We start from the raw sequence: 144179 nt of genomic DNA, 5'->3' as shown, positions 1-144179 counted from the left end.
CAGGCTCAGTGCTATACCACCTACATGGCATATTTATATATTAAATTATCTGTTGCTGCTTGTGCTTCTTATACCACATGTAGATTCCCTTATAGAACTCCTATAATGACAGTGAATTAAGGACATTCAATAAAACATGAACATATCAAATGATTGATAATTAACATTTTAAAATGTCACTCCTATTGGTAGTTTCTCCTTTAATGTCTACACAGTGAATTCAAACACAGTCTCAATACTCACCCTGGTTATGTTAAATTAAATGATGGTAATTGCAGAAGAATATCATCAAGGCCACTTGTTATTGGCCTGTGTCACTCACGACAAACGTTGAAAGATTAAAAATCTGTATTAACACAATAAAGGACAGGACATTTGTGTTGATTTCAATGTAAATGAATGCTGTATGTAAACTTAGTCAGAAGTCTCTTGTACTTTAGCAAAGGTGCATTATCATATACCATTATAAATGTCTAATCTGGTTCATAAGTTGGGCTGTATTGAATCAATTCTTCAATTGGTCACTCCTAACCGAGTGCGATCTGATTAATAGTGGGTTACACGACATCATTATCAATTTTCACTTCACTGCATGAGAAATCACATTTTCCTAATGGCATTGCTTGGATAGCCATAGAATCATAGAAGCACAGAAATGATATAGCATAGAAGGAGGCCATTCAGCCCAATTTGTTCATGCTGACCCAAAGACACCCAGGTGCCCTTTCTAATCCCAACTTCCTGCATAAGATCCATAGCTCTGCAATTTACGGCACTTAAGGTGCAGATCCAAATACTTTTTAAACGAATTTAGTGTCTGCCTCCACCACCAACTTAGGTCGCAAATTCCAGACACCCAGCACACTCTGCATAAAAGACTCTTTCCTCAGGCTCCCCTCTAAGCATCATTCTATACTGGAGTGCAAGATCATGTACAGACATTTTCTCTTTTTATGTTTATGTGCGTTGTATGACATTATCAGAATGTGAGCTAAGGCTGGGGTTCACTTCTGCCTGTATATGAAGTCCAACCTCACCACTCTACTAGCAATGGAGGGAGGGCCTCAGAATTTCAAGCCTTTCTTCCTATTTTTATTATTGATTCCATGCTCCTTTTCACAGCTGATGTACATTTATGTTACTCATCATTTCAGCATCAGTAGTGCCTTTTGGCTAAGACTACAATGTACAGCCACTATGGCTGCTTTAAGCACATCACCATAGGTACCAGGTTTAACAATGCAGCTAGGATTAAGTAAAACTAACTTTGACTCACAGATTGTCTGATAATGTGAAGGCTTGTTTTGGAAGCAAGATATCAGGATTGCTTTATTTATACATCAAGAGGACTAGGGTTCATGCACGCGCCTACAGGATTGTGACTTAAGTATTTTACACTCCACAAGCTTAGCAAAAATATGGCTTTTGAACCAATGTTATACTTAAGTGTCTTGCTTTGAATAACAACAATTTGTATTTATATAACACTTTTAACCTAATAAAACATCCCAAGATGCTTTGCAGGTACATTATCAAATAAAGTTTGACCACAAGCCACAGAAGGAGATAGTAGGATGGGCGGTCAAGGGCTTAGCCAAAGAGTTAGTTTTTAAGGAGTGTCTTGAAAGAAGAACAGAGAGATAGAGAGGCAGAAAGGTTTAGGGTGGGAATTCTGGAACTAAGGGGCTAGACAGCTGAAGGCATGATCAAAATGAAGTGAGAGTCTCTCCTTCCCCAGGTCTCACTCTGCTTCATAATAAAAACGTAAGAACATGAGAACTAGAAGCAGGAGTAGGCCATCTGGCCCCTCAAGCCTGCTCCACCATTCAATAAGACCATGGCTGATCTTTTTGTGAACTCACTTACCCACTCAATCATCATAACCCTTAATTCCTTTACTGTTCATCAATTTATCTATCCTTGACTAAAAAAACATTCAATGAGGTAGCGTCAACTGCTTCACTGGGTACAGGATCCCACAGATTCACAATACTTTGGGTGAAGAAGTCCCTCCTCAACTCAGTCATAGGTCTGCCGCCCCTTATTTTGAGGCTATCCCCCCTAGTTCTGGTTTCACCCGCCAGTGGAAATAACCTCCCTGCTTCTATCTTGTCTATTCCCTTCAAAATTTTATATGTTTCTATAAGATCTCCCCTCATTCTTCTGAATTCCAAAGATTAAAGCCCCAGTTTACTCAGTCATAGAACATAGAACATTACAGCCCTTCAGTCCTCAATGTTGCGCCGACCTGTGAAACCAATTTAAAGCCCATCCAACCTACACTATTCCAATATCATCCATATGTTTATCCAATGACCATTTAAATGTCCTAATATTGGCAAGCCCACTACTGTTGCAGGCAGGCCTTCCATGCCCTTACTACTCTCTGAATAAAAATCCTACCTCTGATATCTTTTCTATATCTATCATCCCTCAATTTAAAGCTATGTCCTCTCCATCTCCATCCAAGGAGAAAGGCTTTCACTGTCCACTCTATCTAATCCTGTGATCATCTTATATCAGAGGATATAAGTCACCTCTTAACCTTCTTGTCTGTAACGAAAACAGCCTCAAGTCCATCAGCCTTTCCTCTTAAGACCTTCCCACCATACCAGGCAACAACCTGGTATAACTCCTCTGCACCTTTTCCAATGCTTCCACAACCTTCCTATAATGCGGCGACCAGAACTGTACGGAATACTCCAAGTGCAGCTGCACCAGAGTTTTATACAGCTGCAACATGACCTCATGGCTCCAAAACTCAATCCTCTACCAATAAAAGCTAACACACCGTACACCTTCATAACAACCCAACAACCTGGGTGCCAACTTTCAGGGATCTATGCACATGGACACCGAGATCTCTCTGCTCATCCACATACCAAATATCTTACCATTAGCTCAATACGCTGTATTCCTGTTACTCCTTCCAAAGTGAATCACTTCACGCTTTTCCACATTAAACCCCATTTGCCACCTCTCAGCCCAGCTCTGCAGCTTATCCATGTCCCTCTGTAACCTGCAACATCATTCTGCACTGTTCACAACTCTACCGACTTTGCTGTCATCCACAAATTTACTAACCCATCCTTCTATGCCCTCATCCAGGTCATTTATGAAAATGACAAACAGCAGTGACCCCAAAACAGATTCTTGCAGTACACCACTAGTAACTGACCTCTGGGATGGACATTTCCCATCAACCACCACCCTCTGTCTCCTTACAGCTAACAATTTCTGATCCAAACTGCTAAATTACCCTCAATCCCATGCCTCCATATCTTCTGCAATAGCAAACGCTTCACTGAAATCCATATACACTATATCAACTGCTTTACCCTTATCCACCTCTTTGGTTACCTTCTCAAAGAACTCAGTAAGATTTGTGAGGCACGACCTACCCTTCACAAAACTGTGTTGACTATCCCTAATCAAATTATTCCTTTCTAGATGATTATAAGTCCTATCTCTTATAATCCTTTCCAAAACTTTGTCCACAACAGAAGTAAGGCTCACTGGTCTATAATTCCCAGGATGGTCTCTACTCCCCATCTTGAACAAGGGGACAACATTTGCTTATCCTCCAGTCTTCTGGCACTATTCCTGTAGGCAATGACAATATAAAGATCAAATCCAAAGACTTTGCAATCTTCTCCCTAGCGTCCCAGAGGATCCTAGGATAAATCCCATCTGGCCCAGAGGACTTATCTATTTTCAGACTTTGCAGAATTGCTAACACCTCCTCGTTATGAAACTCAATCCCATGTAGTCTAATAGCCTGTATCTCAGTATCCTCCTAGACAACATTGTTTTTTTCCTGTGTGAATACTGACGAAAAATATTCATTTAGTGCCTCTCCTATCTCTTCAGACTCCATGCACAACTTCCCACTACTATCCTTGACTGGCCCTAATCTTACCCTAGTCATTCTTTTATTCCTGACATACCTATAGAAAGCTTTAGGGTTTTCCTTGATCCTACCTGCCAAAGACTTCTCATGTCCCCTCCTGGCTCTTCTTAGCTCTCTCTTTAGGTCCTTCCTGGCTAATTGTAACTCTCAAGCATCCCAACTGAGCCTTCACATCTTGACATAAGTCTCCTTCCTCCTCTTCACAAGAGATTCAACTTCTTTAGTAAACCATGGTTCCCTCACTCGACCATTTCCTCCTTGCCTGACAGGTACATACTTATCACACCTGTCTCCCCTCACATGCCAACCCTTCATGCTAGTGTTTATGTGAATCCTCCATACATGCTTCAGGTTGTATTTACACAATGATTTGCATCATCAGTGCATAGATAAATCACTTCAGAATGACACAACAGTTGTGCTGTAAATGTATCCATAAAGGGCAAATAATTCTTGGCAACATAACTTGCAAGGTAGCTCACCATTTTGCAAACATGGGTTGTGATGTATTATAATTGGTCAGGCCAACACATTTATCAAATGCAAAGAAGAAACAAATGTCAAATTGTGAAATACTTCCAATGCACCTGTATGTATTTATTCCAAAGTTCAAATCTCCCTGAGTTTGCAGAGTGGGTTGGTCCTGAGTTCCAGGAACTGACAGTTCGTGAGAAACACCTCAATAAATTGCCAATTCCCTGTGTACCACATAATGACAGCTAACAGCAAGTTCATGCAACTAGAACAGGAACCAATCTGCATATCCATGCACAAGATCAACTGGTCAGTGTAACAGCTTTACACGTGGCAATGTCTCCCCCATGTGGCTCCTGCATAACTTGTAATGGAAGAAAACTCTTAACTATTTAACTTTAAGTTTATTTATTAATGTCACAAATAGGCTTACATCAACATTGCAATTAAGCTACTGTGAAAATTTTCTAGTCGCCACACTCTGGGCTTTGTTCAGGTACACTGAGTGAGAGTTTAGCATCTAACCAGCACATCTTTTGGACAATGAGAGGTAATCGGAGCACCCAGACACAAGAACGAGTAAACTCCACACAGGCAGTGACCCAAGTCAGGAATTGAACCTGGCTCCCTGGCACTGTGAGGCAGCAGTTTTTCAATAATTACAATTAATTTTTTTTTAAATGTTTTTCATTTTGCATGGGAAGGACAAATTTAATGTGTCTGTCCTCCCAAACTATAAAGGTATATATTTGGAAAGTAGTGCTGCATGAATCTAAAAAAGGAAAGTAGCTACACAATGCAAAATACACTTTGCAAAACAAAGCACTTCCAACTTCAGTTAGCTTTAATAATTCACTTACTAATAATCCTGCTCCTGGGTCAATCAATGCAATAAATGAAACAGATATCTGCAAGTGATTGTGGAGATAATGGATAATGTAGTTTATACTTACCAGTGGTGAAACAGTACTTTTAGGCATGTCTTAGCTCTTATTTTTAAGTGTACATTGTATCCCCCTTTTCCATTCTCCAACATCAGGAATTGCTCCCAATGTTCCCCCATGTTACGCCCACGACCCACCCCCCTCTCACTGTTATCATTGACTTTATGCATAAAATTGTACTGCCGACCTTCAACACATAATGTAGACAACTGTCATAAATACTTTGGATTTGGAGTGATTAGGATTAAAACAAGATGATGATAGAAATTAATCTAAAGATTTTTTTCAAAAGGAAATTGGATAAATATTTGAAGGAAAAATTGCAGGGATATGGGTAAAGAGTGAGGATGTGAAACTATCTTAGAAAGAGCTGACACAGATTTGATGGTCTCCTCTGTGCTAATTCTATGTTATGCCTGAGTAACCTTTACTTCTATATTTTTCACCACAAAGGATAGAGCCAGAGCATCATTCACAACATTGAATGAGACCATTCCGCTCATTGAGGCCATGCTAGTTTCTCCCTGGGCAATCTAGTCAGCTTCTTGATACAAATTAATTATTTTGACCTGGATGTTATAGTTCAAAGATTTTAGATGACATAAAATTTGGAAATATTGTGAACTGAGAAGGAGATAGTGATGCATTTCAAAAGGCTGCATTTCACACTGGGGTTGGGATCCTTGGAGAGGTCTCTGATGGATGCAGGGACCTGAAAAAAAGGCACTCCCATCTTGTGATGCCTTTGGCCCCTTGAAGGACCAGGGCCTGGAAGGCCCCAGCCAACTTTCGGTACCACCCTGTTCATTCTGCTGTCCTTGGGATGCACCGGTGTCGGGAACAGAGGAGTCAGAAGGCCCTGCAATGGCTGACGTCTCCCAGGTGGAAGGCTTCAGCATGGGTTCCAGCCCTTCCCCCTCCCTGTGAGTGCCATGTAATGGCAGAGCAGCTGGACTGAGCTCCAGAAGCTCTGGTGTCATCAGGCCCTGCCGGCCCTGGAAGCCCAACCAGATTCACCCCACGGTGTGCAAGCCCTCAACAATGGCCCTCTGAGTCTGGGCCAAGCTCTCTATGCCCACAGAAAGTGCGTCTAAGACCGGACCAAGCTCTGCAGCCTCTCAGCCATGGCCCACTGTGACTGGGCCATGCTCTCGAGTCCACAGCCATGACCTGTTGTGTCTCAGTCATGCCGCTGTGACTGCAAGATGTTCCCAAACCCCTCAATGATGGACCACAGTGAATTGAGAAGGGTCTTGAGGCCCTCAGCTCTGTCCTGCAGCACATGGCCTGCTGTGACTTGGCTTTGATCCGCAGGGACTCAGCCATGTTTGAACCCTGCCATCCATGATGACCATTTCCTGTGGCAGGCTTTCCACTGCAGATACCACTTTTGTTGACCTGGACACCAAACTGTGCTGGCACCATCTCTGATGGGCAATCGATGGGAGGTGAAGGGGCTATGTCCATGGGGTGGTGGTGTCCATGAAGGGAGGGCCAATGTCCATGGACGTGGGTGCAATGTCCGTGGGGAGGGCGAGGTAATATCCATGGTGTGGAAAGGGGGTGGCGACAACAATGGGGAGATAGTGAGGGGTAGCAGGAGCTTTCCTGGTACAGTGACAGATCAGGATGTATTGTGCAAAGGGGCCCCTTGAGCTCAACAACCGGTTTCCCTCGCATGATTAGGCTCTGCCCACTTCCCTCCCCTATCCTAGTGAGAATTGCATTGTGGCTCTTTTATTTGACTACGTGACATAAGATTTTTTATAACTCGCCCAAAAAACGAATCTAAAATTCTCCCATTTTCTCTCTCATTCAGCGCTTAGAATGTTTCTCATTAAAATCTATCCTTAATTTCCCTGCTTGCCAAAGCAGTTGAAATTAACTGACTTGTTCTGAATTCTATTTTTTCTTCAATCAATCAATATCTCAACAGCAGATAGGAATATTACCACAGAGTTTGCTTTTGGATGACATTACTATGTACTATGTAACCCATCCACCACAGGAATCAAGCGGGCGGGGGCGTGAAGCATGGGAAGGTCTGTTGACCTCAGGCAGGATTTATGGTTTCGGGATGAGTGAGCTTGTAAAATCCCACCAATAATCTCATATTTATAATTATTGTGATTTATGTCTTTAAATTTAGTTTTAAATGTTTTGCTCTGCTTAAAATCCAAACTTTACTCAGAGCTGTGCAGAATCTGATGTGAAATCAGTCCTTACTTTATATATGTGTGTGTGTGTGTGTGTGTGTGTGTGTGTATTCTGATTCAAAAATTATCTTGTTTTTCCCTCTGTTACAGCAAAAGCTACATTTCATATGTTTATGAATTATAAAAGGAGCAGAGTTAGCTGCAAGCAATCCTAATTTGTTTTTCCATATAAATTTAGTTTCTTTTTATGAGCAATGAAGAGAATACTGAAAAAAATTAAAATAAGAATGTGAAATATGAGTAATACTCATTACCTTTCCTATCCTTGACTTTTCTTGATAAATAGTTGGACTCAGCATCAATATGGCGCACGGTAGTTAGCACTGCTGCCTTACAGCTCCAGAGACTCAGGTTCAATTCTGGCCTTGAGCAACTGTGTGGAGTTTGTACATTCTCCCTGCGTCTGCGTAGGTTTCCTTCAAGTGCTCTGGTTTCCTCCTACAGTCCAAAGATGTGCAGATTAGGTGGATTGACCATGCTAAATTGCCCCTGAGCGTGCCAAATTGTGTCAGTTAGATGGATTCGCCATGAGAAAAGTGTAGGATTACAGGGATTGTGAAGGGTAGAGGGCCTGGGTAAAATATTCTGTCAGACAGTCGATGTAGACTTGACGGAACACATGGCCTTTTCTGCACAGTAATGATTCTATTATTCTATGATTTTAAGTGTAGGATCAGAAACTGACTACAATCTATCATAATTGAAAGAAGGGGTACGACTTAAATCATTTATCCCAGTATCAGTATTGAGTGCTACCTAGAGTATTAGAGTATCTCAGAAGAGGTTATTGTTTGAGAGATACTCCAGGTTTCCCTGCTGTTATGAGAACGCAGCTTTCCCTATCCCCTCCTCATCAATTTCAGGCTGAGATTGGGATACATAACATGCATCAGTGAGGCAAATTCATGACCTAGCACTAAATGGTACAACACATTGGTTCACTACTTTAAGAATAATAAAACATTGCTATTGGAATGAACCTAACATCCTTAATGTGTCTAAATATTTTTCTAAGATGTCAGAAACCTAGGTCATATGTGTTGAGCCTGACAGATACAGTTGCGTGTCAACCTCTTAACTGCATTATTCCAGTGCGAGCAATAGAGCAATGCAGACTTGCAATCTCTCACAGCTTGAACACACTCTCCCTCCCTTCAGTTCTGACGAAAAGGCAAAGCGGGGGGGCAGTTTAGAACGGAGTTGAGGAGGAACTTCTTCACTCAAAGGGTGGTGAATCTCTGGAATTCTCTGCCCGTTGAAGCGGTGGAGGCTACCTCGCTAAATATATTTAAGTCACGGGTAGATAGGTTTTTGACAGGCAAGGGAATTAAGGATTATGGGGAGAAAGCGGGAAAGTGGAACTGGTCCACTTCAGATCAGCCATGATCTTATTGAATGGCGGGGCAGGCTCGAAGGGCTAGATGGCCTACTCCTGCTCCTATTTCTTATGTTCTTATGTTCTCAAAGGATTTGAAAGGTTAATTCTGCTTTCTCTCCTTACAAATACTGCCAGACCTGCTGAGTTTTTCCAGCATCCTCTGTTCTTGTTTCAGATTCCAGCATCCACAGTATTTTGCTTATTTACTCAGGCTAGTTTCTGGCTGCATTGTCAGGAGTTGCTGCCAGTAAAAGTGATGTGAAATCTTTCCAGCCAGGCCAATGAAGTAAAGACACCAACGATCAACATTTCTTGTCAATTGCAAAACTTGTGATTTAATTGCATTGAGAGATTCCTGGCTTATAGCTATTGTTCTGGTTCAGGTCAGAAACTCCAACATGTTCCATGGAGACCACCTGAGTCATAAGCTTTTCATCTTAAATTTGATTAGGATAAGCATGATATGTTTCACTTCATGTATGATTCAAATGACCCACTAGGGAGCCTTTATCAAACAATGTTTATTTAAGAATATAGTTAATATGTATAGTAAGAAAAATAGTAAGAAATATTATCAATTACAAACAAGAAACAAAACCGCTATAATGTATAACCCTTAACAAATATATCTAGTGTGTTCCAGTCAAATCAATCCCATAGACAAAAGACTTATTTCACAGGTTTAACACAGCATAGACATGCGATACTGGGTTTGAGTCCTTTGGATGAAGCCTGCAGTTCTCTGGATAGACTCAGAACAGCTTCCCAAACACCCAGGACTCTAAGCAAGCCACCAAAAGCAGATTCCCCCCGCTTCAGAAAGGCAATACTTTGCTTTCAGGTGATCGGCAGAATTTCCAAAACAGGAAGAGAGAGAGAAAGACTTCTTTTCAGCTTGCTATCCTTTCTAAAACTAAAGCTCAAACTGCAGCTAAGGCAAACAGAAAACAAACTTTAAACTCCCTAGAAAGGAAAATAAACCTGTCAAAAACCCATGACCTTTTCTCCTAACAATGCAGGGCCATAAAACATCCCAGTAAAAATAAACAAACTAAGCAGCAATAAAAGGACATCTCCAGTCAAGCCGGCAACAAGAAAACACTAAAGCTCTGAGAGCTGCTGAAATCACGATTTTAAACAAAAAAAACTTTCTTAAAGGTACACTAACATCACACTAAAAAAAATTCTGCAAATACTAAACTTGATAACAAAGTGCTTTGAGAATATAGGGCTTTATTAAATTTTTGTCACATTTTCAGACCTCAGATCTCTATGGTCTTCTAATGTTTTGCATATGTTTTATTGACACAAACTATTAATTTACCTGAGACCAAACATGGCACTATTTGATTAATAAATTAAATTAGTGCTGATTACCATGATGTGGCAGGATAACATAATGGTCAGGAGTTTTTTCCCATAAACCAGAAAACCCCACCTGAAATCAAGGACCTTTCCATGGTCCACTCCTTCCCCGCGCCTGCTACAACTCCCATGGCAGGCAGGACAGGAATTCTCCCCAATATGCCTCATGATGTTTGAAGGTCACCTATAGAAAGGAAATGAGGAGGGAAATGAGGGGCCATGAATAACATTGGCAGATAAAATTAAGGAAAACCCCAAGGCATTTTATAATTATATTAAGAGAAAGAGGACGATCAGGGAAAGAATGGGGCCCAATAGAGATCAAAGGTGCAATCTGTGCGTAGAGCCAGAGGACATGGGCGAGGTCTTAAATTAATATTTTTCATCTGTATTCACTAAGGAGAAAGTCATTGTAACTGGAGATTTTTCAGTTGGGACAGTGAAGTTCTAGAACATGTTAAGATTAATAAGTAGGAGGTATTACATATTTTAATGGGCATAAAGGTGCATAAATCCCCAGGGCCTGATGAGGTGAATCCCAGGCTGCTATGGAAGGCAAGGGATTGCAGGAGCCCAGGGGATTTTTATAAATTTTCATTCAGAAGCTCCAGCAGAATTTTGTGCCATGCTTTTTAGTTGAGTCACAAGATTGCCTGATATAAGATCATAAGACCTTCAGACATAGGAGCAGAATTAGGCCAGTTGGCCCATCGAGTCTGCTCCACCATTCAATCATGGCTGATATTTTTCTCACCCCCATTCTTCTGCCTTTTCCCCATATCCCCGATCCCCTTATTCATCAAGAACCTATCTATCTCTGTCTTAAAGACACTCAATGACCTGGCCTCCACAACTTTCTGCAGCAAAGAGTTCCACAGATTCACCACTCTCTGGCTGAAGAAATTCCTCCTCATCTCTGTTTAAAAGGATCATCCCTTTTAGCCTGAGGATGTGCTCTCTGGTTCTAGTTTCTCCTACCAGAGGAAACATCCTCTCCACATCCACTCTATCCAGGCCTCGCAGTATCCTGCAAGTTTCAATAAGATTCCCCCCTCATTCTTCTAAACTCTAATGAGTACAGACCCAGAGTCCTGAACCTTTCCTCATATGACATATGTTTCAATTGTTCTATGAGGCTTAATGTACAGTGTAAAATGCTGGAAGGAGGGGAGATGAATTGGCAAAATTCAGTTCAATTATTTTTATTCTTGCATGGACAGACTCAACTCTAGTCAGACGCTGAGCATTCTGGCATCGCAGCCAAAGATAGACTACAGCTTATTACAAAAGCAGTAATTCTTTATTTAATTTTAAAATGGAAACTCTTCCTAAAACTGGGAAGCATTGGTAATATCCTTTCAGAACTGTACATCACTACCTCAGAAAATCTAGAAAATGATATCTGGCACTATTCTTTGTCTATGTGTTCCAAGGTATAATTAATAAATTTGAAATAAAAGCTGAATTATTCAATTGTCTTTGTCCATAGATGAGGAACCTGGATTCTTTGATCGCTCAAAGCTAAATTACCACGCCTCTTAAACATGGTATCCATTTCTCCTTGCAATGCGATTACCACTTGCTTAGGCATATTAAAAATCTTGCTCCAAGTGTATTCCTTCCTATGAGCACTGTGAATTTAATAAGTTATTTAAACTCATCACACATTATTTAAATAAATTCAGACATTCATCCATTTGATCTGTTGCCAAAGAGGTAAGAAAAACATCAAATGTAATCGTTTCACAGAGTAACAGCCCAGGCAATTGTCAAGAGATTTTCTTTTCCATTCAGTTGGCATTGTAAATTGCCTCTAGCATTAGCCAGTTACAAATGACAAATAGCATTAAGCTTTGAATGATGCTCATACTGAAATAAAACAGACTTTGGAAAGAGAGGATGACAAAAGGAGTGCTTAGTCTGAAGGGAGCTGTTCGACACGTTGAGATGGCAGGGTTTTACAATTTTTGTTAGTAACATAAAACATACGAGATGTTAAATGTTAAGTTCCTGGAGTCAAAGACAATGGTGCTTCAGGATTGTTATGACTTACTCCTTTGTGCTTTTGCCACAGTGGGGAAATGCGAGCTATATTTCATTAGAGCTATACTGCTTGATCAGAGCAAACAAAAGGAAAATTTGAAAGGTAGTACCATAATTTACAGATGGCAAAGATCTCCAGCACTTGCTTTTGACAATGAAGATAAACGTTGATGGATACCAGGAAGCTATTTAGTTAAAATACCCTGCATTATAGCAAAACTAGAAGAGAATAGAGCGTAATAAACAAAAGCATCAGCAAGAATATATGTAAAAACATATTTCATTTTCTAATTTCCCAATTAGTTTTCCTCAGTTGAAGTTGCTAGTCCACATTGACCATATGAAGGTCTTAGCTTGCTGTCCAGCTCGCTAGATTAATGAACAGCAGGCAAAGTTGCTCTGGACAGCAAAGATTGTGGATAGGAATTAATATATTTCTCCTGTGGTTGTGTCAATTTACCCTAATTTTAAAACTGAACAGTGATATAGTCTCAGAGATAGGGGATAATTTCTTGTTTATTCATTCATGGGACATGGGCATTACTGGCTGGCCAGCATTTATTGCCCATCCCTTGTTGCCTTTGTTCAAAGGTCAAACCATATTGCTGTGGCTCTGGAATCACATGTAGACCTGACATGATAAGGATGGCAGATTTCCTTCCCTAAAGCACATTAGTGAACCAGATGAGTTTTTCCCATAATCAACAATAGTTTCATGATCATCAGTAGATTTTTTATTCCAGATATTTTTTATAAATTCAAAGTCCACCATCTGCCATGGCAGGATTCGAACCCAGGTCCCCAAAGCATCAATTGAGTTTCTAGATTAATAGTCTAGCGATAAATTGGAATTGAGTTTAGGAGTCGGGAGACAATGCTGCAACTGTATAAGACCCTGGTCAGACCCCACTTGGAGTACTGTGCTCAGTTCTGGTTGCCTCATTACAGGAAGGATGTGGAAGCTATTGAAAGGGTGCAGAGGAGATTTACAAGGATGTTACCTGGATTGGGTGGCATGCCTTATGAGGATAGGTTGAGAGAGCTCAGTCTTCTCTCCTTGGCGAGACGAAGGATGAGAGGGGCCCTGATAGAGGTGTATATGATGTTGAGAGGTATTGATCAGGTGGATTCTCAGAGGCTTTTTCCCAGGGCTGAAATGGGTGCCAGAAGAGGACACAGGTTTAAGGTACTGGGGAGTAGGTACAGAGGAGATGTCAGGGGTAAGTTTTTCACTCAGAGGGTGGTGGGTGAGTGGAATCGGCTGCCGTCAGTGGTGGTGGAGGCAAATTCGATAGGGTCTTTTAAGAGACTTCTGGATGAGTACATGGGACTTAATAGGATTGAGGGTTATAGGTAAGCCTAGTAGGTAGAGATATGATCGGCGCAACTTGTGGGCCGAAGGGCCTGTTTGTGCTGTAGTTTTTCTATGATTCTATGATAATACCACTAAGTCATCGCCTCCCCGTAACGTCAATGAGTTATACCAAACATTGTGTCTGTCTACTGTTCTTCTCTCAGTTCAACACAAAAAAAGATAGCCTTTCTGATATTTTACATAGCATGTACAGCACCAACAAAAATGCCATTCAGATCAACCAACTTATGCTGGCGTTTATGCTTCATTCAAGTCTCTTCCCATCTTTCTTTATCTAACCTTATCAGCACAACCCTCAATTTCTTTCTCCTCCTACACATATCCAACTTTTCCTTAAATGCATTTATACAATGCTTTAGTTTTAAGTTTTTTAAAGTATTTTTAATTAGTGCCACAAGTAGGCTTACATTAACACTGCAATGAAGTTACTGTGAAAACCCCCTTGTCGTCACAATCCGGCAGATACACTGAAGGAGAATTTAGCACGGTGGATGCACCTAACAAGCATCTCTTTCAGACTATAAGAGGAAACCAGAGCACCCAAAGGAAATCCACGCAGACACGGAGAGAACATGCAGACTCTGTACAGACAGTGACCCAGGGAATCGAACCCAGGTCCCTGACACTGTGAGGCAACAGTGCTAAATACTACGCCACCATCATCATTCTATTAGTGAGTTCCACATTATTACCACTGTCAAGTAAAAGTTTCTTCTGAATTTCCTGCTTAATTTCTTGATGATTATCGTATTTTGACAGAGTCTAGCTTTACTCTTCTGCTCAAGTGGAAACACGCTCCCTGTGTTAACTCTATTAAAACCTTTCAAAATGTTAAAGACTTCTAGGTCACCATTCAGTTTGTTCTTTTCCGAGAATAAAGACCCAATGTGATCATCCTTTCCTTGCTGTTCTGGGCTAGGAATGGATGGGGGTGGACAAGAGCAGTGGGGGTGGGGAGAAAAATCTTTATAAGTCCTTTTTACTGCTGCCTCAATATACTTTTTATAATTTGGTGACCGGAACTACACACAGTACTCCAAGTGTGGTTGAACCAAGGTTTGATACCAGTTTACCAGAATGTTTTTACTTTTTAATTTTATCCTTCCAGAAGTAAACAAATAATGTAGAGATCTGACCAGTAGGCACAGTGGCGCAGTGGTTAGCACTGCTGCCTTACAGTGCCAGGGACCCGGGTTTAATTCCCGGCTTAGGTCACTGTCTGTGCGGAGTTTTCACATTATCCCTGTGACTGCAAGGGTTTCCTCCCACAGTCTGAAAGATGTGCTGGTTAGGTGTATTGACCTGAACCAGCACTGGAATGTGGTGACTGGGAGAATTTCACAGTAACTTCATTGCAGTGTTAATGGAAACCTTACTTGTGAATAATAAATAAACTTTAACAGTATCATCTTACACTGTTTTCAAATATGAATATCATGAAAAAGGATTTGTTCAAAATTGCAGCAACCAAGGGTGATAAGGAGGAATGTTTTGTTAGAATGTAACCAATGATAACTTTGGATTGGTTGTAATGACCAATGGTAACATGTTGTAAGAGTCAGCTGACCCAGAAAACTATGTAACCAATGGCAAAATGATGTGGTGGTCAGCTGACCAGCTGATTCCGTATAAATAAGTTGCTGTTGGGGTTTGGGGAGCTTAGAAGGGTCCAGGGTGAGGTGTCAATTGTTGATGTTTCTTTATGAAACTTTTTTCCCTTTGATTTAGAAGTTGGAATAAGTTTTGTTTCATTTTGCTGTGTATAACTGAAGAGTTCTTTCTGCTGGATCAACATCTTAAAGGTGTGTTAACACACTCAAACAACCTTAAGATGTGTTAACACTCAAATGGAAGATCTAAAGATAATGCAAACCTGGAATATTTCAGAATTTGATTCTATACTATTTTCAACAAACTGCCATGCTCTCTTTACAAGATAATTGAGTTGAATTGTTGAGAATAGCTATCCTTAGAGGCAAAAGGTTTGGAAAGTTCTCTTGGGAAAAATAGTTGGAAAGCACAACATGTTCCTTCCAAATCAAAATTTGGAAAGTACAATTTCTGGGTTCTGGAATGCTTTTTAATCCAAATTGAAAGATTACAATGCAGACAACACCAATTTTTTTTTTAGAAAAATAGCAAAATTTAGTTGGCCAGCAGCCTGAAATGGGACTTCCTGTTTCTGAGGAAGGGAAGTCAATGGCCAATGAGGTTTATAACTGGGAAGAGTAGTTGGGAACTAAAGCGTGCTATTAAATTTACCCCATGACTCCATGAAAGTTGCCAGTAACTTGTACATTTATATCATATTTCATTGTTTTTAAAATGTAAACTGGAACCAGGACAGAATCAGTTGTGTTTACTAAACACCAGCTATCCAACTCACACATGGGCAGGAAAAATATTTCTTTCAATTATAACTTGTGCTTTGGACTTGTTAATTTTGTACTCATTTCTGTAAAGGTAGATCATTGAGTCATAATGTCATCTACAGCACAGAAGGAGGCCATTTGGCCCTTCAAGTCCATACTGATGATCTCAGAGCAATCTGTCAGTCCAACATCCCTACTTGATCCCCATAATTTCCTTTTTGGTATCATCAATAATTTCTGCTTCCATCTGCTTGTGGGCAGCAAGTTCCAGGTCATTAGCATTTGTGTTGTAAAAAAAATCATTCTCACGTTGCCATGTATCTCCTGCCCAAAACCTACATCTGTGTCCTCTAGTCTTTCCACCATTAGCTAAGTGGAACAGTTTATCTTTGTCTATCTGATCCCAAAGCAGCCATAATCTTGTACACTTATTTAAATTTCTCCACAATCTCCTTCACTTCAAGGAGAACAATCCCAGTCTTTCCAACCTAACCTTGGGTGAGATTTAATGCTCCGCTATGGGTTTGGAGGCAAGGGAAATGTTAAATTCCACAGGTTGGCCTTCCCACCCATCTCTGCCCCACTGCAATTATACCAGCAGTAGGCACAGCATCTGACAGCCTGTCCACCAGTATGTGTATTATAGATCCCTAAATAGTCAGAAAAAGAATAGAAGAGTAAAATGTCAGCAAATTCTGAGAAATGCAAAATAATAAAGTACTAACGACAGGAGTTATTTATACAATTGTTCACTGGAATCTCATTATAAATGCTTGGATAATTTTCAACCCACTAATGGATTCTGCTCAGCAGGATTGATAGACACAACTGCCATGGGAGCTTTTTCATCTTGACAAGATTTATGTATGTTAAGAGGATGATGGTTTTCAGGTATTTAAGTAATGTTTGTTTACTTTAACAGATTCAAGCGCTTCTCAAAGTCTCACACAGTACTGAAAGTAGACGCACAAGGCACAGAAAGCAGACTTCAAGACCACCAACACCATCTTCAACCCCCACCCACCCCTCAAGGAGAGCTTTATATCCCCAAAAGCTGCACTCTTCTTTCTCCCATCTCACCCCATCTACCACAAATGCCCCAACTCCCTCCTACTCCCTCACCATCCTCACCCCTCCAGAGCTGCCTTGTGGTCTCTGTCCCCTTGCACTCCCTGGTGCTCGGTGAAAACACTAACTCCTTCCTCCCTCTCGGAGATCATGACATTTGCTTCCCATTTTTAAAGAGCAGTAGTGATTCACGCCAGTGTGAAATCACATCTGGTAAGTAGGAAGATTCAATAAGGGCTGAAGATGCAATGTTAAGCCTGCTAAGGAGATGGTAATGATTCAAATTCATGCAAGTCAAGTTCGCACCCTTCCCTGGTGTGAACTTGATTGCATCAGTGGGTGTGGGGGGGGTGTTGCAGGGAAGATTGCATTCCAAAATCTCACTGTCACAAATCCAGTTTTTGTCCTCTTGCAGTATTTTGCAACCCTGACGAGATCTGCACCCTCGGCTAACGGGCTTGCTAAATTGCGCCCATATTTTACTTAAAACTACTTCTGTTTTCTGACAATAAAGACAGGCCTGAGAACAGGCATGGAGAGGAGCAAGAGGATTGGTGATAAATAAAGCCAAGCCAGATTACAGACATGCAGCAGTAGTGGATAATGCATGGCCAGGACATGGGGAGCAGCTAAAGGACTGGCTTCAGATAAAACCAGGCCATAGACCTTTGGAAGAGTGAGAGGAACTGCAGTAGCTAAAGTCAGGCGTGACAAACATGGGAAAGAGCAAGAGGAACAGTGATAAATAAATCCAAGATCAATTGCAGACATGGAGGGGGAACACGAGCAATGGTAGGAGATAAAGCCAGACCTGGGAGCAAAAGTCTACAATGAATTGGGAACAGCAGGTTCAAAATCAGCAAAAAAAATCAAAGATTCATTGGTGAAATATTGCAGATCTATTTCTGCTCTTTAAACTAGAAGAATGTGTCAAACTCAGTTTCGAATCTGTGATTTGTAATTATTAATTTAATAAACTAGATTAACTTATATATGTAGTCTTTGATCATTTTTTTGTAGTTTAGTTTGTGAATACGTTTTGGCACACTGTCTCAGTCCCTTGGAGTGCACATCCATCCCATCTGTGTACTCCAGGAGGCCTCTCGTGTTCTGGATAACCACAGTGTCATCAGCCAGAGGAGCTTGAACTTTAGGTTTCAGACCTTAAGCAGCAGCTGGCTTCACTGCCTTTACATCCATGAGGCATAATTGACAGGCAGCTATTGGCGACAGGACTTCCTTCCAGATGGGAGCAGAGGGCCTCATTCAAGCTACTTAACAACTCCATGGCCATTAAATGGTTGCAAAGTGAGCCGGCAAAGTGCGGCATGTCCCTGACCTTTACACTCGAGTGGTACCCTGCCTCCACTCCTTGAATTCATGCTACCTTCCTGGTGCCAGGATAAAGAATGTCATGAGGGCTGCTGAGCACCTTCGTGAAGAGGGGGTGAATCGCCAGAGGTTAAGACCTCAATCAATGCCAGTGACAGACAGAAAGGGAGACAAACAGCAATAGTAATCTCCAGGTTACTCCCAGGGCCACATGCTAGTGAGTATAGAAAAAGGAGGATAGAGTAGATGAATGTATGTCTGGAGAGATGGTGTTTGTGGAAAGGCGTTGGATGCCTGGGACCTTGTAGCCAGTTCTACGGGAATCAGTGCTATGCAGACTAACATCAGGACCAATGTCTCCATCTTTAATTTATAATTCATTTTAATTTGGCGTTAATCCATTGTGGTGTTCAAGTGACTTCAATCACGCATGAGTTGCTTTGCACTAAATTGTTCATTCCTGCAGGTTTGTTAGAAACCACATGCCCAAAGGATTAGCTAAATTGTTATTCTTAGCTTGTAATTCGCCATGTAAACATTGACTAATCACTTATGTCCTCATGTTCTCCAAAAGACTACCTGTTTTTTTTCCATATCTGTGGCTAGCAAAGCACTGAAACTGCCTGAAAGCAAATACCTTAGGCTGATGGAAAGACAGGTAAAGACAACTTTATGCAAACCACAAGCAGACATTTGTAAATGGATAGCCACAAAGGTTACTAGATTGCATACATTTGAACTATTCTGGAGGCAATCAGCCAAATATGTTGATGTATTAAAGAGTTCATTTGGGTTATGTGCATTTTCAACCACTCCCTGCTGCTGAGACATTAACTTTAGCTCAGATTGAAGCGAAGGACAGGGAAGCCAGTTGCCTTCACTTAAGACCATTCAAATGGAATTATAATAATTGAAAGTGGTCTAAATTATTGAGTTAGACTCTAATAGTATTAGTATAAATAACTCACTGATTTCAAGTTTATATCCAATCTCTGCAGAGCTAACTCATCCTAACACGGGCAGTGTAAGTGTTCTACAATTGATCTCAGGATCTTTATATTAGGGCAGGAAAATCAGCCGTTGTTCATCCAGATCATTACAATAGTGTAGTGAAAGTACATTCAAAGAAATCCCAAGCAAGGACAAGATCAGACTTCATAGTGATTTCATCCACAGATAACTTCAACGGCTCATATATAATTAATGGTCACTTTGGCCAAATGCTGGAGGACAACTATTTGTACAGAACTCCCTGTAAAGCAATTAAAGACACATGCAGTTTAGTAATTCTGTGTTGAATGAACCCTCACACTATTGGAGCCCATCTCACTGAATCAACTCAAATATCCAATTTGCCTAATGACAAATTCAATCTACAGTTTAGCAGTTTCTGGAGGACTCCTTGAACAGTGAATGAATCTTAGCTGTGTACCATCGGTGATTGGGCCAAGAGAAGTATTCATATTTGCAGTAACAGACTTGGCCTGACAAACAACATCCCCCTGCCCCCCCAGTACAAATGATCATGTTTGGGGCAGACTGATGGAGTAAGATAACAAATTGAAAGTAGGTCAAAGTCACTTTATTTTTGCATTCAAATTAAAATATAAAATGTGACCTTTCATTTATAGTTTGATATGTGTAATTATTTGATTTATTATTGTCACATGTATTGAGTTACAGTGAAATGTATTGTTTCTTGCACACTCTACAAACAAAACATACTGTTTATAGAGTACATAAGGGTGAAGGAAAGGAGAAGGTGTATAACATTGTGTTACAGTCATTACTAGGGTGGAGAGAAAGATCAGTTTAATATATGGTACGTCCATTCAAAAATCTGATAGCAGCAGGGGAAAACCTGCCCTTGAGTTGGCTGGTACATGATCTCAGACTTTTGTATTTATTTCCCAATGGGAGAAATTGGAAGAGTATGTATGGGGTGCATGGGGTCCTTGATTATTTCCAAGGCAACAGGAAGTGTAGACAGAGTCAATGGATGAGAGGTTGGTTTGCATGATGAATTGGCCTATATTCACAACCCTTTTTAGTTCCTTGCACCCTTGGTCAGAGCAGGATCCATACCAAGCTGTTGTACATCCAGAAAGGATGATTTCTATGGTATATCTGTAAATATTTGAGAATCTTAATGGACATGCCAAATTTCCTTAGCCTCCTGAGAAAGTAGTGGTGTTGGTGGGCTTTTTTAAAAATAGCATCAGCATGGAGGGACCAGGACAGTCGTTGGTGATCTGGACGCCTAGAAACATGAAGCTCTTGACCATTTCCATTTCATCACCGCTCATGTAGACAGGGGCATGTCCTCCACTATGTTTCTTGAATGCGATGATTATCCTCTTTGTTTTATTGACATTGAGGGAGAGGTTGTTGTTGCACCATTTCACCAGATTCTCTATCTCATTCCTGTACTCTGTATCGTCATTGTTTGAGATCTGACCCATTACAGTGGTGTCTTCAGCAAACTTGAAAATGGAATTGGAACAGAATTTGGCCACATGGTCTTAAATATATAAGAAGTATAGTACAGGACTGAAGACACATTCTTGCAGGGCACCAATGTTGAAGAAAATCGCAGAGGAGGTATCATTGCCTATCCTTATTAATTGAAGTCTGTAGGTTAGGATGTCTAGAATCCAGTGGCAGAGGGGGAAGCCAAGTCCTAGGCCAGAGTTTGGAGAAGATTTGGATAATGGTGTTGAAGGCTGAACTGTAATTAATAAATAGGAATCTGACATAAGTGTCCTTGTTATCCAAGTGTTCCAGGGTTGAGTGTAGGGCAAGGTAACATTTTGTATACATGTAATATAACTTATGTAATTACCAACGTCTTTTCTTGATGTATCACATTAAAATTTGTCACTTATCCATGGCAGGAAAAAAAACTAATCAGTAAGGAGATTGAATTGCTGTAGGGTTTATAAATTGGTCTATTTCCCCGAGATTCAATTTCAGTTACATTAATAGGATTTCAATAGGTGTCATGTGAAATGAATTTGAGCAATCTCAATTCAGTTTCTAGAGGGCATGGACGTACAACACAAAGCTGATTCAATGGTAATCTCCAGCTATTGGTATAGAACATGCCACATTGATTTTTATGTTTACTGTTTTATTCTTTTATAACTTTGTGATAAGGTATATTGTTGAGTTGGAGTTGATTCTTTTTCAAGAAGGCACTGTCTTCTTAATTTCACATTTGCCAATTTTTCAAAGTTTGTTTTTACTACTTCAACTTTCACTCCAACAGATGGACTACAATGGTAACACAAAAGCATAAGCGCAGAAATTCATCCCAGCTCTGTTGTAAGGTAATCATCTCTGAGCTTAACCCTTGCCCTACCACAGAAAGAAAGATAAGTCTGAAAACAAATCATTAAGGGATATTTTACTTTGATATAACATTGATCTAGCTTTTAGTATATCTTTAAGTTGAATTAATTAAATTTATTTAAATTTCTGAAGTACTATTTCATCAGAACTAGTGTGGTGGGGTCTTAACCTCACCCACCCTAGCCCCAAGCCCAAATCCTGTTCCAAATTTCTAGGATGGAGTAATTTTTCTGGCTCAATGGACACGGTGCACCTACAAGTTCTGTTGTAAAGTCGTAGGTGATTCATTGTGGCTTCAGCAATGAATGATTATTATTAATACAATACACATGAAAGATGAGGATCTGACAGAGCATCCATGCACACGTTTACCCTCTTCTCTTCCCTGGCTGCTACTGAGAGCCACATTACCACAATCGCTGTGGAATGTGTATAGTAGTCCCATTGTACTCCAATGGAAGAGAGGTGCTATGCTGCACCAATGGCCTCTGATGGCAGAGAGCATTGCTCCTAAATTAGTTCTCTTAACTGCCAAATTGTAAATCCAAAAATTTAGATCTCTGATTTTGTTGCTGCACTAAGGGAATTGGATTTCATACATAAACAGGCGCAAGTTTAAGCAAAAGCGAAATACTATGGATGCTGAAAATCTGAAATAGAAAAAGAAAGCGCTGGAAATATATAACAGGTCTGGCAATATGTTCAATTCCTAGCTTGGATCACTGTCTGTGGAGTTTGCACATTGTCCCTGTGTCTTTGTGGGTTTCCTCTGGGTGCTCTGGTTTCCTCCCAAAGTCTGAAAGATGTGCTGGTTAAGTGCACTGATTCTGCTAAATTCTCCCTAGGGAATTTTCAAAGTAACTTCATTGCAGTGTTAATGTAAGCGTACTTATGACACTAATAAATAACCTTAAAAATAAAACTTAGTGGAGAGCAAAACTGAGTTAATATTTCAGTTGAATGATCTTTCATCAGTTCAAGCATCTAGACAAATCTGCACATCACAACATTCAACTACCCATTTAATTGTTCAAAGAATTTATCTCTATCAAGCTCTTCGAAAGGCCACTCCAACAAGCTTAACTGATGCATTTGAACCTCCTCCATAATGCTGATTTTGGAAGTTATCCAATACAATGTTGTAATGAGGAGGTTATTGTGTGCCTCACACATTCTTTCACACACTGATACGTATAATCCCTGTATCTACTGGATGTTCTGAATGGTGACAAATGATTTTGATGGACAATGGACCTTCTGTACTTAGTTTTCAGAATTCTCACACTTTGTCTGGTTATCTACTGCTTCACAGGTCAGATTCTGATTCATAATCTGTACCTACACTTACTGATTCACAGCAGGGTACTTCTAATCAGATCTGACAAAGAAATGTAAATATACATCGCAGGCAGTCTGAATAGTGCAAACATGTTCAATATGGAAGAAAAGGACTAAGAAACGACAGTGTAGCTTCACAAAGAACTTAACCATGGCTGTAACCAAACTGGGTGAAATCAGGGAATGACCAAGAATGATGCCAAAAAACTGCAGCGAATTGAACGAATTGTCTGGCCTACACATGGAGTAAACCCCCTTCTGCTGCACAAGAGTACCAGAACTTTCATGAAGCACTTTGGCATTAAAGATGTAGTAGTAATTTTTGGATTCTTGGTAGCACTCAGTTCAGGGGCTTTTTAAGTGTAGCTTCCAAAGGCTTATGATCAGACTCTACCTCCATATCTTTGCCATAGACAAGCTGGCGGGAGCATTTCTTTCTCTCTTTGGGCTTAATGTTGCTGTGTTTCTGTCATTGCCTTTGAAGTGTACACCACTGGTGCCTCATTTTGCACGAGGATAGCTCCTGGGCCAGTTTTTGAATTATCCACTGATACTTTGACTGGCTGACTGACATTGTAATACTTTCATACTGGTGCTTGGATCAGTGCTCCCTTTAGACTGGTCAAAACTTCTTAATGACTTTATTTCCTATACCATTCATCATCATTTTTTAGAAGTTCTGAGAGGTGCTGTTCGATCTGGCATGTGTGGAATGAATTTCCCAAGATAGGTCATCGTGCCTAAAAATCTCTCAAGTCTTGCTTATATTCTTGGAATGGCGTGTTCACAACTACTTCCATTTCACTCTGGTCTAGCTTCAGCTTGTTCAGCATGTCCCAAGTTCTTACTTCCACAAAGACCTATTTTCCGCTTTTCCTTTTTCAATTTGAAGCTTTTCTCTAGTTGTTCCAGCATCTGCCTCCGTCTGTTCTTCACTTGTGGCGTCCCAGACCAGCACATCATCAATATAGGTTTCCCATGGTAGTAACATTGCTAATAACAGACCTTGCTTAGAGACTTTGTAAGCCAAACTCAGTTTACGTTACACAATACTTGTCTGCACAACCATCCCAGAATTCCATTACTTTGAACCACGTGCACACGGCTGTTGATTTACTAAGCTTCTGGAGGACGGAAGTACCTTTACCAGAGAGCCACACTAAAGTGGTTAGCAGATTTGACTTCAGTTTGAACACAGGAAGCAAGTAAAGACCAGAATCTACTCAGGTACCCTAATTATCACAGTTAATTGTGCCATTGTAAAAATATTTAGATTTAGGAATGCTTTCCTGAGGGTCTTATTTCACTCTGGTGAAAATTACTCTTACTGGAGAAAAGGCAATTATATGCCCAGGTCAGACTTGAGAGTTTAATTTCCTTCTGCAGTATGCTGCTCAAGAGGGTTGTTTATAATTATGTCCTTATTTTAACAGTTGCTGTCCTTTTTAATTTAAAAGGGTTAACAACTCTGTTAAAATCTGTACTAAGAATTCTCAGGTAATTTCTAATAAGCAGAAAGGTTCTAGGGGAATTTCGCTGCAACTTCATTGCAGTGTTAATTTAAGCCTTACCTGAGACTAATAAATAAACTTTTTATTTAGTTTTAAGCTCTAATGATATTTCACCATAGCTTTTTCCCTGTTTAGCATGTACCAAAAGAGCTAAATTCCTTTATTACTAGTCATAGAATCCTACGGTGCAAAAGGAAGGCACTTGGCCCATCAAGTCTGCACCGATCACAATCCCACCCAGACCCTATCCCTGTAACCCCATGAAGTAAACAACAAGGATTGTCAAGACCCCCAGTGGAATTCTTTCTCCTGCTATGAGGACGTCCTAAACACTCAGACTGAACAACTGAGAAGAGCAAAGGAGTTGAACCTGTGTACTGCTGCACACTGTATTGCAGCATTGACACAATGCTCACAAACTTATCTGTGGAAAATCTAACTAAATAAAATCTCAAAGTGCCAAATCAGTGCCAGAGAACATCAATTCACAATTCATTTTTTAAAAATGTTCTTATGGAGCATTGGTGGTGACACTCTCTCACTAAACATGCAGCAGTGTGATTCCAGAGGATAAAGTTAAAGTTTATGTATTTATTAGTCACAAGTCGGCTTACATTAACACTGTAATGAAGTTATTGTGAAAAATCCCCTAGTTGCCACACTCTGGCACCTGTTCCAGTACACAGAGGGAGAATTTGGCTTGGCTAATGCACCCAACTAGCACATCTTTTGGACTGTGGGAGGAAATCAGAGCACATAGAGGAAGCCCACACAGACACAAGGAGAAAGTGCAGACTGCACATAGACAGTGACCCAAGCCGGGAATCGAACCTAGGTCCCTGGCACTGTGAGGCAGCAGTGCTAACCACTGTGCCACCCCAACACTCTCAAACTTTTTTCCACAAATGGCAATTGATGCTCAATTAAGTATTCATTTTAAATGTTACATTGCTGGATTTTTCTTAACCAAAATTATTAAGAAAAATGGAGCAAAGCAGTTATATAGGCTTGGATTACAGAATCAGCCATGAAATGATCTCAATAAAAGGTGAAACAGGCTCAAGCCTACTGTTATTCCCATGTTCATAGGAAGATGTGGGATTTCAGGTGACACACATCAGTTGACCTGAAGCATTCAGACAAATGCCCGAGGGGAGATCAGGAGAACCTTGACACTGGGTGAGGGAGTAAATCTGGGAAGCCTGGATGAACCATCCTGGTCCACTGGAACATTTTTTTTAAAAAGGTAACAGCTGCCTGGGTTTGGATCTTTTTGATGCCAGGTTGCCCTGTTAGGAAAGTCACGAAGGTTTCTCCATGCAGTCCTCGGGTGAAAATTGCAGATGGTGTTAGGAGATCTGCATCTGCAGATTTTAAAGATGGAGCCCATTGATTTCTGGTAAGTATCCTTGCTTTATCAATGGGGCAGGGAAAGCTGCAGCCATTTAACAGCCTGTTGATCTAGTTTATGCTGGACTGTTATGGTTAAATTTGGCCTCTAGGTTCAAGCCACCAGTTAACTGAATAATTATGATGCGTGTTTTAGACATGTTCCCATTTGTATCAACAATTACATCTTGTATTGTAAAATAATTACATCTTGCATTGGGGAAAACTCTGCCTGTTATAATGAAAAAAAACCTGTTGTCTTTCCTGCAAATTTCCATTCACAGGATATTCATGTTAACAAAGATCAGGGAACTTGTTTTAGTTTTGCATTGAACTGAAATTGTCACAAGAGTACATCCAGTATTAATATAGTCAGCTGGTAAGCCACAACTGTATAAAATGGTTAGCATTTAGTAACCCATTACAGTTGTTCTTATGGTAGAACTGTGCATTTCTAATTGGAAAATCAATACGAGATGTTGCAGCATTAACCCACACTCAGGCTCATAACTGAAGTGAGTCACCTTGAAAGGAGTACAGAAGGTAAAAAGAAAAACAGTTGTCATTGCCAATTCGCAGTTGAAAATGCTGCAAAACTATGGTACGAAGAGAAAGTACAATTGAAATTTTATGGGGACGATCTTACTAAACAAATTCAAAGTGCCAAACAAGCATGAAAACGGGGGCGAATCGAGCTCCTTTTTGGCAATTTAAAGACGAAACTTACCTTATTCTGTGCAAAAATAATGCAAAATCTGTTTCCCAGCAGCAGGGGAAAGACCTACGCTTACCGAAAGCAGGGGGTGCAATGGCACATGCTCAGATCTCAGATGTGCAATAACACACAACATCAAGATCTGTCTGTCATCTTCGCCCCCAGCCACATTTGGCCTCAGTGACCAACTGTCTCCCACCCCCCACCACACAGGCTGTCTGATTTTCCCCACCCCTGCATGGGCCAATCGCCAATACACCTGGCGAATGCAAGGTTCCACGACTAATTACCCCCTTCCGCATATGGACCAGCTGATTGCCAATTACAGAGTTTGCAGCTCTCCCTCCCTGATCGGCCCTCCACCTTCATGCCCCATCCCGTCCCCATTGGCCCCACTCCCCCAGGTCCCACCCCTTTGGCACTGCCTGGTGGCACTGCCCAAGAGGCAACCCCCTGCCCCCAATTCTCTGTGGCCTGAATGGCCTCTGGTCTCACCCTAGCCCCAGTTGCACTCAAAGAGAAACTAGCTATGAGGAGCAAGGAATAGAATAATATACTTTGAGAGAGCTTTTGATAAGGTCCCACATAAGAGATTGGTGTTCAAAATTAGAGTGCTTGGAATTAGGGGTAATATATTGGCATGGATTGAGAATTGGTTAGCAGACAGGAAACAGAGTAGGAATAAATGAGTCTTTTTCAAAGTGGCAGGCAATGACTAGTGGAGTCCTGCAAGGATCTGAGTGTGGGCCCTGGCTATTCACAATTTGCATCAATAATTTAAATGAGGGAACTAAAAGTAATGTTTCCAAGTTTGCTGACGACACAAAATTTTGTGGTAATATGTATTGTAAGGAAGATGTTAAGAGGCTTCAAGGTGATTTAGACTACTGAGTAATTGGGCACACATACATGGAAGCTGCAGTATAGCATGGATAAATGTGAAGTTATCCACTTTGGATGGAGAAACAGAATGGCAAAGTATTATTTAAATGGCAAAAGATTGGGAAATGTTGATGAATAAAAAGAGCTAGATGTCCTTGTCCACCAGTCGCTGTTAAAAAGAATTCAGGTACAGCAAGAAGTTAGTAAGGCAAATGATATGTTGCCCTTCATTTCAAGAGCAATTAAGTACAGGAACAACAGTGTCTTACTGGAGGTGTACAGGACCTTGTTGACATCACACCTGGAGTAGCGTGTGTAGGTTTGGTCTCCTTATCTAAGAAACAATATACTTGACATAGAGGCAATGCAGCGAAGGTTAACCAAATTGATTTCTAGGATGACATGATTGTTCTGAGGAGAGTGTGGGTCTGTAGTCACTGGAATTTAAAAGAATGAGATGGAATTTCATTGAAATGTTTCAAAATTCTGACAGAGCTAGTTAGACTGGATGCAGGGATGTTGTTTCCTCTGGCTGCAGAGTCTAGAACAAGAGGTCATGGATACAGGGTAGGCCAATTACAACTAAGATAAGGAGAAACCTCTTCACTCGGAGAGTGGTGAACCTATGGAATTCTCTACCACAAAAGGCTGGAGCATCAAGTTACTGAATATATTTAAGAAGGAAATAGATAGATTTCTAGACTCTAAAGGTAACAAGAGGGACAGCATGAGAGTATGATACTGTGATACAGCAGTGGTTCCCACTGGTTTGTCCTGAAGACCCCCCGATTCAAAATTCATGTAACCAAACTAAAACAAACCTTTGCTTCACCTCTGTGGTCGGTACCTCCAAGACCCAACAAATCTTGGGGCTCCCCCACACATTCCAGCCAGGAAAGATTCATACATGCATGGTTTAGATTTTTTACATTAGTCAGGCCCATTCATGACCAACAGGACTTGGAACGTAAGACAAAGGTCCCATGCACCAACACAAAAAGCGAAAATTCTTAAAGAACGCACTTACTGGGGGAAGTTTAAAAAAACAGACGAGAGGACAGGGAGGAGTTAAAAACGAAGTCCCCAGTAAGAGAAGCAGACAGAAAACAGGAGACGTATCTCAATTTTTTTTAATAGTATAGAGGTGGGCTATGACACACACAAGTGGTTGAGAACCACTGAGAAAGAGGATCAGCGACAATCATATTGGATGGCGGAGCAGGCTTGAAGGGCTAAATGGTCTACTTCAACTCTTATTTTCTACGTTTCTATGTAGTTAGATAAAGTAGGGAGGCTCATGTGGAGCCAAACCCAGGCATGGATGAGATAGCAGAATGGCCTATTTCTATACTTTAAACTCTATGTAATGCTATGTAACAGGGCAACAATCCAGAACAACTTTGTAAATATTGCTGAGGACAATGCTATCCAAGTTTTCTGATCAGGTTCATCTGATTTCTAAGTGTAAATCTGGCAGTCCCAAATGGAAAATTGAGCTGGGTTCCATGACATGGATCCAATTTTCTGCTATATTTCTGGTGTAACTGATATTCTACTGAAGTTTAACATACTATTCTTATTCTATCAACGAGCAATAAAAAAAAATTCAAACTAGGAAAAATTATGACCTATTTCCCATGACAGCTGTTCTTCTTGGAAATCCAATACTCAGTCTCAAATTCTTTCAACACCCAGACTGTCACTTGATCAAGGCATATTTTCACTGTTACCTTCAACACCTATGTGTTTCCAAGTAAGATTTGCCACAAATTGTGCAACACAAGAACTTTTTTAAAATGTATCTGGAGAATGATAAATTGTAAACATTAGAATACTTAATTAAGCTGACTGTCTTAAAACAAAAGTAAGGGAAAATAAAGCTAATCAACTCAGACTGTGATCTATTCAAATCCAACTAGTGCTGAAGTTAACCATTATAAATCCTCATTAGTTCCGAAAGAAAAAGTTGTGACAGCATAGTTCTTTATAACAATTCATAACTCAGCAGTTGGAAGGCAGTGGTATAATCAGACAAGGTCAGCATGGATTTACAAAAGGGAAATCATGCTTGATAAACCAATTGGAATTCTTTGAGGATGTAACTAGCAGAGTTGACCAAGGAGAACCAGTCAACATGGTTTATTTAGAGTTTCAGAAGGCTTTCAACAAGGTCTCACATAGCAGACTACTATGTAAAGTTAAAGCACATAGGATTACAGGTAATGTCCTGAGATTGCTTCCTGTCTGCTAACCAGCTCTCTATCAAAGAGTTGGCATAAATGGGTCTTTTTCTGACTGGCAGTCAGTGACTAGTGGGGCTCTGCAGGGATCTGTGATAGACTATGAACATTTGGGGTCCTATCTTAATGATTTGGAAGAGGGAATTGAATATATTATCTCCAAATTTGCAGATGATACAAAATTGGGTGGGCAAATGCATGGCAGATGCAGTATAACGTGGATAAATGTAAGGTAATTCACTTTGGTAGCAATAATAGGAAGACAGATTATTATATGAATGGGTGTAAATTGAGAGAAGTGGATACTCAGTGAGACCTTGGTGCCCTCGTGCATCAAAGGCTGAAAGTAAGCACGCAGGTATAGCAGGCAATAAAGAAGGCAAATGGTATGTTGGCCTTCAGAGTAAGAGGATTTGAATATAGGATTAGGGATGTTTTGCTGCAATTATATAGGGTGTTGATGAGGTCACAGCTGGAGTATTGTGTACAGTTTTGATGTCCTTATCTCAGGATGATGTCCTTGCTATAGAGGGAGTACAGCGAAGGTTTACTAGGCTGATTCCTGGGGTGGCAGTTCTGTCATATGAGGAGAGACTAACCTGATTAGGATTATATTCACTGGAGCTTAGAAGAGTGAGAGGTGATTTCATAGAAACTTATAAAATTCTAACAGAGTTAAACAGGATAGATTCAGAAAGAATGTTCCCAATGGTAGGGGAGTCCAGAACTAGGGGTCATAGTTTGAGGATAAGGGGTAAACATTTAAGAACTGAAGTGAGGAGAAATTTCTTCACTCAGAGTGATGAATGTGTGGAATTCACAAAATGTAATTGACACTAATGTTATCTGATTTCAAGAAGAAATTAGATATAGCTAAAAGAATCAAGAGATATGGGGGGAGGGGGGGAAATCAGGATATTGAAGTTGATCAGCGATGATCAAAATGAATGGGTGAATGGTGGAACAGGTTCAAAGGGCCGAATGGTCTACTCCTGCTTCTAGTTTTTATGTTTCTTTATGTAACTGATTATCAAAATTCCTACATAGCTACCAGTGATGTCACATTGTTGGAGTCTGGGTTTTGTGTTACTTGGGATATTTGTATTCCTGAGCTCAAAACGATGGTGCAAACAAGTAGCTGCTTTTACCCTCCAAGGCCTAATCCAGCTACACCGAGGTGTCCCAGATGATGCTGTGTTAAAACAATTAAAATTGTTTCAAACACATGTCCTTTTATCAGTTTAGCAAGAGGACAAAGCTGTAGCCATTGAGTACGATTGCACGATGTAAACTCGTGAAACATAAAAAGATAAAGATGAGGTAGCTAATTGATGATTTTAAAGGCATTTCCTCCATCAAAAGTCTTCCAAAAAATAATTCACACCACTTCAATATTACCATTGGAATGTAGAACTTATGCTTTGATAGCAAAAAATAAAGTTCCCAGACAAGAAAAAGTAAATGATCAGTTTAAAATAGATTTATTGATTCTGTAGTGTCTGAGACTAAGACAAGGACATACTGGGATAGGAATTATTAAGTATGGTGCCTGTTCTTCGAATATAAATTCCTGGGTATGCTGCATTGACTAATGATGCTAGCACAGTTGCCGCCATAATGGTCCTCACTGCTTAGGTGTCCCTAGCAAATGCCTGAAAACTGTGTGAGCAAATTTAATATGCATAGAAGGATCTTGCTCCTCTTTCAGGATTCTTAATCAATATTTTTCAGATTAGTAATCGTGTATACTTTGCATGTTATTACATACTTTAGGGGAAGCTTAATACCATCCCAGCAGCAAGTTTTGAGGTGGGGAATTCAATAGAACAGGTGAGTGTCACATGGTAACCATAGCACCTTCCCACCTCTAACAGGCTAAGTCCAGGGTGGGAAGACTTGCAGATGGTCCTTCCACCCAGAATCTAATTGAGATCTTTAAGTGGGCAATTAATGCCCACTATGATCCTTAGCCCAATGTGGTTGGTATTGAACCAGCAGTAGGCTGGGGAATCACCATGCATGAAGTCTGAAATCAGGGAATAACAGGGAATAACAAAGAACAAAGAAAATTACAACATAGGAACAGACCCTTTGGCCATCTAAGTCCATGCCAATCATAGGTCCCGGGCTCAAAGCATTCAGCACCTTCAGGTTCTGATGGAGTGACCTGGCACTGAGAGGGAATGGATGCTTAAAGCCATCCTGCTGCTCTTCCTTCAAAGCACCTCCCTCATTCTTGCAATCCCCAATTCACCCTTACTCGTCGTCAACCCAGGTTCCCGCTATGAACCTGGACCCATGTTGGATGCATTACTGGCAGCTGTATGCAATGAAGAGTTGTCAGCCTCAGATTGGTCAGCAGTTCTGAGAGAGAGGATCCACCTCCAGGATCTTTAATCCAGCAGTGGCAATTTAATATGGTGAGATTTCTCCAACGGAGGTATTGCAGGGTTCTTGCTCACTCTCCAGCTAGCAAGCAAAACTTCTGTTGCCAGGGTTAAATTCTGTCCTTCAAGAGGAGAAGTCTTGCTCCATAATGGCACTCTGGGCCACTTCCAGACAAGAATCACTCCAACTGCTTCTCCTTTCACCAGCATCTGCAACCATTACCACCTCCCCTGACCACTCTCTCCCCAACCCACCACCCACTGAAATTAATTGATGCAAGGCTGGTACCTAAATTGATCCCACAGGAGGTATGCTATTCCTGTTTTGTGCCTGTGGCTGAGCACTAAATAGTTCTACCATATTGGTGAATCTTTGAACTCAAAATAATTCTATGGACACAGTAAAAAAAAGAAAAACAAACTTTAACAGTTAGTGTCAGAGAAAACGCAAAGAGTTACATTAATAAACTTGCGGACACATCCACATACATTTTCTCAATAAGACCATTTGCGGAACCTTGTATCCATTTATTTTACAGCAGGAAACTAGGGTGACATATAAATTGTGACCCACAGAATACTTGTGAGTTCTTGCATTTTAGTTGCACTTGTGCTTATTTCTTATTCTATTGTTCAGGGTTTCCCAAACTCCATAGAACCCTTCTATCATAGAATCACTACAGTGCAGAAGGAGGCCAGCCCACCTTGGCCCTATCCCCATAACCTGAGGTATTTACGCTGTTAATCCCCCTGATACTAAAGGTTAATTTAGCGTGGCCAATCAACCTAACCCGCATAAATTTGGACTGTGGGAGGAAACTGGAGCACCTGGAGGAAACTGATACAGACACAAAGAGAGTGTGCAGACTCCAAACAGGCAGTCACCCAAAGCTGGAATTGAACAAGGTCCCTGGCGCTGTGAGACAGCAGTGCCAACAACTGTGCTGCAGTGCCAACAACTGTGCCACAGTGCCACCCTTTTGACTTCCCAAGAGTACTGATGGAATCCCTGATCAACATTCTTATCGTGTTGAAGGGTTAAATCATAAATAATTGTCTTTGTGTCATAGGTATAAACATACAAAAACAAGTTTCTATATCTACAGATTTATTGTCATTGAAAACTTCTCTTATTCACAAATGTCTTACCTTCTTATCATTTTTAGTAGAAGGATGATGCTGCTTCTTTTGCTCACAAATTTGTTTAATATTAGGAGGTTTTTTAAATTCATTTGTGGGACATAGCTGTTGCTGACTGGCCAGCATTTATTGTCCATCACTAATTGCCCTTGTTCAGAGAGCAGTTGAGAGTAAACAGCATTGCTATGACTCTGGAGTCACATGCAGGCCAGACCAGGTAAGGACAGCAGACTTCCCTCCCTAAAGGAGAACAGATGGGTTTTTCCCACAATCAACAATGGCTTCATGGTCATCAATAGATTCCTAATTCCAGTTTTTTTTTATTGAATTCAAATTCCACCATCTGCTTTGGCAGGATTCGAACCCAGATCTCCTGAACTTTAGCTGAGTTTCAGGATTAATAGTCTAGTGATAATATCAGTAGGCCATCACCTCCCCTAGACTACTGCTGAATAGCTGAATTCTTATCTCTGACATACGCGCGCACACACTTACACCTCATTCTTGTGAGCACACACATATCTCTGTCTCGCATGCACTCACATCTCTCACGCATGCACTCACACCTTTCTCACACACATACATTCACATCTCCCTCACACATATGCACCCTGCCCTTTCTCTCTCTCTCTCACACTCACACACACGCACTCTCACCGCTCCCTCCCTCACACTCTCCTTCTGTCTCTCCACACAGACACACTCGAAAATCTCACCTCTGTCTTACATACAGACACACAATACACCTACCTCTCTCTTTCGCAGTCACATTCACTTCTGTCTCTCTCCCACTCCATGGCCACTACCTACCTCACTCCACAGTCCACTCTCTTCCTTGCTCTTATTCTTGTCTGGACCTTTGAGGACATACTTACCTGCTGTTTCCAGCGTGTTCAATCAGAGGCTGACTTCAATGCAGTGAGAAACCAGCCTTTTACTAGACAAGCAGTTCATTGCATTTTTCAAACTTTAGACAGCAGCCTTGCCTATTGCAGAACCACTGGATTTACCCAATAGATGCCAGGGTTCCACAGAAAACAGTTTGGGAAACCATGCCCTTGTTTTAATATGTGATGCTGGAGGCTTTAAAAAGAGCTGCTCTTAGCAATATTAATCTTGCTGACAGACAAATCAAAAAACACAGTAATACAATATATACAGATTAAAGAAATGGTAGTATATATTTAACTGTTCTGGCCTCCTTAGCACCCAGAAATTCACCTCCTTAGCACCCAGTTTTTTTTGATGCTAGGAATGTGGTTTTACCTCCAAAATAGGGATCTGAGACATGTGGTTCTGGTGTGAACTTCTCCAGATGTCATTTTATTAAAGTCATTAACAAATGCACAGGGAATGTCCATCAGAAGTATAAAGCGAAAGCAAACCATAACATCTATCTTATATCATGTCATGGTGCGGCATGATGGCACAATGGTTAGCACTGCTGCCTCACCATGCCAATGACCCAGGTTCGATTCCTGGCTCGGGTCGCTGTCTGTGCAGAGTTTGCACATTCTCCCTCTGTCTGCATGAGTTTCCTTCGGGTCCTTCGATTTCCTCCCACAGTTTGAAAGATGTGCTGGTTAGGTGCATTGGCCATGCTAAATTCTCCCTCAGTGTATCCAGACAGCGGCTGGGATTTTCACAGTAACTTCATTACGGTGTTAATGTAAGCCTACTTGTGACTAATAAATAAACTTTGACTTTGGACTTCTCGATCTAAATAAATTTTGACTTTGGACTTTTCGATCAGTGTGTAACACAGATTTCACATCAATGTCACTATTTTGGAGTTCACGCTCTCTTAACCTCATACAGCTGAACATACATTCGAAAACAGGAAAGACCCACCTCCTAGCGTTATTTGTAGGGATCATCAACTACTCAGTTACTTACTGATTGATTTCTACTGTAAATGATTGAGACTTTAATGAACTCAACCTGACAAGAAATGATCAATGGATTTTAATATAAAGTGCAGGTTGTCATAAACCTTTCATTTCTATTCAGTAAATTAGATAGACCTGCATTTTGCAACATATTGTCATTATGAGTATGCTGGTGATGCCTCCCTCCCAACCACCCTTTGTGTTTGGTGGCCTCTAATGTTCTTTAAAGTTGCTAAAGTCTACAGGGAGCAGTGTGGCAGGAACTGGATGACTTTGTCCTGACTTCAGACATTCTGTTCAAAGCCTTTGCCCTACTGATATGAACAGTAGTATACATCTAACTTGAACTACAGCAGAAGAGGGAGAATAAGTAGTGATGGTATACAGTGCTGTAAGTGAACATAGAACATAGAACATTACAGCGCAGCACAGGCACTTTGGCTCTCGGTGTTGCGCCGACCAGTGAAACCAATCTAATGACCCGCTAACCTAAACTATTCCAATGTTATCCATATGCCTATCCACTGACCATTTGAACGCCCTTAAAGTTGGCGAGTCCACAACTGCTGCAGGCAGGGCATTCCATGCCCTTACTACCCTCTGAGTAAAGAACCTACCTCTGACATCCGTCCTATAATTACCACGCCTTAATTTAAAGCTATGTCCCCTTGTGTTAGCCATCACCATCTGAGGAAAAAGGCTCTCACTATGCACCTTATCTAACCCTCTGATCATCTTGTATGCCTCAATTAGGTCACCTCTCAACCCTCTTTTTTCTAACGAAAACAACCTCAAGCCCCTCAGCCTTTCCTCATAAGACCTTCCCACCATACCAGGCAACATCCTGGTAAATCTCCTCTGCACCCTTTCCAATGCTTCCACACCTTTCTTATAATGCGGCGACCAGAACTATACGCAATACTCCGAAGTAGGATGAGATCTCAGCAGGAGGCCGTATGTGTCCAGGGTTTTTGGCAATTCTCCATCTCAATTTGCATTGGAATAGAATATCAGACATCTCAGCTTCACTAAGGACGTTCTCACTGAAATCTGCCACCTGCTGCAACCACACAGTCATTTTGGTGCAAGGTTGGGTGGGGGGGGCAGGATCCCTCAACTGTGGCACAGAACTTACTGTATTTCTTCAAAACAACTGCGAGAGAGTATTAATTTGTGAATTATCTAAAAGACATTCCTAAATGTTTCTGTTTAAAGGTTAATGTTTAATGTTCATGTAATCGGTATCTCTTTTCCTGTGCCAGTATCACAGTCCACTTACTACACCTAGTGGTAAAATACTACAGAAATTCAGCCAAAGGCTCTTTGTACTGTAGTTCTTCAGGTAGGTAAAAGGTCAGAAACCATTTTTACCTGAAGAGCCTTTTAAAAGAAAATATGCCTAAAATAACAAGTACCACAAGATAAACAGATAGGTTTTGCTAAACCAAACATGAGGCAAATTGCCAAGCACCTCTGGTAGAATGAGTAATGTGCTATATATGATAAACAAAATACATGTCTTGAATTTGTGCTTCACTAGAAACCAAAGACAAAATTAAAATAGACTGAAGTGAAAAATTACATTTTTTCTGACTTTTTAATGACAATGATATCATCATCTTTAAATAATTCCAAACACCTTAAGTTAAAAGTTTATGACAAGTGTTTCAGCTTTAGTCTTTGTGATAAAAGATGGTGGGCAGGATTTTCCCATCAGGCAGATCTTCCAGTCCTGCCGATAGTGCCTCCCCCTTATCATGGGTTTCCAGCTGGTGGGGGTGGTTTCAATTGAAAATCATATTGACAACAGCTGGACCAGAAGAGCCTACCTCTGGCCATCGGTGGGCCATCCTGCACAGCTGAGAAACATGCTACAGTAGGGCCGGAGAATTTCTGAGTTTGTAAAAGCACATTCAGAAATAATGACTAACCATAAAACATGTTTTTTTTTTGTGTTCATTCATGGAACATGGCCATTTCTGACTGGCTAGCAATTATTGCCCATTCCTAGATGCCTTTATTCAGAAGGCAGTTGAGAATCAACCACATTTGCTGCAGCTCTGGAGTCACATGTAGGCCAGAGCAGGTAAGGACAGCAGATTTCCTTCCCTAAACGACATTACTGAACCAGATGGCTTTTTCCAACAATCGACAATGATTTCATGGTCATCAATAGGTTCTTAATTCCAGATTTTTTTTACTTAATTCAAATTTCACCATCTGCCATGTCACGATTTGAACACAGCTTCCCAGAACATTAGCTGAGATTCTGGATTAATAGTCTAATTACTAGGCTGGTGATAATATCACTAGGCCATCAGCTCCTCCTTCAAAAAGAGGCATAGGATGCGATTCTCCTGAATGGGGACTAAGTGCCCACGCCAGCGGGAATACCGGAGTATTTCCCGTTGGTGCAGATAGTGTCTGTCTGGTAGGATTCTCCCACCTGATGGATGCAAATTCATACTTCCCATGAATTACATCTTTTTCAGAGATCGAGCGGACCAATCTCCGCAATCATAGAAAGGTCCCCCTCCCGCTAAAGACAGAAATGGATAACACTGCCCCCCCCGCAAGGGAAGCACGCAAGGGTGAGCTATGTCTGGGGGAAAGGGATTGATCTCGGCACTGTCCATGGGATGGGGGTCCTGTGGCTGGAGTGCCCCTATTGGCCCTGGCAGATCTGGAGATGATTTCAGGCAGCTCTCTGCTTAACATCTTCATTCTTGACATAGCCTGCTGACTTTAATCTCTATGTCCCCTGGTCACAGCTGCAGGGAACTTCAAAAGTGCTTTCCACTTCCTTTTTTGTGTGAACATTGCAGTTAGGAACAATAGGAGGACTTGAGCTGCATTCGTATGCAAAGGTAAAGGTTGACTGGAGCCTGAGTAGAAAACCATTAAGCTGTCAATCAAACAAGAGTTACATGGGCTGTAATTAAAATGGAAATAATGGTTTCTAAAGGCTTAGAAAGTATTTCAAAGACTCTGAATTTTCTAAGGAGGCTCAGAAACTTTAAATAAAAGCTGCATGAATAGAATGGAGCTGAGTGAACAGCTGTGAAAAAGGGACCCCCTCCACCGTGAAAGTGACATCTCCTTTATCAGACAACTTCAAAGGTGTCCGCTCACAGTGCAGCTTCTGGTACAGAGAAAGGGAAATCCCTGCTGCAAAATGAAGTGTTGCTGTGATTTAAAAGGCTATCAGGTGACCAGGGGGTGTGGAAATTTAAAGTGACCAGGCCACTTCAAAGTTTTCACAGATGACACAGGAATGAAGATGTTGAGCAGAAAGCTGCCTGAAACAACTACGTGAAAGGACCCCATTCCCGGTGATGGTGTCAAAATCAGCTCCTTGCACCCCACCCCGGTAGACCTTAAGATCACTTTTTCCTCTGATCTCGGAGCACTTGGGATTGGGGTGCTGAGATCAGACCCTTGGAGGACTCTTCTTCTACAGCCTGGCAGTAGCAGAGGAACAAATGGCCACTGTACTTCCTTCCTGACTCCCCCACTCCACCCCTGCCCTTGGGGTACAACATGCCAGATCCATTCTGGTCATTACCAGCACAAAGCTTGCCTGATGCATTTCCCACTGGGGAGGCAGGTGCATGGTGGGAGGCTACTGAATGGGCTGCTAATTGGCTTTGCATAATTCCCACTAGTTTGGGTGGAAATATGATTGAGGCCAGCGGAACACATTTGGTGAATCCCGATTGCCTTCACACCTGTCCAGAATCTGGACTTTTGGCCAATGCCCCATTCAGCAGGGCATTGGGATTCCCTTGGGCCATCTGACATGACTAGAGAATCCCTCCTACAATCTTTAAAAGAAGCACACTCTAGCTATACCACTCAGATTTATTTAGAACATAATAATGTTTTCATTAAAATAATAATTTGAAACTGTAAAGTGCAGCATGATGATTACTTTTATCCCCACAATAAAAATAAAGCTCTTACTTTTCTTGGCTTGATATTTTTTAGGCTCAATTAAGAATCTTATTGCGAAGCTGCAGGTCGCAGACCCTTGAAGTAACTGAAGAGGCTATTTTGTCTTTAATTTCCATGTTAAATTTCTCCTGCTTCCAAATGGCTTTTATATTGGTGTTACTTCTGTTTCTGAAATATTGTTTTCAACAAGGTATATGATTGAGTCTTCTTACTCCAGGCTGAACAGTAATTAATGTGCTCCAGTCTGTTTCTGTAACATTTAACTTCAGTTATGTTCTCTTGCTGTTTTTAGATTCTTCGGCATTCTGTTTTTTTATTATTTTATGTGTAATTCTAATTGCACCCAATGATTTATTTTGCAGTTAATGGGGCCAAGCTGCAATTTGGTGCCAATTTTTTTTATAATAGTTTATTTTAACCACAATAATTTGGGATACACAGCTGGCAGTGAATAAAATCACATGGCAACATGAGCAAAATCTTTTTAAAGTAGCAAGTGGTTAGGATCTGGAATGCACAACCTGTGAGTGTGATGGGGGAGTAAAATTCAATTGTGGCCCTAAAAGGGAATTGGAGAAGCACCTGAAGCAAAAATGTCCACAGGCTACACAGAAAGGGCTGGGGAAAGCGTCCAGCTAATTTATTCATGCAGAGAGCTAGCATGGACACAATGGCCTCTTTCTGTGCTATAACAATTCTGTGGTTCTCCGAGTTGCACACATTACTCCTGTGGAGGAGTTTTCTATAGGTTTGGAATCACTTCATGGCAACCTTCAAAGATTGGTGTAAAAACTGCCTCAAGTCTCTCTCTTCTTTTACCCTCTTTAAAATTATACCATTTAGGTTTATTGTCTTTCCTCATTCTACCAAAATGTATTATGTCATACTTTTCTGCATTGAATTTCATCCCTAATACATCTGCCAATTCCACCAGCCTGCCAATGCCTTTACTTTCTTCTTCTGGCAGAAAATTGCAAAGCAACATACCAAAGGAGGGGTAACACAGTACCCACTGGCCTTGAGGCCTTTCATGAACTGTGGATGATGGAGGATATCAAACTGAGTTATCAAAGAAATTAATTGGATTATAATTTATTTAGCCTGGCACCATATTGAACAGTCCTAGCAGGTAGCTGGCTTATATTATGGCTTTTAATTAGTTTAATGTTTTCAATATTTGTCTTAAAGGTCAATTAAATCTGTTCCTTTTGTGCATTTGCTGAATTGTCTGTACACTGTAATGTAATATAACTTCCAACAAAATAACTTTTCCCATTTACAAGATTTTCTGTATTTTATCTTTATTTTTGGGAAGCAGGTTACATTAACAAAGCAGTACTTACTGCCCATCATTAATTTCCCTCAGGGTGTAACAAGTTAAAAATAGGGTTGCTTGCATAAGCTAGATTGGGTACATGGTTGGCAGCTTCTACTCCATGAAGTTCATTCGAGAACGAATTGTGTTTATGTATATGATAAAAGTAAAATACTGGCAACACCGGAAACCTAAAATAAAACAGAAAATGCTTGATAAATTCAGCAGGCCTGACAGCATCTGTGGAGTGAGAAACAGAGTTAATATTTTGAATCTATTGACTCTTCAGAACTAAAGAGGGGTAGAAATGTGATGTATTATATAGTTGGAGAGGAGGATAAAGGAGGTGGAACAGAATAGGTCAGGGATAGGTTGGAGCTACAGAGAAATTGACAACAATGTCTTGGATACAAGACAAAGGGAGTATCAATGGTAGCTTTAAGGACTAAAGGTGCTGATAGTGACATAAAGGTAAGATAGCAGAATGTATTAAACAGAGCAAAGTCTGTGAAAGTAAAACTAAAGAATAAGTGCCAGATGGTCATGTAGGGAAGGGATGGTGGTTTGTGTCTTTGACTGAACATGGAAGCCATTAGATGTAAACATCTTGAACAATGGATCCTGGCTGAGAAGGGAATTCTTCCAGCCATAATCTAGCCATGTCTAGGCCATGGACTATAACCATGCTTAGGTAACTCGCCAATTGGTGAGAGGGAATCACATGGTGAGCTGTTATTTAGTTGTTTTGGTATTTTAAGCAACTGCTTTTCTCTAGGACACAGAAAATGGAGGACACTTTGGGTGCTTTCTTCCATCTATCAAGCTTGAGCTCTGGCTGTTGTTTAATCAGCGATACATCATGGACAAGGTCTAAAAAAAAATCAACCCAGTATCTGCTGACTCCAGAAGACCAAATAGGAAGAATTAATCTTGACACACAATTCGCAAGTCTATTGAGCACTGTCTGAAACCCTCCAAGTCAACAATTTGCCAGATCTATTTACAATTAACCTTTTTTGGCTTCTTAAAACTATTTAATTATCCTTCCACTTGTATTTGCTTGTGAACTCCTGAATGCATGTGTGTTTAAGAGCTACAGCATTTTTATTTAGGTCAGGTGTCAAGTATAATAGATGCTATTCTCTTTTCTTTGAAAAACATAAAAGGAAACCTGTCTTTTAATCACTGTTTAGCACTTAAACAGTTAAACATTCACTAAATTGACAAGCACACTATTTTAAATTAATTTATTATTTGTCACATGTATTGGGATACACTGAAAAGTATTGTTTCTTGCAAGCGACACTAACAAAATATACTGTTCATAGAGTACACTGAGGAGAAGGAAAGGAGAAAATGCAAAATATGGTGGAACAGTCACAGCTAGGGTGAAGAGAAAAATCAACTTAATATGTGATAGGGCCATTCAGAAGCCTAATGGCAGTAAGAAGAAGCTATTCTTGAGTTGGTTGGTATGTGTTTTCAGACTTTTTTGTCACTTTTTCCCAATGGAAGGAGATGGAAGAGAATATGTCCTTGATTATGCTGGCTGCTTGTCTGAGTAAGTGGTAAGTTTGGATGGAGTCAATGGGTGGGTGGCTGGTTTGTGTCATGGACTAGGCTATGATGTCAATTCTTTGTAGTTTCTTGCGGTCCTGGTCAGAGCAGGAGCCATACCAAGCTGTGATGCATCCAGAAAGAATGCTTCTACTAGTGCATTTGCAAAAACTGGTGACAGTTGTAGTAGACATGCTAAATTTCCTTAACCTTCTAAGAAGTAGACGCATTGATGAGCTTTCTTAACTATAGCATCAGCATGGAGGTACCAGGACAGATTGTTGGTGATCTGAATACCTAGAAACTTGAAGCTGTCGACCATCTCTACTTCATTCCCATTGATGGATACAGGGGCATGTCCTTCACTATGTTTCCTAAGTCAATGACTATCTTTTGTTTTACTGACATTGAGGAAGAGCTTATTGTCATCACATCAATTCACCAGATTCCCTATCTCTTTCCTACGCTCCATCTCATTGTTTGAGATCTGACCCATGACAGTGACGTCATCAACAAACTTGAAAATGGAATTGGAGTATAATTTGACCAGTCATAAGTACATAAGAAATATAGTAAGGTCCTGAGGACACAGCCATGAGGGGCACCAGTGTTGAGGATAATTGCAGAGGGGATGTCATTACCTATCCTTACTGATTGTGGTCTGTGGGTTAGAAAGTCTAGGATCCAGTCGCAGATGGAGGAGCCAAGCCCTAGGCCATGGGGTTTGTTGGGATAATTGTTTTGAAGTCTGAGCAGTAGTCAGTATAAAGGACTCTGATATAACTGTCCTTGTTGTCCAGGTGTTCCAGGGTTGAGTGTATGGCCAGGGAAATGTGTCTGCTGTGGACCTGTAGGGGCAATAGGTGAACTAAAGTAGATCCAGGCAATCTGTGAGACTGGCGTTGATTAAAGTCAGGCACCTGTTGCAGTCAACAGAGTGAAAAATGAGGGCAGTAATTGTACCACTTTTCCCTTGGTCATAGCAAGTTCAATTATTGCTCATCTAAATTTAAATTTAAAATGGATATCATGGGGAGAGGGTGACACAGGGGAATGGAGCACAGACGTTTTTTAAATTTGTTTCCTAGGACTTTTACAATAATCATGGCATTCTTAGTAACTTGGAGTTATTCTCAGTAGAATAATTTTTGTACTCAGAAGGCAGCCAGATTTTAAAACGTGAAACTTTCCAGGTCTATGGATGTGATATGTGTAGGAAATATTTCAGTTAATGGAATTCAGCAGGGCTGTATTTTATGATCTGCATTCAGTCCCAAGAAATCCCATGAAACAGGGGTGCCATTAATCTCAGATGCAGTATATTTGTTCACATTATTCTATTTTTATAAAATGTTCCCAATTGAAGTAAAACATGTTCAATCATTTATAAACAAAAAAAACTTTGTATTAGAGTTCACTCTTGGAAAAATTCCTGAAATCAATGCTGAGTGCCATAATGCCCCTGTGAAGAATAAATTTAGTATTAAACTTCTAAAAGGTTTTGATGAAACCTAAAACTTCAAATTAATATTTATTGCTGTAATGTAAAACGATTTAATTTATAGTGTCAATGTAAACTAAAACCCTCATCCAGTATTTCCACACCTAAAAGTAAACTACACCTGAAATAGCAACCTGTCAATTTCACTTCTTATCACATTATGGTAATACAAATCCTGCTGATTTCCCAGGGTGCAAAAAAAAATATTTTTTAAACTGAAGTTCAGATATCTTTGCGTCTCCCCACCCAATCTCTTGGGCAATGAACTTCATGAGCCAATGCTGCCTAAAAAGTGAAAGCACCTTGGAAACAATACTCTCTGTCTTTATGAGATGGAAGCCTCCATTAAATGTCACCTCACGGCAATATAATTCAGGGAAATCCAGGCTGAATCTGTAATCCGCGGTGCATGGCACTTGTGTTCAAATTCATTGCATCATTAACTGCCCATACAGGGAGGATTTTAAAATGCAATATAGTTTGTTCAGTCTCTCAGTGCTTTTTATAACGACTTAATTTACACAGCAATTTTACAACAGTGATAAATGCACCATATAAATGCAAGTTGCTGCTGTTAATGCTTTTCTCATTTAATTTCAGTCTCACAGCATTGTGTACAGCACAGGCAACTAATCAGCCCAGTCTATTTCTACTACCTCTTTGAAAGAGCTATCCACTTAACCCTTGTCACATTTCAGCGTGCTGGACTGCTATTTTTCACAACAGGTAGGATCCTGAGATTGAGTTCGATTTCATTTTAATGAAATGATTTGCGGTTACTTTTCAATAAGGCACATAAACAGTTGTGAATAGAAACTAATACCACAGGTTGATCATTGCGAAGGCAATCCCAGGATTTGGATGGGAATGAGAACAATGGTAGCTTGTGGTTTTGCCAAATGGTGGCCAAGTAGTACAATTAAAAATCGTGTCTTCAACAGCTCAGGGCCTTAGACACCTTGGACAATTCTCTCTTCCACCTTCTTCCATTGGGAAAAATACAAAATTCTGAGGTCACTACCAACAACTCAACAACAGCTTCTTCCCTGCTGCCATCAGATTTATCAATGGACTTACCTTGCAGTAAGTTGATCTTTCTCTACACCCTTGCTATGACTGTAACACTACATTCTCTCGTTTCTTCCTTCTCTGGCAATGGTATGCTTTGTCTGTGTAGCCAAGAAATAATACTTTTCACTGGATGCTAATGCATGTGACAATAAATCAAATGAATGATAGGTAAGTGATAGCTCGGTACAGCTATGTGTCTGCAGTTTTGCCTTGTTTCATTTAGTTGAAGAGAACAGGAGACAGTTGGATATTGGCACAGTGGAAAACGGCTAATGTTACGCCGCTGTTTAAAAAATGTAGCAGACAAAAGGCAGGGAGTTATAGGCCAGTTAGTTTAACGTCTGTAGTTGGAAAAATGCTTGAATCCGTCATCAAAGAAGAAATAGCGAGGCACCTAGAAAGGAATGGTTTGATAGAGCAGACGCAGCATGGATTCGTTAAGGGGAAGTCGTGTTTGACGAATTTGTTGGATTTCTATGAGGATGTGACTAGTGCGGTAGACAGAGGGGAACAGGTGGATGTGGTGTTTCTAGATTTTCAAAAGGCATTTGATAAGGTGCCTCACAAAAGGTTGCTTCAGAAGGTTAGGGTGCATGGAGTTAGGGGTAAGGTGTTAGCGTGGATAGAGGATTGGTTGTCTAATAGGAGGCAGAGAGTTGGTATCAATGGGTGCTATTCTGATTGGCGGTTGGTGACTAGTGGAGTGCCGCAGGGATCGGTGCTGGGGCCTCAGCTATTTACCATTTATATAGATGATCTGGAGGTGGGGGCTGAGTGTAGGGTGACAAAATTTGCTGATGACACGAAGATGAGTGGAAAAGCAAATTGCGCGGAGGGTGTGGAAAGTCTGCAGAGGGATCTGGATAGGCTGAGCGAGTGGATGATGGCAGATGGAGTACAATGTTAGCAAGCGTGAGGTTATCCACTTTGGCAGAAATAATAGTAGCAGGGATTACTATGTAAAGGGCGAAAAGCTGCAGCATGCTACGGTGCAGAGGGACCTGGGGGTCCTTGTGCATGAGTCGCAAAAACCCAGTCTGCAAGTGCAGCAGGTGATCTAGAAGGCGAATGGAATGCTGGCCTTTATAGCGAGGGGGATAGAATATAAAAGTAGGGAGGTCTTGCTGCAACTGTACAGGGTACTGGTGAGGCCGCAGCTAGAGTACTGTGTGCAGTTTTGGTCGCCGCACTGCGCAAGGATATTTTGGCCTTGGAGGGAGTGCAGAGGAGGTTTACTAGGCTGATACCGGAGATGAGGCAGAGAGTGGGGGTCAATGGGTGCTATTCGGATTGGCGGTTGGTGACTAGTGGAGTGCCCCAGGGGTCGGTGCTGGGGCCTCAGCTATTTACCATTTATATAGATGATCTGGAGGAGGGAACCGAGTGTATGGTGTCGAAATTTGCTGATGACACCAATATTGGTAGAACGGCAAATTGTGCGGAGGGTGTGGAGAGTCTGCAGAAGGATCTAGATAGGCTGGGCGAATGGGCCAGGAACTGGCAAATGGAATTTAATGTTGGCAAATGTGAGGTTGTCCACTTTGGTAGGAATAATGGTAGGAAGGACTATTACTTACGTGGTGAAAAACTGCAGCAGGCGGCAGTGCAGAGGGACCTCAGGGTCCTTGTGCATGAGTCGCAAAAACCCAGCCTGCAGGTGCAGCAGGTGGTCAGGAAGGCAAATGGGATGCTGGCCTTCATAGCAAGGGGGATTGAATATAAAAGTAGAGAGGTCTTGCTGCAGCTGTATAGGGCACTGGTGAGGCCGCAGCTGGAGTACTGTGTGCAGTTTTGGTCGCCGCACTTACGCAAGGATATTTTGGCCTTGGAGGGAGTGCAGAGGAGGTTTACCAGGCTGATACCAGAGTTGAGGGGGTTGAGCTATGAGGAGAGGCTGGATAAACTAGGCTTGTACTCGTTAGAGTTTAGAAGAATGAGGGGAGATCTCATTGAGACATATAAGATGATGAATGGGATGGATAGGATAGAGGTGGAGAGGCTCTTCCTGCTCAGAAAGGACAGTAGGACTAGAGGGCACAGCCTCAAGATAAAGGGGGGATGGTTTAGAACGGAGTTGAGGAGGAACTTCTTCACTCAAAGGGTGGTGAATCTCTGGAATTCTCTGCCCGTTGAAGTGGTGGAGGCTACCTTGCTCAATATTTTTAAGACGCGAGTTGATAGGTTTTTGATAGGCAAGGGGATTAAGGGTTATGGGGAGAGGGCGGGAATGTGGAACTGAGACACGACAGATCAGCCATGATCTTATTGAATGGCGGGGCAGGCTCGAGGGGCTAGATGGCCTACTCCTGCTCCTATTTCTTATGTTCTTATGAGGGGGTTGGACTATGAAGAGAGACTAAATAGACTGGGTCTGTACTCATTGGAGTTTAGAAGGATGAGGGGGGATCTTATAGAGACGTATAAGATAATGAAAGGGATGGATAGGGTAGAGGTAGAGAGATTCTTCCTGCTTAGAAAGGATAGCAGGACTAGCGGGCACAGCCTCAAGATAAGGGAAAAGGCAGTTTAGATCGGTGTTGAGGAGGAACTTCTTCACTCAAAGGGTGGTGAATCTCTAGAATTCTCTGCCCGTTGAAGTGGTGGAGGCTACCTCGCTAAACATATTTAAGTCACGGGTAGATAGGTTTTTGGCAGGCAAGGGAATTAAGGGTTATGGGGAGAGAGTGGAAAAGTGGAACTGATCCACTTCAGATCAGCCATGATCTTATTAAATGGCAGGGCAGGCTCGAAGGGCTATATGGCCTACTCCTGCTCCTATTTCTTATAAGAACATAATAGAACATAAGAAATAGGAGCAGGAGTAGGCCATCTGGCCCTTCGAGCCTGCCCCACCATTCAATAAGATCATGGCTGATCGGTCGTGGCTCAGTTCCACATTCCCGCCCTCTCCCCATAACCCTTAATCCCCTCTCTTATCAAAAACCCATCAACCCGCGTCTTAAAAATATTTAGCGAGGTAGCCTCCACCACTTCAACGGGCAGAGAATTCCAGAGATTCACCACCCTTTGAGTGAAGAAGTTCTTCCTCAACTCTGTTCTAAACCGCGCCCCCCCACCTCCCCCCTCCCCCCTTTATCTTGAGGCTGTGCCCTCTAGTCCTACTGTCCTTTGAGCGGGAAGAGTCTCTCCACCTCTATCCTATCCATCCCATTCATCATCTTATACGTCTCAATGAGATCTCCCCTCATTCTTCTAAACTCTAACGAGTACAAGCCTAGTTTATTCAGCCTCTCCTCATAGCTCAACCCCCTCAACTCCGGCATCAGCCTAGTAAACCTCCTCTGCACTCCCTCCAAGGCCAAAATATCCTTGCGTAAGTACGGCACCCAAAACTGCACACAGTACTCCAGCTGCGGCCTCACCAATGCCCTATACAGCCGCAGCAAAACCTCCCTATTTTTATATTCAATCCCCCTCGCTATGAAGGCCAGCATCCCATTCGCCTTCCTGACCACCTGCTGCACCTGCAAGCTGGGTTTTCGCGACTCATGCCTCTGCACCGTCGCCTGCTTCTTATTATCAGTGGAATGGTAAAGCAGAGACCCAGGGTAATGCTCTTGGCACCTAGGTTTGGATCCCCACCATGGAAGATTGTGAAATTTGAATTCAATTTTAAAAAATCTGGAATTAAAAGTCTAATGATGACGTGAAATTGTTGTCAAGTGTCAGAAAAAACAATCTAGTTCACTAATGCCCTTGAGGAAAGATAATGTGCCTTTCTTTACCCAGTCTGTCCATACCCACAGCAACGGGCTTGACTCTTAACGGCCCTCTGAAATACCCGAGCCAGCATAATGCGCAACGCCGCTCTTTCCGGAATGCAAGACTCCCTCGGACACTGCGCCTGCGTGGAAAACCGGCCCGCCCAGCTCAGTCCAGCCCACCCAGCTCAGTCCAGCCCACTACTGCGCCTGCGCCGCACTTACTCCAGTCCCACCTCCTGCTGCGCGGAAACCCCGCCCGCTGGGGCGCAGGGGCGGCGATGCTTGAACGGCACATGCGCAGCAGCTCGGCGGGAAACTTCCAACTGGCGGCTCGCGCGAAACTTTTTGAAAACTGTCATCCGCTGCCGGAAACGGTGACATTTGGCCGATTGTGTGTCTTTTATAAATGAAGATAAAAACGGGAAAGGTTTTAAATCAATGCGCCTGATAACGATCTGCATGCTGATTTTTTTTTGTTTTTTAAAAACAAATTAAAAAGTTTATTAACCCCAGCTCCTGTTTCACTCGGTACCGCCCGTTATTAGCCGCGTTTGTAAAATGTCCACCGGGCAGCTGGCCGGCTATTCCCCCAGCTTCAAGAAGCCGGCGGAGACCCTGAGGCTGAGGAGGAAGCGGGCCCACAGCTCGCGACGGCTCGGCCTCTCCTTGGAGCCGCCGTCCCCGGCTGAGAGAGAGGAGCCTAGCCGCCACCACAGCAACACCAAACGGCAAAGGAGCGGGAGGAACCCTTTCGTCAACATCGCCAATACCGGGCAGCTGTCGGCGGCAGAGGCCGGGACGGGCTGGCCTGAGGACAGCGGTAACCCCCTGCACCGCTCCCTCTCCGCCCAGGAGCGGAGAGCCCCGGCTGCCACCCGCACGGCGAAACCCAGGGACAAATGCCAGGTGCGCCTTCTAAATGTTTTCACCTTGTGTTAGAAATGACCGAGTGAAGGCGTTGATAACCGGCGTGAATTTTTTTAATGGAAACTGCACAACATATTTCTGTAAAGTTTATTTATTAGTGTTGTAGCTAAGGCTTACATTCGCATTGCAATGAAGCTTTACTGTGAAAATCCCCTAGTCCTCCGGCGCCTTTTCGGGGGTACACTTAAAGGCGAATTTAGCATAGCCAATGCACCTAACCAACACATTAAGACTGGGAAGAAACCAAACAGCTGAAGGGAACCCACGCAGACACGTGGAGAACATACAGACTCTGCACAGTCACCCAAGGCTGGAATCGAATCCAGGTCCCTGGCACTGAGAGGCAGTAGTGCTAACAATGCTGCAACTGATCTGAAATTCAGTAGTTCAGTCACTGTAGAAAGAAATAATTAGATGTAATGTGGAAGTGTATTCTTTTTAAGTATTAAACTATTAAATATTAAACTGTGAATGGGGAGGGGGTGTTTGAATCTATTTTAAAACTTTTGTTTATCAGTACAGTACTAGAGGAATTTGACCACTTGTCCTTAGGAGTTGAGTTAGATGTTACAAAGGACAGCAGCTGATAAAGTAAGGGGATCCTGCCTATAAATATTCACTCACTGAAATGACTTATGAGAACTTTGCATTTGTTATAATGCAGCGATTTAATAGAGTGGATGAAAGGCAAAATGATGGTAGAATCTGTGGAGAAAGAAATGAAGTTAATGTTTCAGCTCTATGACTGTTTCTCTGTACTGTGTGTTACCCCCTCTCCTGTTGTCAAAATCAAGACAAGCTCATGATTCTTGGTGACTTGAGTGCAAAACTTAGAGCAGATCTCCAGATGTAAGAAGGAGTCATTGGAAAAACAACTTCAGCAGTTGTAACGATAATGATCTCTTGCTGAAGATGCTGAGTGTGAACTATCACCAAAAGTCTCCCAAATCAAGGTATTCTATGCATTAGCATCTAATCAACTGTAATAACTAAGAAAAGAAACAAGTGATGCACAGAAGATGGTGAGTGTCTGGAACAAGCTGCCAGAGGCAGTAGAAGAGCTGGGTACAATTTATCTTTTAAAAAGCATTTAGATAATTACATGGGTACAATGGGTATAGAGGGATATGGGCCAAATATGGGCAATTGGGATTAGCTTAGGGGCTTTTAAAAAGAAACAACATGGACGAGTTGGCTCAAGGGCCTGTTTCCATGCTGTAAACATCAACGACTCTATGGGTGTAAGGGTAGCACTTCACAGCTGGACTGACTACCATCTTCTCACTTCAAAGCCAACATCAAGATCTGCTGCAAAACAGAAAATGCTGGCAAATCTCAACAGATCTGGCAGCATCTGTAAGGAGAGAAAAGATCTAACATTTCAAGTCTAGATGAACCTTTATCATCTGGACTCAATTATAGCTCTTTTGTTCTCCTTACAGATGCTGTGAGACCTGCTGAGGTTTTCCAGCATTTTCTCTTTTGGTTTCAGATTCCAGCATCCGCAGTAATTTGCTTTTATCAAGATATGCTCCCTAGATGTCCCAGGGCATGCTGGTCCAGAAGTGAGCCAAGGCTCAAACAAACAGTCATGAAGGAGTCTATTTGAGTAACTGGAAAGTCAGTCATCTGCATACAGTGACAATTGGCACAATGGTTAGCACTGCTGCCTCACAGTGCCAGAGACCCGGGTTTGATTCCCAGCTTCAGTCACTGTCTGTGGAGTTTGCATGTTCTCACCGTGTCTGTGTGGGTTTCCTCCGGGTGTTCCAGTTTCCTCCCAAAGTCCAAAGATGTGCAGATTAGACGAATTGGCCGTGCTAAATTCTCCATCAGTGTACCCAAACAGGCTTTGGAGTGTGGTGACTAACGGATTTTCACAGTAACTTCATTGCAGTGTAAATGTAAGCCTACTTGCGACTAATAAATAAACTTTACTTAAAAAGGGCAGTTACTACACCAAGAATGCCTGGGTGACCTTCAGGGATACAGAGTACTTCACTGCTCCAGAGGTCCTTGGCCCCATCTCTTTGAAGATAGGTTCAGTGATGCAATTTAGAAACAATTGAAAGGGAAATATCACTCCTATCTGGCTTACCTTGACCACATCATTATCCAAGCGCTACAGAAGTATCTGCAGGACTGTCCAATGCAAGCTCAGAGAGATGCAAAACAAATTAACTGGATTAGAAAGTAGATTAACGTCAGATCACAAAAATTGGAAGGGGTTCCACAATGCTCTGATATCTCCACTGATTCATCATCAATCCTCTATGCCAGCAGGTCAACACTACTCATGGAAAAAGCCCAAATTCTAGAAAAATGGACAATGCATTTTTGTCACTTTCTCAATTGACTTTCATCCATTAGTGGAGAAGCAATCAACAGGTTGCTACAGATTGACCTCACTTGTTCTGCTGATGACTCTCCCACACTATTAGAAATGAGGATTGCAGTCAAAATCCTATCTAGTGACAAAGTTCCTGGAGCTGATGCTATCTCGGCTGAGATCTACAAGACTGGCTATCAACGATGTAAGGAATCTCACTGAATTCTCCACAAATGTAGGAAAATGGAATAATCTTGCAAAAATACAAAGATGTCTCTGGTTTCCATCTGTACAAGTGAATTGAACTCACCAATCTTTCAGCAGCAATCATAAAGGAATCACACCCCTCTCCATTGCTGGCAAAATCTTTCTGAATTGCTCAGTGCGACATCTTGCCCACGTTGCCACTTCCTGAGATCTGGTGCAATTTCAAAAAAGCTCAAGGAACTACTGACCTGCTGTTTGCAGTTAGACAGCTCCAGGAATAATGCCAAGAACAACATTTTTTTAAATTCTTTCATGGGACATTGGTGTCACTGGCTGGCCAGCATTTATTTCTGATCCCTAGTTGCCCTTGAGAAGGTGGTGGTGAGCTGCCTTCTTGCGTCGCTGCATCCGTGTTCTGTGGGTTGACCCACAATGCCATCTGGGAGAGAATTGCATGATTTTTAACCCAACGCAACGCATAAAATGAGGGCCTCTACACCACATTTATTGACCTAACCAAATCGTTTATAGTTGGCCTTTAATAGGTAATGGAGAAATTCAACTACCCTGAGAAATTCATGTGTATTTGGATCAAAATATTTTGACCTGTTTTGGTTTCTCTAGATTCTATAAATATTTTAGTATCCAAGTCACTAATAGAATTAACAGGACTGCATGCTACCACCAAACTTCATATTTTTCTCTCCAGTCATGCACTCTGATGTCTTCCATGATGATGATCCTGGCATTAAAATCAGAAGCTGTTCTATCTGAGACCAGACAAAGAATAAGGTCTCTAAGGACATACTTTGGTTTTTTGTTTGCTGATGTCTGTGCCCTCCTCGAACCCAACAGTTCTGTCCATGACGAAACTTCAATGATGGATATGTTCCCTTACCTCAGCAGCACAACTTCGAACTGTCTATATTGATGATGAGACACATACATGAATTGCCAAAGCAAGTGGCAGACTTCAAACATCAGTCTGGGAACAAAGTCTGCCCATCGAATTGAAAATCATGAAGCAAATCCTGCCCACTCTGCCCTGTGCATGTAAGGTTTGGATTGTACTGTTATTGTGCCAAATAACTCAACTATTTTCACTTGAGGTGCCTTTAGAATCTTCTGAAAGTCCCATGACAGGACAGATTACCAGACACTGAGGTGCTTGCCTGTATTGGCATGCCAAGTATCCACATCATATTGAAGTAGAACCCATTTAGGCTGGTCAGGTAGCCAAATTGCCTAACATTTGCTTACTGAAGTGAATCTTCTATGGAGAACATGAGTCTGTGATACACTCAAAACAAAGCAAGTGCTATCGGGACTAGAAATTTGATAACCCCAAGTCCTGAGTGAATCTTGTACAGGATCACTTCACCTGGTACAAACAAATAAATGTAGCCACTTTTGCACATGTCAGAGGCAAGGAGAAGTCTTTAGTCAATAATTAGTCTAAATCTCAGTTGTCTGCTTTATCTTGTCCTAATTTGTAGCAAAACTTTCCAGGCACTGATTAGCCTCAATGGTGATCTACCTACATGGGATGCAAAATCTGAAACAATCCTCTAAGTATTATAATAAAAACTCCCCAATTTCATCTCCCCACAAATACATTGGAAAACAGTTAAGATAGAATTCTGATTTTTGGCTAACAACTTGGCATTTCATCAGGAGCCATTCATGTAGAAGAATACTGAATAGTTCCAAATATTGGAACTATTTCCAAGCAATGCTTTTGGTAGACCAATTGCATGTTATTTTGAATTTGTTAAGATTTTATTTCTGTGACAAAGTATTAATATTATCTATTTTCTCTGATAAACAGGTATCTCCAATAAAAGATGAAGATTTCATGTGGGAAGGTGAAAAATTAATTTCTCAAGAACAGTCAGCTCCTGTAGTAAATCAGGTTAAGACTTTGTATACCATTTCAATATGCAATAGTTTTTAACTCTATTTACTAAATGGAATAGCTCCACCATTTAGGATTCCTTTTTTTAATATAACCATATTGGGACAACATTATTGGAAAACTGTTTTGACTTAATGGCTTATTTAAGGCACTAGGTTGATAAACATGTGTCATGCTTAAGAGTGCAATGAAGACTGTGTAAATGTTGAAGAAGAAATGCTTCGCTATTCTAAGAGCAACTTTTTTGTAATTGGCCAGGTGACCAGAATCTTTCCTGGTCTCATATTTTTGGTTTCATGAGTTTTCGGTGGGTAAGAATGCTGCTGAGGTCTCAATTGGAAAATGCACCATGTAGAAAGCCGAAGCAATTATATACTGTGCCACCCTAAGAACTAGACAGACTGAAATGGCAATGAAATATAATCCAATACATAGGCTCAGTTCTATTACTGATGCCCAGTTGAAGCCATAAATGTATTCATGAAAATCGTGCGTGTAATCCCACTTCCTGTGCCTATTCAATACTACCTGGCTAAATATACCTTTTGCCCCAGTGCAAAAGCAAGATACTACAATGCTGGAAATCTGAAATAAAAACAGAAAATAATGGAAGCTTATGAGTCTGGTCCCAATCAGCACAGATGTGTATTTTTCTGCAGAGTCACTGGATAGCAATCAGGAGTCACTTTCAGTCACTTTCTTCCCTTTTTCTTCTCGAAGCAGACCCAAGGGACTGAATTGCCTACTCCTGCTCCTAGTCTTTAACTTCAGTGGATGTAGGCATTGCTGACAAGGCCAGCATTTGTTGCCCATCCTTCATTGCCTTCAAACCAAGTGACTTGCTCGGTTATTTAAGAGTTCAATCACATTACAGTGGGTCTGGAGTCACAAGTAAGTCAGATCAGTTAAGAATGGCAGATTTCTTTCCCTTTCGGATATTGGTGAACCAGATGGGGTTTTTTTGCAGCAATTCATAGCTGTCATGTTGCAATAGTTTTATATTCCAAAATTATTGAATTCAAATTTATCTGGTAGGAGTTGAATTAGCCTGGGCCTCTGGGTTACTAGTCTAGTGACATTACAGTATGTCACCATCTCCCCTTATGGCACAGAAGGAGGGTATTCAGTACATTAAGTCCATGTAACCTCTTTCTGCACAGCAATACAGACCATGCTACTCATTCTCTGTAGTCTCAGGTTTATTTTCTTTGCCTAATCTACTTTTTGGAATCATTGTTTCCACTTTCATTACGTTTATGGGCAAACCATTACTATTGATGGTGCAGGAGGGACTTTTCTTTGGTAGACCACATGACACACATAGATCAGACATTCAAAATTCAAGCAGGCTTTGAGGAGTTGATTTTGCTTACTCAGCTGTTGTTTTGCCCAGTGAATAAAACAGCAGTCTGACTGTGAAAACCAGAGATTTAATATTAAACTGACCAAAAATTGGAGGTTTGGATCATGTGCCTTTCCTTCTTCACACTTATGTCAACGGTAATATTTATCCAGCATTTCTCTGCAAACCCATTGACTCCAGTATTGGCTTATCAAATGCAAATTCGTCCCTTTGAAAGTGACCTGAACAATCCCAGATGTCATATGACTCTTGGTAACCCTCTTGATATATCAAGATGTGACAACTGAGAAAATAACTTTTTTTTACTTTAAACTCCTAGGGATAGCCCCTGGGGGCAACCCTGTGATCAACTGATTTGTAGCAGCCATCTAGGTAATTTTTTGTTTTTTGTTCAGCAGAAAAGAATCAGTTATAAAAATAAGTAGTAATAAGAATATAGTTTTTAAATAATTGGTTTCTTTCCATATCATAGGAATTCAACGCTTCCAATATGTTCTACTACATTCAATAATTACTGCACATGCATGCCCCAGTTCTATTCCTACATACTCTTCAGAACTGCCATTAAATATAGATTGTCACACTCCTTATCCTTTCTGAATCACCTCCCACTTTTCAGTATTAAATTACAATTGCCTGCCCTATCTGTCACACTGCATGTTTTATATGATCTTCATTGTTTGCTATTCCAAGTTTGGTATCACTGGCAAGTTTTGAGCTCTACTCTAGTCCAAGATCCAAATGATTTATATAGAGCAAATAATAGCAATGGCTCTAGTATTGACTTTGGCATTTTTAACCCTTTACCTTTCACCAAGTAGAACTATGGCCCCTTGGCTGAGATCACTTAACTCAGCAAAATGCACTTGAGATTCTCTGATCTGTATACCTCTATGTTTTCTTCATCAAGCCAACTGCGCAGCTCCCCTAGGATTCAATTGTTAACAAAGTCAGTGTGATTTGGTGTTGGTAACCATTGCAAAATAATCTCTCAGGGATAATAGTTTCCGGAATAAAATTCAGTACTATAATCCCATGGGTTTTCCTTTTAGCAGAACCAATCGACATAACTCTGAAATAGATTTGACCACACCTGTTTGGCATAGCATGGAATGTATGTTGTATACCAGATGAGAATATTATAAAAGAATATTGTAATTTCTTACAGTAACTTTTGATACTGGATTTGATTGTCACAGACCTTCTTTTCTATTTTGTTTTTCCAGAACTTACAACATCCTGAAGCATCACCTGAATGCACATTGTTGCCCAAAGAATTTCCTGCAGATTGGAGTGTCAAGACATGGGTACTTTTCAAATCCCCTCACCCTTTTAATTGGACAGGTCATCTCAAGGCATCAGAGGAAGCCAAAGGATTAATGCAGCATTGTCGTTCCTCAGTAGTTGATTTTCCGCAACATATAGAGGTACCAAATAAATTGTTTGTAATAAAATTGTAGCAAATTCTGCGGTTTTTAAAAAATTCATTTATGCGATGTGGGTATCACTAGTTACATCAGCACTCATTGCCCTTCTTGTTCTTAAGATATAAAGATATGTTCAGAGTACATTTTGAATTATTGAATATACTTCAGTCAACGGTGGTTAGTGCCACTGTCTTACAGCGCCAGGGACGCAGGTTCAATTCCTAGCTTGGGTCACTATGCAGAGTCTGCACGTTCTCCCTGGTCAGCGTGAGTTTTCTCTGGCTACTCCGGTTTCCTCCCACAGTCCAAAAGAAGTGTTGGTTAGGTGCATTAGCCATGCTAAGTTCTCCCTCTGTACTTGAACAGGCACCAGTGTGGCAACTTGGGTATTTTCACACTAACTTCATTGCAGTGTTAAAGTAAGCCTACTTGTGATACTAATAAGTAATCTTTAAAGTCTTAATTTAGACTAGCTATTAAAACTTGATTCAAACTCAGTTTCAAGGGCATGATATTGGTTTTCATTTCCACTGTACACTGGATAGACAGCATCCAATTTGTCAACAGGAGGCCAGATTTTTGTGATAAAAGTCTCAATAAAATACAAGAGACAAGATGCTAGTGCTAGTAATAGTGTGAGCCTAGGAATTGGTGGGACTAGACATGTATCTGTACTGAGTTTTGTATTATTGTTTTAATTATCCTTCAATAAATCATCTTGCACACTTTTTTATGAAGCCAGATTGTCTAGAATTTATCCAACACTGAATGAGTCATAATTCGTTCGTGAGCACAGTTTGACTCTCTCCTTTTTGCTTTTAGGACCCTAGATCGTGCACAGATTTACGCTGTGCGTTTCAGCAGAGTCTTGTATACTGGCTTCATCCCTCACTGCCATGGCTATCGCTTTTCCCTCGAATAGGAGCAGAAAGGAAAATGGCTGGAAAGAGCAGTCCATGGTCACAAGATGAAGAACTCCAACAAGTGTTAATGAGTGAATGGTATGTGGTTTTTGTGGTAGTATAGCCCTTTTTTAAGGGGCGGTTGTTCGTGGGTTACAGGCCCCAGGAGGATCGTGTTACCAAGTCAGGAAGAACATAAGAAATAGGAGCAGGAGTAGGCCATCTAGCCCTTCGAGCCTGCCCCGCCATTCAATAAGATCATGGCTGATCTGTCGTGGCTCAGTTCCACATTCCTGCCCTCTCCCCATAACCCTTCATCCCCTCTCTTATCAAAAACCTATCAACCCGCGTCTTAAAAATATTTAGCGAGGTAGCCTCCACCACTTCAACGGGCAGAGAATTCCAGAGATTCACCACCCTTTGAGTGAAGAAGTTCCTCCTCAACTCCGTTCTAAACCACCCCCCCTTTATCTTGAGGCTGTGCCCCCTAGTCCTACTATCCTTTCTGAGCGGGAAGAGTCTCTCCACCTCTATCCTATCCATCCCATTCATCATCTTATACGTCTCAATAACAAGAAGTGCACAACTGTCACCTATAAGCTGTTAGGACATGGGTCCTGGGAGAGGGGAACCTTCAGTGTGAGCCTGGGAGTTGGTAGCACTAGACCTTTATCTAATGAGCTTGTTTGAATTATAGTTTTAATTATCCTTCAATAAATAACCATTATGATTTAAGTTTTCTTCATCATGGTACCTCACATGATATGTACTGGCATTGAGAATAAATCGGTCTACAGTCACTAAGAAATAAAGATAAGATATCTGGTGGGGAAAGGATGAGATCCTGAAATGAGGATAAAAGATTGTTGTGCCAAATATAGTTGAATAGCTATGCCACTGTTGGGGAAAATTGACCCAGGTTGAAAATTGGGCCAGTACAGTGAAAAAATTTTTCTTTTGTTTTGCAACCAACAAAAAAAAATCCAAAGAAATGTAGGAAGCTATCTTGCACTCAGTTTGCAGCTCTGAAACATATAACCTCGTAAGAAGCCTTACATCTTTGGAGGCACCAGATACAAAATCCTTTGACCAACTAGTTTCAGTAATGAGGGACAACCACTATCCCTGATCCTCCATTATTATGCAGCAACATAAATTCCACTGCTTTTGGTGCCAGGCTTCGTCAAATGGCTGAAACATAGAAATTAGAAGCAGGAGTAGGCCATTCAGTCCTTCGAGTCTGCTCCGCCATTCATTTTGATCATGGCTGATCATTGAATTTAATATCCTGACCTTCCAATCACCCTATATCCCCTGATCGCTTTAGTCCCGAGAGCTATATCTAATATAGACATAGAGTTGTCTGAACACTGAGTTTGGCCCATTTTTAACTGATAAGTTACATGATCATCTTGTATGTGGTATTAGCTGTTTGAACAGTCAAAAGAAGCTGCTGGCAGAAAATAAAATATCCCTAGATAAAGTGATTGAATTGGCTTGTGACTGAAAGGCTGAACAAAGTGCTTTTGAACTACAAGGTATGCAGGGCAAGATGAATAACATTTGGCAAGAAATGGGCCACTCGGATACTAGGTGCGAGAGCCTAGCAGGGCTGAGAGAAGGAATGGAAGTCGTCAGCCACAAAGGTTTAATGAGTGTTTTCATTATGAGGCTGACCCATCCCCAAGACAGATGCAAATATAAGAATTCATTTGCTTCAGGTGTAATCGGAAGAACCACGTACAAGCCAGGTGCAAAGTCTGGTTTCCAGGGAAAAATGAACATGATTGCCGACACACACACCAGGTCTCCTTCCACACACACCCCCCCCCCCCCCCCCCCCCCCCCCCACCACACACACACACATCACCACCACACACGCAGCCCTTCCCCAACCCCTCCCATTGAAATCACCCATACCAGTACAATTCTGAGTGGGCATTGCCAATCGTCCCAATGCTGAAACCAGACCACACACTGAGGATCTGGGGTGATTGCAAGTTGACTGTGAACAGAGCTGCCCAGAGAAGTTTCCTATCTCTAGGATAGAAGACCTTTATGCTAAACTGGCAGGGGGCCTCAAGTACACAAAATTGGACTTAAGTTACGTGTACCAATAGTTTGAGTTGCAAGAAGGCTCAAGGAAATTTGTCACCATCATTACACACAAGGGCATTTTCTGATATGAGATTATCCTTTGGCTTTTCGTCTGCATACACTATCTTTTAGTGCACCATTGTGAATCCGTCATCAAAGAAGAAGTAGCGAGGCACCTAGAAAAGAATGGTTTGATCGAGCAGACGCATCACGGATTCGTTAAGGGGAAGTCGTGTTTGATGAATTTATTGGATTTCTATGAGGATGTGACTAGTGCGGTAGACAGAGGGGAACCGGTGGATGTGGTGTTTTTAGATTTCCAAAAGGCGTTTGATAAGGTGCTTCATAAAAGGTTGCTACAGAAGGTTAGGGTGCATGGAGTTGGGGGTAAGGTGTTAGCGTGGATGGAGGATTGGCTATCTAATAGGAAGCAGAGAATTGGTATCAATGGGTGCTATTCTGGTTGGCGGTTGGTGACTAGTGGAGTGCCGCAGGGATCGGTGCTGGGACCTCAACTATTTACCATTTATATAGATGATCTGGAGGAGGGGGCTGAGTGTAGGGTGACAAAATTTGCTGATGACACAAAAATGAGTGGAAAAGCAAATTGCGTGGAGGGTGTGGAAAGTCTGCAGAGGGATCTGGATAGGCTGAGCGAGTGGGCGAGGACCTGGCAGATGGAGTATAATGTTAGCAAGCGTGAGGTTATCCACTTTGGCAGAAATAATAGGAGGGATTATTATTTAAAAGGCGAAAAGCTGCAGCATGCTACGGTGCAGACGGACCTGGGGGTCCTTGTGCACAAGTTGCAAAAACCCAGTCTGCAGGTGCAGCAGGTGATCAAGAAGGCGAATGGAATGTTGGCCTTTATAGCGAGGGGGATAGAATATAAAAGTAGGGAGGTCTTGCTGCAACTGTACAGGGTACTGGTGAGGCACAGCTGGAGTACTGTGTGCAGTTTTGGGCACCGCACTTGCAGAAGGATATATTGGCCTTGGAGGGAGTGCAGAGGAGGTTTACTAGGCTGATACCGGAGATGAGGGAGTTGGACTATGAAGAGAGACTAGAGAGACTAAATAGACTGGGTCTGTACTCGTTGGAGTTTAGAAGGATGAGGCTGGGATCTTATAGAGACGTATAAGATAATGAAGGGGATGGATAGGGTAGAGGTAGAGAGATTCTCTCTGCTTAGGAAGGATAGCAGGACTAGAGGGCACAGCCTCAAGATAAGCGTGTGTGGTTGGGCGGGGAGTGGGGGGGGGGGGGGGGGGGGCGGTGGCAGTTTAGATCAGAGGAGGAACTTCTTCACTCAAAGGGTGATGAATCTCTGGAATTCTCTGCCCGTTGAAGTGGTGGAGGCTACCTCGCTAAATATATTTAAGTCACGGGTAGATAGGTTTTTGATAGACAAGGGAATTAAGGGTTATGGGGAGAAAGCAGGAAAGTGGAACTGGTCCACTTCAGATCAGCCATGATCTTATTGAATGGCGGGGCAGGCTTGAAGGGCGAGATGGCCTACTCCTGCTCCTATTTCTTATGTTCTTATTGTAACTTTCTGCAAGGGATCCAAAGAGTTGTTGTGTATCTGAACAATGTCTTAATAACAGGGGCATCACCTGAGCAGCATACAGCCAATGTGAAGAAAGTCCACAAAAAAAATCAAAGAAGCTTAAAAAGTGAAAAATGCACTTTTCAGACCAGTGAGGTCGCATATTTAGGATTCGGAGTCTATGCAAAAGGCTTACACCCACTAGAAGACAAGGCAATAAAAGAGGTATCTGTACTGAAGAATAACAGATTTGAAGGCCTTCTTAGGGATGGTCAACTATTATGGGCATTTGTTATCCAAATTGTTCCTATTTTGACACCCTCGTATTGACATCTTAAAAGAAAATCAATGTTGGCAATGGGAAGATACTCACTCCAAAAAAAGCCTTTGGCCAAGTAAAACAGTCATGATGTGGGTATGCCGGCGTTGGACTGGCGTAAAGGTGTTGTCAGACTTTTTACCAAGTAAAACAGGCCAGACAAACATCTATCTTTCTTATTTGTCCATTTCGATCCAGGCAAGCAGATAATAGTGATGTGTAATGCATCACTTTATGGTACATTCCCATGAGATGGAAGATGGCATGTAGCAGACTTTTGCTTTTGCTTCCAGGATTTTGTCTGATGCTGAAAGGAAGTAGATAGATTCTGGCAATTATGTTCACTGTAGAGAAGTTCCAACAGTATGATTACAGCCACCATCATCTCAGATCACAAGCTGTTGCTATGGCTATTCCACAAAGATAAACCAGTTCTACTGATCACATCAGCCAGAATACAAAGATGGACTTTAATGTTGGCTGCTTACAGCTACACTTTTCAACACAGACCAGGGAGAGACATGTCTGATGCAGATGCTCTAAGTTGGCTCCCACTTCCACAGATGATATCTTCGCCTCTTGTTCCACAGGAGATCGACCTTGTTTGAATTTTCTAGGCACTCCGCCCATTTCATCAGCCTACATCAAGTCATGGATCCAGAGGGAGCCAGTCCTTCTGAAAGTTAAAAGATGGTTTTGACTGGCTGCATTTTGACAAATCCAAGTGAGTCCACCCTACTTGTAGCGCAGGGGTGAAATAATAGCACCACCACTGAGCGACGGTCACTGCTTCAGGAGTTGCACAGCGCATGTCCTGTGCAGACCAAGATGAAGATGTTGGCCAGGAATTGACAAGGAGGTAAAGGATCTTATCAAATGTAGCGGATCCTTCTGCCCACAGCAAGCATACACCCCTGGGAGTGGCCTAGCATCCTTGGATGAGGCTCCAAGTTGATTTTGTTGGCCCTTTCAGGCGAATGAAGTTTTTGATCCTATTGGATGCCCACCCAGTGGTTTGATGTGCAAATCTTGTGTTTTACAATTTCGTCAGCCACTGTAGACAAGCTATGACAAATTTTTGCAATACATGGCATACTAGAGGTAATTGTTTCTGACAATGGCACTGCTTTTACCACTGAAGACTTTTACCACTTTGTCAGAATGAACAGCCTCCAGCACATATACAAGGCCCCATGCCACCCACTTCCAACGGTTTGGCAAAAAAGGCAGTGAAAACTTTTACGGCACCTATGCAAAAACAATCGAACAGATCATGCCACTCCAGTTAGTCTATTCTGCTACAGGGGTTACACAGCTGAATTGTTGATTGGTCAGTGCCTGAGAGCACACCTTGACCTAATTTTCCCAAAGTTGTTGGGGAGGGTGGAGGTTGAGCAAGCCGCAGAGAACAAGTGTCATGATTTAGCAAGGGGAGACAGACGATTTGACCTGAATGACTTGGTTTGTGTTCAGAACTTAAGGGTGTCTGGGACAAATTGGATACCTGGGAAGATAATTCGAAGAACTGGCCCAGTATCTTGTATCATTGACCTACAGGCCATGAAGTGTGGAAGCACAGTGATCACATCAGAATGTGGGAAGCTGCAACTCCCACTGCTAGCCATCAGGACTAAGTCATAGACTCCAACGTGTTAGCAGCGATAGCAGAATCCATGTTCCCCAAGAAGAGCCTTGGTTATCAGCAGAGAAAGAAGACAAAGCCATAGTACAACATCGAACTCTTGTCAGTCACCTACTACTATTATAGACTCTGACACCCCCGCAGCTTGGAAAAAACCAGCTGCCAAGTTGTGACGTTCCACCAGAGTCAGGAAGTCCCCAGAGTGATTGACTTTAGTTAAATGACTCCTTTTTTGAAGATTCTTATTTTGACTATATTTGTATGAGTTTTGTTTGTATGATTGTAAGGATTGTATTATGGGAGGAATGTGGCAGTGCGGCCCCTTTTTAAGAGGCAGTTGTTCAGGGGCCTATCAGAAAGAAATGCGTGAACCATCACCTATCAGATATTAGGGCATAGGTCCCGGTAGTGCGGGGGAAACCTTCGGTGTTAGCAAGGGAGTCAGTGGGAATAGTATCTGTTCTGAGTTAGTATCTAGTTTTAATGACCCATGAGTAAATACCATTGTGATTCAAGATTTCCTCATCATGATACCTCGTGCTACAATAGTTTTCTGGAAACCTAAAATGATTAAAACCAAAATGATGGAAAATTTATTGGAATAGATTCATGTACTGCACAAATTGAGTTGAGGCTTATTAGAGAGGACTTTTGCAAAAGTCTGGGCTTTGAATTCTAGGTGCTCAGTCATCTTACAGCAAAAAGGAACAGTTGATCAAATGGTCTTCTCAGTTTTAAAATTCGGAGTCCATTATTGGGGTTACTTGCAGTAATGAAGAGATGCAGCATTTTTGGTTTTTTTTTTAAAGTGAAACTTTACAGTAAGGTCTTGTCAGCCTGCACAAGGTGGGCATAAAACATTCCATGACTTAGAGTCAGGCTCATTCTCCTGTCCTGGTCAACATTCTGCTATCAACAACATCAAAGAAACATTAAATTTGTTCTTTTGTTAATTTGCAGCATGTAAGATTTTCGTACAATCTTGCCGCTGCGTTTCACTGCACTGCAGCAATAAAATGCAACACAGTTATTAAAAAGTGCTTTGACATTCCTAGAGGATCTGTGAAGATGCCTAAATAATTGCAGATTTATTTGTTCTTGCTGTTGGCCCAATCATAACTATAAACCTGCATGCTTGCAAGCTGAATATCTAAGCCTGCACTTGAATGGTCCCATTAAAAAAAGTAGTGTAGTAATCCAATTTAGCATTGGTCAGCATTTTCAAAAAGGCAAAGAGAGTATTAATGAGGACAGGAAAATGAATTTGATTATTTGTAAGTGGCTGTCTTTTTGTTCCATTTCTTCAGGTCACTCAGCTTTAGTTCATTATATAATTTGCTACGAGCCAAGCTTTGTCCCTATTTCTACTTCTGCACATATCAATTCACTGTGCTGTTCCGGGCACCTGGAGTAGCAGGAAGTGATGTGCTGACAGCTGTTGTTTCTCCTACAACAAGGGGCCTTAGAGAAGCTATGAAAAATGAAGGTATGACCCAATGTGTGTGTGAAACTGTTGTTATGGGAGAACATGTTTTAAAACTGCCTATTGTTGACCTCTGGTTGTACCATGATCTGTCTAATTCTATTGTTAGAGTTCTGAGCTACTTTTGTAAGGTACATTATGTAAAAATATCAAAAATGTTAATTTCTGAGGTTATTTTGGTAATGTTCATAAAAAGTTCCATTATGAATTTTTTTTTATTTTTCTACCCCTTCTCTCAAATGGATTTGTGATCCATTGAAACTTGCTGAAATTTCAGTCCTGCTATGATAGAGAACGATCATTCAGTAAAAACAACAATGGCATACCCTGTTGATGATGATTATACGATGGTGCTTACTTGCTGATGATATTGTTATCTTTACATAGGTATCACATTTTCCTTGCCTTTGCTGGAAGATGGTAAAAATGGAAAGAAAAAAATAAATATAGTTGCGGATTTGGAAAGAGACTGTCTAGGTCTTGAAACACAGGAAGAAAGCTCAGACGTTCATAAGTGAGTCTAATTGTTACGTTGATATGTAAAAATACTATAATCCAGAGACCCAGGTTCAAATTCTGCCGCGGCAGGTGGTGAAATTTGAATGCGATAAAGGGGTAGGCAATAAATGCTGGTTCAGTCAGTGAAACCCATGTCCCATGAATGAATAACGGCAAGAATTTATGGTGTCAAATATGTTTTAATTTGGTTGCCACAGATAGATATTCAAAAACGTTTCAGTTTAAAATCACAATTTCTTAGTCCAAATTACTGTGTTTTTTTACGAATTAGGCATTCTACATAGCTCCTGTAATACATTTGTGGTGAATTATCTTTCATTGCAAATATTTTAAATACAGATTTCTGTTATTCATCAAAGACTTTAACTGAATCATAACCTCCCAGTGGAAAGCAGGCATAGGAATATAAATACAAATTTTGACTGGTCTATATGACTATGAACAAGTCACATGAAAGTCGAATTGGGAACTATTCTTTCAGCTTCCCTGCTTTTCTTTCATTGCTACACCCCAGTCCTTCCCAAGCCATGTAATTTCCCCATCTCTCCTCCCTCCAGGTAGAATAACTTGATTCTTTTTACACTCCCCTTACTGTTTTTTCCCTTTGCTCCATCAAATCTATGACCTCCACCATAGCCAAGTAGAGCAACAGCCCCACATGTCAAAATGAGATAAAGAAAAACTGCAGTTATCAGGAATTGTTTCCCTGAAACAACGTTTTTACACATTATTTGTTCACCTCATCTTCCCTTTTTAAAAAAAAGACTTCGCTTCCACCATGCATCTCTGTCCCAGCCAAAACTGCCAGCAAAGCTAAACGCACCCTAGACACCTCCGCAGGCACATCTTAAAATTCACTTGCTTTTTCCCTTTGTCAGATTTTCTGCATAAAGCCATATCTGCACCCAATTTAAATATAAACATTCTTTTGAAATATATTTCAACAGTAAATAGAAAATTTTATCAAGGACAGTAATGTATTTTCTGCGGAGGCCAGTGATGTCCAGCTGCAATTTACTTCAGAAAATGCCTGTGTTTGGGCATTGGATAGAGTCACAATCTGCTGGGCTGTCATGTACTGATGGTAGAATAGCCTGTGGGCAATTGCTGTTCAGGCGTATGCATGAGGAACAGGCCATCGGTGAGCTGCTAGGTAATGTTGTCCGTAGGGAAAGAGTTTGCACCTTGGTTATTGGAGGGAGAGTCAGTGCTTTGCCTGACTTATCTGTGGAAGCTGACCTCTTTCTTTCAAGTTACTTCCTGAAACAACAATTCAGCAAATTTGTCATGCATCTCATGCTAAAGTAAGACTTTATTTTCAATGTTTGCATCTCAGTCAAATGGCATCAAACTAAACCCAAGCACCATCCAGTAAGTAAATCAACCAGCAGACACACACCATACTACAATATTTTATTGTACTATTAAGTGTGCAGAGTGTAACAATTTTTGATCCACTTGATAGAAGTTACCTGGAATAAAGAGGAGATCCAAAACCAACCACCCTTTAAACTGACCAATCAAAACAATTTGAATAATCACAAACAGCATATTATTAGATTGTTTGGTCATAAATATTCTGTTTAATTAAACTTATTAAAATGACTAGAGCTGAGCAAACAAACATTTGGAGAAAGATGGTGGGAGAAACAAGTTATGACCTTTCTCCAAACTTTAAATAGGAAATGCAGACACAATTGTATTCATCTGTTGCAAATAAATGTGTTTCATTAACGTGTTGATATTTGTGTATGCAAAACTGAAAAATCAACGCTAGAGGTTGTTAATTCTATCATGCAGGAAAGATTGTTTATAATTTTGATGATTAAATCATTTGAAGCAGTTATGAGGCCTTAAATAACTATCATTCAATGTTATTTTAAATGTCTTGCCATGAATATGTCTGCAGCCATGAAAGATTAACTTGAATAGACTATTTTTTCACTTTTAATATAGAGAACAAGCTGGTAGTAGTGATGATGACGACGAAGGTTTTTCCTGGCTCAAGAAGATGGGAGTACAGGACAAAATTAAGAAGCCTGATTCTGTGTCCATTAAACTGTATCCTTTTAAACCCAGACTTTGTAGCAGATGAAGAGATGAAACAGACCTGATGCTTCTAAAAAGGAGAGATTGGCGCAGAATTAAAATTTTAATTTTGTTTTTTAAATGTATTTTCAAACAGAATGTATTTGATGGTATAGAGCTTGAGTATTGCTGGAAAAAGGGACATACTCTTGAAACTTTTCGCTAGCCTTGTCCCAAATATAGACAAATAAAATGAGGTCTGAAGCCAGTAAGCTTAATGGAACCTACCCTAAGTATTCGTGAGCAGGTTATTGGTGAATCACTTGATACTGTCAATTATCCCTTCTATCATACAAATTAGGAGCAGAAATGGACCACTTAGCCCCCTGAGCCTGCTCCATGTTCAGTAAGATCATGGTTAATCTGATTATAGCCACAACCCCACATTCCTGCTTACATCTGATAACCTTTCAGTCTTCACCCCCTTATTACTCAAGAATCTATCTAGCTCTACTTTTAAAACATCCTGCTTCTGCTGCCTTTTGAGAAAGAGAGTTCCAGAGGCTCACTGCCCTTGGAGAAAAATAATTCTCTGCTCTGTTTTAAATGGGCAACCACTTATTTTTAAGCAGTGAACTCTGGTTCTGGATTCTCTAACAAGAGAAACATCGCTACCAATACCCCAATGCCAGTACTCCTCAGGATCTTAAAGTTTTGATCAAGTCACCTCTTACTCTTTTACTAGTGGATAAAAAGATAACTTCTCCAACTTTTCCTCATAAAGCCAACCTGCCCGCTCCTGCTATTAGCCTGGTATACTTTCTCTGAATTGCTAATGTATTTATGTCTTTCCTTGCATAACGAGACCAATATTGTGTATAATTCTTCAGATGTGACCTCACCAATGCCCTCTACAACTGAAGCATAGCTTCCCTACTTTTATGATCAGTTCCCCTCGCAATAAACAATAATATTCTATTGGCTTTCCTAATTACTTGCTATACCTGCATATTAGCCGTTTGTGATTAGGACACCAGAACTAGGATTTTGTATTAGGGCACCCAAGTCCCTCTGAATCTCAGGGCTCTGGAATCTTTCTCATTTCAAAAAATAGGCTTTCTAATAATTCTTTCTGCCATTAGCTCACGTGTGTCATTTGCTAGATTTTTGCCCACTTAACCTATCTATGCTCCTTTGTAGCTGCCTTGTGTCGTCTTCACAGTTTACTTTCCTACCTATCTTTTGTGTCATCAGCAAATTTGGTAAACATACTACATGTTCTTTTGTGCCCCAATTATCAAAGTGAAGTCATATTTAATCAAGTTATTGGAGTTCTTGCGCTGTGACTTCCTGTACTGTACTTAAATTTCCAGAAGACATTTGATAAGGTGTAACATTATAGCGGAAAATAAAAGCTCAAGGTGTAGGTGGTAATATATTGGCATGCTTGAAGATTGGCTAGCTAACAGGAAACGGTTGGCATAAATAGGTGTTTTTCTGGCTGGCAGAATGTGATGAGTGGTGTGCCGCAGGGGTCAATGCTGGGGACTCAACCTTTTACAATTTGCATAAATGACTTGGATGAAGGGACATTTTAGATGTTCGTGAATCTGCCATTCATATTTCTACAAGACATGTCTTTTAACTTGTCCCATTATTACTTCGGTGCACTTTCAACTGTTTTATCAATTAATCTTTCCTGCATTCCACCAATTTTTTTTTCCATCCTTCCCCTTTCTGAAATCTGTTACATCCGTAACTTTCATGCTTATGATCAAAGTTATCAACTTGGAATATTCATTTTCTTCTATCTACAGTTGCTGTCAGACCTGCAGAGTATTTCCAATTTTCTATTTTTATTGTCTTCATATTTAATTTGAGAAGAAGCAGGTTGTATTTTGAGCAATCTCTTTCAAAAGCATTTATACTATAGTTTGTGCAAGGAATTTATTTTAGTGAAATTTAAGTTACTACAAATTTCCACTGAAATTAATTGCAGAATTTTGCTTAAAGATTGCATAATAGAGTTTTAATGGATTTTTCCTTCATGCTAAAACCCAGTCGTAAGGAACATAATGTGGTGAGAATGGACCATAAGCCTGAATCAGCTGTACTAGTAAAAGGCCTTCACACACTCACTTTGTTAAACTTCCTGATAAACAATAAGAGTATTGTAGCTGGATCTGGACCCCAGGCAGGGCTTCCACCTACTCTCTTGGCTCCAGTTGCATTCAAAGGAGCTACTATGCAGACATTAAAGGTAAGATTTGAGTGTATGGTAATGTTGTGTTTTCAATTAGGATGATGTCAGAGAATATCATGGAGTAAAACTTATTGCTTTATTTGATTATGTCAGTTCTTTTTTTAAGGTGTGTATTTTTTCACTTCCTCTTTATTGTGCTGCCAAACTTACTCAAAATTAAGGGTGGGATCCAATCCCACTGTGGTGAGACATCCCTGCCCTGTTGTGGGTTCCTCAGTGGTGGAGGATATGAACAACAGGAAAATCATTGACAGCAGCAGGACCAGAAGATCCCACTGCCAGCTAATGGCAGGTGTTTCTGTCACCTAATACACATTGTGGGGGAGGGCAGGTAGAAATCCCACCCTAAATGTTTTTTTGGGCACCTTCAATACTGTCCCCTCATATCCATGTCCAAATAATTTATGAAAATAGGTCCTATTACAAGATCACCTGCAATCTTCATAGTTCGAGTAAAGTCACCTATTTACTGGGTTTTTTTTGCTTGTCGCTCTACTCATGAGCTTGTAGCTAAATTCCCTTCAATAGTGTAATTGTTTTACTGACACCTCTTAAACTTTCATAAAAGAGTTACCTAGATTTCATATTTAATCCCTTAATTATTCTTTGATTGTCAAAATCCAATTAAAGAGCCTGACTTGCTGATGGAAGTCTATTAAAATGCCTAATTATTATTATTTTATAATTGACACAAATCATATGTTTTTAATGCTTTGTGCTGTTACTACTTTGTCAGCCGTTGTCAGGAAATCCAGATAAAATAATTGTGACTCAATTGTGAGTTGTGGTTCAGTGATCCAACATAAATATCCTTTGGGTAGAATAGCTTTGAATGTAAAAGTTCAAACAACTTTTTTTCCATTGAAGCATTGGCATGTCACCTTAAAGTTTATTGATTCTGTGTTTGGTGTTGAAAACCCAGCTCTCTTGTCATTCCATTGGCATTCTTGGAGTAAGTATTGTTCCTATGATTGATGTAGGCTTTTTGTCTCAATTGATGATGTGTGGATAATGTTGAGCAGAAACTGAAGATCTGCATGTTAGAGAACTAGTTCCAGAGGGTGGTTTAAACTGGTCTTTAGGTGATATAGCTAGATCCTAAAATAAGTGTCAGACTGGGGCAGATTAATGAGCATACCTATGAATTCATCACTTGACTGCTGGAAAAATATGATTTGGTCTTCATGAGAACTTGTTTATTTTAATAGATAAAAACATTTTTCTAAGGAGAAGCAACCTGGAAGCTAGGATGAGAGCAGACTGAGGCTAAATGGGGGAGACAGTGGCATAATGGTAGAGTCACTGAACAAGTAATTCAAAGGCCCAAGCTGATGATCTGATGACATGGGCTTAGATCCCACCAAGACCGCTAGTGAAATTTAAATTCAATTAATAAATCTGCAATTAAAAGCTAGTCACTGTAATAGTGGCCATGAAACTGTTGTTAATTGTTGTAAAGGCCCAACTGATTCACCAGTATCCTTTGGGGAAGGAAATCTGCCATCCCAGGTCTGACCTACATGTGACTCCAGACGGCCATAATTAGCTGTTTCTTTACTGCCCCGATTGGGCTGAGCAAATCACTCAAATCAAGGGTGGTTAAGTAGAGATAGGCAACAAATGTTGGCCTGGCCTGTGGTACCCATATCTCATGAAGAATACATTTTTTAAAAATTGGATTGCCTTTGAATAGGACAGGGTGTTGCAATGCTCAATTAACTCTCAATGATATCTAATACCTCCAAAATGATTTGTGTGTAGTAAATGGCATCCTGCATCATGGAGAAACCTGCAATCCTCCCAAAGCTGTGTATGCTCATTCCATCTGCAGTCTCTGACAAGGGAGAATGAAATGAAGTTTTCTTTGAAGAGAGAGCTTCAAGGAACACCCTTACAAAACAATGGATAGCAAAATGCAAGTGTGTGAAAACAAATGTCTGGAAATAACTTCCGCCCGGAAGGAGCCAAATGCATAAAATTCATCACCATAGTCACCTTCTTAGTCATTGGCAATTTTGTACGTGCCTTGGTCTGAGGCTCCAGTTGTGACTGCAGCAGAAAGTATGGTCCTGATTTTACCGGCACGGTTGCCCAAGGCTCGTAAGATCACACCCGAGGCAACAGGGAATGCCCTTCTGCAAACCTTGCCCGCTCAGTTTCAATGAAAACAACCTCATTGAAGCCAATGTTTCTCTCTGTTCTTTACTGAAGTTCAGATAGAATTTCTCCATTACCATCCCCAGTGGCTATGACCTCCTGTTGAGAGGCCTTGTTCAGCCCTTCTTTCTCCTCTTTGCATACCCTTGGTTCTTAAATCATGCTGTACTCCAAGGGAAATGCCGATTAGCACATCTATGTCTTCTCACAATTTTTGTGCAGAAGCCTTGAAGCTAGTAAAAATCCTGCCTCACCACTCCCTGTTGACTTTTGGAGCTTGAAACACTTGTAGAATTGTAGCATATTTGTAGAAATAAACCAGCAAATAACACAGAAGTAATTGATTACTTTTATGTAGTGCTTGTTGGGGCAGGTTGGAGGATTGGTATAGATTCCTCCCCTTTGCCTTTGTGAGTTTGAGGACATTGGCTGAAGTGTTCAGCTCCAAAATGCAATAACTGGAGGCAGATATTGATTGATCTTGAGATCTGTCTGCTCTGGACACAAATGATGAAAGTTCATCACTGAGTGCCTGCACTAATATGGTATTCCATGTGATTTTTGCAATCAGTTTGCCATTTTGAGCTATTTGGGGAGCAACAGCACCCTATTTCTTGCCCTCTGTTTTCCCTTGATGAAATCTGCTGTCTCGCTTTCATTACTCATTCCTAGCTGGGGAGATGGGAATATGGTAGTAATTTTGTACATTTAATTTTGTATTATTTATTCAGGCCCGAAGCATTAATGTTAGGACCCAGAATCACTCTGGGATGATGGAGTCCCATAGCCTTGAGATCAGCGGTCCCATAATGCCTCACTCCCTGCACTCTCTGACACTGATGCTGAAGTCGGCACAGAAAGGAAAGTTCACGGCCAGCCTTCTTACACATGAACCAACTTCTGTGTTTAATGTAGCTCTCAAAATGGAGGAGCATGAAAACAAGGTAGGGGACAGTAGTTTTTCATCTTCAAAGAGCCTTAGCTTTTGAAAAATTAAGTATTTTTCCCTTTTCTGAATGGTTTCTGAAGCAGACGGTATCTCAAAGGAAAAGTATATTATTATAACAATTGATATTTGAGTAGTATTCAGCTGACCTATTTGTTGTGACATAATACCTAAGCATATGATTTGATTTATTATTGTCACATATACTGGGATACAGTGAAAAGCATTGTTTTTTGCACGCTTTACAGGCAAAACATACCATTCATAAAATACATAGGGGAAAAGAACAGGTGGTAGAATATGCTTTGCAATTACAGGTAGGGTGAAGAGAAAGATCAATCTAGTTTATCATAGGACCATTCAAAAGCCTGATGACAGCAGAGAAGAAGCTGTTCTTGAATGTGATGTTAGAATGTTGTAGATTTAAGAACAAAATCTAAGCCAAAACTCCATTCCAATACTTAATTTAATACACTAGGGCCTTAGCGCGACCGTATTTGGAGTACCAAGTATAGTTTTGGTCTCCTTATTTAAGAAATGATATAATTGCTTTAGAAGCAATTCACAAGAGTTCACTCAACTGATTCCTGGAATGAAAGTGTTAGCTTATGAGGAAAGGTTGAATTGTATGGGCCTATACCTTTTTGAAGTTTAGAAGAATGGGAGGTCATCTTACTGAAATATGTGAGCTCCTGAGGTGACTCAACAGGATGGATGCTGAGAGGTATGGGGTACACTAAAACTAAGGGACACAGCTTAAACATTAGGGATATTCCATTTAAGACTGAGATGTGGAGATTTTCTTTTCTCTCGGAATTCTCTTTCCACAGATCGGGGAGGCCAGGTCATTGAATGTGACATTCTCTTCCCCAGAAAGCAATGGAAGCTGGATCATTGAATATATTAATGCCAAGTTAGGTAGATTTTTATAGACAAGGGAATGAGGGTAATGGAGGGCACACAGAAAAATGGAATTGAAACCCCAACCAGATGGCCGTGATCCTATCAAATGATAGAGCAGATTTGAGGGGCAAATGGCCTATTAAGTGGTAGTGTTGCATTTCAGATAAGATGTTATACTGACATTTGCTTTCTCGGCTTCATGTAAGGGGTCTCAGCACTTTTGAGAAAATGCAAGAAAATTCTTCCACTAACCTGGTTGATATTTACTCCTCAAATGATATCATTAAAAGAGCTTATCTGGTCGATATCTTATTGCTATTTGTGAGATCTTAAATTGGCTGCTGCGTTTTGTACGTTATAACAGTGATTATATTTCCAAAGTATTTAATTGGCTCTAAAGCACTCTAGGGCTTCTTGATTATGAAAGGTACTATATAAATGCAAGTTCTGTCCTTTGTTCTGATGTTGAAAAGAAACAGAAAAATACATGGTTGGATTGAGTTATGATAAACAAAAATTCAGGTATGTGGGTGGATCAATGGTAAATATGAATGTAGGAATTAGGAGTAGGAGCAGGAGTAGGCCATTAAGCCCCTCAAGCTATTTGATAAGATTGTGGGCAATCTGGTTATGGTCCCGACTTCACCTTCCTGTCTGCCTGCCATAATCTGCAAGTACAAAAAATCTATTTAACTGAGCCTGGTACATATTCAATGACCTAGCCTCCCCTGGTCTCTGGGAAGAGAATTCCAAGTATTAATGACCCTCTGAGAGGGAAAAAAAATTTTCCACATCTCCGTCTTAAATGGGATACCCTTTGCTTTTTAAACTTTGTCCCCTTGTTCTCGTCTCTCCCATAAGGGGAAACATTCTTTTGGCATCCATCCTGTCAAGTCCTCTTAAGATCTTATCTGTTTCAATAAAATCACCTTTCATTCTTCTAGACTCTAATGGATGCAGACCCAACCAGTCCAACCTTTCCTCATAGGACAACTCCTTCAGCTCAGGAATCAGTCAAGTAAACCTTCTCTACAAAACTATAAATGCAATGATATCCTTCCAGCTATAGCACTTTGCAATAAACAACAACATGCCATTTACCTTCCTAATCACTTGCTGGACCTACGTACTAACTTTTCTTGATTCATGTACTAGGGCACTCACCTGTGTATAGCTGAGCTCTGCAATCTTTCTCCATTTAAATAATGTGCTGTTTTTCTATTCTGCCAAAGTGGACATTTCCCCACGTTATACTACATCTGTTAAACTTCTGCCCACTGATTTAACTTATCTATCTCTTTGCCGAGTCCTTAGGCAAAATTTTCTACTTCCACCCACCAAGGGAATTGTAGCAGGCAGGACAGGACCATACAAAGATCTGTTGACCTTGGGCGAGATATTCAGTGTTGGGGCGAGCGTAACCAGAAAATCTCACCCCTAATCTCTTCAAAACTTGCTCTCCTACCTATCTTTGTATCACTAACGAATTTTGCAGCCGTACATTTGGTCCTTGCATCCAAGTCATTTATACAGATTGTAAATAGTTGAAGTGCCAGCTCTGATCTCTGTGACACTCCGTTGGTTACATCTTATTAATTTAAAGTACCCATTTATCACTACGTTTTGTTTCCTGCTGTTCATGCTAATATTTTACTCCTACAGTATGTAGTAACCTGTGATGTGGCACCTTGTCAAATATTCTTTGGGAACCCAAGTACACTGCATCCTTATCAATGTTCCTTGTTACTTCCTCAAAAAACTCTAAACTAGTCATGCCTGATTTCCATTTCACAAAACTATGTTGACTGTGCCTAATTGCATTAAGATTTTCAAAGTACCTTGCTATAGCCTCCTCAATGATAGATTCTAGCATTTTCCCTATGACAGATGTTAGGCTAACTGACCTGTAACTTCCGGTCTTTTGTCTTGTCTTCCTCCATTCTTAAACAGACAAGTTACATGAATAGAGGAGTTTATTTGCTATTTTCCAATCTGATTGAACCTGCCCAGAATCCAGGGAATTTTGGAAATTAAAACCATATCTACTATTTCAGCAACACTTCTTTTAAGACCCTAGGATGATGTCCACCATGATCAGATGACCTGTCAGCTTTTAGTTCTAATATTTTTCTCATTATCCTTTCCCTGGTGATTGGAATTATATTTTTCCCTCCCCCTTTCACCTCTACAATCCCATTATAATTATTCCTCGGGTGTTATTTGTGGTTTCTAATGTGAAGGCAAAGACAAAATATCTATTCAATACATCTGCTATTTCCTATTATTAATTCCCCAGACACACACTGCAGGACCAATTCTCACCTTAGTTAAGTTTTCAATACTTGTGGAACTCTTACTGTCACTTTTTATATCCCTTGCTAGCTTTCTCTCTCTTCGCCCTCATCTTTGTAACTATTTTTTGCTAATTTTTATATTCTGTCCAACTTTTTGACCTTTGCAGTTTGTACATTTTTTTCTTTCAAATTGATATCTTTAGCTTCTTTAGTTAGCCACAAATACTGCATCCTTTTCCGAGAGTTTTTCTTTCTCACAGAAAATGCTGAGTTATGAAATATCTCTTAAATATCTTGCGCTGCATCTCTATTGGCCTATCCCTTAACCTAATTTCCTATTTCACTTTAGCTATGTCTGTCTTTCATATCTTTATTGCCTTTATTTACGTTTAAAGCACTAATCTCAGATCCACTCTTCTCTCCCTCAAACAGAATGTGAAACTCATTCATGTTGTGATCACTGTTACCCAAGAGCTGCTTAAATATGAAGTCATTTACTAATCCTGTCTCATTAATTAAGTCCAAAAATGTGCACATTAAGTGGATTAGCCATGATAAAGGTGTAGGGTTGAGGGGGTAGGCGTGTCTGGGTAAAATGCTCTTTGAGAGTTATTGCAGACTCAGTGGACCAAATGGCGGCCTCCTGCACCGTAGGGATTCTATTAGACCTAGTAATGTGCAGAATAGCCTGATCTCTGGTTAGCTTTAGAACATGCTGCTCTAAGAAACTCCTGGGAGCCATAAAATAAGCAGCAGCATCAAATTGAACACCCAGAGTCTGAGGCTGCCATTTAATAATGCTATGGTAAAGTAGGCACAGTGCTGCGGTTAACAAGTAGGGTGGGGGGAAATGAAGATATGATTCCAGTGAGCCCTGCATTTAGTATAACGAACGTATGCTATACAATCGGGTGAGGAGAGCTCCCCTGTTTTCCCACTCATTTGACTGTAATAGGGCTTTTGTGAAAAAGATATACTTGCCAATTCATTGAGTATTTAACTGTTCATGCAATCTGATCATAAAATAATCAATTGGACAGGTTTTCTTGAGTTTTAGCAAAGAGGGAAGTTTTGTTTTACTTAGTCCAGTCTAAGCAAAAATAATAAAATGCACTCTGATGTTCATATATACAAGTAGGTTAAAGAAAGGGGAAATATAGGTTAATTGAATTAGAGTTTAGAGAAATAGAAGGGGTATATAGTCCGTAGTTTGGAGACTTGGCTGACTTCAGGATGGTATTGGTGTTCCTGTTGCCCTTGTGGATGCAAACTAAATATGTTGCCTGGTGATTTGGCTGTCCAGCGATGATGATGTGGGATTGATTTTATTCCATTCTGCAGCAAGACTGTCCTTGGGTGGTCATGGTCAGCAAACAGGGTTCAAAAGTTTGCACGGTATGTTGGAGAGGGACCGTGGAGGGACCTCACTTGGGTTTTTTCTTGTCAGCATCTCAGCTGTTTGTCCTCTTAGAGTAGAAAAGACTGGATCTTAAACATACAAAGGGTGATCCTGTTGCATGACCATCACTCTGATTCAAACAAAGTTTAAGAAGTTTATTTATTAGTCACAAGTAGGCTTACGTTCACACTGCAAGTTACTGTGAAAATCCCCAAGTCGCCACACTCTGGCACCTGTTCAGATAGACTGAAGGAGAATTTTAGCATGGCCAATCCACCTAACCAGCACTCTTGGACTGTGGGAGGAAATCCACGCAGACTCTACACATGGTGACCCAAGCCAGGAATTGAACCCAGGTCCCTGGTGCTATAAGGCAGCAGTGCTAAACACTGCCGCCCCATGGTTATTAGTGTGTGTATTCCTTGTAACTTAATTTATGCCTGGAAATTCCTCCTTGCAAGAAATCCCTTCCCTGTAGTTGAAGTGATTGGACTTAAGGCATCCCCATGGTAGCTTGGTAAGTTCATATCTTGGACCCCAGTCCTCATTTACGGTCCCATTGTCCAAGCAGTTAAGTTTTATTGTTTGTCTCCACCAGTTGAATATCGCAGGTGATTGCTTTCATATGTTGCTAATGGGAACCTCATATTCCCTGGGTCGTTGTTCTTGATGGGTCTTTGAGATGGAGATACTGTCTGCAGTACAATGATGTAAATTGGGTAGCCATCGTTGGTCATGAGCTCAAGTCACCTTTTAGTTTCTGTTTTTAAAAATTCAATTCTGGTTTTCAACTGGGGTGTTTAAAAATCATTATTTGGCATGCACTAATATTGAGAGAAAGGACCTATGTTCAGTTGATTCACAAGTGGCATGTCCTCAGCGCCAGCTAACGGCGCAGAAGACTATGATGCTTCATACACAGGAGCTCACACCAGACTGTATTTCCAATTCTTTGCTATTCATACGATGAAATTGAACTGTTAAAGATGACCTGATCTCTCTCTCCATTTTAACAGGACCTATCTTCAGACGAGCTGTCTAATTGTGGCCTACACCCTGAAACTCTGAATCAACTGAAGCAGCAGCCAATCTTTGGAAAATCCTCGTTGAAGCATCTAGAAATGAATGACTACAAGTACAGCTGGAAATTATGAACTCCACGAGCAGTTTTACTGGTAGCTGTGATTTCCTTTAAAATAAAATCACACTATCACGAGTTGCTTTTATTTTAGGTGTTGAGCAGCATGCAGATGTGAAGCTTGAAAAAAGCTACAGATGGATTTTATCTGTGAAAGTTGATTAAAGGAATGAGAGATCAACATATATGTGACCGCATCCATGTTACACTATTGATGTTATGTTATTGATGTAATATTATACACTTTTATTATCAATATTAATTGAAGTTTAATTTATACGATAAAAGCATTTCAATTTTTTAATGTGGAAATTGGAAACTGGGGCTGTCATCTGCTATTTGAAAAGTCCTCTTTTTGACTGTTTACAGGATTGGTCCTACTGTCAAATCCTACTCCAGCAGAGCCAGAGCTGTGTTTTCTCTGGAAATATAGAGAGATTAATAGGTAGGATGATGTACTCTAGCTTTATAAGAGACAACAATGGGATTTTATTTGTCTTTGGTTTTTAATAGAGTAAATCTGTATTGTCTATCTGAAAGTTTGTGTCCAGAATCTCAATTTCCTTTGTTTTATCTTTGTTATAGGCAACTAACAGAAATGCAGGTAGCTTTTAAATTCTCTGGTATTGAATGTTCAGCTGTTGATTAAATTATCTCCCAGTTTGATCAATTATACTTAAGTGATCGTAATATAATTTTGTTTCATACCCATGTTTAGCTTCACAAAATAATAGCCTGTTACCTGTTTGTATGAGGTCTTCCAGAGGCTGTTTCATTCAGCTTTTTGGTGAGGTATAAATATAAGTTCCAGCTGTTAGGTGTTTTTTTTAAACAAAAAAGCCCAGTGTAGTCAAATAGTAGACACCATCATAAAACATAATTTCTGGATCAATCCTTTCTTGGATGTTCACCCCTACTCAGATTCAATGGGTTTACAGTTTGGAGAGTATTTGTATAACAATGGATCCAGTGTACCAGCCCTATAGCCACTCTTCAGTTTTCTAGTCAATGACTAAGCATTGACCAGGAACGGAATGAACCACACAAGTATTTGGGTGTACCATTAAAGCATGTCAGTCTTTTACTGATACAAGAGAAGCTGCAAGAATTTTTAAAAGCTGTTTACAGCTGATTATTGTAATGATGAGCATTACAATAATGTTGTAATGTTTTGCTTAGAACATTTTATCTGTAAATAAATTAGTAGTTTTAGCCTCCGTTAGAAAATTTGTTTTTTGCGACTGTCTGAGGTGATAGGAGAATGTGGTCAACATACTTTCTAGTAAGCACTTTACTGATATAGGTTAAATATTTGATTTAACCTGTTAATCAAATCATGACACAAGATAGATGTTTCAGCTTGCGGAAACCTGCAGTTTGCTTATGGAATAAAAAACAGTAAATGCTGAAGAAGTCATAAGGACTCAAAATGTTAACTCTTGTTTCTTTCATCACAGATGCTGCCAGACTTGCATTTCTCCAGAATTTTCAGTTTTTATTTCAGATTTCCAGCATCTTCTGTATTTTGCTTTTGTTTTAGTCTGCTTATGAAGTTGATCATCAAGCAATTTACATAATGTCTGGAAGGTAATTGCCAATCTCAAATATGATGTAGATAAAGATTAGTAACTATTTAGTTTTAAACTTATTTGAACTGCCAATCAGACTTAAATGTTTTGTGAAGTGGCATTAACTCAATAAAAACCAATTAGGTTTTAATTGATAGCCAAGTTTTGACCATTAAAAATTTTGTTAAATGCACTTTTTGGTGACACTGCCCTTCTATTTGTTTAAGTACTTGATTGTTTATAAAATATTCATTTTCTGAAATGTTGTCCTAGTTTTTTTTAAAACTGTACAGGTTTTCTCAAACTTGCTTTTGCCTATTGTGCAAAAGAGTGTGCTACTTTGGTCACTTGCCAATGGTACAATCCGCTAATCCAAAAGTTGCAAATTGCTGGAGAGGTGCTTGCTACCCCTCAAATCTTTCCCAGAGCTGCAGTTAGTCAACAGCAGTACTGAGTCCATACGTTAGCTTTTCTAGTTATATCTTTTGAATGGAGATGAATCTACTTGAAATTTCAGCTTGGATCCTGCCCGTCTTATGGTCGAGGAGACAGTAGCATACTGTCCCTGAGCTAGTAATCCAGAAGGCCTGGCTATACAAGGTTCAAGTTAGATCCAATATAGCAGCAGGTGGAGTTTAATAATTATCGTCAATTGTCACAAAAACTATCTGGTTCATTAATGTCCTTCAGGGCAGGAAATATGCCATTCCTACCTGGTCTGTGACACCAGACCCACAGCCAATATGGTTGAATGCTGTCCTTTGAAACAGCTGACCAAACTACTGAAGGAGAATTATGAATGGTCACAATTATGGATTGTGACAGAAAACATCCCATGAAATTATAAAAGTCATTCGTTGCTATAATTTCATGAATCTTGGTTCAGTGGGTCATTTGTTTGGTGGTGCATATTTACCTAGTTGCCATGCACTTTCTTAGATGAAATATAGCAGAGAGCATAGACACTACTTTGAGAATGCCAGCTCTCCAATTCTTCTTCATAATGGAAATTTCTTATTCCAGGAACCATTCTTGTAAAGCTATTCTGCACTCTCCAATGCAGTCATATCCTATAGTGTGGTGCCTAGGACTGTGCACAATACTCCACCTAAGATCTCCTAACACTTCTGATAAACAAAGTTGATCTTGAACATTCAGATATTAAGGTATTTGCATGTCCTAGTTTGGCCCCAGCTCAACCATCTTCAACTGCTTCATCAATGACCTTCCTTCCATCAAAGTTAGTAGGGATGGTTGCTGTTGATTACACATTTTGCAGCTACTGCAGCAGTCTGTCCAAATGCAGCAAGCCCTGGACAACTGCCTGACAGTAACCATCTAACCAAGAGCAAATCTAACCATTGCCAGTCAGTGGCATTGCCATTACTAAATCCCCAACTATTAACGTTCTAGAGGTTACCATTGACCAAAAACTGAGGCTAGAAATCCTCAACTCAATTGACTTCCCTGACCACCATCTATAAAGGCAAATTCTCCATTGCCTAAAGAAATGCAGCACTGACTACTACAGCTATTTGGCAAACAGAGTGAATTTCAGACACAGCCATTTATATTACACAGTGGTTTTATTACTGAAAGAACCATAGGTTTTAATAAAGATTTGTATTTACAAATCACTTTGTGATGATCATGGTCATTGCCTAAATTCTACATAATATCTGAGGACAAAAGCTACTCATCATTTACAAAGCTGCTTCACAATTCATGAAAAGAACATGCTTAAAATCAAATTTTGCAACAATTTTAAAACATCTTTATTTACAGGATCACTAAACAAGGTAATGGCAGATACTGAAAATAATTTACATAGCATCATCTGGGGCACTCTTAAAACTTGCAACTGAAATAGCACCATCCTTTGGAACAAGTCCCATGGCCTGCAGAGCAATAGTGGCAGCTGAAGCCTTGGCATGCTTCTTGTTAGGGCTCGGGAGATTTGGTTTGTACTCTGTGCCATTGATCATCACCTATAACAGAAATGCATAAACTGTAAATGTGACAAGCAGTCTTCTCACTGCAGGTACCTGTTGCAAATGTATCTGTTAATTTTGTATTTGATAAATTTTGGTTCAAATTTAAGTTGCAGATATTTGACAATCTAATATAAGTTTGGTAAGATGCTTAAAAATTGTCTAAACTTGGTCAAATAAAACTAGTCTACTGTTGCCCTCCTGTGTTGTAGTGTGCACTTCTGAGTGTGAGATCATTAATACATCATACCGCAGCTTAGAGAGAGAGAGATATGGGAGTGTGACAGGACAATATCAAAATTTTTGTCGTATGATTTAATGGCTACATGTATTTTCCAAGATAATTCTGAATCTAATTTCGCCTGTTGCTGACTTATACAAATATACTTTATAAATTGAGTTCAGCTATCCTGCCAATGCTTTGCCTATGTTGAGTCCTCCCTTGGTTAACATTGCTTCATTCTTATGAAGCACAAGTTATTCAGAAGAAAATCTGAATCTTATTTCTATTCTCACACACTGTCACAAATTTAGGAAACTAATAACATCTCTGTTTACAAAGTTACATTTTAACTCAAATTTTTTTTCAAGACTTGTAGCTAAGCATCTTCTACATAGGGCAAGCCAACATCACTAAGAATGGTAGAACTGATTGAGTGTTGCAGCACACTCAATTCCCATTACCACCACAGAATTTCACTATTGCAGCTTTAATATTGAAGTAACTGTGTTCAGTTTTATTCAGCTTTTCCTGAACAGATATCAAGTATTGTATTTTAGCTTAACTTCTCAAATGGCTGCACATACCATACTTACAAGGTGGAAGAGTTCTGGAACTTAATGGCAAAATGGCTTAAAGACATATGGCTTATAACAACATCCTCAGCGTGGCAGTCAACAGTGGATTACCACAGACATACCTGAGCTTAAATTGTAAAGTGCCTGTCTTGCCCGACCTTCCTATCACAGGCAGGGTTAGCCTCAGGCAGCCAGGGGCTTCCATGACTCCAGCAACAAAATATAAAAGAAGTACAGCCAAGGAGGACACACAAAGCAGCTGAGTTTAAATGTCCAATTGGAAGGGAGATGGTAAAGGAATGGAATTTAGGGGTTTGGACACTGTGGTGGGGGGGGGTGCAGGATGGAGGAGGAGAGGTTAGACATTTTGAGAGGATGTCAAACATTGGGAGGGAAGGAGTTGGAGATTGCAGAGGGTGCAGGCTGGGATGTGGAGCCAGGTCAGACAAGATGGAGTTGTTCAGGTCGGGGGTGGGATGGTTAGTCCCGGTCCAGTCAGGTGGGTCAGGCCAGGAAGTGTGGGTTGGGAAGTCTGGGGCAGAGGCAGTGTGCTTAGTAACAGGGTGTCCCGTGAGGGATTGTGGATGTGGGGGATGGCCTGTGTGTGGGACTCGATCTGAGTTTTTAAGAGTTACTCTGATGTTAGAATTTCTTTTCTCCCTTCTAACTTTTTCAGAGTAATTATAAGTATAAAACTGTCAGAACTGTCCAAAATTTCAGAAGGTCAGGCAAGATAGGCACTTTACACTTTAAGTGCAGATAAGTCAGTACAGAGCACTTTGTCGGATAGTTCCCTGCACAGCAAAACTGTCCAGAGGAAGTTGGTGCTTCTGGACAATTGATGGGTAAACCCTTAATTCCAAGAAGAATTCTGCAGCGCATCTTTGGGGTACCCCATAAATCTGACACTGGGGAGCCAAGAGTTAAGGTCTATTCTTAAATCCATGATTTTCCATATTATTAACCTGATCAGATCCTAATTGTGTGTAAAGATACTTAAACTTATGTAAAACATCTATTCACATCTTAAATTATTGCTTGGTTAAGAATTTTAGCTTAAATTAGAATTTTAACATCCTACTTGCTCACCTTAAACAGAAAATGTTTGCGATGGTCAGGACCACTGTCATGAACCATCAAAAAATCAGGCGGTGGCCATTTTCGCTTGTTGCAAATTTCCATCAATGCAGAAACAGGATGTTTCCCTAAGGATGGTACAAACAGGAAAAAATGGCATTTAATCATCCCAAAGTGGATCAATAAAATGTAAAAATTGCAAATGAAACCAACAACTCAAAAGACTGGGGTCTAAATTAATCAGGGCACAAAAACAGGCACATGAATCACAAGGTGAGATTAACTTGTGCTGTTCATTGAAATGCAGGTAACATGCCAACTGCATGCTGTCTGCAGCACTATATGTATTGCTCATTTGCTGCATGCAACAGCAGTGGGTCCAAGATTGTTAACCTCCAAATATTTATTAAAGCAAGCCTGTGCTCCTTAAAAGGGAGGTGAACTCTAGCTGGATCAGATGTTGACAGTCATTCTGGGAATGCATCCGACTTAGGAAACTGTAAAATGGCACAAGACAGCAGGACGCAAGGTTTTTGAATATTTTGTGAAGGAGTTGGAAAATAAGAGATGCCTGTAGCTGCAGGAGGCCCTCAACAGGCAGTGGGCACAGACTGCCATGCAAGTCAATGCTAGAAGTAAGCCCAGGGACCTGGATAGAGTGCTGCAAAATTATCAGTTATCTCAGAGTCAGGGAATACGTCTTAAATATCCCACCAACTGCATCACTCACCTCAATTCATTGCACATCCTCATCACTCTACCAACTGTCTCTATCAGTCACAATTCATATCTAGCATTAGTATGCCCCATGGCATGCTCACACACTACACTGCTGAAACTTCATAACCACATCCCACAGTTTCTATACGCCTGACATATTTCCCTCTTCTGCAGGATAACCATAGAATCTCTACAGTGCAGAAAGAAGCCATCCGGTCCATCAAGTCTGCATCAACTCTCTGAAAGGGCATCCCACACAGGTCCTCCCCTTTGCCCTATCCCCATGCATGCATTTAGCATAGCCAATCCACCTAACCTGCACATTTTTGGAGTGTGGGAGGAAACCAACATAGACATGGGAAGAACATGCAAAATCCATATAGTCACCTTAGGCTGGAATCAAACACTGGTCCCTGGCACTATGAGGAAACAGTGCTAACCAGTGTGCTGTCATACAAATGGAGGCAGCAGGACCTATCGAGTAATATCACACCTGTATATCTTATTCCTCATGGAGGGAACAGTATTGGACATTATTGGAACAGCCCCTGCTGAGCCCACAGCCAGCAGCAGAGCTGAGACAATTGAAAATGATGATATTCTCATCCTTATCCTCCTCACATCTCATTTCAAGGGCAATTAGGGATGGGCAATAAAGGCTGGTTTAGCAATGCCCACATCCCACAAATTAATTTTTAAAAATGTGATCCATATTGTCCAATTTTTTGATTTCCGACCTGCAGAAAATGCACCTGTTATCACTGTCCCCAGCCCCCACCACTCCAACACCACATCCTTTTCTTTGTGTCTTTCTTCTTTCATTTAGCTATGATGTGCACTCTTAATGGGGGAACAGCAAAAAGACAGGGAAACAAACATTTATATTGTATGAGAAGAGATGTTTATTGGCAAATGGTAGAAACATTGCCATGGAAAATGCACCAGTTGACAATAACTGATAGTTAACTGCCAAGCATTGTTTGAAATTCAAACCAGGCAGCCTGACTCTGGTCAAGTAATTGCCCTGAGAAATGAACCAGACACTTATTTTGTTTAGCTGAAACAGGCACAATATGTATACATGTTCTTTCTGTCTGCAAAGAACACAGCCCTATATATTAATACAAACGTGCCAGCTATCAATCTTAAATTGGTTGTCAGTGTAATTTTTTGAGGATTATTTAACAAATGGTGTCCAACCACAGAATCACATTTAATGTTGGACACTGTGCTTTGAGTTTTGAAGCACAGGCTGGATGGGTACAGTCTGTACCTTGCCTGTTCTGAAGACTGAAAGGGACATGCCATTTGATATTATCTGCTGTTTTAGGAATATACAGATCATCACACAGGCACAAAGTTCATTTAACACATTACTCATTTGTGTGTTAGGCAGAACATCTTTTTGCTTGATGATGGCAATTGGGTAGTGGCAAATTCCACACATGTTGCCCCTGCATTGTAGCAGTGTGAAACAGCCAGCTTCACCCTTTACTCAAATTTTTGAGAAACCTTGCCCTTCCAGGTATTTTGAGGTCGAGTGATGGCCTTAAGCCCATTCATGTGTTTGCGTGATATGCAACACAAAATTATCTGACCAGGGTAGTCATTATCCCAGAGGATGCCTTTGATGTGCCCTATTTCAGCATCAAGCTTGCATGATGAACAAGTGCCTCAAGCCCTATTTAAGAGGTTATCGATAAGGCCAATCTTATATCTGTGTTGAACTGTAAGAATCCCAATGCATGTGTTGACCACTGAAGTTAGGCTTGTGGTAGAGAACCCCTGGCAGATTTCTCAACGAGTACGTCAAGGAAAAGGAGTTCATCTGACTGTTTCATTTCAAGGGTGAATTTGAGCACAGGAGGAAGTCCATTAAGACATGTAAGGAAATTATTACATTCAGCTGTAAAATTAAATATAGCAAATGTATTAACCACATTGCAGATACATAGGGGTAGGAGGTTCAGTATCATTCCATCGAAGACACGTTTCTTATGGAACCCAACAATGATGTTTCCAAGAACTCGACTCAGAGGGGACCTTCTGACAATACCACCTATTTTAGCATACATGATATCAGTAAAACTGGACCCAACTGCATGAGTTGGGGCAACACAGTGGTTAGCACTGCTTTCTCAGAGCACCAGGGACCCAGGTTCAATTCCAGCCTCAGGTGACTGTCTGGAGTTTGTGTGGGTTTCTGCTGGGTGCTCCAGTTTCCTCCCGCACTCCAAAGATGTGTAGATTAGGTGGATTGGCCATGCTGAATTGTCTCTTAGTGTCAGGGCGATTAGGGTAAATAATAGGGGTTAGGGGATAAAGCCTGGGTGGGATTGTTGTCAGTGCAGGCTCAATGGGCTCGTTCTGCACTGTAGGGATTCTGTGATTCTATGAGTTGCCGAGTTCATACGTTTAATGAATGCTGACTCAGGCACTGGTGACAGGTCTAGATCACCATGATATAGTGCTGCAGTGCAAATATCTATGACTAAGAGGTTACTGCAGAAGGTCAGAGGACATGGAGTTGGGGGTAGGGTGTTAGCGTGGATAGAGGATTGGTTGTCAAATAGGAGGCAGAGAGTGGGGGTCAATGGGTGCTATTCGGATTGGCGGTTGGTGACTAGTGGGGTGCCCCAGGGGTCGGTGCTGGGGCCTCAGCTATTTACCATTTATATAGATGATCTGGAGGAGGGAACCGAGTGTAGGGTGTCGAAATTTGCTGATGACACCAAGATTGGGGGAAAGGCAAATTGTGCGGAGGGTGTGGAGAGTCTGCAGAAGGATCTAGATAGGCTGGGCGAATGGGCCAGGAAATGGCAAATGGAATTTAATGTTGGCAAGTGTGAGGTGGTCCACTTTGGTAGGAAGAATGGTAGGAAGGACTATTACTTACGTGGCGAAAAACTGCAGCAGGCGACGGTGCAGAGGGACCTCGGGGTCCTTGTGCATGAGTCGCAAAAACCCAGCCTGCAGGTGCAGCAGGTGGTCAGGAAGGCGAATGGGATGCTGGCCTTCATAGCGAGGGGGATTGAATATAAAAGTAGGGAGGTCTTGCTGCAGCTGTATAGGGCATTGGTGAGGCCGCAGCTGGAGTACTGTGTGCAGTTTTGGGCGCCGCACCTGCGCAAGGATATTTTGGCCTTGGAGGGAGTGCAGAGGAGGTTTACTAGGCTGATACCGGAGTTGAGGGGGTTGAGCTATGAGGAGAGGCTGAATAAACTAGGCTTGTACTCGTTGGAGTTTAGAAGAATGAGGGGAGATCTCATTGAGACGTATAAGATGATGAATGGGATGGATAGGATAGAGGTGGAAAGACTCTTCCCGCTCAAAAAAGACAGTAGGACTAGGGGGCACAGCCTCAAGATAAAGGGGGGGCAGTTCAGAACGGAGTTGAGGAGGAACTTCTTCACTCAAAGGGTGGTGAATCTCTGGAATTCTCTGCCCGTTGAAGTGGTGGAGGCTGCCTCGCTAAATATTTTTAAGAAGCGGGTTGATGGGTTTTTGATAAGAGAGGGGATTAAGGGTTATGGGGAGAGGGCGGGAAAGTGGAACTGAGCCACGACAGATCAGCCATGATCTTATTGAATGGCGGGGCAGGCTCGAAGGGCCAGATGGCCTACTCCTGCTCCTATTTCTTATGTTCTTATGTTCTTATGTTCCTTAAGTGGAACATTGGTGGCTAAGCTAGCAAGGCCAAATGAGCAAATAGCCATAGCACAGCATTACAATCAATGTGCAAGTCCTGTAGGTCTTCACAAATGTGAAGGAATCCTTCAATATATATGTGGAAACATTGCTCAAAACTGGTTGTAACAATTCACCAACCATTTAGCCAATTCATGTTGTGCAGAACCAGTCATAGTTAAGTTAGGGCAGAAAGAAACATGATAAAATCCCATCCAGATGGGATGTACCCCAGGATACTGTGGGAGGCGAGGGAAGAGATTGCAGAGCCCCTGGCGATGATCTTTGCGTCGTCAATGGAGACGGGAGAGGTTCCGGAGGATTGGAGGATTGCAGATGTAGCTCCTATTTTTAAGAAAGGGAACAGAGATAGCCCGGGAAATTACCGACCGGTGAGTCTGACCTCAGTGGTTGGTAAGCTGATGGAGAGGCTTCTGAGGGACAAGATTTACGAACATTTGGAGAGGTTTGACATGATCAGGAATAGTCAGCATGGATTTGTCAAGGGCAGGTCATGCCTTACAAGCCTAGTTGAGTTCTTCGATAATGTGACTGAACACATTGACGAAGGAAGTGCCGTGGACGTAGTGTACATGGACTTCAGCAAGGCGTTTGATAAGGTCCCCCATGCAAGACTTCTTGAGAAGGTGAGAGGGCATGGGATCCAAGGGCCTTTGGCCTTGTGGATCCAGAACTGGCTTGCCTGCAGAAGGCAGAGAGTGGTTGTGGATGGGGCTTTTTCTGAATGGAGGTCAGTCACCAGCGGAGTGCCTCAAGGATCTGTTCTGGGACCCTTGTTGTTTGTCATTTTCATAAATGACCTGGATGAGGAAGTGGAGGGATGGGTAAGTAAGTTCGCTGATGACACGAAGGTCGGTGGTGTTGTGGATGATCTGGAAGGATGGCAAAAGTTGCAGCAGGACATAGATAGGATGCAGGACTGGGCGGAGAAGTGGCAGATGGACTTCAACGCGGATAAATGTGTAGTCGTCCATTTTGGCAGAACCAACGGGATGAACGAGTACACTATCAAGGGCAGAAGTCTGAGTCGTGTTGAGGAGCAGAAGGATCTTGGGGTCCGGGTCCACAGGACTCTTAAATCGGCCTCGCAGGTGGAGGAGGTGGTCAAGAAGGCGTATGGTGTACTGGCCTTCATTAATCGAGGGATTGAGTTTAGGAGTCGGGAGGTAATGCTGCAACTTTATAAGACCCTTGTCAGGCCTCATTTGGAGTATTGTGCGCAGTTCTGGTCGCCTCACTATAGGAAAGATGTAGAAGCTATTGAAAGGGTGCAGAGGAGATTTACAAGGATGTTGCCTGGACTGGGAGGCATGCCTTATGAAGTTAGGTTGAGGGAGCTGGGACTCTTTTCCCTGGAGAGACGAAGGTTGAGAGGCGACCTGATAGAAGTTTACAAAATGTTGAGAGGAATAGATAGGGTGGACTCTCAGAGGCTATTTCCCCGGTTTGAAATGGTCGCTACGAGAGGACACAGATTTAAGGTGCGGGGAGGGAGGTTCAGAAGTGATGTTAGGGGTAAGTTTTTCACTCAGAGGGTGGTGAGTGAATGGAATCGGCTGCCGTCAGTGGTGGTGGAGGCGAACTCGCTGGGGTCTTTTAAAAGACTTCTGGATGAGTATATGGGGTTTAATGAGATTGAGGGTTATAGATAGGTCTGTAGGTTGGTAGGTGATGATGTGATCGGCGCAACTTGTGGGCCGAAGGGCCTGTTTGTGCTGTAGTGTTCTATGTTCTATGTTCTAAAATAAGTAACAGCTGTTTGCTGGTTCATTCTTCAGGGCAATGTCTGAATCAGAATCAAGCTCCACTGGTTAAATTTCAAGCAATGTTTGGCAATTAACTGTCAGTCACCATCAACTGGTGCATTCTCCAAGGCAACAGCTCTATAAATCAAAGTCCACTTGTCAACCAATCAGCACTTTCTTCTTATACAGGGAATATTATTCCCCTTACATTTGGTATTCGTGCAAATTGTCCTGCTGAGTGCAAAATGAAAAGCTCTGACAAAATGTCTCTTATTTTCAGCAATACTAAAGTTCTGTACTACCAAACGACTATTCAGTACAATCGTGGACTCAACTCCCACCGTCCTACATGCTCATGCACTCTCCAAATCCCATGATTCCCTGAGAGACAAAACATTAGCCTTAAACGTATACAACAATGGAGCATTCACAACCTCCTAAGGTAGTGAATCCAAAAGATTCACAACTCTTTGAATGAAGAAATTTCTCCTAATCTCAGTCCTAAATGATTGGCCCCATATCCAGAGACTGTGCCCTCTTGTTCTAGATTCCCCAGCCAGGGAAAATAACCTCTTGGTGTTTACAATGTCAAGTCTCTTCATAATCTTAAGTTTCAACGAGATCACCTTTTATTCTTCTAAACTCCAAATAGTATAGGCCCAATTTACTTCACCTCTTGTCATAGGACAACCCTTTAATTCCAGGAAATGTTGTAGTGAACCTTTATAGTAATGCCGCTAATTAAAGTATATCATTTTTTAAATATAAAGACCAAAACTCACATTGCCGATGTAGTTTCAGCAAAGCCCTCTACAGTTGTAGCAAGATTTCTTTATTCCCGTACTCCAATCCCCTTCCAATAAAGGCCAACGTGCCATTTGCCTCCTAATTGCTAGCTGTACCTGCATGCTAACCTTTGTGTCCCTTATACCAGTACATTCAAATTTACACCCAAATCCCACTGAATGTCAACTTTTACAAGTTTCATGCCTTTTAAAGTCTATTTTGCTTTCCTATTTTTATAACTAAAGTAAATAATCTCACACCGCACCACGTTACACTCCACGTGCCACCTTGTTATCTCATTCACTTAATCCATCTTCTTGCGGCCTGTTTGTGTCATGGCTTGCTAGCTTTGTGTCAGCAAACTTAGGTATAATACTCACGGCCTCTTCATCAAAGTCATTAATACAGATTGTAAATAACTGAGGTTCTAGTCCTGATCCTTGCAGCATTCCATTAGTCACAATCTGCCAACTTGCAAATGCCCTGTTTATCCCTACCTCTTGCTACCTAGCCATTAACTAATCTTTTAGCCATACTAACACATAATTAGCAAATATCAATACTTGATGGACAACACAACACATATGAATCTATACCTGATAGATCCTTCATAACGGGGAAATTTGCAGATTTCTTCTGCGTTTTCTCACCTTCTGCTACAAGACCTAAAATAGCCCAAATGTCAGTCATTAATTTGTGCAAGAAAAGAACCACACCTCTGAAAATAAATCTAGCTTTCAAGATGCAACTAATGTTCAAAAGATAACTAAATACTGGAATATTAAGAAAATTTTAAAATATTTTTCACATATTGAATGATGGAAAACATTTTAATATCAGAAAATAAATGTGGCATTGCACAGAGGTTACACTATTATCAGCCGGAGTTGAGAAGGCAATGCAACGGCACTGAAAGAATTAGGAACTAGATTTGTATGAGATATCCTCAAAGAGAGTGGAATCATTTTTTTTTGGTTTGTTCTCTGGAAATAAAGAGGGACAGCGTGTGGCACTGAGAGCTTGCATTTGGAGGTGACATAGAAAAGCAGAGTACAGAAACATAGAGAATAAATGAATGATAGGTAGAAAGTGAAGGAGGGCCAAGATTATGCTAGTGAATCAGTGGACAGTGGCTGTGCGTGTGTAAAAGTGGGCAGTGAAGCACAACTGGATTGCTGACTGGAGTTGCAGGTAATTAGTGGAACTTGAAACCTACAAGAACCTGAACAAGGAGTGAATTGAATGGTTTTGAGTCACTGATGTGATGTGTGAGACAACTGTATTCTATTCAGAACTTCCTGTGTTTCTGGGTAATGAGTGTTACTGTTATATGTAAAATCTGTGAGAGTAATTCATGCGGTTGCTAAAATCAACTTGAGAAATATTTTGAACAATTTGGTCATTTCATTCAGGATATCCAGACATGAACCCCTCTCAAAATGGAGTCCTGAACACATGGTGCATGGTAACAGGGAGTTAAAATTACCGATTCCATTTTGAGACTATCATTGCCTCACTTTACAAAATTTGACCAAAATGGGCTATTTGAATTATCGTGCTTCTGACTTTAACCTTAATCATCTGCATCAAAAACAGTCAATAAAACATTATCAATCTCCGTGAGATCACCACTTTCATTTTTTTTCTGCTGTTGTCAGGCACGTTAATAAAATAAAAACAAAACAGCATCATTACCTTTACGATCTGTCTTGAAGTCAACGACTATAGGTTCTACTGGCCCATTTTTGTTTTTTCCCAGCCCTTCTCCTTCCCTCCATCCCATTTTTTGCATCAAATGTGCACCCATTCCTCCAGTTAAAGGTGCAGCCTTCAGGAACTGATCCTGTTTATAAGTAGACAGGCATAATAAAAGCAAATCTTATAAGAGATCAAAGTGGCCTTTTTAAGTCAGATTGATTAACAAAATCTGCGAATTCAGGAATGCATAAGTACTTAGAACATTTTAAAATATAAATCAAACATTCCAAAACACAAATAAAAGTAATTACGCCATTGTTTTTAACAAAAACATGAAGAGTTCTAGGGGAGAAGACGCATGCATGAAAAACTCTTTGTAAAGTCTGTTCTGCAAACAGTTAAAATGCAGGTTACAATACATATTTGAAAACTCCTTAAAAGAATTACGTACCTAGACCTCTGCTGCCAGTGTGTAGTGAAAAGTAGGGTTGAGACTGGCCATGGCAACAAGGCGACTACAAGGATTTGACCCTGCACCAGGTTTCTGTACATAGAAGTGAAAGTTCACAGGTCAGTCTGTGAACTATCACCTCTCTTTGTCCTTTCCATCTCCCAACCATGCATTTCAACAGATCACCAGGCACTGCTGAATACCAATATTTCAACAAAATTTCAGACATTTTTAAGTTAGCAACAATTAATAAATGAAGGGAAACACAATCTTGCAGTCAACTGTTATGATTTCTAAGATGGTAAATGGTCAATATACTGACATGAACTGAAGCCATTAAAATTTAGTAAAACAGCAGACCTAGTAGCGTAATCTTTCCCACATTCAGTCGTTATTAAAAAGTGACTGTGTGGTGAATCTCACAACTCACTAGAATATCAAGGCAGCTACTCTTCAGAGACCACAACTAAAAGGCACAATACAATGTGCTCAAGAAAAATGTGTCAGGGTTACCAAGAAAGTTATCTGCAGTTAATGTTTTACAACATTTTTATCTAACATGCATTAAATAAATAAAATGTTGAGCTGAATTGCAATTGTTTATGTATCAAATAACAGCAGCGGAGCAATAACAGTGGGATCTATCTTGATTTTTGGTCAACCACCTTTCTGACCAGTGATGAGGCCCCTGTGATTCCGAGGCCACAGATCGATTTAATTACGATCATTCATATGTGGGCTTCAAACAAGCATCAAAATCAGGCAGGGCAGCCACTGGCAAAGGAAGTTGCAATTTGATGGGGTGGGAGCCATGATTGTGGACAGGGGGGTCTTTCAGGACATTGGCATCCAGTCTATTTTTACGTCCCTTGGAGGAGCACTCCAGGGCAGGGGCCAAGCAGTTCCAGCCTAAGATAGCAATCAGGGATCTGTTTATGTCATAGGATCTCAACTTTCCAGTCAAAAGTGGTCCATTGCCTGAAACGAGAAGCATTCAGTATGTCCAGCTGTAAGCCTCTTACAAAGTGGGAGTATTGCCATATCAAAGAACAAGGGCAAAGAACAAAGAAAAGTACAGCACAGGAACAGGCTCTTCAGCCCTCCAAGCCAATGGCGATCATGATGCCCTAACTAAACTATATTATGATATTGTTCAAAGTAACAAGTTAATGTTACCGACTCCACTTTGAGACTATCACTACTCACTAATGCCAGGTGAAGCCAGTCAAAAATCGGCCTCAGCAAATTGGAATTTCCCTACTGATACCATGGTTGCTTCTCAAGCAATGCTTAGAAAAACGGTGGGTAGAGTGCTAGCATAACCTAATGTGGTGCATAATGCAGGTAGAAGTAGACACAGTTTTATTCTGGTGACATATCAACAAATAAGCATAAGATAATAATGAATAACAGAGCTCACAGTTTTCAGGTTTAATGCCCACAATTACAAATGAGACTATGTGAGCTTATATTAAAAAGCTCAAAAAAGTCTTAGGTTTACAAACTTGAGTTCCCAACAGATCTACAAAGGTGTCTAAGAGAATCCCTGACACCATCAGATTTCTATCCATTCGCAAATAGTATTTGTTTTTGATTTACCAGTATTTGATTTCTGTTGCAGAATACTAATAATAATATTTTCTGCCTTGATAATCCTGCTTTTGCTGTCTTTTGGAAATTTGTAGTATGCATTATGTGGATTGCATTGTGAAGAGGCTTCAGTGGTGCATGCAGAGGTCATCAAGGCTTGTTTTAGACAATAATCAGTCTGCCCAATTTTGTAGCTATCCAGACCAAATACAACAAGCGGAATATAAGCAATGGATCAAACCATGGTAAAGGCATTGACAGTGAGGCTTTTGAGACATTTTCAACCCAGGAAATAACAGAACCTCATTAAAATGTTAAACTTTGCCAGTACTAATTTAAATTATTCCATTATTGTATTAAGGCTATTATTTTTAAATCTAAAAGCACTTCTGCACCAGTTCCAAATGTGTTTGTTAAATGGTGAATCTGAACAGCCAGATTTATGAAGAAAATTATAATTAGAATGTGTAATTGAAAATAGTTTAGAAAATCAAATTAATTCACATTTTAACTGTTTTGATACAGTTACGACTTTATTCTTTAAAACGCACGCAAGAATTTTTCATTACAACTAAATGGAAACATCTTTGCAGTTTAAACCATTTGGTTCTTTAACAAACTATTAAAACGCATGCAAAAAAACTGTCTAAACAGCTAAGTATATTTCTTCAAATCAACCAAGGATCTGGAATACCAGCTGCCTCATCCCAAAAACCTGGGTTGGTTTTTACTTACTTCCATGTCCTTCTTCCCCTGTTTTTCCAGGAACCTCACAAAAGAAAGAGGCAACCAGGCAGAGAATGATACAAACCCCAGCCAAAGTCGCCCAGGGTTCCGTCCTGCTTTTGTACCTGCTTTGTAATGATAGAATTTTTTGTCATCAACATCTGTTGCAGTATCTCCAATGTGTATTCAGTTCACAAATCCAATTCAGATACTTTACCAGCTGTACACAATTTACACAGAAAAGAGACACAAGTATTAATCAAATAATTTGTTATAAATAATTCTCTTCCCATGTTTTTTACAGCAATGCTCTGGAATACATTTGATCTGTTACACAAGTACTAATGCGCTATGAACACAAAAAGTATAGTTCATGCTGATATATTGAAAAAAGAAAGTTTATAGTATAAAGAATCCCTCAGATATTCAAATGAATTTTCCCGGCAAAAGTAATGCTTCAAAAAATTATGACCCCCTGAGAAAGATCCTCTTAACATACAACGCCCAGTTAAATATCCAAAATCTATGATTAAAATCCATCATGTTTAATTATCACAGTTTCATTTATCACTATCTAATTAACGCTATCATAAAATGGCAATTTTAAAGTAAAAAAGGGCAAGGCATTTTACAGATAAGGAGAAATTGCCAGTTCATTTGTTCTTAAAATGTCATAGTTCTAAGGGTTTTTGAAACTGAAAACAAAATATAAAAGGGCTAAATTTAGTGTGAGGACAGCAGAATCAACAGCATATCTTGGTTTTAGTGTGTTGACATGCTCAACCCAGAAGTCAGGATTCTATCTCAGTCCTGACTAACAGGAAAGGTCAGTTGTAGTCAATAAGCAAGTTCTGTCAGCACTCAGCTGGATGAACCACAATATGGTAAAAAGCAGGGCAGCTCCGATTCTGTGGCCATAGGGTGAATTTGCACTCAAAGGAGCATACTAGCTTTACCAGAGATTATCTGGATGTTTACTAACTGCAAAAACAGTACAGAAAACATCTGGGAAGAAACTTGCCATTGATCCCCAACCCTACAGCAGCTGAAACTTGAAGCATAGCAATGAGGACAGGGGAAAGTTAAAGTTTATTTATTAGTGTCACAAGTGGGTTTACATTAACACTGCAATGAAGTTTCTGTGAAAATCCCCCAGCAGCCTCACTCCAGCACCTGTTTGGGTACACTGAATGAGAATTTAGCACAGCCAATGCAACTAACCTTGAGTTATAAGGAGAAGCTTGATAGACTGGGACGTTTTTCTCTGAAGTGTAGAGGGGTGATCTTGTAGAGGTCTTTAAAATAACGAGGGGCATAGATCAGGTAGAAAGTCAATATTTTTTCCCAAAGATAGGGGAGTCTAAAACTAGAGGGCATAGGTTTAAGGTGAGCGGGGAGAGATACAGAAATGTCCAGAGGGGCAATCTTTTCACACAGAGAGTGGTGAGTATCTGGAACAAGCTGCCAGAGGCAGTAGTAGAGGTGAGTAAAATTTTGTCTTTTAAAAAGCATTTAGACAGTTACATGGGTAAGATGGGTATAGAAGGATATGGGCCAAATGCGAGCAATTGGGACTAGTTTAGGGGTTTAGAAAAAAGGGCGGCCAGGACAAGTTGAGCCAAAAGGCCTGTTTCCATGCTGTAAACCTCTATGACTCTCTATGACTCTAACCTAAAGGAAGTAAAATGCAAATTTAAAGAAAGAAGAAAATAATGTGAGAGATTAGAAAAGTTACAGACAAACCAAAGAGTCATTTTTAGGGTATACAGATTTCCAAAAGTCATTCCATGAAAATTAGAAGAATAGAACTTTGAAAAAGAAAGAAGGAAATCTGATGTTAAATATCCATGTAGAACAGCATAAGTTTGAATGACAAAAATTGTTTTGTGCACTCATCACATACATAGAATAAAAGATACATGAAACAACTGTTTCATACCAATTTTGATTCGGACTCCAGTTAGATTCTCTTTGTATAACTGCATCTCTTGTTTGTGAACTGGATACATCACTGAACATAAACTGAAACAGACATTAGTTTTTTTTTCTCTAGTGGATTAATTATCGAGGTGAAATACCAACCATGTGTCAACAGAATTTTGTCAAAATATACAAAAGTGTGAAGCATTACTTTTCCTTTTAATTTTTTCCTTCTTGTTTACACTGAAATCAGCTTGCAAAGCCAATTGAAAATAATAGTGTTACTTATTGTGCAAGAACACTTGGTTGGGCAAGAGGATTTTAAAACATCATTACAATTCTCTGAAAGGCTGAGGATAACATACACAGATTTAACAGTACGTGGCTACATATAATAAAACTGCATTTACCTATACGATTCTGATTAATGGGAGTCATTTTCTAAGCATTAAAAGGTATACAACACAAAATCCTTTGAAGTTTCACACTTTTCCCCCCTGAAGCTTCTAATCCAAAATTTTGGGGCCTTTAAGTGTGGCATTTCAGCCATTGCATATTTTCATCTATTCTGTGTTGCTACTCAAAGTTTCAGCCATTTCTGCATTTAACCCATCATGAATCAGCAGATAACTTAAATACATTTTGGGCTGTAAAACTCTGTTGCAAAGCCTCAAATGCAGTCAAGCGGCCACCTCAAATATCAGTGAAAGGATCTGAGAAGTATTTATTGCGGTTTTTGAGTTTTTTCTAAGTCTTAACTGACCCCTGTTACAATCAGGTTTAAGATTATGGGGAGAAGACAGTCATTTTCCAATTATAATACTGTAAGTGAAAATAGTTTCCTTCTCTTATAGCTCAGCTACAATTTCTAATAAAGTAACTTTTCTTACCAAGTTAACTTTAAGCAACAGCAGTTGAATTTAATAAAAATTTAAAAAGCACCTCTTTAGCTCTCCCTGCTCATATTATTCTATGTAGAGTGCACAGAAAAGATGGCAAGCTCTTAATGCAGTATGCCAGCTGACCATCGAATCCCTACAGTGCAGAATGATGCCATTTGGCCCATCAAATCTGCACCAAATTTACGACAGAGCATCTTATTGGACCCTATCCTTATAACTCGTCGTATTTAAACTGCTGATCTCCATAACCTACATATCTTTGGACACAAAGGGGAAATTTGGCATGGCCAATCCACCTAACCTGCACATCTTTGGAGTATGAGAGGAAACAAGAGCACCAAAAGGAAACCCACACAGACATGGGGAGAACGTAACCTGGTATATAATCAGTAAGTAGGTCTATTATTTTACATGTTTATGATTTCTGACTATCAGCCATTTAGAACCAGACCTCATCTTCACTGACTCCTGACACACATTAAACTATAACACACTTTGTTATTCACTGTGTCTGTGTAATTACTTGAGGTGTGACTCTAAATACATTATTATTTTAATTTCAAAGCTGACAAAATAATTTAGTCCACAAATGTACTCATTACCTTCCTGATCCAAGCTTGAGGACCACTATTTGATAATTCCTCATAGGTCAAGACTTGAGCTCCAGTACTACCTGTAAACTGCCCAGGCAGAGAGTTTGACTGAGCCCACACATCAATCTTGACAAAAAGAGAAGAAATATTTCAATAATGTTGAAAATAAGCATCTATTAAATGTTTGTTTCAAATTTAATTAAACCTAGATAACTTGAAGATGTAAACATGTAGAACCAGTGATGAATTGCATTCCTGCTGGTTGTTGCTGCATCAAGGAGGAATGTTGACCAGAACCTTAGAAGAATTCCTGCTCTTCCCTGAATAATACCATGAACAGCATCCCTGACAATGTAGTGCATCCTTAGTACTGCACTTGGATATCAACCTATAAATCAAAGCCCTGCAGATATACTTGAATTTGCAACATACAAACTCGTATCATGATTAAGCCATTCAGCCCTTCGAGCCTGCTCCACCATTTAATAAGAACATGGTTGTCACAATTGTAACCTCAGATCCATATTCCCCCTATCCCCAATAACCTTTCACCCCCACCCCCACCTCATCCCACTTACCAAGAACGACCTAGCTCAGCCTTAACAATATTCAAAGACTCACTTCCATCACCTTTTGAGGAATAGAGTTCCAAAGACTCAGGGGAAAAATCTCTCCTCATCTCAGTTTAAATGGGCAACCCCCTATTTTTAAATAATGAACCCTAGTTCTAGATTTTCCCACAAGACAAAACATCCTTTGCACATCCACTTTGTCAAGACCTCTGAGGATCATACATGTTTTAATCAAGTCATCTTTCATTCTTCTAAATACCAGCAGAACTTGATTTGATTTATCATTGTCATATGTACCGGGATACAGTGAAAAGTATTATTTCTTGCGCGCTATTCAGATAAACATACTGTTCATAAAGTACATAGGGGAGAGAGAAAGGAGAGGGTGCGGAATGTAATGTTACAGTCATAGCTAGGGTGCAAAGAATGCAGAAGGAAGTCTAGCCTGTCCAATCTTTTCTCATAAGACAATCTGGCCAATCAAGGTACTAGTCTAGTAAACCTTCTCTGAATGACTTCCAATGCATTTACATCTTTCCTGAAATAAGAATACCACTACTGTGTGCAGCATTCCAGATGTGGTCTCACAAATGCGCTGTATAACTGTAGCAAAGCCTCCCTGTTTTTGTAATCAATTCCCCTCGCAATAAACAATAACATTCAGTTAGCTTTCCAAATTACTTGCTGTACCTGCATACTAACCTTTTATGCTTCATATACTAAGACACACAAATCCCTCTGCATCTCAGAGATTTACAATTTCTCACTATTTAGATAAAATGCTTTGTAAAAACAAAAATTCCTGCCGCAATGGATAATTTCACATTTTTCCATTTTATACAGCATTTTCCAGATTTCTGCCCCTCCGTTAACCTATCTGTATTCCTTTTAACTCCTTAAGTCTTCTTCACATATTACTTTCTGACTTTTCCTTGTCTCGTTAAATTTAGCAACCATATCTTCAGTCCCTTCATCCAAATCATTTATGTAAATTGTAAGAAGTTGCAAGCCAGCACTGATCCCTATAGCACACCACTTGTTACATCTTGCTGACCAGAAAGTTCCCATTTATACCTACATTCTGTTTCTTGTTAGCTAATCTCCTATTCATGCCAACATTCTTGGGCATTTTTGAGTTTCCATTTCTGAAAGCAGTCTTAATGCTGAATCTATTTTTCCTTCTCAACTTCATGCAATACTTCAGGCCTAACCAAAGATCATTTCCCGGACATACCTGTTCCTGTGCCCGAAGGATCATCGACATAGCCTCCACATCGTAGGGATTTTCTACAAGGCGTTTCTGAGCTGTTGCTCTCTCGCTCATCGTTACAGAGATATCCACTGCCTAGAAGACAAAATACTAACATTACCGCATTGAGTGACTAAATTGCTGTGATCTTTTTTTCTCTTCAAACAATTTTTTTTGCGTGTCGACTCTTTCTTTGGAGGCAGTTCACACTAGGGTATTTCATCCAAGTGACCAGTATAGGTACATGAGCCTCAACAATGAGTGCCGGTATGCTGAGTGCAGAGTTTAATCCAGTCCGCTGATGCCATTGCACTGATACCCAAAAGTAGTGCAACATGAGTGACAAACTATCTCATCTTTGAAGGATTATCTAAGCCAATTGTAGCAGCTCTTGGACTACCCCAGCTGATGTTGGCTAACACAGCACAAGTCTGCTTCACGATGGCACAGTGGTTAGCATGGTTGCCTCACAGCAGCAAGGGACTCGGGTTCAATTCAGGCCTTAGGTGACTGTGTGGAGTTTTCACATTCTTCCCACATCTGTATAGGTTTCGTCCAGATGCTCCAGTTTCCTCCCACAGTCCAAAGATGTACAAATTATGTTGCTTGGCCAGGCTAAATTGCCTCTCAATGTTAGGGGGATTAACAGGGTAAATATGTAGGGTTATGGGGGTAGGGCCTATGTGAGATTGTTGTTGGTGCAGGCTTAATGGCCTGATTGGCCTCTTTCTGCACTGTAGGCATTTTATGGATTCTGCAATTCTTCCTTGCTTCATACTGGATATACAAGGTGGGCCACATGAAGATGAGGGAGAATTAGTGTTTAAGATGTAAAGCACTCCTCCCATTTCAGTTTTTCTTTTGGACAGTGGTTAATAAAGCAAAATGCAATATCAATTAATTCTATGAATGAATTTATTTTTGCAAGGTGTGTCTGAAAGATTAGAGCAGTAATAGATTTTAAATGTCAATTTCCCTCAAAATATGTACATTTTCAAAAAATATATAGATTTCTAGGTAAAAATGATGCAAGATCTGTTGCACATTGTCCCAAACCCTCTTGCGATCCATTAAAAAATAAGCACCTCCAGCATGCAGAATAGTTATACCCAGTGTTTAATTGTTAATAGCACAACTCTCACCTGAGTACAGATATCGATAAAGACATCATCAGTGGTCTCTTCACTGCCTTTTTCCACAGGAACCCACTCACCATAAACATTCAGAACCTCTTTCTTCCTGTGCTGTGTGCCAGAGGAGACTGGGAATTCCTTAGTCAAGGCCACCTGGGTTTTTGGTGCTGGTTTCACTGTGGCATTCTGGTGATAAAGGAACAGTCAACATTTATTTAACACATCTTCTAAACCTCCCTCTTCTAAACAGAGATGCTTTGATGTTGACCATGTCATTAGCTCTACGTCAGTAAGGTTGAAGAGCTAAGACTAGCCCCAAGTTCCATTAAGTAATCTCTGAGAGAGTATGATCATGGTGTCAACATTTGGATTTTGCTTTTCTTCAGGAAGGAAGCAATGCTGTAATGGATAGATGTTTATGACAAAATTGATCTAGTCATTTTTTTAAAGCAGACTTCAGGTTCAATACAATGCAAGTATTATAAAAGTACTGCTGAAAAGATGGACATATTGTCGAAACTTTCCATCTTGTACTCATCAGAAGAGATGCAAGAATGCCAAATTTCAAAGGCAGCAACAATTCATACTGCATGAGAAAAGAGTTCTGATTGGTGTATTTATTAGTGTCACAAGTAGGCTTATATTAACACTGCTATGAAGTTACCGTGAAAATCCCCTAGTTGCCACACTCTGGCACCTGTTCAGGTACACTGAGGGAGAATTTAGCATGGCCAATGCACCTAACCAGCACATCTTTCACACTGTGGGAAGAAACCATAGCACCCATAGGAAATCCACGCAGGCATGGGGAGAACATGCAGACTCCACACAGTGATCCAAGATGGGAATCGAACCCAGGTCCCTGGGGCTGTGAGTCAGCAGTGCTAACCAATGCGTCACCCTCTTGGCAAGTCAACATTGATTGGTAAGGCATTGCCATGGTGAATGCATCAGGTAACCATCATCCCAAAGTTTTGGTTTAATCAAGTGAGACACATTGCCTCAACATGTTCTCTTTGCCTGCAGGTTCCTGTACATGAATATACGTAGCTATGGGTAAGTATGGGAGCCATATTGCAAATCTGCCTCATTTTAAATTGGGTGTTACAATGTCATTCTTAGCACACTTGGGATTATTAAGTGAGCTCTGTCAATACGCAGAATCACATCCAATGTTAAACATTACACTGAGTTTTAAAAACATGGACTAATTGAGTAAGGCCAGTACTCTGTTTATCGCAAATAGCTGAATGGATATGCATGGGTTTCCTCCGAGTGCTCCAGTTTCCTCCCACAGTCTTGAAGGACTTGCTGGTTAGGTACATTGACCCAAACAGGTGCCGGAGTGTGGCAACTAGGGGAATTTCACAGTAACTTTATTGTAGTGTCAATGTAAGCCATACTTGTGACTAATAAATAAATAAACTCTATAAAAGTGCTCATTTTTATGTATTAGAATGATTATTACAATGACAAATGTCCAAAAATTACATAATCTAACTTGTCAAACTCTGGTTTTGAAGTGTTCATGGATGGAATGTACTTTTTGAGTAAAATCTATCAGCATTTTATTGCATTTATATTTCTCAATGTATCAAAATGGCAAATGTAGAATGAATGCATGTCTCATGTTTGACAGGATTAGAAAAAAATCCCACCCTAATATAATGGAAGTGCAGAATATTAGTTACATTCTACATTATGGAAGAGATGTACAGTTAACATATATACTAGTTGGCATCCAGTATGCATAAACGAGGAATCTAAACTGTTGGGTCTTTATGAGCAGATTTGTTGCAAATATTACAGTTCTGCCACTCCTGGATAACATGTTATAAAATATCAATTTCAAAGAATACACAAAAATGCACCATTCCAAACTAAAGGGCATATTTATTCCATGATTGAAACACATGAAAGCATATGTCTGGGCCAGTATTTACTCTCAGTAACAATGAAGCTGCCAGTATTCACCACTATTTATGTTCAACTTACAGTAAGTATAGATTTTCACTTAAACACAATAATCAGGAAGTTGATGTCCAAGATGTGTCACTCCTTTGTTGAGTGTGTAAATGGTACCTTGCCGTTTGGATTCCCATTCAGATGTACTGCATGGTGTGAGATCCCTGTATTTGCATCATTGGAATGGAATAAACTTGCCACAAAGTTTGGGCTTGTCCATGTCAGTTCAGGCATCCTTTGTAGTGATGTAATGTCTTAATTACTGCCATAAAAACTTCTCTGACACTGAAAATTAACTTTTCACTTGTAGAGTTTCTTTAATTCAACTCTTGATTGCTGCAGCCTTCATTTTTTTTGAAAATGCAACTTAATTTTTAGAAGAATATATAATTTATTTTCTCTCATCGAATGCAGTCTTTTCTTTCCTTTTCTTTTTTGCTTTCCATGTCTGATTTGACATTGATTTTGTTATTTAAACTTACGCTTCCTAATTCAGTCTCTATGCCACTCATTAACAATTCTTTAAGTTGCTTGGTTGAGGAGACATACAGTTGCTTGTCCTGTTCAAAGGTCCCAGATGCTCTGTAGAGGCTGCTTTGCCATATCCATTGCCCATTCACAAAATTTTGCCATGCAAAAGTTCTTGGAAATTAAACATCCAAAGGGCAAGACTAACAAACAGTAGGCAGCTACAGTGAATATTGATTGTTTGAAAAAACATGGACAAGTTGAAAAATTATTCATTTATGTAACTTTTCCAGGAACGTAATAGAAACAGGAGTTGACCTTATGGCCCTTCATATCTGTTCCTCCATTCACTAAGTTTATGACTGATCTTCTTTACATTCCTAATCAAACACAAGGTATTCCATTAATATTGTGTTCTTTGTGTGGTTTTAATCTTCCAATTAATGTGTTAAAGGGAAATGCAAAAGATCAGTTTTATCACTAACACAATACTATTCTGTTTCCTCATCCAATTCCTCTGTATTATTCTTTATACGAATATCCATTTCAGGCAGACTAATGGTGGGACAACATCACCGATGCTAAGGCCTTTTAGTTGAAGGATCAGTCACAAGGGGACACAAGTTCAAGGTGAAGGGCAGGAGGTTTAGGGAAGGATGTGAGCAAAAACTTTTTTAGCCAGACGGTGGTGATGGTATGGAATATGTTGCCTGGAAGGATGGTAGAGATGGGTTGCCTCACATCCTTTAAAAAGTACCTGGATGAGCACTTGGCACATCACAACATTCAATGCTATGGGCCAAGTGCTGGTAAATTGGATCAGGTCAGAGGTTAGGTGTTTCACATGTGTCAGTGCAGGCTTGATGGGCTGAAGGGCCTCTCCAGCACTGTATAATTCTATGATTCTCTCCAGTGCCCACTAAAATTATTAACCAATCTGAAACAAGTGAAGAAATGTCTCGCAGCACTCAATTCTTTTGCTTCCAAATGTAACTGAACATTGCTGCTGTTATTTACATTTGCTACGAATTCCCAATCGTGGATTCTGACAGGTGAGATATCATTTGTAACTAAAATGGATGAAATGTTGGTATAGTATGTACAGCGAGTTTGTACTGCTGAGTTTGTTGATTTTGAAGAGATTAATGCCCACGTTCTGTACCAAATTCAAGTTAAATTGTATTTACAACCAGACACATTGCAGCAATACACGTCTTTAATTTTTTAAAATCAATATAAATAATAAATCCTTCACAAATATGCAGACACACACATTCAATTTTTAAAAGGAAGATAATTAGAATTGTCCAACGTTTCTTATCCTAATATTGCCCTGGCATAAAATTTCACTAAGTTGCTACGGGGGTTTCGCAAAATCTCTTCCCAACTCCAAGGTGTTAAGCAGAGACCAGACATCTTTGCCGAGGGAGATGGATGAGGTGAGGATGTAGAGTAATCGCACAGCATGTTCAAAGTAACTGCAGATGATGCATTATGTCCAAAGGTGCTTCACAGGAACATTAGCAAGCAATGTTTGGTACCAAACCACATATTAAGGCAAAAATTTGGTCAGAGGTTTTGAGGAGCATCTTAAAATACTAGTAGTAGTGAGGTCAAAAGCTTAGGGAGGCAGTCACAGTGCTTACAGCTGAGACAGCTGAAAGCTAATGGTGTAGCAACAAAAATCAAAGTTGTGCAAAAAGCCAGGATAGGAGAGGTGTAGAACTGGAGGGGGGCTAGATATAGGGAGGGTCTCAGTCATGGAGAAATGATAAACAAGGATGGATGTTTTCAAATCAAGTGGTCATGAAGCCACAGTTGGTCAGAAAGCACAGAGGTAATAGAGGAGTCCAAACTGAAGAGCAAAGTTTTATGGTGAGAAGGGAGAGATACAAAAGTGTCCTGAGGGGCAATTTTTTCACACAGAGGGTGGTACGTGTCTGGAACAAGCTGCCAGAGGTAGTAATAGAGGCGGGTACAATTTTGTCTTTTAAAAAGCATTTAGACAGTTACATGGGTAAGATGGGTATCAAGGGATATGGGCCAAATGCAGGCAATTGGCACTAGCTTCGTGGTTAAAAAAAGGGCAGCATGGACAAGTTGGGCTGAAGGGCTTGTTTCCATGCTATAAATCTCTATGACTCTATGAACAGAATTTGATATGGGTTGTTTTTAATGAGCTCAAGTTTATAGGCGTTCTAATATTGGCAATGTTGGCAAATGTGAGGTTGTCCACTTTGGTAGGAATAATGGTAGGAAGGACTATTACTTACGTGGCGAAAAACTGCAGCATGCGGCAGTGCAGAGGGACCTTGGGGTCCTTGTGCATGAGTCATAAAAACCCAGCCTGCAGGTGGTCAGGAAGGCGAATGGGATGCTGGCCTTCATAGCAAGGGGGATTGAATATAAAAGTAGGGAGGTCTTGCTGCAGCTGTACAGGGCACTGGTGAGGCCGCAGCTGGAGTACTGTGTGTAGTTTTGGTCGCCGCACTTACGCAAGGATATTTTGGCCTTGGAGGGAGTGCAGAGGAGGTTTACTAGACTGATTCCGGAGTTGAGGGGGTTGAACAATGAGGAGAGGCTGAATAAACTAGGCTTGTACTCGTTAGAGTTTAGAAGAATGAGGGGAGATCTCATTGAGACGTATAAGATGTTGAATGGGATGGATAGGATAGAGGTGGAGAGACTCTTCCCGCTCAGAAAGGACAGTAGGACTAGAGGGCACAGCCTCAGGATAAAGGGGGGGGCAGTTTAGAACGGAGTTGAGGAGGAACTTCTTCACTCAAAGGGTGGTGAATCTCTGGAATTCTCTGCCCGTTGAAGTGGTGGAGGCTGCCTCGCTCAATATTTTTAAGACGCGGGTTGATAGGTTTTTGATAGGCAAGGGGATTAAGGGTTATGGGGAGAGGGCGGGAATGTGGAACTGAGACACGACAGATCAGCCATGATCTCATTGAATGGCGGGGCAGGCTCGAGGGGCTAGATGGCCTACTCCTGCTCCTATTTCTTATGTTCTTATGTTCTAAGGTGGCAGGGTGACCAGGACAGCACTGGACTAATCAAATCTAGACAAGAATGTCAGCAGGAGATGATCAGAGGCAGGAACAAAGACATAAATGGAACTAGGTGGTTCTAGTGATGGAGAAGATTATGACCAGTCAAAAATGTAAGCATTAGCTTTTATACCATGGTTTTTGTGGCCTTAGGACATCTCATAAATACTTCATACTTTTGAGGCATAATAATGGTGTTATTTTTAAGTAAATGCAGGAGTCAATTTGTACACAAAGTATTGCGACGTCCAAAAAACAGTAAACAACTTGTATTCATAAAAGTGCCATTAATGCAATAAAATGTCCCTCAGCCCTTCACAGAGGCATTACAAAACAAAATACCAAGCCAATAATACCAATAAATATTAGGGCAGATAACTAAAAGCTCATCAAAGAGATAGATAGATCTGAGTGTCTTCAGGAGAAAAATGAGGACTGGGGGAATCAAAGAGATTTGGGGAAGATAGTCAGGCGCTCAGGATCTAGACAGCTGAAGGCATGATGATCAATGGTGGAATGATGGAAATCTGGGATGCTCAAGAGGCCAGAATCAAATGAGCACAAATATTGCAGAGGATTGTAGGACTGGGAGAGATTACAGAGATAAGGAGGAGTGAGGCCATTGAGCAATATGAAAACAAGAAGCAGAATTTTAAAATCGACACATTGGCTCCAGGCCAAGCAATGTAAGTCTGAGCGCGCAGGACTGATGCAACCAGTGTAGGTCTGAGAGTACGGGGGCGATGGAGACATGTAGCTCTGAGAGCACAGGGATGATGGAGAGAGTGTAGGTCAGTGTACCAAGATGCTGGAGCCAGTGCAGGTCTGAGAGCACAGGGGACGATACAGCCAAAAGTCGGTGGTGAGATAAAACTGGGTGTCTTCACCTTATATACGGAATAGTTATGTTTTCAGATAACAATGTCAAGAGGCAACATGTAAATGAAAAATAGAAGGGTCCCTAGGAGACATTGGCGATAATAGTGCACAAGTTTGGAAAGGTCATTAGTGGCGATTCACCAATTTCATGTTTAATTTATTTATTAGTTACAAGTAGGGCTTACATTAACATTGCAATGCAGTTACTGTAGAATTCCCCTATTCCCCTTTAATGGTATTTGAAGGATGAATGTTGGCCCTTCTCTGCTTCATAGTGTCCTGAGATCTTTTCCAGCTACTTCGTCATCTTTGTGTCTCAAGTCTCATCCAAAAATGACACCTCCAATACTAGAATACATACAATACTTTACACTTGTCTGCATCAAATTTTACCTGCCTTTTTTCTACTAATGTACATATTTTATCCAACTCATTCTGGAATTTCAGAGTTGACTCCTTTAATTCTTGCTAGTTTGGTAGCATCTACAGCTATGAATAACTTGCATTATTTTGGACTCAAAAATTTATATAACATTAGGTACCTAACCCAGAAGACCTCCCTGTTCCACTCTCAGTTTAGGTTGATCTCAACATGTAGACAGTTATGTGTCTTGCAATGCTTGTTAGATTTTTCACTTAACATCTGACAGTTTTACAGACTGGCTAATGTGGGCATCAAAATTGCAAAACAATCAGTAGTATAATAAATCCATTTACCAGAAACGTTACAAAAAAATTTGATCAAATGTGAAATATAACTACAAGTTTACTCTTGGTATCTGTTAAATTATTACAACAAATGGTCTGCACAGTGAATTAGGGGTTCAAATACACTTGTAACCATATAATTGATGTGTGCCTCATATTCAATCCATGGTCTGTACTGTAATAATCTCAGATAGGACAGGAGTTGAAGAACTATATTTCGTTTTAGTGTATAGAGGTAAAAAAGGAGAATTTTTAAAAACCAAGATTCCCAACCTGCAGTAAAGTACACTTGTATGAAAGTCAGGCAAGGATGGGGTCAAGCTTGCTGCAGATGTTCTCCATGTGCAAAGAGCCAAGTTCAAAATTCCCTTCCTGGGTCTAAACATTGTAACTGTTGGTTTCAACCAAAAACAAAGGACTAGTCTCAAAAATGTTTCTGTGCCTTGGTACAAATTTGCGATTAGACGGCAGTTGTGATTATAGCAAACTGTATTGAAGACTTTATAATAGGAAGAGAAGTTTCAAATTGCATTTTGTTGACCACATTTCAGTTGATGCACCTCAATATTTCAGAATTAGAAACTGCACCTTGTTTACTTATCAGGAGTCAGCTGCCAATATCACTAATCAACAGAGCAATATCTAAACTGTAAAACTGTCATTCCTTTGAAGTCAATTATTACATTGCCAAGCTTTTTTTGTTGTTTTGTTCTCCCCTCCACCCTCAAGAGAACAATACCTGCTGGCGTACGGTTCCATGGATGCTAAGCATCGTCCAGTTCATAACCCAAGTGCCCATTTACCAAGTCAGATGTCTGGTGAACTTCTGCTAAAATTCAAATTAGACAGTCTTTAGTGATTTATGTAGCTTAAAAATGTAATCCTACCCCCAACAAAAGCCACTTGCACAATCATAGAATCCTACAGTGCAAACAGTGGCCATTCGGCCCATCAAGTCTGCAATCCCACCCATGCTCTATCCCTGTAACACTGCTAATCCCCCTAATACTAAGGGTCAATTTAGCATGGCCAATCCCCCTAACCTACACATCTATGAACACTAAGGGCCAATTTAGCATGGCCAATCAACCTAACCTGCACATCTTTGGACTGTGGGAGGAAACCGGAGCACTCGCCTGAAGAAAACCACACAGACATGGGGAGAATGTGCAAGACCCACGCAGACAGTCACCCAGGGCCAGAATTGAACATTGGCCCTTTGAGGCAGCAGTGCTAACCACTGTGCCTCTCGCATGGAAAATGAATTTTTAATATGAAGTGTACAAACTTTATTTTAATAAAATAGGCTCTGGTTCCAAACCTCAAAATGAAAGACACCACTATATAATTTATATACAAATATTTGAATAACTGTCTTCCAGCATTTTAGTTGTGAAATATTGGAATAAAATAATAATGAGGACTATATCTAACTCAGCTTGAAATTGTGACCAATATTGACACTGAAGACCACTTCAAACTTGACTATATCCTTCAAAATAACTAGTTGGCAAGAGCATTACCTCATCTGGTATTCAGCCACGTATAGCAAAATGTCCCAGCTTCTTACTTGCTATGGTTATTCAGTCTCAGTTACAGTTGTAGCAGAAGTGTGATCATTGGCAAAGGTGCGTTCCCCCAATTTAGCTGGGGGCTTGTGACTGATCAGTGTCCAGTACACCTGCCACAAACCACACTATATAAACAGCATCAGACTTGCCAGTGCTGCTTCCAGGATGCAAACAGTCTGACACCATCTCAGCTTATACTTGAAGAATGTGTAGCCACACACCAGTGGGAGTCAGTGTTTTCAGGAGAAATGGGGAGGCGGGGAATGCAAATTTAGTATAATTAAAATACTGGGATAAGTGCTCTGTGCAGATTTCTATGGTGCTGAAAACCATTTTCAAAAGGAACTCAATCATTCTCAAGAGCATACATAACCCAAAACCATCTTTCAAAAAGAATGAGAAAATCATAGCGCATTTAAAAAAGACCAAACAAAATTGAACTGAAAGTTTTGTCTTCCCACACGGAGAAGTGGAATATAGTGGATAAAGAAAATGAGAAAAAAAATCTTCGTGTTCTCTGATAGCTCAGTATAGAAATGCACGACATGATGTGATATCAAGCCATACAGACCAAAGTGCCAAGTTATCGTAGAATAAACAAATGATACAGCATAAGAGATGGCCACTTGGCTCATTGTAGCTGTGCCAGTTCTTCAGTAGAGGTAGTCAATTAATCCCATTCCACTGTACTGAATTCAGAAAACAATTAGCATCAATCAGCAGCAATTCAAGGCAGCAGCTCACCACCACCTTCTTGAGGGAAACTAGGTAAGGGCAGTGGTGCCCACGTCCCATGAATGAATAAAAAATATTTCCTCTTAGGGAAATAGAACAGTTAAAAAAAAAAGTGCTCCCATTTTTGATTGCCATGTCAGCCGGAAGTGTGCACGCATGGACATAAAGAAGTAGGAATTGAGCCTGTGGAAGCTTTTCCTATTCAAACAGAGCACCAACATTTAAACATATGAAGATTAATGTTTAGGCTAGCAGTAAAGACTGAACTCCAGTATGGCCCACTGTCTTTTGGAAAGTAGTAGAGGGAAAGTAAGAAAATAAGTAACTACAAACCAACATAGCTGATATTCAGTGAAGGTAAATGAATTATAAATGCAGCAAAAGTTGTGAGATGAAAAGAGGGAATCTCATATCAAAAAATGCTAATGGCTTAGCCTTGGCAAAATTAAAAGGAAATAATACCCATCATTTGTTTCACATGATTCAATGGGTAATATCGTATATAATGTGGTATAGACAGCCTTTATCATTATCTTGATAAATCAGGTTTGATTACTGTATGTGCTCTAAGCTGCAGCAAAATTGGCATGAGCATCCCTAAATTAGGGAGAAGAAAAATACCATCTGATTACTAAACAGTGATCCTCACAGGAAAGTGAGTTTGTGGATGGAGACTGTGGACAGAAAATCCCCGAGACCAAAGGATACCATTAGATAAAGCAATAAATAAACTAAGTCAACATGGAACTGTGGATGGACATTCTAATCACGAGGAAAACTTCCTTCATCCACTACACCATCTCACACAAACCCTTCAGGCAGTCTATAATCAAGTGCAGCTCTGAAGTAAAACTATTGGCAAGGTTTAGTGGGATACCAGACCAAGTATTTTTAGAGAATTAATTAGAATATTTTGCTGTCATATGATGTGCAAATTATTGTGTCTGCCTGGTTTAATGTGACCTGGATTGTCTGATCTCAACAAATCCTTGGTTTGAGGTTTGTTACCTCATTGTACCTACTATCAGTTTTTAAAATAGGAAAAATGCCATTGCTTCTTAAATCTGAAGCCATCTGACAATCCCATTATCCATTTTTAAAAATGTTCCTTGTAAGAAGAGTGCCGTCTTCAGTATGATTTTTTTGAAAGCTTAAAAATATTTCTCCTTTATGCATTTGTTTTCCACTTAAATGGTGATGCTCTCAGATAGTACAATTTCAATTCCTTCAAGGCTCATTCCATCTCTTGTAACCTCCTCCCACAACCACTTGCTCCTTATTTCACTCTTGCCTCGTGTACATCTTGCTTCATGTGCATCTTCATTGTATTCATACCACACCACCACCCCCACCCCTCACTTCAGCTCATCAACGGCAGCCACGTCTTCAGTTAGCTCAATCCCACCTCTCTGGATTTCTTTCCTGACACAGCTCTGCCTCTTTGTCTTCCTCTCATCCTTTAAGATTCTTCTCAAAATGCAAGTCTTTGATCAAGCCTTCAGCTAACCCTCTTACATATCTTTGGTGTCCATTTTCTGATTATGTTTCTGGGACATCTCACACCCTTTACAATAAAGTTACTAGTTAAATGCAAAAATGTGTAGGTTAGCGATAAATGCGTGGAGTTATAGGGATAGGTAGGGCGGGGAGGGGTGGGGTAAGATGTTCTTTGGGAGAGATGTTGCAAATTAGATGGGCCAAATGGCCTCCTTCAGCACTGTAGGGATTCTACGGTTATTTGGCATGATGACATAGAATGGTGTTTACCTTCCAAACTTTAGGACTGCTCTATTAGATTACAATGGTCTCTTCCAGCCTCATAAATTACTATGTAGCTATGACTGCTGGCTTATTGAACCATGCACCAGACTGGAATAGCATGCTCAGAGAGGTGGGGGCAGAGACAGTAAGAAAATTAAAAGAACTATAATCACAAAATATTAGTGTAATAATTTTATTACAGAGGTGACAGGTCAAATGACAAGCTCTGGAATGAGAGACACAAAATTAAAAATTGGCGATGTCAAACAATAGCTAAAAATGTATATTACACATTGATGAATATAGTAAAATGAAATCTTTTCATCCAGCAGCAAGATAAAAAGCTCAAACACGCACCGGGAAACTACAGACCAGATCATGTACTGTTCCTGGCTGAAGTAGCACACAAGTCTTTTGCGGGATCATGAAATTGCCTCTTCTGACGTTAGCTGAATTGCAGTGCCAAGGTCTGCATCAACGTTAACGAACAATACAGTTTGTAACGAAAAGAAAGAATCTGCACCTATCCTTCTTGGGATGCTTGGGACAACTTCCAACAGTTGTGGAGTTTGGAATAAGCTACTTCTACTTATCCCAGTCTAAATGGTGGGAATTGATGAATAGGCATCTGAAGGAGGTCTCCGTTTTAGATGCTTTTTTTTCCAACCTTGAGGAAAACATGCCTGAAGTAGTCGATCCACTGCTTCATCAAAACAGAGCACTTTCAGAAAAAGAAAGAAGTAAATAACGAATATCTGGTGCTTCAAGTAGACTTTTCTGAAACTACATAACCCAGCACCAAATGAATTTCAATGTGCTCACTGGAATCAAGCTTGGACCACAATCTTCAATGTTGTAGACATAGCACCTGCAAAAGCTTTCTATTGTGGGTAGCTGGATAATGGTTTAAATACTGGATTCTGGGGGGATGGCAGAAAAACATATTAAGAAACAGTTTTGATTCAAGAATATAAGCTTTTATTCACCCCCACTCCCCCTCCAATACTTTTCCATCTCACCTAAAGGTATCAACTCAGCGAGATATAGTTCCAACCGTTATTACTATTATTTATCAGAGTCACAAGTAGGCTTGCATTAACACTGCAATGAAATTACTGTGGAAGTCCCCACATCGTCACACCCTGGCACCTGTTCAGGTACACAGAGAATTTAGTATGGCCAATGCACCTAACCAGCACGTCTTTCGGACTGTGGGTTGAAACCGTAACACTGAGAGGATACCCACTTTGACACATGGAGAATGTGCAGACTCCACACAGATAGTGACCCAAGCCAGGAATCAAACCAGGGTCGCTGGCACTGTGAAGCAGCAGTACAAACCACTGTGCCGCCCCTAATCTTTCCAGTCCCAATATATGACATCTAAGTGATCGTTCTACACGTGTAGCCAGCTCAGGGAATTACAGCAGTTATTTTCAACAATATAATCTGTCTCTCGACAATATTAGTACTTGACCAACTTCCCTGGAGTCACTGGACAGTGATCATGATTGAGAATCATGACCTTTTTTTTGTCCTCCATTCCGAAACTCCTAGGTTTAATATATTGCACCGCCTGCCATTCCTGCTGAAATCAGCTAGTTTAGCATGGACTGTAAGTCAGCCTGGCTCTTTCTAGTCCAGATGGCTCATTAACAGATCCTTCAAATATCTACTGGCATAATCCTAGGAAAAATCTGGCAATAAACACTTCAGTGACCTTGTGAAGTCTCCAATCAGTCAATAAATCAGATGGACAAAAGCGAAATATTACAGGGTATTGATATAAATAGGTACACTGCATGTGATTCTCTCTAAAACTCAAACAGCCTTTGAGAAGGCAAAGCTTCAACTCAGTAGGGCTCCAACCTGTGCTATGAAGAAGCCAGTGGCTTTTCAGGGCAGCAACAGTAAAGTTAATAAGAGAGACAACTAGCAAAACTTTGTGGTTCAGTGAGAATAGGTTAGGAAGATTCAGAATGGGGCCCTGGCCCTGACTGCTCATGGAAGAGAGCAGTGGGATGAAGTTTTGTTTATTTGTGTCACAAGTAAGCTTACATTAACACTGTAATGTGAAAATCTCTTGGTCACCACACTCCGGCGTCTGTTCGGGTACACTGACGGAGAATGCAGCATGGCCAATACACCTAATCTGCATGTCTTTCAACTGTGGGCGGAAACCGGAGTACTTGGAGGAAACCCACACAGACCCAAGGGGAACGTGGAAACTCTGCACAATCACCCAAGGCCAGAATTGAACCCAGGTCCCTGGTGCTGTGAGGCAGCAGTGCTAACCACTGTGCTGCCAATAGTGGGAGGGGGAAGAGAGGAAACAGTAAAAAGTCACAAAACAAAAATCAATTTACTCTTGTAGGAAAACATTTTAAGTTTCAGATATTTTACTAATATAGCATTTAATTACTATTCAGCATCTGAAATTTTAGGGAAAAACAAGTGGGTGGCTGAGCTGGCATAGACAATAAGAAAGCTGTCAACTGATGTACGAGTGACAAGTTATTGTCAAAATTAACTTTAAGTAAGGATATAGGATTTTATAATGGAAAAACAAAGCATGTTAAAAACTAAAAAAAGGAATCAAGTAATGTAGAAAGGAAGTGTGCAGACAAAAACGTTATATATAATTGATTTTGAATGTTTTACAAAAGCATATTTATGCAATGAAGTCTGTATTCCTTGCAAAATGCTCTTAAATATCCATAGTATTAGACAAGTAAGATCGGTAAATTTTGAAGATTTCCCTAACCCTAATAGAGTTGAAATGTTGCATCTTTTGTTACAAAAAAGCTACCTCATGACTTGCCTGAAACAAACTTGGTGAAACACTTTTACTTGTTCAGTTGTGACTTTCACTACAGACAATTCAGGATTAACTCTCCAGTAGGGGAAATTTCTAGTACAATGCAAATAATTTCCTAGCAAGTGTTCCCTTAAGGAGGAGCTCCATGCTGGCAGTTCAAAATTGGAAAATTTATTCTTAAGCAGTATTACTGTATGCTGGACTTGAAATTGCAATTTTTTTATCTCACTCCCAACAAATTTCCTCCATCGCCTGAAGGTACTTGGTTATATTGCAGTATGATTCTTTGGGGGACACTAACTACGTTAAGGCACCATAAACAAGTGACGACTTCTCGCATCTGATTCCAGCAGGCCACGATACTAAGCCCAATCCTGTTCTCATCCAACATCCGCTTGTCCACATTCCAGTAGGATTAGCAGATCACGGAAGAATCTGGTTGTTTTTTCACACTATACACCATGGAGATGCTGAAATGCCAATGGTCAGCCTAGCTGAGACCAAATAACTGTGCAATAACTGAAACTGAAACTTGGGACTTCCTGGCATGCATGGCTTCATGCTACAACTGACCTTGTTCTCACCGGTTAAGCAACTGAGGAAGAACTATCCCTGTTTATTACCTCAATAGCTGATCATACAGAAAATAGCAAAAAAGCAACATCCAAATAGCTCGCAAAGATATATTACTTACGTTTAAGCTGAAAGAAATGGGTTTCAGTTCATTAACTTTAATTGGTTGATTAATGAATGATTCATCCTCTTCAGAAGCATGAGGCCCATTACCCAATTCACTATCATCATTGCTCTCAACAATTTTCTTGCATTTCTGAGGAAGAAATATCCAGATAGTGCGCAAAAAGATGAATATAAACATGGAAAAACAAACAAATCTTACGAAAGATATTACAATTTGCCAACAAGGTGAGGAAAATTCGCAGAGGGTATTGCGGGGGTGGGGGGGGGTGCAAGCAGTTGGGCTGGAAAATGGAGGTGCGAGGAGGTGGGTGGCTAGGGAGGGGGGCTTGGAAGTAGTGGTCAGGAGCCAGGGAGAAAGGTGGTGTGCCAGAGAGGTAGGAAAGGAGGTGGGCCGGAGGGGGGGACAAAGGAGGTGGGTCGGAAGGGGAGGAAAGGAAGTGGGTGCATGGGGAGGGGGATGGGGAGGAAAGGAAGTGGATGGGTGGGATGGGGTGGGATAGGAAAGGAAATGGGGGGGGGTGGGAGTGGGGTGGGGAAGGGGGGGGGAGTGGGGTGGGGAAGGGGGGGGAGTGGAGTGGGGTGGGGGGGAGTGGGGTGGGGAGGGAGGGTTGGGGAGGGGGGTGGGGGGGTTGGGGGACGGAGTGGGGGGTGGGGGGCAGTGGGGGGTGGAGTGGGGTGGGTGGGGAGGGGGAGGAAAGGAAGTGGGTGGGGGGGGAGGAAAGGAAGTGGGTGGGGGGGGAGGAAAGGAAGTGGGTGGGGGGGAGGAAAGGAAGTGGGTGGGGGGGGAGGAAAGGAAGTGGGTGGGGGGGGAGGAAAGGAAGTGGGTGGGGGGGGAGGAAAGGAAGTGGGTGGGGGGGGAGGAAAGGAAGTGGGTGGGGGGGGGGGGTCAGCCAGAAGACTGGGGGGACGGGGGGCTACCAGAAGGAAGTGGGCGGAGGGAGGGGAAAGGAGGTGGGCGGAGGGAGGGGAAAGGAGGTGGGCGGAGGGAGGGGAAAGGAGGTGGGCGGAGGGAGGGGAAAGGAGGTGGGCGGAGGGAGGGGAAAGGAGGTGGGCGGAGGGAGGGGAAAGGAGGTGGGCGGAGGGAGGGGAAAGGAGGTGGGCGGAGGGAGGGGAAAGGAGGTGGGCGGAGGGAGGGGAAAGGAGGTGGGCGGAGGGAGGGGAAAGGAGGTGGGCGGAGGGAGGGGAAAGGAGGTGGGCGGAGGGAGGGGAAAGGAGGTGGGCGGAGGGAGGGGAAAGGAGGTGGGCGGAGGGAGGGGAAAGGAGGTGGGCGGAGGGAGGGGAAAGGAGGTGGGCGGAGGGAGGGGAAAGGAGGTGGGCGGAGGGAGGGGAAAGGAGGTGGGCGGAGGGAGGGGAAAGGAGGTGGGCGGAGGGAGGGGAAAGGAGGTGGGCGGAGGGAGGGGAAAGGAGGTGGGCGGAGGGAGGGGAAAGGAGGTGGGCGGAGGGAGGGGAAAGGAGGTGGGCGGAGGGAGGGGAAAGGAGGTGGGCGGAGGGAGGGGAAAGGAGGTGGGCGGAGGGAGGGGAAGGAGGTGGGCGGGCAGGTGGAGGGGGCATGGGGGGAGGTGTGTCCCAGGCCACTGCTATACACAGCCAGCTCAGAGGCACTTGGGCAAAGAGGTGGCAATACATCATGAACTTTCCAGTGCTTTAAGCCACAGGTCTGTCAAAAACCAAGAAATCAGAATGCAAAAGATTACAATATAAAAAAAAATTACCTCTGTGAGTTCTTGTATTGATGAACAACCTATCTTTTTGGTGATCACATGTTTAACAAGGGGCACAACAGGTTTCAGGTTTGCTGGCAGGGGTACACCAGCTCTGGCACACATGGCTGCAGCATTGGCTTTTGCTATTTCTAGCAACTGTGCTTTATCTGTAAGAAATACAGACTGTCAGTATGTTTTTGGTTAGTTCTCGAGCATGATAAACTTACAGTTTTGATTTCCTTCCCTCAAAAACAGCCTTCCTCAATGTGGTAAATTACACTTCTTTTAAAAACAATTGTTACCAATTAATGAAAGCTTCAGAACAGCACAAACTTCAAGGTGTCCAATTTCCAATACAAAGGAAAGGGTCCACTATCAACTCATGGCCCCTTAAGAATGTCGGCTTCTAGGGCTGAATCCAGCAGATGCTGATGGTATAGCTGTCCCACTACTAGGTATACAGATCTTATCTGAACAAAAGTAGGGCAATGCCAGCACAATTGAAGTGGTTTCTTCCAAACTGTGATCAATCAACCTGAACTGCCACAAAAACAGCCAACGTACAAAAGGAAAATATTCACATGGTGGCAGTAGGGGAACAGTTGCTTAATGTGGGGTACACTGTTAGGGGAGTGCAGACAGAGTTTGTTTTAATATAAAGCACTGTCACTTTATCACCAAGTAAATTTTAGCTCTTAGATTCCCAACATGAAAAAGCCAATCCCAGCCATTCCTTGAAAAGAAATCATAGCAGTGAAAACTACTACACGTTAAAAAAAAGCTGCATCTTACCCAAGTCTGTGAGGCGTTCAGGCGTTCTGCTGGCGCTCTGTCTCCTTAAAGGAGATCTGGATCTCCTCCGCCAATCAGGTGACCTCCGTGTCCTCACAAGCCTACTATGATATACTCTTGAACTTGACTGATGGCATCTCCTGTCACTGGACCGTGATCTAGGCCTTGGTGAGTGCGATCGTTTGACTCTGGATCTTAATCTCACAGGAGATCCTGACGGAGTCCTACTCCTGTGTTTTGAACGTGAACATGACCTAGAACAGTGCCGTGATTTTGACTGCCATTTGGTCCTTGTTACAGAGTGTGACCTTGACCTACGATGTAACCTTGAAGGAGACCGAGATTTCGATTTTGACTGTGGTTCGTTCTTTGCTATAGAATGAGACCTAGACTGTTTCCTTTTAGACTTGGGGGATGATTCTGTGTGTTTCTTCTGTTCTCTTGAGGTTGACTTTGACCGAAGTTGAACTGGTGAAGGTTGTTTCCTGGAACATGACTGATGCCGGCTGCTTGAGCTGGAACATGATTTCTTTACAGGAGAATGTTCAGAGTGGGGATGCAATCTGGACTTATGATGCTTCACTGACTCTGAATGAGATCGTGATCGACTTCGTTTTGTTCTCTTTGCCTCAGTTCTGCTCTTTTCTTCAACAGTCTGAGTAGATTTTGACTGCACATTGTCCAAGTTGCTGCTCTGAAACAACCTGGATTCTTGATTCTGTTCATCCACCAATACTGCAGCCAACAATCCAGGATTGTTTCCAACTGTAGTACTTTCTTTGCCAACATCTGCGTCATCAACATTTTTCTCTTTGACATGTAGACTTTTGTTACAACTATCCTGTAGCAATGGCTTCTTTTCAGCCTCAGAGCATTCCTCCCCAGCTCCCACCGCAGTATCTGTAGCAGCTACTTCATCAAATGTATTTTTATCTGACCGATTTCTGGAGCTTGTCAAAAGGGAGATATCTTTATCTTTTCTGCTGCTACTTTCATTGTTTAAAGGTGATTTAGACTGAGATTGCGATCGTAACTGTGCTTTCAGACTTGAACGAGATCCTGAGCGAGACCTGGAGCGGTCCCTCTTTTCATCTTTCTTTTTCCTCTTCTTTTTTTTCTTTTTGCTTTTGTGCTTGTGATGATGCTTGTGTTTATGTTTTTTACTTTTTCGTCTTGATGGAGTTGCACTATCTTCTTTGCCACCCAAAGCTGGGGATTTAATTTGTTCTGTTGCTACACTTTCTGCAGTTAAATTCTCTTTATCTGAATAAAACAAAATGAAAATATAGAAGCAATAGCTGACATAAATGTTCAAACTACAACAAGTCCAACATTGCTCTTTACCAAAGAGTGATGCATGTAATTTTAACCGAACTTTAATAAGGATGTGAAGCTTTAGAGAGTGCAGGAAAAGATTTATGAGCATGGCTCCAGAGATGAGGGACTCAGTTATATGGATAGATTAAAGAAGCTAGGATTGTTTTCTTCACAGAAGAGACATTTGCAAGGAGATTTGACAGATATATTCAAAATATTGAGCAGTCTATACAGGGCAGAGAAAGAGAGAAAGTGTCCTTATTGACAGGAGGGTCAGGAACCAAAAATCACTGACATGAGGAAAAATGTATTTCACACAATGAGTGATTAGCATAAGGAGTTCATTACCTAAAAGGATTCAGAATCAGATTCAGTGGTTGCTTTTAAAAGCACCCAAAGCAGGTGAGGAGGGCAGGGGAGTAGAACTAGCTAAATTGCTCTTGAAGAGAGATAGGAGGGACTTCGAATCATAGAATCCCTACATTGCAGAAGGAGGCCATTTGGCCCATCAAGTCCACACTGGCAACAATTCCTCCTAGGCCTTATCTCCATAACATCACACATTTACCCCACTAATCCCTCTAACTATGCATCCTGGGACACTAAGGAGCAATTTAGCATGGCCAATGCTCATAACCCTCACATCTTTAGACTGTAGGAGGAAACTGGAGCACCCGGAGAAAACCCACAGGGAGAACATGCGAACTCCACACAGACAATGATCCAAGTGGGAATCGAACCGAAGTTCCTGGAGCTGTAAGGCAGCAGTGCCAACCACTGTGCCACCATGCCGCCCACGACTTGATGGACTGAATGACTTCCTCCTGGGCTGTAGCAATGATTCTATTCTATCTGTACATGAAATTCTCAGTCAGAAGAACGCCATATAAATTATATAACTGACAAAATCAAATGAATTGGGCATGCTATGTTGCATCAACAATGTGTATCTGTAAAGCATCTCTAACGTAGTTAAACATCCCAAACCTGTTGAAGACACACATTTGTATAAAAAGTCTTTCACAATCTTCATTGCAGTGTTAACGTAAGCCTCCTTGTGACTTTAATAAATAAACTTAAACCTGCCAATTAAGTACTTTTCTGTTTGTGGTGCAGTTGCTTTCGGGGAGGTGATGGCCGAGCAGTATTATCGTTAGACTATTAATCCAGAAACTCAGCTAATGTTCTGGGGACCCCAGGTTCGAATTCCTCCCCGGCAAATGGTGGAATTTGAATTCAATAGAAAATAATATCTAGAATTAAGAATCTGCTGATGACCATGAAACTATTGTCGATTGTTGGAAAAACCCATCTGGTTCACGAATGTCCTTTAGGAAGGAAATCTGCCGTCCTTATCTGGTCAGGCTTACGTGTGACTCCAGAGCCACAGCAATGTGGCTGACTCTCAACTGCCCTCCAAGGGCAACTAGGGATGGGCAATAAATGCTGACCAGCCAGCGACGCCCATGTCCAACGAATGAATAAAGAAAATTGCTATAGTAGGTTTGATGACGTATAATTTTATTTCAAAATCCAAATTCCTCTAAGATATGAAACTTTTTCTGTTCTAATATTTTAATTGCCTGATCTCTAGACTGGTTGAGCAATCAGATTTAACAGTAAACACATCACAGCACACAATGCCCAACAGTCTGCTGAAATACAGAATTAAATTGTGTGCCTGGGGGATAGAGCAAGTCCCACACTTGGAATTCTGATAATGGTTTTAATCTAACAGAATGCATCTTAGTGCAACTTCTAGGATTTTGTCTCACAGTTGAGTGGTAATAGACTTCACAGGAGTAATCGTAAAACACTGGCTTACACAACTAAGGTGAAACAGACATGACGCACAGCTTGGCAATAACAATTCTCAAAACTGGATATTCGCCTCCTGCCAAGGCATTTTGCTAAATTTTCAGCAGTGCTGATCTCAGCGATACATCCACTTCCCAGTGTAAGTAGGTCCATCTCCTGTCCATAGATGGCTGTTACATATGCTCTCAGAAGTTCCTGATGTCAATGCGAAATTGATATTTTTTTGAATGCAAGATAGAAACTATAGAAATTAACGTATCTCTAAAGATTTTCCAGAATATTTCAAAGCCAAATTGCATAATAACCTTTCTAAAAATCACAGTCAGCTGCACCATTTGGAAAGGAATAAAGCATCGCTCTTCCATTTGGAGCCATAACATCATTATGGCACAGAGGAAGTCCATGCCAGTTCTCTGCAGCACCACCCTGTCAGTCCCATCCCCTCTCTATCCCCTGCAAGTATATTTCTCCCAAATTCCTATTGAAATTATCATCAGCTTGGCTTCCACTGTCCTTGGGGAATTTCACAGTAACTTCATTGCAGTGTTAATGTAAGCTTTACTTGTGACTAATAAATAAATTTTAACGTTTGTAATTAGATCCAGGTCAATTAATCAGGGATAGTTGGCATGGTTTTGTTAGGAAAAGGTCATGTCTTACTAATCTAACCAAATTTTTTTGAGGCAGTAATAAGGAGGATTGATGAGAGCAGTGCAGTAGATGTTGTCTACAAGCATCTCAGGAAGACATTTTATAACTTCCCACATTGCAGACTGGTCAGAAAGATAAAAAGCCCGTAGGATACAGGAGCATGTGGCAAGTTAGATTCAAAACTGACTCCATCGTTTGGTTGAGTGGGCGGAAAAGTCGTTGGACTTCAATTCAGAGAAGTGCAAGGGGGGAGCAAACAAAGCAAGGGAATACTCAATAAATGGAAAGATATTGGGAAGGGTCAAGGAAGTGAAAGACCTTGGAGTGTAACACAGATCCCTGGAGGTGGCAGGATAGGTGGACAAGGTGGTTAAAAAAACTTATGGAACGCTTTCCTTTAGTGAACAAGGTATTGAATACAAAATCAGGGATATTAAGTTGGAACTGTATAAAACACTGGTTAGGCTACAGTTGGGATTTTGGTCACCACATTACAGGATGGACCTAATTACGCTGGAGACAGTGCAGAGGAGATTTACAAGAATGCTGTTAGGGTTTGAAAATTGCAGCTACGAGAGAAGACTGTGCAGGCTGGGATTGTTTTCCCTGGAACTGAAGAGGTTGACCGGGGGCCTGATTGAGTTGTACAAGATTATACGGAGCCAGATAAACATGGCAGCCCTGATTCCCTTAACAGAGAGGTCAATTACCTGACGGCATAGATTTAACATTGACTGGTAGAAGATTTGAAGGACGAGGAAAAGCCTCTTCACCCAGAGGGTGGTGGATTTTTGGAATTTGCTGCCTGATTTAATGGTGGAGGCTGAAACCCTCAAATCATTTGAAAGGCATCTGGAACTGCACTTAAAGTGCAGTAATCTGTAAGGTTACAAACAGAGTGCTGGACGATGTCATAACAGTTTTATAGCACAAAAAGAGGCCCTTCAGCCCATTGTGTCTATGTCAGCCATCAAGGACCTATCTATTCTAATCCCATGTTTCAACACTTGGTCCATGGTCTTGTATGCTTTGGTGTTTCAAGTGCTCATTTAAATGCTTCTTAAATGTTGTGATGGTTCCTGCCTCTACAACCCTTTCAGGCAGTGAGTTCCAGATTCCCACAACTCTCTGGGTGTAATTTTTTCTACAAATTCATTATAAATCTCTTAACCCTTACCTTAAATCTATGCCCCCTGGCTACTGACCCCTCGACTCAGGGGAAAAGTTCCTTCCTACCTACCATATCCACGTCCCTCCTAATCAGGTGTCCCCTCAACCCTCTCTAGTCCAAGGAAAACAACCCCAACCTAATCAGCCGAAACACTCCATTCCAGGCAACATCCTGGTGAATCTCCTCTGCACCCTCTCTAGTGCAATCACATCCTTCCTTTGGTGTGGCAACCAGAACTGGTCACAGTACCCTAGCTGGATCTAACGAGTGTTTTATACAGCTCCATAATAATTCCTTGCTTTTATATTCTATCTCTTTTTAACCGTCTTATCTACTTGTCCTGCTGCCTTTAGAGATCTATGGACTTGCACCCCAAAGGTCCTTCTGGTCCTTTGTACTTCCTAGTCTCCTACCGTTCCTCATGTCTTTGTAGTCCTCCTAAAATGGCTCATTTCGCACAGGGTTAAACTCCATTTGCCAACCATCAACCTTTGCCTCCTACCACTAAGGCAATTTTGGATCCAATTTGGATGAAATTAGAATAGGCTTTTTTTTTATTTTTTGGCCGACACAGACACAATGGGTTGATTAGCTTCTTTCTGTATCATAACTTTTCCTATGGTTCTATCATCAATATAATTCACTGTATAAAAAAGTTCTTCCTCATAGCACCTGACATCTCTTGCCCAAACCTTAAATCTGGATCACCTAATCCTTATACCATCAGGTAACGGGAACAGCTTTGCTCTGTCCGCCTTATCTAAACCTTTCAGTATCTTGTACATATCTATCAAATTACTCTACAATCTCCTTTGCCCCAAAAAGAACAAACGCAGCTTTTCCAGCCTAGCCTTGTAGCTAAGATCTACCACTCTGGGGCCAGACTGATGAATCCCTTTCACCCCTCAAGACCATTCACATCCTTGCAAAAGTGTGGTGACCAGAACTGGGCACAGGGCCAGTAACCCAAGGGTACTGAACGTCAATAAGCCAAGGACATAGGGGATTAGTAACCTAATCAGAGGGTCAGTAACTCCAGGGCACAGACGGCCAGTAACTCGAGAGAGCAGGCCATTAGTAACTTGACAGTACCGAGGGTCAGGAACTCAGGTGCAGAGGTTCAGTAAGCCAAGGGCAGTGCGTGTCAGTGACTTCAGTGTACAGAGGGGCACTAACTCAGGGATGCAGAATGTAGTTGTGGTCCAACATGAGTTTTATAAAGGTTCAACGTAACCTCAATTTTGTTTTTGGCAAACAAACAGCTTCAACTTCGCCCAAAATTCTGCCACACAAAATTTCAGGGTCACAAACTGCCCTTTCCTTGCAGTCTTCCATTCATTTCCTTTCGGTGAGAAAGAAACAATAACATTTCCAAGTTTTATTAGGATTTTCAGAAAGTTTATTCGGCTTGCATTCCTGGCCAAGGAAGTAATGGTGGGTTGCAGATTTGACAAATCTTTCCATCACTTTACCCTGATCAAACCCACGCATATTGAGATGTACAATTTCTGAATAAAACCCATCGGTCTCTCCCTACAGCTTGAGAAACTGGCATGATTTAGCATACTGGATCAGATAAAATCAGTGAAGTTTACAAGTACATTCACCACGTTTTCTAATGAACCATCAGCTGCATTCTAAACGTATGACTCTTGTGATTAATTATTCAGGGAAGAGAAACTAGGTATGGTTTTCTCAAGCTCAGATTTTTTTTAAAAGCAAAGTACAGACAAAATAAAATGACACAAAATGCTCTCTGTTTCTTCCTCCACACACCTGCTGAATGCTTCCAGAATTTTCTATTTTTATTTCAGATTCTTTTCCATGAGGGTAAGAAAGCCAGGGACTCATTCAATCATGGCATATGCAGCATTAATGGCAATGGAGACTAGATTGGCTTAGGTTCAATTCAAACCTTTATTATCACGTTCTGCAGCTGCCATAACCAAAGTCAGACCTGTGCGTCAGGTCTTTCAGTTCTCTAAATGTTAGCAGCTCTTCAGTGTAATCTAGTAAAGTTGTATTAACATAATTAGTGAATATCCTCAAATATATCCATTTTTAATAAGGGTATCTAGCTCTTTAAGCACCAACATTCTTTACCATAATCTAGTGAAGCTTTATTAACATAATGTACCATCAAATATACATACATTTTTAATAAGGGATTTTCTAGTTTCAGCAGATCAATGCATCTGATACTGTTCAAAACTATCACAAAAATATACTAAAAAATGTCTTATTTGGAAATCAGGAATGCCAGAGCTACTATAATGCTGGATATGGTAGCCTAATGGTTACGGTACCACCTAGCACCAACAGATTGAGGCTTTAAATCCGACCATGATAAATAGTGAAACTGAATTCTGGCCTAGCACAACCATGAAAGTGGATGGACCATTGTAAAAATCCAACTGATTCCCAATCACCCACTTTCCCCAACCTAAATCTTTACTCATAATATGTGATTGATTCTTAATGTCTTAACTGGTCACAAAGTTGTAGACGTAATAAGAGAAATGGATAAGAAGCCCATCAGAAAGGACTTAGACATCATTTCAGGACACGACACAGGCAAATCCCAGAAACATCTACAGCTTGTGCTCAACATCTTTGAATGCTGTCCTTCAGACTAGTAGCAACAGCCTGATAAAGTCATACTTATACCTTTCCGGTATCAGTCCAAAATTCTATTCTAGTGGCGTACCAACAGATGGGCGTGGTACCTGCCACCTTGCATGCAGTTTTTATGATTTCATGTCAAACAAGGGCAAAGAAGCTTCACGATTCTTATTTCCACCTCCCATTTCAAATGATAAATAAGTGTGCCTTCAAATCCATCCTGAATTCTACTTGGAGGAAGTGGAAAGGGAACCAAAAGCACAATGAATCAGAATTTACTGTATCCACTATTCATTAAGCTTGCCTGCTTAATTTCGATGAGCTTTTGAATGTCAAGTCGCTGCAAGGGCATCTGGAACCTGTGTAACAGGGCAAACAACTATGCACCCCTCTAATCAATCACACTGAAAAATTGTTAACAAACTCCAAAAGTTTGTGTCAGAAAGGGCACGATCTAATAATAAATTAAATATCAAATTGAGTACAGATAGTAAATGAAAGATAGAAAAGAAGGCTTGATTTGAGAAAAAAAGAGAATCAGAATTTTTTTTGAATTGGCAACAATAATTAAAAGCTGAAGGAATTAGACTGCACACTTGTAAAAGTTAATTTTCAGCATCAGAGTGGTTATTTGGTGGTAATTAAGATTTATTGTGCCAATTTGTACCGGAATGGACACACTAATTTCTGTGGTTAGTTTAGTATATATCTACAAAGTAAATACAGGATCTTGATGCCATTCAAAATGCCAATTTCATGCAGAAAACAAAGGAGCAGCACATCTCAGACAATAACCTCTGCAGCAGGAGTGACAAAGTCCGAGCAAAGACAAAGTCTCATCTTCACACTGAGGACATGTTCTGTTATGTAATACCATTATAATAAATAGAACAGATAAAGGGCAAACCTAACACCCTAAAACTGGACACTGTGGGCCACAGGCAGAATTGTATATATCATCACAATCTGTAAACTCGCAGCCCAGGACAATCTTCTCTGTCTGCAACAAACCAGTTCAACCCCAATTCAAGCAGGAGTATGGAAGAGTGTGGGCCAAACTCTATCAAGTATATATTAGAATGAGGCACCAATGTGATCACTATCAGCGCAAGGAACTGTAGGGATTCAAGGAGAAGGTCTGTTATCATTATTTTTACGAATGAGTATTATTTGTCATCCACAAATACATGTGCAAAAAAAAGAGAATTAGGTGCAATTTTGACGTTCTAGCACATTCACATTAAATTCAAGCAATGCTTTTTATTCTAGAAAATACATTTTGAAAATATTATAAAAATCATACTCAAAGCCTCTTTTAAGGGGAGAAATGGCTCTGCACAGTTTAAGGCCCATGGTAAAAAATGTACAAGTATGGACAGTTCCTGCAAAAAGATGATTAATCAATTCTCATCCTATGTGAGAATAAGCTTCAACGGTGAGAAAAGTGGAAAAATAAAGTTAAGAAATGGAATTGGGAGAGAAAGAAGATCTGGACTCACCAGGATTATCATTTTGATGGTCCTCTTGAAAACCAGGTAATACATGACAGGCATGATTCACCACCGGTTCCTCTTGTACATCCATAGTATTACCAGCCACATTTTCAGATGCCTTCACCTCCACTACAGGTTTAATTTCACCATTTGCCCCATTGATCACCTTTCCACTGGAAAAGTAAAGAAAATTGTATTCACGCACAAGCCTAGGGTATGTCTGCCTGCAAAATGCCATGTGCAAGGAGTAACTGTCAAACCAGGTTCTCCCTCACCCAGCATCCATTACAGAGAACGTTACGAAGGACAGAATAAAGTTTATTTATTAGTCACAAGTAGGCTTACATCAACACTGCAATGAAGTTACTGTGAAAATCCCCTTGTCGCCACACTCCGGTGTCTGTGCGGGTACTCTGAAGGAGAATTTAGCGTGGCCAATCTACCTAAACAGCACATTTTTCGACTGTGGGAGGAAACTGGAGCACTTGGAGGAAACCCACCCAGAGACAGGGAGAACGTGCAGATGCCAAACAGACAGTGACCCAAGCCAGGAATTGAACCCGGGTCCCTGGCGCTGAGAGGCAGCAATGCTAACAACCGTGCCACCCCTAACACATCATTATCAATCAATATTTGAAAGGCTTCCATAACTCAGAAATAATGTAGTAGTGCTTAAGCTATCTCGATATCCTATGGAAAATTCAAACTCGCTTCCAAGACAGTGACACTACATCCAAGAGAATTTAAGGAAATCTACATACCAGAGTACTTAAGGATGTGCTCCTAGAAATAATGGATGCATTAATTGTCATCTTCCAAGATTTTATAGACATTGGAACAGTTCCTATGGATTAGAGAATAGCTAATGTAACCCTGCTATTTAAAAAGGGAGGTAGAAAGAAATAGAGAATTATAGACCAGTAAGCCCGATGTCAGTAGTGAGGAAAGAGTTCATTACAAAAGACTTAATAGCAGAGCATTTGGAAAACAGTGGCAGGATTGGACAAACTCAACATGGACTTATGAAAAGGAAATCATGCTTGACAAATCTACTGGTATTCTTCAAGGATAGATTTGATAAGGGAGGCAGTGGATGTGGTTTATTTAGACTTTCAGAAAGCTTTTGTCAAACTTCCATATAAGAGATTAGCATATAAAATTAAAACACCCGGGGTCGGGGTTGGTATTGAGATGGACAGAAAACTGGTTGGTAGACAGGAAACAAGGAGGAAGAATAAACAGGTCCTTTACCAAATGGCAGGCAGTGACTAGTGGGTACCGTAGGGATCAATGCTGGAACCCCAGAAATTCACTACATGTATTACTGATTTAAATAAGGAACTAAATGTAATATTTCCAAATTTGCAGGTGACCCAAAGCTGGGTGGGAGGGTGAGATATGAAGAGGATGCAGAGATGCTTCAGTGTGATTTAGACAAGTTGAATGAGTGGGAAAATGCATGGCAGATGGATGACCACTAATCCGCTTTGGTAGAAAAAACAGGAAGGCAGATTATTTGAATGGCTATTGAGAGAGGGAAAATATGCAAAGAGACTTGGATGATCTTGTACACCAGTAGCTGAAAGTAAGCATGCAGGTGTAGCAGGCAATGAAAGCAAATAATATGTTGGCAAGAGGATTTGAGTCCGGGGCAGGGATGTCTTGTTGCTCCTATACAGGGCCTTGGTGAGACCACATTTGGAAAATTGTGCGCACAGGTTAAGACTCTGGAAGGGGAAGGATATTTTTGCCATAGCGAGAATGCAGCAGGAAAAAGCTAGGTGGAGGGGACTAAATTTGACAGCTCTTTGAAAGAGTTAGCATAGGTACTATGGCTCTTCCTCTGCCCTGTAAGATTCTATAAAGTAACAACGTTTGGGAATGGAATGCACATCTACGAGGTATACTGCATAGCCTTCACGCTCTTTCCCATCTCGTAACCTGACTAACAGAGCACAGTGGCAAACTAGGCCAATCATAATTATTATACTGAATGTAGGGTAACCTTGGGGCAACAAAGCATTGTAAAAAGCTCAAGGGTCTTTAACACAGGTTGAAATTTGTCTACTGTCTCTTTCAAGATGTTATCCTCCTGATATTGAGATTGTTATTCTCTCCACCTTTCCCTCCTCCTTTATGAAATTCCTTAAATTTCTTCAGTCAGATTTTTAGTTACCATCCTGATAGATCCTTCTCTCGCAGTGACAATATTTGTCTGATTACGTTCCTGTGACAAGACCTAGGAGGTTTTCCTATGCTAAAGCAACTAATTAAAGGCTAACTTTTTCTTCTGCGGTGGAATTGACATATAAAAGCATGAATTAATTTCAGTGGAGAGTTAGGAAAGGTCCATTGGATAAAACATTAATTCTACCACTGAAGTAAATGTTTATTAAGTTCAGACACCAAACTTGTTGCTTCAATGTAACAGGGATGGATTGCTTTCTTAAAATCTCCTTGGAGATAACCCAAGTTTGCAGATACTATATTTATAATTGTATTGCAACTTTTTTTTCTGGCAACATTTCAAATGAGCACACAGCAAGAAAACTGTTACTTGCCAATTGCATTTTACTGAAATCTCTGTGAAACAATTGCACTCTCCTAACTTCACACATCATGCATTTTTGAACTCGGAGGGGCAGCACTGTCTGGGCGACTGAAACATAATCTTCAGATCTGCTGCCCTAATTCACTGAGCTACTACACGTTGAAAAACATTAGGCCTTCTCTTTAACTCTTTCAGCTGCAGCCTGCAATGTGAACTCAGGTAACCAAATGACATTAAGAGTTTGGATTAATTTCCACGGTGTTGGAGAATTTTCACTACTATTCACACTGGTTTTTCCAAATTATTGTTCAGCATTTTACTCTGTTCTTAACACAATATATAGCAAATGCAAGTTTTCGATTTCACTAATTTAAAATTAAAGACTTTTTTATAGAAAAAAACTGACACTGAAGTGAACACTTAGTAATGCTGTGCATCACTTCAGTTAGCTTTCAATGAAAACTATATGACAGACCCTGCAATATAGTTTGGATTGAATGAGCCTGGATTTTGTCGTTGGAACAATGATTTGATTTATTATTGTCAAATGTATTGCAATACAGTGAGAGGGGGAGAGGTTTTTTGTCTGTGGTGGAATTGACAATATAAACGCAAGAACTAATTTCAGTGGAGAGTGGAATGCCGCCGGGGGTGAAGAGACAGGGGTAGAGACACATGGGTGGGGAGGTTGTTGTGGGTGGGGAATGGAGGAGGAGGGGGCGGCGTTTGGGGGGGAAGGGAGGGAGGGTGAGGGGGCGGCGTTTGGGGGGAAGGTAGGGAGGGTGAGGGGGTGGCGTTCGGGGGGGGAGGGAGGGGGAGGGAGAGGGGTGGGGGGCGGGGGAGGGAGAGGGGTGGGGGGCGGGGGAGGGAGAGGGGTGGGGGGCGGGGGAGGGAGAGGGGTGGGGGAGGGGGGAGGAAGGGGGGGTGGGGGAGGGGGAGGAAGGGGGGGTGGGGGGAGGGGGAGGAAGGGGGGGTGGGGGGAGGGGGAGGAAGGGGGGGTGGGGGGAGGGGGAGGAAGGGGGGCGGGGGGAGGGGGAGGAAGGGGGGCGGGGGGAGGGGGAGGAAGGGGGGCGGGGGGAGGGGGAGGAAGGGGGGCGGGGGGAGGGGGAGGAAGGGGGGCGGGGGGAGGGGGAGGAAGGGGGTGGGGGGAGGGGGAGGAAGGGGGGTGGGGGGAGGGGGAGGAAGGGGGGTGGGGGGAGGGGGAGGAAAGGGGGTGGGGGGAGGGGGAGGAAAGGGGGTGGGGGGAGGGGGAGGAAGGGGGGTGGAGAGAGGGGGGAGGAAGGGGGGTGGGGGGAGGGGGGAAGGGGGAAGGGTGGGGGGAGGGGAGGGGGGGGAGGGAGAGGGGGTGGGGGGGGAGGGAGAGGGGGTGGGGGGGGAGGGAGAGGGGGTGGGGGGGGAGGGAGAGGGGGTGGGGGGGGAGGGAGAGGGGGTGGGGGGGGAGGGAGAGGGGGTGGGGGGGGAGGGAGAGGGGGTGGGGGGGGAGGGAGAGGGGGTGGGGGGGGAGGGAGAGGGGTGGGGGGGGGGAGGGGGAAGGGGAGGCGGATGGAAGGGGGTGGGGGAGGGGGGGAGGGGGTGGGGCGGAGGGGGAGGCGGAGGGAAGGGGGTGGGGGAGGGGGAAATTGGGAGTAGGAGTGAAATCGGGGGGGGGGGAATTGGGAGGAGGAGTGAAATCGGGGAAGACGGGGGGGGGGAGAGAGACGGGGGGGGGAGAGAGACGGGGGGGGGAGAGAGACGGGGGGGGAGAGAGACGGGGGGGGGAGAGAGACGGGGGGGAGAGAGACGGGGGGGGAGAGAGACGGGGGGGTGAAATCGGCGGGGGGTGAAATCGGCGGGGGGGTGAAATCGGCGGGGGGTGAAATCGGCGGGGGGGTGAAATCGGCGGGGGGGTGAAATCGGCGGGGGGTGAAATCGGCGGGGGGGAGGGTGGGGAGAATCGGAGAAGGGAATTTGGGAAGGGGAGGACGGAAGGGAATTTGGGGGGGGGGCTGAGGACGGGAGGGAATTTTGGGGGGGACGAGCACGGGGGGGAATTTGTCGGGGGGGGGGCGAGGGTGGGAGTAAATTTAGGGGCGAGTTTGGTGGGAGGGTTTCGGGATCGGGGAGAGGAGGGGAGGTTGGCGGGGGAGGAGGGAGGTTGGCGGGGGAGAGGAGGGGAGGTTGGCGGGGGAGAGGAGGGAGGTTGGCGGGGGAGAGGAGGGGAGGTTGGCGGGGGAGAGGAGGGGAGGTTGGCGGGGGAGAGGAGGGGAGGTTGGCGGGGGAGAGGAGGGGAGGTTGGCGGGGGAGAGGAGGGGAGGTTGGCGGGGGAGAGGAGGGGAGGTTGGCGGGGGAGAGGAGGGGAGGTTGGCGGGGGAGAGGAGGGGAGGTTGGCGGGGGAGAGGAGGGGAGGTTGGCGGGGGAGAGGAGGGGAGGTTGGCGGGGGAGAGGAGGGGAGGTTGGCGGGGGAGAGGAGGGGAGGTTGGCGGGGGAGAGGAGGGGAGGTTGGCGGGGGAGAGGAGGGGAGGTTGGCGGGGGAGAGGAGGGGAGGTTGGCGGGGGAGAGGAGGGGAGGTTGGCGGGGGAGAGGAGGGGAGGTTGGCGGGGGAGAGGAGGGGAGGTTGGCGGGGGAGAGGAGGGGAGGTTGGCGGGGGAGAGGAGGGGAGGTTGGCGGGGGAGAGGAGGGGAGGTTGGCGGGGGAGAGGAGGGGAGGTTGGCGGGGGAGAGGAGGGGAGGTTGGCGGGGGAGAGGAGGGGAGGTTGGCGGGGGAGAGGAGGGGAGGTTGGCGGGGGAGAGGAGGGGAGGTTGGCGGGGGAGAGGAGGGGAGGTTGGCGGGGGAGAGGAGGGGAGGTTGGCGGGGGAGAGGAGGGGAGGTTGGCGGGGCTGTGGTGGGTCGGGGAGGTTGGGGGGGGCTGTGGTGGCTCGGGGAGGGGGAATGGGGTCCGGGTGGGTAAGGGTCCAGGGAGGGAGTTCGCGTACAGGAGTTTGGGGGGCTGGGGATGGGGAGGCTGGGGATGGGGAGGTTTGGGGGTGGGGGGTTTTGGGGGTGGGGTTTTTGGGGGTTGGGGGGGTGGGGTGGTGGGGTGGTTTGGGAGTGGGGGGTTTGGGGGTTGGGGGATTTGGGGGGTGGGGGTTGGGGGATTTGGGGGGTGGGGGTTGGGGGATTTGGGGGGTGGGGGTTGGGGGATTTGGGGGGTGGGGGATTTGGGGGTTGGGGGTGGGGGATTTGGGGGGTGGGGGTGGGGGATTTGGGGGTTGGGTGGTGGGGGTGGGGGATTTGGGGGTTGGGTGGTGGATTTGGGGGTTGGGTGGTGGGGGTGGGGGATTTGGGTGGTGGGGGTGGGGGGATTTGGGGGGTGGGGGTGGGGGATTTGGGGGTTGGGTGGTGGGGGTGGGGGATTTGGGGGTTGGGTGGTGGATTTGGGGGTTGGGTGGTGGGGGTGGGGGATTTGGGGGTTGGGGGGTGGGGGATTTGGGGGTTGGGGGATTTTGGGGGTGGGGGATTTGGGGGGTGGGGGTGGGGGATTTGGGGGTTGGGGGTGGGGGATTTGGGGGTTGGGGGATTTTGGGGGTGGGGGATTTGGGGGTGGGGGATTTGGGGGTGGGGGGTGCGGTGTGAGCCGCTCTCTCTCTCGCATCAATCCCGGGCTCGGGCTCTCCCGGAGGCCCCGCCGCCGCCGCCGCCGCCGGGATCGGGCCGAAAACAGTTTCAATCTCCAGCCGCCGCCACGCCAAAGATCACATTTCATCCATTCACTCCCCTCCCGTTACCTCTGCTGCTGTTGCTGCTGCTGCTTCTCCTCCTCGATCTCCTTCATCTTCTTCACCACAAAAGAACGGAAGATCTCCTCGATGTTGGTCGCCATGGTTCTTCCACAGGTTTGAGGCCTCCGACACCGAGCCTGCCGCGTCCTCCCCTCCGCTAGGGGGAGCGCCACCCGCAATCCCAGCCACCACCGCCAGAGGAAGCGCCACCTGAATTCCCCTTCCGCACCGCCAGGAGGAGGGCCACCTGAAATCCCAGCCACCGCCGCCAGGGGGAGCGCCACCTGCAATCCCAGCCACCGCCGCCAGGAGGAGCGCCACCTGAACTCCCCTTCCGCACCGCCAGGGAGAGCGCCAGTTCTCCCCACTCTTCCTCCACCAGGGGTCAGTTACCCTGCATCACCCAGTAGAATGGAAGCAGAGATTTGTGTCAATGTGGAAATGGCAATGCACTGCCAGAAAAGACATAATCTGATTAATATATACATATATAGTAGGAACTGGCCTGAAGAGCATTCTTGATGAAGAAATTTATTTATTTATTAAATTTAAGTAAACCTGAGTTGGGATATATTGGAAATAAAATTGTCTTTTGGCCAGGGGTGGGAAGCAGTTGTCTTCGCAAATGAGTGGCATGAGTATGAAAAGCTGGGAATGGAATTAAAAAGTAGAACCGACAAGGTGGTTATCTCTGGGCTACTGCCTGAACCGAGTGCAGACTGGCATAAGGTTGATAAGATTAAGGAAGTGAATGGGGGCTCAGGGATTGGTGTGGGAGGAATGGGTTTGAATTTATGGGGCATTGGCATCAGTATTGGGGTAGGTGGGACCTGTTTGGGTGGGATGGGGTTGGTCTGAACCGTACTGGGACCAGAGTCCTCAATGGAGTTGAGGAGGAACTTCTTCACTCAAAGGGTGGTGAATCTCTGGAATTCTCTGCCCATTGAAGTGGTGGAGGCTGCCTCACTAAATATTTTTAAGACACGGGTTGATGGGTTTTTGATAAGAGAGGGGATTAAGGGTTATGGGGAGAGGGCGGGAATGTGGAACTGAGACACGACAGATCAGCCATGATCTTATTGAATGGCGGGGCAGGCTCGAAGGGCTAGACGGCCTACTCCTGCTTCTATTTCTTATGTTCTTATGTTCTTAAATCATCACAACTGACAATAGCTGAAATGTGAAAAAAATTAAAGTTTATCTATTAGTGTCACAAGTAAGGCTTACATTAACACTCTAATAAGGTTATTGTGAAAATCCCTTAGTCACCACATTCCGATACCTGTTTGCATACATTGAAGGAGAATTTAGCATGGCCAATGCACCTAACCAGCACATCTTTCTCCCCAGTGTACCTGTTAATGTACCCAAGGCATGGTACATTGGGGAGACCATGCAGACACTACAACAACAGATGAATGAACACTGCTTGACAATCACCAGGCAAGAGTGTTGTCTTCCTGTTGGGGAACACTTCATGGTCATGGGCATTCGGCCTCTGATCTTCAGGTAAGCGTTCTCCGAGGCCTTCACTACACACGACAGTGCAGAGTCGCTGAGCAGAGACTGATAGCGAAGTTCTGCACAGATGAGGAAGGCCTCAACTGGGATCTTGGGTTCATGTCACATTATCTGTAACCCCCACAACTTGCCCGGACTTGCAAAATCTCACTAACTGCCCTGGCTGGAGACAATACACATCTCTTTAACCTGTGCTTAACCCTCTGTCTCCACTCACATTGTCTGTACCTTTAAGACTTGATTACCTATAAAGACTCGCATTCCAACCATTATTCTGTAAATTGAGTTTGTGCCTTTATATGCTCTGTTTGTGAACTTAAATCCCACTCACCTGATGAAGGAGCAGCACTCCGAAAGCTGGTGGCTTTTGCTACCAAAGAAACCTGTTGGACTTTAACCTGGTGTTGTGTGACCTCCCTGGTGATCAGGGAGTCAGTAAAAATTTAGGTCAGAGTCCCTGCAATTTCCTCCCTTGCCTCCCAGAACAGCCTGGGACACAATTCATCCAGACCTGGAGATTCGTCCACTTTTAAGCCCTCCTATAGCTCTTATACCTTGTCACTCCCTATGATAATTTTCTCTGGAGCCTCACAGTCTCTGTCCCCAAGTTCCATAACTACTTCCTCATTCTCATGGGTGAAGACAGATATAAAATATTTGTTTAATACCCTATCAATGTCCTCTGCCTCCACCCACAGATTTCCCCCTTGCTCCCTAATTGGCCCTACTCTCTCCCTGGTTATCCTCTTCCCATTGACATACTTATAGAACATCTTAGGATTTGCCCTATTTTACCAGCCAGAGCTTTCTCATATGCTCTCCTTACTGTCCTAGTTGATTTCTTAAGCTCCATCCTGCACTTTCTGTACTCTACCAATGCCTCCACAGACTTTCTCCCCTTTTCCTTCTCATTGTATCCTGAATGTCTCTGGCCATCCATGGTTCTCTGGGTTTGTTACACCTCCCCATTACCCTAGAGGGAACATGTTGGGCCTGTACCCTCCTCATTTTATCTTTGAACACTCCCCACTGCGCTTCCATAGATTTCCCCACAAATAACTTGTTCCAGTCTACCTTGGCCAGATCCTGCCTAATTTTGTGAAAATCTAACTTCCCCCAATCCAACCAGAAGCTGATGTGATTTTAAGGAGATGCACAGAAGGAACTGTGCTGTTAAAAGATTACCTCATGGTCAGCATAAAGTTGAGTGCAGAGTTGCTTCTCGATGTGGCCTGTGGTCATTTTCCAGCTCTTTTGGGAGATCATATGCCATTTACAGGCATGCCATCATTAGCTACTAGTTGATTGCAAAAATGGTCACAGATCTTATCCATACGTTTTTATTATATAAAGCATCGTCAATCAGAGTGCCATGCTAATACTGATTTATTATTACATTTACCTTTATTGAGTACCAACCAGTTTTGCTAATATTTATTTATCGCTAGTAGATTATTTGCTTCCCAAGAGACACACCAGAAATGATCCCATGAAGTTTCCAGTTTTACTGTTTCCACTTTTATTTATCAGTGTCACAAATAGACTTACATTAACACTGTAATGAAATAACTTGTGAAAATCCCCTAGTCATCACACTCTGGCGCCCGTTCAGGTACACTGAGGGAGAATTTAGCATGGCCAGTGCACCTAACCTGTACGTCTTTCAGACTGTGAGAGGAAACCAGAGCACCCAGAGGAAACCCACGCAGACACGGGGAGCATGTGCAGTCTGCGCACTGACGAGTCCCTGGCGCTGTGGGGCAGCAGTGCTAACCACTGTGAATGGGAAAGGTGATGGATATGGCATTGAAAGAAGCAATAGCAGGAACACATTATCCATATCGTGATTTGGAACCATGGGGTGGGATTCCACCAAAAAAGCTCTAAGTGTCGAATTTGTGTAAAACCTGGAGTAAATCACGCTGGTTTTTCCAGCGGGATTTTCAAAATGAATCTCCCACACTCTGTGCACTGCAGAGTGCCCTCGCATGAATCACGAAAAAAAGCTGTGGGTGGGGCCGATTCCCAATGGAGAGGCCAGCAGGATAGCACAGAGCGGGCCACCGTGCATGCGCTGATCTACCAGCACTGAGATCGCTGGTCAGCACACCATCCCTATTGCTACCCTTCCGACAAACACCCACCACCCCCCATTCCCTCCATCCCCACCCCACCATGGCTCGATCGCTGGGCCCTGGACATATCCCAGCCAGCTTCGACCCATTCCCCCAACCTACCTTGATCTCCGGCACCCCCCTTTCCCCCCAGCAATCTTGATCCCTGTTTCTCTCCCACTCATGGAGGCCATGGCGCCCAGCAGGAATCCTGCCAAAAGTCCTTTGCTTGAGTCTCCCAGCCTACTGCACTGCTGGGAAAACCCCTCTACCCCCATATATTTTTTGTAAGTTTATTTATTAGTCACAAGTAAGGCTTACATTAACACCATAATGAAGCTACTGTGAAATTTCCCTGTCTCAAGAAAGCATGAGTTGACCATCCAAGGTGAGTGTCTATTGTGGGGAATCCAAGTGAACATTTCTCCTAATCTGGGTGGAAGAGATCTTGAACAATTAGGTGTAGACCGGGTGAAAGAATTAGCATGTTTTTGATGAATGGATCTGGATGCTCAGATTGAAGAAAAAGTGGGACAGTGTCAATCCTGTGCATGAATAAAAAATAGACCACCCTTGGGAGTGGCTTAAGCTCCCATGGCAATGATTACGTGTAGATTTTGCTGGTCAGTTTGAGGGCTTCATGTTCTTAGTTATGATTGATGCACACTCAAAGTGGTCAGTATTTGTTATCATGAGATCTACTGCAACTGAACAAGCCATTGAAAAATGTGATTTGGTAACTGGAAAAGATTGTTAGTGAGAATGGTTCATGGTTTACTCCACAAGTGTTTGAGGATTATCTCAAAGTGAATGGTATTCAGCCTGTAAGATCCACACCTTATTATCCATTAACCAATGGACTAGCTGAAAGATGCATACGATCCTTGAAATATTCTTTCAAAGCTTCAAAAAGGCAAGGTTTGTTGTCACATCATGTGGCTAGCTTTTTGGTACCTTATAGAAACATTAGTCATGCAATTGCATAAAGTACACCTGCATTACTACTCTTAAAGAGAAAGTTGAGAACTATGTTTGATTTATTATTATCTCCAGAAACATCAGAAATAGTACAGCATCAACAACAATCCCATGTTGCTAAATGAGAAGTGAGGGCAAAACAACACTCATTACAGTGAGGAGATTGAATGTTAGCATGTAATTATGCAACGAGTGAAAAATGGGTATCCAGTCATAGTTTTAGCAAAACATGCCCAATTTCTTATATGGTTCAAACTGTAAATGGACTAATTTGGTGATGTATGCAAAATAATTGTTGTTATCTCAAAATGAATTCTCCAAATCATCTCCAGAAGTACCAACTTCATTAGACCCTAGTGTTGTGAATACAACTATGGAAGACTTAGTTGAATCTGAGTTGCCTGATGATTGTGCCTTTACTACTATACCAAGTGAGTATGATGCAAAATTAGTTCCAAGAGCAGAAGTGAATAGTGAAGTTCCAAATCATACTTCTAGGATCAAGGACAACCAAATTTGTCTTTGTATTCAACCCAAGAGGAATAGACATCCTCCTGATTGACTTTCTCATTGACTGTGTATAATAATCAATGGTGCATAGTCTTGTGTCTAAAGTGTTACCGATCCTATGTAAAATATCATAGTAATTTGTTGTTATGACCACAGAAACAAAGGGGAAGGGATATTGTATATTTGAAAGGGTTGCAGGTCGCTTTAAGAACTGATCACATGATTTCATGGTGATGTCATTAGGGTGTTTGCACAGATTACTGTTTTACTTTCAATTTCCCTTTGTGTGAGCAAAAGCTCTTAGAATAAATCTGTTTGTTGTTACTTTGAATCCGCATGTGCAAACTGTGATGACTTCAAACAGGCAATTAAGGTTGACCTGCTTGAGAATGAACTCCCTGATTGATTGCATATCCAGTGTGGAGGTGGGTGGGGAAGGAGGACCTGCTTCTGAGCCTGGCAAGGCGTGCCATCTACAGATCCAGGCAACGGGTGTCCAAGGGGGTTGTCCAATCTGACTGTATGCCCCTCCACCAAGGCTATAATTGCAGTTGGGTGTCCCTGAAGAGGGAGCACGTGGTGTCTCAGGGCACTGTCAACACCTTCCGTGCCCCCCCGAGCATCGCAGGGACTGGGGTCCATTATTGACCCCCCCCAACACATTTTGATTTGATGTTTTATGTTCCCTTTGTGCTTTGTCTTTTGCTTTGGGTGACTGCCCCTCTTTGGGACTGCCACTTTTTATTTGTTGCTGAATTAGTTTGATTCCTTCAATTATTTGGATCAAAAAGAGATCCCTGATTGATTGCTAATTGATGCCCCAATCAGGGAGGCTCATGATCTATATTTAAACAGGGGAGTCATTCTCTCTGGACTGCTGATGCAGATAGCACACTGGGTGCACTCTGAATGTTATGGTGGGATCTTGTACATAAAGGAACCTTTGGTGACGGGACTTTCGCCTCTGTGGGTATATTGCACAAACCAAGTCTTTTCTTTCTGTGTAAAACTCACAACCCTGAACATAGTTAGGACATTTCAGGACTTACCAGCCATCTCCGAATTCATTGCAACTGAACGAAAACACATAATATTCAATCCCGACAGATTGCTCAAGAGAAGATTCGAAACACGGCAGCCAATGTGTAAAACACAAACCAGTGACGTGATGATGAAAAAGTAATGAGGGATGAATATTAGCCAGGGCACTGGGAAGAACTCCCTTACTCTTCTTCAAATTAGTGCCATGGGATCTTTTATATCCACCCAAGAGAGCAGATGAGTGTACAGTTTATTTGTATACAGGCATATTTGTATACAGTTACTAGAAAACATTGGCTCACCATATCAACTGCACCGTGTTTTAAACTTATATTGTGCATCAGGGAAAGGGTTCAAAATAGGTACTTGGCAATTTAGATCTAGGAATTGTTGCTACAACACTGGTAAAGTTAACAAATAATGTGAATCAAAACAGTACCTGCTATATTGACAAAAAAGGAACTATTATTTACCCTTGCCGAGGCAAACAGAAGCCAAAATACATCACAAGGACATTTAGAAGTACTGATTCTCCAGCTAACACAGACAAGGATGGAGGGAGTGCTGGGGGAGCACTTTTCCGGATCTTCAGAGGCTGGGGAGCAAGAAAACCTCTTGGGAATTGCTTACTAACATGGTCTTACCCCTGGGTGTATCAGCCAGAGATGTGCTTCACTGGACCTGCTAGCCCACTCTGTTCAAGCGAGTCATCAATCAACAGAAAAGGCCTCAATTTGTGGCTATTTTCAGAGAGGCAGGTTTACTGGTCACCTGGACGACCACCCATTCCTCCCCCCACCCCATTCTCTCCCCCCTCTCCCCCCCACTGAATTTGCAGCCAGGAAACACTTAAGAGGCAGCTTCAAGGCAAGAGATCATACAGAGACTGCAGCACAAGAAGCTATCAATGATCCCAAGGGTTAGAAGTGGTATGTCCATACAGACATCAGCCCCCTCTACACTGATGGCCTTGCCAGCTCTGTATCCTCCTTTTAAACATGCCATCTGCACACTTTTATTAGTGCCTCCATTTTGAGAGCCCGCTATTGGTCTCCGTCTACCTCAACAGCGCTCTTGTCTCCCAGTGTAGCTGGCAGCCATCACTTTGGGCCCCCAGTCATCCATGTCCCACCCGCTGCCCTTAACTGGTCAGCAAACTCAGCGATGATCCATTAGGAAGCTGTCTCCTGCAAACATGCAGCAGTGGGAATGCTGTAGAGGAGCACTGACTGCACCCACAAATGGTCCCAATGACACCCATGGGAACATTCACCCATAATGAACTGAATGATCTCATTGTGTCCTGCACTGTTCTCTGGTAACCTCAGCTCAACAACAAGAATTAAGTTGATGGAAATTAATCCTAAGTGTTTTAGAAATCCAGTTTGAAAGTATTGCCTACGAAGTGGTTGAAATTTCCATCACATTTGGTAGTGTTACTTTTTTCATTTCCCAACTGTTGTGAAGGCGAGTCTGAATGGGTGCGCAAGCTAAATCAAATGTCAACAGTGCTCGCAAATTATTTCATGTGGTTGAATAACTCCAGTCATTTGTAAGTAACAGGTCGCAAACAATTTAATTAAACCTACTGCAAATTAGTCAATCAAAATGACTGGTATACACTGACAACCCCACCCACATTATTACGGTTAGTTGAGCACTTACTCAGACAAATATGACATTCCCTCAGTGAAAGCAGTGATCCAGAAGAAGAAAAATCAACATGCTGTTACAGTGGGAATACTTGAAGAGAATTGTTAAAGTGGATAGGTGGGAACCCGAGACACAAGCTCAGAGTTAAGTGACGACCCTTTAGAACTGGGGGCGGCACAGTGGTTAGCACTGCTATCTCACAATGCCAAGGATCCAGATTTGATTCCCAACTTGGGTCACTGTCTGTGTGGAATCTGCACATTCTCCCCATCTCTGAGTGTGTTTCCTCTCCGGTTTCCTCCCACACTCCAAAAGATGTGCAGGTTAGGTTGATTGGCTATGTTAAAATTGCCACTTAGTGTGAGGGGGGGATTGGCAGGGTAAATACAGGGAAGGAGTAAGTTACAGGGAGAGGGCTTGGTTGGGATTGTGGTCAGTGCAGATTCGATGGACCAAATGGCCTCCTTCCGCACTGTAGGGATTCTTTGATTCTATAAACTGAGCAAGGAAAAATTTCTTCAGCCAGGGGGTGTGAATGTATGGAATTCATTGCCACAGGAGGCAGTGGAGGCCACGTCATTGAGTGCTTTAAAGCAGAAATATAGGTTATTGATTGATGAAGAAATCAAAGGTTACAGGAGAATTGAGTTGAGAAACTTATCAGCTATGATTGAAAGGCAGAACAAACTCGATGGGCTGAATGGCCTAATTCTGCTCTTATGTCTTATGGTCTTTTAAGCCAGGATCATTTAGATATCATTTATTCTCTTAAACATTACAACATGTCTCAGCATTTGCTTTCTCTCCTTTGTTTCCACCCAAAATCTATCTGGTTGATATGCCACTAGAACCAAATAATGTAGTTGACACTATAGTAACCAAATAAGACACTCCATTGCCACAAAACTGGCTCAATAACTTCTCTAGTGCAATAGCTGATGGCTTTGTCGGTGAGACCCACATCCAATGAATAAATTTTCAAAATGTAAGTTTACTGAAAATTAATGTTAGGATGAAAATTGCATCTTGACTTGGCCTGAAAAAGAAGCATTTTGATTTTTTTGATTGTCTCATGTATTAGCATACAGTGAAAAGTACTGTTTCTTGCGCACTATCGACAAAACATACCATTCATAGAGAAGGAAATGAAAAAGTACAGAATGTAGTGTTACAATCATAACTAGGGTGGGGAGAAAGATCAACTTCATGCAAGGTAGGTCCATTCAAAAGTCTGATAGCAGCAGGGAAGAAGCTGTTCTTGAGTCAGTTGATGATTGACCTGATCTGTATCTTTTTCCTGGCAGAAGGTGGAAGAATGTCCAGGGTGTGTGGGATCCTTAATTATGCTGGCTGCTTTGCCGAGGCAGCAGGAAGTATGGACTGAGTCAATGGATGGGAGGCTGGTTTGTATGATGGATTGGACTACATTCATGACCTTTTGAGGTTTCTTAGGGTCTTGGCCAGAGCAGGAGCCATACCAAGCTGTGATACACCATAGAAAGTATTCTTTCTGGTTGTATTTATTATAAAGATTGGTGAGAATCGTAGCTGAAATGCCAAATTCCTCAGTCTTCTGAGAAAGCCCAGAGATGTACATTTTTCAAGGACACTTTACCTTTTAAAGAATGGATTAAGGAAGTTTGTTGCAGAAACAATGATGTACTTTTTAAAAAAATATTCAAAATACCCTTTAATACAAGCTTGGTTTACAATTAAAGATGCCATGATAATGGAATCAGTTGTTAGGCTGTAAATGGGCCAGGATGGGAAATCCCCCTCACCATGTCACTGGGCGATTATAATTCTCAAATCCCCAGGACTGGAATTCCTGCCAAACTTGGTGAATCACTATCAGGAGCAGAAGCAAGATTTCAGGGAAGAAATGTGGAATCACTGAATTCCTAGTGTAGAAGGAGGCCATTCAGCCTGCACCAACAACACTCTCACCCAGGCCCCTATCCTTATAACTTTTCCAAACCCCACTGATACCAAGGGGCAATTTAGCATGGCCAACTCGCACATATTTGCAGTGTGGGAGGAAACTGGAGCACCCAAAGAGAATCCAGACACAGAAAGAATGTACAAACTCCACAATGATCCAAGCTGGGAATTGAACCCGGGTCCCCTGGCACTATGAGGCTACAGTGCTAACCCTAATGCCACCATGCTGTGCTAGGTAATTTTTTTTTCCGTCTCACAAGTAGACCTACATTGACAATGCAATGAAGTTACTGTAAAAATCCCCTAGTTGCCACACGCCAGCATCTATTCGGGTACACTGAGGAAGAATTTAGCCTGGCCAATGTACCTATCAAACATGTCTTTCAAACTGTGGGAGGAAACTGAAGCACCCAGAGGAAACCCACATATCCCA

The 144179-nt window shown here is 41.8% G+C and overlaps 2 protein-coding genes across 13 annotated transcripts; one reads left to right on the top strand and one right to left on the bottom strand.

Moving 5' to 3' along the window:
- The first annotated feature begins 48803 nt into the window (after positions 1-48803).
- On the top strand, positions 48804-78414 carry donson (DNA replication fork stabilization factor DONSON). Its single transcript, XM_080203244.1, has 11 exons — positions 48804-49335; positions 49832-49853; positions 53734-53817; positions 56410-56610; positions 57433-57611; positions 64427-64605; positions 64990-65116; positions 67078-67182; positions 69211-69409; positions 72301-72513; positions 78128-78414. The coding sequence occupies exons 1-11, from the start codon at positions 49001-49003 to the stop codon at positions 78263-78265; spliced, it is 1782 nt and encodes a 593-aa protein (XP_080059370.1). The 5' UTR covers positions 48804-49000; the 3' UTR covers positions 78266-78414.
- A 2837-nt stretch (positions 78415-81251) lies between these two features.
- sonb (SON DNA and RNA binding protein b) lies at positions 81252-134132 on the bottom strand. Of its 12 annotated transcripts, XR_013888650.1 has the most exons (13): positions 133995-134132; positions 127707-127873; positions 118629-119891; positions 117846-118003; positions 116129-116263; positions 101486-101662; positions 100329-100439; positions 98532-98648; positions 97047-97129; positions 95117-95235; positions 92338-92485; positions 91239-91307; positions 83791-83811 (listed from the first exon to the last, which is right to left on the bottom strand). XR_013888650.1 is itself a non-coding variant. In XM_080203632.1 (12 exons), exons 1-12 carry the CDS (start codon positions 134087-134089, stop codon positions 81641-81643), a joined length of 2721 nt encoding a protein of 906 aa, XP_080059758.1. In that variant the 5' UTR covers positions 134090-134132; the 3' UTR covers positions 81252-81640. The 12 variants fall into 12 exon arrangements, 8 of the variants coding, with proteins under 8 accessions (XP_080059758.1, XP_080059759.1, XP_080059762.1 ...); XM_080203632.1 differs by lacking the exons at positions 95117-95235; positions 97047-97129 and adding an exon at positions 81252-81805 and having other exon boundaries at positions 83696-83811; XM_080203636.1 differs by lacking the exon at positions 91239-91307 and having other exon boundaries at positions 83696-83811.
- Between the last annotated feature and the right edge of the window lie 10047 nt (positions 134133-144179).

The sequence above is a fragment of the Carcharhinus amblyrhynchos genome, chromosome 15, assembly GCF_965287045.1.
Source record: "Carcharhinus amblyrhynchos chromosome 15, sCarAmb.v2.hapA, whole genome shotgun sequence".
Taxonomy (NCBI): Eukaryota; Metazoa; Chordata; class Chondrichthyes; order Carcharhiniformes; family Carcharhinidae; genus Carcharhinus; species Carcharhinus amblyrhynchos.
Note: the sequence above shows the minus strand (reverse complement) of the source record. Positions and strands in the feature narration are given on the sequence as shown.

Excerpts from the sequence above, each read along its gene's own strand:
- sonb (XM_080203632.1), bottom strand. The coding sequence starts at position 134,089 with ATGGCGACCAACATCGAGGAGATCTTCCGTTCTTTTGTGGTGAAGAAG. Across the intron at positions 100,440-101,485 it reads TTATCGATATCTGTACTCAG|GCAGTGGATATCTCTGTAAC; the intron begins GTGAGAGTTGTG and ends TTTGTCTTCTAG. Across the intron at positions 81,806-83,695 it reads GCAAACATTTTCTGTTTAAG|GTGATGATCAATGGCACAGA; the intron begins GTGAGCAAGTAG and ends TTTCTGTTATAG.
- donson (XM_080203244.1), top strand. The coding sequence starts at position 49,001 with ATGTCCACCGGGCAGCTGGCCGGCTATTCCCCCAGCTTCAAGAAGCCG. Across the intron at positions 56,611-57,432 it reads ATTTTCCGCAACATATAGAG|GACCCTAGATCGTGCACAGA; the intron begins GTACCAAATAAA and ends TTTTGCTTTTAG. Across the intron at positions 72,514-78,127 it reads TGGAGGAGCATGAAAACAAG|GACCTATCTTCAGACGAGCT; the intron begins GTAGGGGACAGT and ends CCATTTTAACAG.